Source organism: Gossypium hirsutum, chromosome D08 (genome assembly GCF_007990345.1).
Source record: "Gossypium hirsutum isolate 1008001.06 chromosome D08, Gossypium_hirsutum_v2.1, whole genome shotgun sequence".
NCBI classification, from domain to species: domain Eukaryota; kingdom Viridiplantae; phylum Streptophyta; class Magnoliopsida; order Malvales; family Malvaceae; genus Gossypium; species Gossypium hirsutum.
In genome coordinates this window covers 5,843,334-5,975,187 of record NC_053444.1, presented here as the reverse complement: position 1 = coordinate 5,975,187, position 131,854 = coordinate 5,843,334, and the positions used below count along the sequence as shown (strand labels likewise).

Genomic DNA, 131,854 nt, shown 5'->3' with positions numbered 1-131,854 from the left:
TATATTCAAAGGATAAGTACCACATTGGACATTTTATGAAAGTACAAATACCAAATATAAAACTAAAATATAATAAAAAAATTCAAAAAAAAAAATTCTCCTCACTATTGTAATAATAAGAGCGAAGTTAGAAAATTGTTTTAGGAAGAGATAGAGATATATTATAGATTTAGAGGGAGTTAAAATATAATTTTACCATTATACTAATTTATAATTTTATATACTTAAAAAAAGAACTAAAAGGGATATTTATCATTTTAGGGGACCTATTTATGCCCACTAAAATTATTATTTTAATTAAAACTGATATAATTAAAGATTTAAAGAGATTAAATGAAAATTTTCAATTAAAACTGATATAATTAAAGATCTTAAAGGGATTAAATGGAAATTTTAAATTTTTGACAATTAAATTAATTGAGATTTTAACAGTAAATACAATAAAATTAATATATTAATTGGAGTTATGGGTTATGTATTAAATTTGAAGTTAACTGCCTAAAATTTATTAAGAAATAAAAGCTTGGAGGTTACGGATAATGTTTAATATAATAATTGTAATTATGATATTTTAAAAAAATTATAAATAAAATAAAAAATAAGAAACTTTTTAATATTATTATCAAGCTTATGAAATTTATGATTTCATAATTTAAGTAATTAGATATAAAATATAAATAATTTTCAAATAGCTTGTATTATTTAGTAGTATTCAAACGGCTAACCGAATCGAACTGGTATTAACCAAATTGACTGAACTTTTTAATCTTTTAACTGTTAATTTAACCGAAATTTTTTCAAAAAAAATTAACCGAATTGAAATATTTCGGTTAATTCAGTCAATTAACCGAAATTTATATGTTTTTATTTTTTTGTTAAAAAATGTATAAAACATATAAAAAAATTGATAATGTTCATTTGACCGAATTAACCAAATTAATTGAATTAAAATCACATATAATTTGTATTATTAATTATTAAGTTCAATTAATTCGGTTAATTACCCGATTTTAAACAGAATTAACAGATAATCAAATTTCCAAAAAATATTAACTAACCTCCGACTGAGTTAGATCGGTTAACCAACCGATTAATCAAATTAAATCGATTTGATCGGTTAATTCAATTTTAACAGAAATTCAATTATCATGTCCTCATCAAATCGTTTCTATTTTTTCAAATTATAGATTTTAATAACTTTTTATACACTTTTTAGAAACCTTTAACTTTTATAATTTCAATTATAAAAAAAAAGATTAATATATGGAAAGATTTAATCAAAATCATAAAATTAGACAAATTTAATTATTTTTTAAAATACTTAATTTGCGCTATTAAATCTTTTGAAATAAATTTTAAGATATTCATAATTATCCAAATATCTATTTTTTTGGACAAGCCCCGCCTCTTTTGCTATAAAAGGATAGAAGGGGAAAGCAAATTAACCATATCAACAACCTTTATATATATATCAAATATGAGTCCCGCCCAAAATGTTGTTACGAAGAAGATGATGCTGGTTATGGCGCTTTGCCTGACTCAGTCACTCGTTACTCACTCCATCCTAAACAAGTGTCACGTTCACGTCAGCAACGGGTTCAGCCACGGCGAGTTTCTGGAAGCTCACTGTAGATCCAAGGACGACGATCTCGGTGTCCGCCACCTCCTCCCCTACAACGAGTTCAATTGGACGTTCCGTACCAATTTCTTCTCAACGACCAAGTTGAGCTGCCACATGTGGTGGACCGGCGGCGAAAAGTACCTTGACGTCTTCTAGACGGACGACAAGTTCCTTGATAAAGAATGTGCCGGGAATAACTGCAGGTGGAGATCGCAAGATGACGGCGTATATCTGTTCAACTATAAGCATAAAGAATACCGTTTGAAATATAACTGGGATCCTTGGAATAAGACTAAAATCATTCATATTTAGACAAGAAGATGTTGAGTTAAAACCATTGATTATGTTATCTTTGAATGTTATTTTTGGAATAAAGTTGATTAGTTAATAGAGGTTAAAAAATGGGGTTTTTTTTTTCAATATATCTATTGAAGCCAACTAAGTAATTTATTCTCCGCATTTTGTAGGCCCATTAAAGGATATATGCTAGCCACGAGTTTTAAAAGTGCTATATACCCAAGGCGAATATCGAACCCTGAATCACTAGTTAGATAGGAAAGACAAATAAGATCGATTTTTAAATCCAAATTTTAAGTACTTAACAATTCAATGTCCTTTCCATAAATTTCAAAAGAATTGGTATTTATGAACAGTAAAATGAATATGAAAGATACATTGATTATACTAAAAAAAAGTTTGATAACCTTTAAATAAATTTCGGGTTCAAGTCTTATCAACAAAAAAAATATGGGAAGCCAAACTCGAATTCAAATTTAGATAGAACAAAATGCAATTTAAAGGAAGGAAATACTAAAAGATCTTAATAAAAATAATTTTAGTTTGATAAAGTTTTTTTTGTAATAGCCCGATTTTGGGTCTAGTCAGAATAGTGGTTTTGGGACCACAAATTCGACAAAAAGAAAATGTAATGGCCTGAATTTTCAAAGGTGTCAGAATGGTGATTTGAGATCACTAAATTCGGCAAATGGGTAGAAAATATTATTAATTTAGTAAGTATAAGTTAAATGTGAAGTTAGGAAAATTTTTGAAATACTGAATAGTGCACTAGAAATAAATATTAAAATAATTAGAATCGAAATGAGGTATCAAGACCTTGGGGATTTTAAACCGAGCCATAAATATTTTTATAAATATTTATGGAGTGTTAAAAAGTTAGTATTAAAGTTTCGTTAGGAAATTTTAAAGTTCCGATAATTAATTGAACAAAAAGGACTAAATTGTAACAAATGAAAAATTTTGGGAAATGAGTAAATAGCTTAAATGATAAAAGGAAGAGGGCTTAAAAGGCAAATAGACCCAAGGTCTATTTGGGCTGGACGCCAAAGGCATGAAATCAGCAATAAAGTAAGGAGAATTAAGGGCAAAATTGAAATATTGCAAAATTTGCTTAATAAAGTTAGGACCCAAGTGGAATTATCTAGATTTCTCTTCATTTTTCTGAATTCTCATCAGCAAAAACACCATGGAAGGGCTTCTTCAAGCTGGTTCTTCATATTTTTACTACAAGTAAGTTCAATTCTTGACTATTTCTTGAAATTTTTGTATTTTTATGACTTTTACAATTAGGCTCACTTGTTAAATTCATTAATTTTTGATTTTATGAAAGAAGTTGAAAGTTGATATGAACATGTGCTGGAATTATATGATGATTAGCTTTAAATTGTTCATATGCTGATTTTATTGAAAGAATTGAATAGAAAGTGAATGTTTGGGACCTAATAGTAAAAGAGTTTGAAGATAGAGTTATATGTGGAAATTCTGAATTTCAATAGTTGTGTAACAACTTATAATGTCTAGGTAAAGTATTAATTGAGAAAATTAGATTAATTGAGGGGTTAATTGAGAAAGGACCGAATTGTATAAACTATAAAATTTGGGGCAAAATGGAAATCAACATTTTGCACTAAAGCAATTTTGGACGGCAGCAGTAGTGTAACTTTGAAAAATCACAAAAAACTGTAGAGATTGAATTAGAGAATGAATAAAATATGAAATTAAAGCTTATTGAGTCTAGTTTCTTATAAAAGAAACGGTGTGAGCAATGAAATTGTAAATAATGAGATATAATAGATTTTGTGAGACAAGATCAGAATGAATTCGGGTTCCCCTGTTCTGACTTTGGAAAATCATTAAAAAATTTTAAAAAATTATTATGAGTTATAATTTATAGGTTAGAATCCTTAATGAGTCTATTTTTATAAGAAATAAACGAAAACATCATCCGAATTCTGTACAATGAGATAATTAATTTTTAGTGAAGAGTGGTCGGAACTGTCAGACAGCGAAACAGGGGAAACTTTAAATAATAAAATGTACTATTTGGCTGAACCAAAAATTTTGAAAATTTTATGGAAAAAAGATATGTGAGTCTAGTTCCAGGGAAAATTAACGGATCTTAATTTGGAGCTCTGTAGCTCCAGATAAAAATAATTTAGTGACTCTAACTCAGACAGACAGCCTGAATTTTTCATACAAGAAAATAGTGAAAGTATGAATAATGTTGTTTAAATGTGTTATACACATTAAGGATGAGGAATGGAGAGGAGGTGGAGGAAAATTGGGAAATATATGAATGATTTGTGTATAAATGGCCATATGTTTGATTATAATTGATAAACGATAAAATAGAAATGATGCTTATATTTGTGCATTATTGGTTATGGTTTAAGCTCATGTGTGAAAATAAGTTTCATAGTATGTGTGTATCGTATATTTGGTATATGATTTGGCATGAAATAATGTCATGAATGGTTTATCATGTGGTTAGTTCCAAAAAGAGTTATGTTTCAATACACTAGCTTGCAACTATGGTTGAATGATATGTTTATACATTGTGTGATGTGCATAGGAAACAAGTGTGGAAAGATAATGAAATAGTAAGTTCATATGGCTGAAATTTAATGGTTAAATGTTAATTTCATGAATTATATAATGTATGATGAGATATTTTTATTGTTGAAATAAGAATAAAATAAAAGTGCGAAAGCTGAATAAATGATCAAATTAAGTGGAACGCCGGATTTGAGTACTTCTGATCAAGTGAAAAAATGATAAGTGGCTACACGTATCTGATCAAGTGAGGAAGTGATAAGTGGTAGCATTAGCTACACTTATCTGATCAAGTGAGAAAGTGATAAGTGGTAGCCTTAGCTACACTTATCTGATCAAGTGAGAAAGTGATAAGTGGTAGCCTTAGCTAATCTTATCTGATCAAGTGACAAAGTGATAAGTGGTAGCCTAGCTACACTTATCTGATTAGGGACAAGTGATAAGTGATTATACGTAAGACCATAGTTATACTATGGCAAAGTGAAAGTGAAGTACTCAATTTTCCGTGACCGTTCCCCAATTTGATTAAGGATGGTAATTTGAAAAATGGGCCCAAAAGAATTAAAGTAAATGGATGAGTGGTAGTATATTTATATCAGGACGATGTTGTTATTCAAGCTAAAGTGATATTTTCATTGCAAAATTGAAAATTTCATAAATGTGTTATTGAATGGTATAATCAATAAACATTGAGTTAAATGGTAAATACGTATTAGTGTTGAACTTGATGTCATTGAATTGTACGTGAATTAAATGGAAATTGCTAGTGATATGATGTAAATTGTGAGCATGAGAAATTGCGAATTGAATGAAATGGAAATGAAGCATTGAATTGCATGAGTATGTATCGGGTCTCATAGGCCCTAATTATTATGATTATAATATTTCGAGGATATATTGTGAAAAGTTATAGAAGCATGTTAATTATTTTGAAAGTTTAAATTTATATGAAATTTTATAACTCGGTTAAATACGCTTACAAGTGCATGTGTTTTGGTGATACATCGTACCCTATTTCAGCGTTGGATACGGGTAAGGGGTGTTACATTTTTGTTATCTAATTATAAGAAGTTATAAAATTATCACTCAATTATTTTATTTTTTCTTTTTTTTTTGTCACTAATTGTTAAGTGGCTAATGGAAAAATGATATTGAAGCTTTTAAAATTGGCATGTTATCAATTTTAACCCTTAACATTTTATATTGTGTCAATTTAGTCTTGATTTTAAAAAATTAAACCCTTAACATTTACGCCTTGTGTAATTTAGTCTTTTTTAGAGTTTTATTTTCTTTTGACTTTGTCACCTAAGAAGCTAAAAATATATATATTATCAGCTAAATTTGATAAATATATATATCAAAAATAAAAACACCAAAAAAAGTCAAGATAATAGAATTTCTATATTTTCTTATTCTTTTAAAATTAACCCTCAATGTCACAAAAGAAAAGAAAAGAAAATTACACAAAGTGTAAACACTAGGGTTAAATCTTTTAGAATCAATATTAAATTGACACAATATATAAATTTTGAAGGTTAAAGTTGTCATTATACCAATTTTAAAAATTGTCATTATCGTTAATAATTTAAGATAGTATCTAAAAAAGAAAAAATTAAATAATTAAATGACTATTTTATAATTTTCTATAGTTAAATGATAAAAAGAAAACTTATAATTGGGTTACTATTGTTGAGTAAAAAATTAGACCTATCCTTTTTCTATATGTAATTGCAATAAAAAGTTAATTAGTATTAATTACTCACAATATATACAAATTATAACCGTTGATTCTTCATGATAATTTTCTTGCTTATTTTTTTAATCTTTATTAACTCCTCAAGGCTGGCTAAGTGTATTATCATATCTCCTCTTTTTTAATAAAAAAGTAAATTATAAAAATAGTCATTTTTATTTGCCTCAGTTTACATTTTAGTCACTTACGTTATTGTTTTGTTACGAAGTGGTTACTCTACCGTTAAGCTTTGTTATCTTTATAACGGCGGGCCTACGTGGCAGTCCAAAATGGGTTTTAAATGCCAATTTGGATTTCCTACGTGGTAGTCCAAATTATTTTTCTTTAATTAAAAACCTATTTTCATCGCAGTAACTAGGCATCTAAATTGGCATTTAAAACCCATTTGGACTGTCACGTAGGACTGCCGTTAAGGAGGTAACGGAGTTTAACGGTAGAGTGACACTTCATAACAGAACGATAACGTAAGTGACTAAAATGTAATCTGAGATAAACAAAAGTGACTATTTTTGTAGTTTACCCTTAATAAAATGCTTAAAACTATCTATCTCTTAAATAGGAGGGTAATGCATTTCAACACACTCGAATACACGTCCTCTTGCACCGACAAGAATATCAATATCAGTCAAACTAGGACTCAATCTGTATTTCTAACAATATTTTCACCTTTGTCAAATTTTAAGTATTATAAATTCTTATAGGGTTTTTTTTTCACTATACCATATTTATATTATTTTTCATGCGCTTTAATTACTTTCTCTTGTTAACTTTTACCATATCTTTTATTCATCCCATATTATTAGATAATTTTTTTGTATACATATAATAATAATTAGCCTTAACTCTCATTTCATTTACTTAAAAAATAAAATATTAATTCCAAGGTGGAACGATGGTGGTAGATGAAAGAGTAGATTGCCGGAGGAGAAATTGTTGGGGTTTTTTTCTTCTTCTTAAAATTAGGATGTAGTTGATTTTTAGTGTTTGTTTCTTTTAGGAATGGACGATTTAAGTCTCTTAGGAATTGCGTAGGATACAACTTTTGTATTAATTAGGAATTGCTCCACCAACTGACGAATGTAGGAGAGTAGAACGTGTGGTACCCATATCTCAAAACAAAAAATATTTAAATAAATCATAGTGTCCAACTTATTTTATTAACTTTTAATTAAAATGTAAATGATTTATTTGAAATTGTAGGAGTAGCACAAGAAGGATCTTCGAATGTAAGTTGTAAGAATCTTGAAGAAAACAAAAGAATAGGAAGGGAGTAACTAATTTGAAACTCGAGGGTTTCTTTGAACTTAGAATCTTCAAGTCTGTCTCTTTTAAACGAAGATTTATTTTCTTGATTTTCTTGAAACCGAGATTCAAACTTTTGATGATCTTGCTCGAATCCCATCCAAAGTTGGGCTTCAAATGGGTTTTTTAGAAGGTTAAGCTCAACATGTTCTTAGGCTAAAAATTGGGCCACATACTTGTATCATTCGCTTTTCCTTAAAAAAATTTGTCTCTGAATCTTGTATGTCATTGAAGAAGATAGAAACTTTATTTGAAATGTAGCATGTGTTAGAGAACAAATTTGTGGTAGGATTTGAAGTAACAAGCTCGTCCAAAGGTGTGAACTTTCTTCACTATCAATGTCTTCTTGATTGATAAATTCGCCATCACAACTTTTTGTGTCACTAGAAGAAATCTCAACAATAAACATAGGGCCACGTAAACTTTCTTCACAAATTGCTTCACTAGAAGCTTCTTGTTCACACATATCTTCATCTTTAACGGTAGCACTAGAAGAAGACTTTTTAATAGGCTCAGTGTCATACGTACTTTTCTCGGTTTACAAAGATGAAAAGTTACCTAATGAAACTGTTGACCAGTCAATACTTTGGTGATCCCTCTCATCACAAAATATGCACTTGGAGTTGTGTTCTCTAAGCTTTGCCAAAAGTCATTGAATATCATGCATGTCACTATGACCATTAGACCAATGTATTTCTTGACAAATCCGTCAACAATAAAAATTTGATTAGCATTGTGAACAAATACGACACCTATGCTTCGCCATTGAAAATCCTGAAAGTCACAACACTCACAAGCAAAGTGATATAATAGAAATCCTTTGCGTTAGCACTCACAGTACAGGAATCCTTCACTTGTAAATCTTAAAGTGCACAAAACCGATAATTCGATCAAATTTGATGGTGAGTGTTCTTTGGCAAAGCACACCTAAGATTTTAAGAAGTCAAAGAAAGCTCGACTCCAAAATAAAGAAGTTGCGCGGAGAAAGAAAAAAAGACTTTCATTGTACCTACTAACACAAAAAAAAAGGAGGTGTTAGAATGCGTTAATAAACGATAAAAAGGGTGAACAAATCCAGTAAAAAAATTGGACTCTCATACTCGTATCATATACGCATGTATATTAAAAATTAAAAAAGAAAATATTTTATTTTTAAATGATATATTAAATGATTAGGTTAATACATTTATATACGGATAGAAATCATATTTATTTTTTTATCCAATTCGTAATAGGAAAATTTTAAATATTTTATTTTGTTTTTAAATAATATCTTTAAAATGATTTATTTGCATATTTACTTGCATTAACTTAACAACTCCCTTTGGCTCTAAATAATTAACACAAATTTAATTTTAATATTTAACGAAATATGATTTATTAATATTATTATAATTTAAATATAAAATTTAAATATATTTTACTATTTAATAATATTTAATTTAAAATTAAATTTCATTGTTAATTAATTAAATTTTTTATTAAAAACTTAAAATCCCCCAACAATAGTACAATTCAAAATTCAATGGATATTAGATAATACAATTTAGCACGTTTTTATTACATTATTTAGGGTTGATTTCGATTTGTAGTTAGATTTGTTCCAATAAAATGAAAAGGCAAATTATAAGAATAGTCATCTAAATATGCTTTTAGTTTTAGTTTGGTCATCTAGTTATTATTTATTTTCGATTTAGTCACTCAAAATTTCAAAATTATATATTTTTGTCACTCTTTCGTTAGTTACGTCATCTTAGTGACGAAAAGTTGACGTGGACATTTATTTATTGGTCTAATAACAAATTTAACCCCCTAATGTTTACATATTTTATAAACTTAATCTTAAATCTAAAAAAATCAATAAATTTAGCCATCAGTGTTTACAAAAATTTTCATTTTAATTCTAAGTGTATTTTAATTATATACCTAAATGTATCTCCAACGAGTTCAATTGGACGTTCCGTACCGATTTCTTCTCAACGACCAAGTTCAGCCGCCACATGTGGTGGACCGGCGGCGAAAAGTACATTGATGTCTTCTAGGTGGACGATAAGTTCCTGCTAAACGACTGCGGCGGGAATAACTGCCGGTGGAGATCGCAAGACAACGACGTATATTTGTTCAGCTATCAGCATAAAGAATATCGTATGCAATATAAATGGGATCCTTGGAATAAGACTGAACCTAATATATATTAAGAGAAGAAGATGATGAGTTAAAACTATTAATAATGTCATCTTTGAATATTATTTGTGGAATAAGAATGGTCAGACACAAAAGGTTAAAACATCCCATATTTTCCATTTTCCATTCAATTACTATTTATTTAAATAAAATTTTGCATTTTGATATTCATTTATTTTGTGAAGAAAAAGTTGAATAATTAATTAAGGTTGAAGTTTCAAATATTGAAGACTCGAGTTTGAGTTTTATCATTTGTAATTGCGTTGTGTGGGTCTTTTTCTCGTTAAGTGTGTGTGTTTTGGTACTTTTCAGATTAGTTAACTTTTGTTCTCTTCTTTGTTTATTGTACACTGTATTGGTTGGGTCCGACATATATTTATATCTATTTTCATGGTTGTTTGAATTGAACCCAATCAATTAGTTGGATCGAGGATCAATCGAGATACCGGTAATGGCTACCTGATTAAAAGGTATAATATCATTTTTGTTCATTTAAAATTTTATTATCCAATTTAATTTATTTAACTTTTTTTCTAAAAAAAATTAATATTTCAATTTCAATCATTTTAATATAAAAAAAATAATGAGCTCAACCTCATGGGCCGTAAGTTAACGAAGCCCAAAAGATCATAACTGTCGTTAACAGTAGACAGTTCCGTCTCTTCCCAGATTCAAAGTCTAATTCACTGAGAACAAAAAGAAGGGCTAATAAACGCAGCTTTGATCTCATTCCCTCCCCTCCACAAAAAGAAAAAGAAATTCATCAAAATCGATTGAAAATCTGAGGGAATGAGAACCAATTGCTGCCATGTTTCGTTTGCTTTTGTTCTCAAGTTATTGAATTCTCTCCAAGGTTTCGTTGGAGTATCCATTATTCTCTATTCAATATGGATGTTGGATCAGTGGAGCCATCACGTCCCAATATCTCCTCCTCCTCCTCCTTCAGCGCCGTCTCCGGTTTCTTCTGTTTCCAATTCGATCCTCTTCAATTCGGGACCGGAGATGGGAGAACAAGCAGCTAGGGTTTTCGACGATTTTGCTGTCGGTTTGGTTTCCGGGTTGGACAATGATGTCGGGTTTAATTTGAGCTCAGTTGAACTACCTGCTCCCTGGTACTTGCTCTATTTAGTTCTTTTCTTTTTAATTAATTGATTGTTTTATAAGGAATTTTGAAGTGGAGACTGCATTAAATGCTGTCTATCTTTTGAAAAAAAAAGGGGGACGAACTTTAATTGTTTGGGAAGGGGGTTTGATAGGACAGGTTAATAATCTCATTTTGGGATTTATATACGTTGAACCTTTGATCATGTAATTTAATGATCTGTACTTAGGTAATAATTTATTGTACATTGGAGAAAAACTTGGATAAAGAGTTGCTTACGTGAGATCCTTATGTTCTTCAACAAAACATGCCATGCAACAAAATTGCTAGCTCAATTCTAATTTTGTTTTTTTTGTTTTGTTACTTTTGCCTCTTAATATGTAGTCAGTAATTTTAAATCACCATATTTATTGACTAAGTTGATCCAGCTCTTCATTTTTATTCAAGTACCCATGTTTGGTATCTGTTTTGGACACATTTCATGACATGAGTATGGGATATATCTCTTCAAAGACCTTCCAAATACATGGAAACTCATATAAAAAATTGAACATTCCTGTATCAATTATATTCCCATATTCGACAATCACACCCAAGTCCAAGTAACATAGGATTTGAGAAAACAAACTTACAAGTCTTACCTTTAGGACCGAATATGCTTAATGCAAAAGGCGGACACTTTTTTCTTTAACAAGTTTAAAGTTTGTCCTGACTATTTCTGTAGATGTTATTTTTGAACTTGGTTGTCACTGTTTGCTAACTGGGTTGTGTCTCTTTCAATTTGTTATTTCACTGGATTGGCGATACAATGCTTGCTTTTTGTGGTGGTTTTGATTGGACGTTTTGGATTGCAAGTGCTTACATGTGTGTCAACTTGATGATTTTCTCCTTTGTTTCAGGTTCATATACTCTTTTATGGGAATAGGAATTACGATATGTTGTATTGCTCTCATTGGTTGCATAGCTGCTGAATCTATTAATGGATGCTGCCTTTGTTTTGTATCCTACCAGATGAGTCTTTATATTTCTTTTCAAAAGAAGTTGGCTTAATGATAAGTTAAACTGCAGTGATTCTGAACATCTCTACAATAGAGATTAGTATGAATTTTTAATGAAAGTCGTGAATTTCAGGCAATGGTTTTATATGTGTTGAAGCTTTAAGTTCTTTAACTTTTCTTATGCTTTGTATTCTGAGAAGTGGCAGTAGCAGGAGAAGATGAAGTGCTAATATAGGACCAAAACTTTAAGCAAAAAATTCAATATTTAGTCGTCTTCTTTTCACTGTTAAGTGTCTCTAAAACTAAGTACTTGACGGTTTTAAGCTCTTGCTGGCAATTATCCAGTGGACTGCATTCTATTATTTGTTTTTCCTTAACTTGATCAAACTGCCAGTATACACTTCTCAAAATTATTCTCGTTCTAATAGAAGCTGCTTTGGTAGCATTTATTGCAATTGACCGTAGCTGGGAGAAGGTATATACTTTTTCTTGGTGCATTGTGTTTATCAGGAGATGCCATGGTTTTGATCATGTGCAGATTATCATCTACAAGACTGCAACTAAATACTGCATTTTATGACAGGATCTTCCGTTGGACCCAACTGGAGAAATTGATAGCTTCCGATCCTTTGTCGAAGACAACATTGATATATGTAAATGGGTTGGCATCAGTGTGGTCATTATTCAAGTAAATTTTTTAGCCCGTGTCTTCATGCAGTTTATAACATCCTAAATTAATTGATTGCAATTATTATGCACATTTAAAGAAAATGCAGTAACTAAACGAACACTTTATGGTCATAATTGTTGCACTTCATCAGTTAAGTTCTACTAAAGTTCATTTTATGGTCGTAAGGTTTTATGAATTTTGTCATAATGGCACTTTACAGTGATCTTACCATGTTTTGCAGTTTCTCCATTGTGAAAGAAGTATTTAGTTTAGGTTTCCCCTTTGTTTTTTTAATGCCAGCACTGAACTGTTTATTTTCTAGTTAGTATATATTATATATGTATATGGTAACTAAATTCAAGGGCTAGATGAAAAGAATCTTGTTTTCCACTAGCAAATAAAAGATGTATGTATATAGCGTCCGGTAAATCTGCTGGCTTCTTTACTGTGATTGATTTGTTCCTTCAATGTTTCAGGCATTAGCAATGCTAGTGGCAATAATTTTGCGGGCAATGGTTTCTGCTAGAAGAAGAGACATCGATGATGAAGATGAAGATGATTATGAAAGCATTAGAGGTAGAACTTGGGAGCCATTGCTAAACCCTCAGTCTAGCCACTCATCTACCTCAGCCAAGGGTGATGGAAGGGGATCTCGCTCTGACGTCTGGGGCTCACAAATAAGAGAAAAGGTATCCTGAACTTCATTGCTTATAGCTTGTCTTCAGTGGAAAAAATGATGAGCATCTCCGTTGTTCCACCCCGTTTTGCGCCATGAAATCAATTTCAAAATATTCTTTTCATTTATGCTGAGTTAGTTTCCCCCTAGCATCTTTCTATGCATAGTTGTTTCCTAAATCATGCCACTGAATTTTGCATTGCAGTTCGGGTTGCAAAGCGGTGATAAATATAATTCACTGAAGTAGAACGCATCTGCAAGTAAGAAGACGAAGTAGAACGATGGCAGTATCGTTCGTATTTCAAATTGATCAAGTACATATCATTGCACTCTACTCCTTTAAATTCTTTCCTTTTGTGGACAAAGTTTGATGTTGTGATTTGTATATAGGTCATCGGACTCGATTTCGCTGTATTACTTTGTAATGGTGTTCATGATTGAATCTGGTGTGTAACTGATGAAGCTTGCTTGTTGAGTCTAATATTGCAGTTCTCATTTGTCATTTAAAATGATTTTGATTTGAGTGAATATTGAAATGTCTTTCCACAATAATAGAATATAGAATAAAAGAGTTGGGAAGCTCAACAAAAAGGAATGTAAAACTTTAGGAACTTGAATCGTTTGAGTTGCGAGAGGAACCTACTTATAGTATTTAGGGGCTCTACACATTTAGTACTCCTACATGAATCTACATTATACCATGAATGTTCAATTCATAGTGAAAAAAGTGAATCTAAATTTTTTTGTTTAAGTCCGACTCAAGTCGAGTCAGGTTGGGCAGAACTACTTAATTTAAAAGTGCGTTACAATCATTCGAAAAGTTATAATCATAAATGCGCACTAAAATTATTATTTTTTGAAAGTTAAATTTATTAATTCATTCAAGGAATCAAATCATACAATTTAGAGAAAAAAAATAGCAAACACTTGTTGTAAATCGACACAATAAAAGCTTTAACCTCAACATCAATAGAATATTATAACATGTTGACAATTGGCTTTTTACAACTCAAGCACGACATAACTGGAGTGATTGTAAACACTTAATACGATAAGAAAATCAGCCTCGGATGGTTCAAAGCGACAAGTAAAATTCGATAAAATAATTGAGCATTCACCAAATTAGAGAGGACAACAATAAAATCAAGCATCGTCATTTGTCCATCATAACTTGTGAAAACAACAAAGATGTCACAAAATATATCTGCAAACTGTAAAGAGAGAAGACATGTGTAGTGATTGAGAAGAAGAAAGAAGAAAGGGTTGATGAGAGAGAAAAAATGCGGGTGATAGAGGTTGACACTACTACTGAGCAAAACAAAAGATAAGAAACAAATAACTTAACACATAAAAACTATTTGTTATGAAAATACAAAATATATCTAGAGAACTCATTAAAATAAATCTAAATCAAACTTACACACAATGAGATTAAAATTAATAACTTTGCAACCAATTGTTAGAATTAATAGGATTTTAAATCGCTTTTTCTTTATCGTTAAACAAAAACTTCAAATATTTAATTAAATAAGTTTTTAAATAAGTCATGAATTTAGTTTTAAATTTATTTTTTCCCCTTTTTAGACTGTGAACTTTTTTGTTTATTGTTGAGTTACAAAAGTGTTTTTCAAGTCAAAAGTAACAATAAACAACTAGTTTTTCAAATTGCCTTTTCAAGCGAAAACAAAAAAATAAAATTTTTAGCTTTTAATTATTTTAAAAGTCGATTTAAATGAAAAATTATAATTTTATCCCTCATTTATGATAACTATAAAAAATAAATATGATCTATGCATTCAAATTAAAATTTACAACTAATTTATATTAATTATTTAAAAGTATTTAAATTTTATATTTCATATATTATAATAAATTATTTTACTATGTTTATACGGGCAAAACACTAAAAAAAGCCCTTTTTAAATTTTACGAAATAGGCCGGTTTTTTAATTATTTACCGGAATGGGCCATTTTCCCCGAAATCGCGCCCTCAAGGACGCGATTTCCTTCCACGTCAGCAGGTCGCGCTGACGTGGACTCGCTGACTCGCGCGCGTGAACAGTGCCCAACGGTCAAATTTTTTACCGTTGCCCCCCCAACGGTCAGATTTTTTTACTATAAAATCCCCCCACCCTTTTTTTTCACAAACAAATCCCATCTCAATTTCATTCAAAAATTCTCTCAAATTCCTTCAAAAATTCTCTCAATTTCCTTCCAAAATTCTCTTAAACTCTCAAATTCCTTCCAAAATCCTCACAATTTCCTTCAAAAAATCTCTCAACTCCATATTAAATTTCTTTTTCCATTCAATTTCATTTTTTAAAGAAAATTTTAAATATTTTTATTTTTTTAAAATAATTTTAAAATTTTTAATATTTTCAACAATGGCCGAATCATTGATTCGTCTTGATAGGAATCCCATATCGTTGGAGCAAATGAAAATGGTAAGTATTAAATTTAAATTTTAAATTTTATTTAAGATATTTTTATTTATGTATTTTTAGATAAATATTAATTTATTTTTTGTTATAAAAGTCTAAAGATCGGGTATTGGAATGCAATATTCGGAATATGCATGGTCCTCCATCACCGTTAGTAGAGAACTACCTGCGGGAAGCGGGATTTTGGCACGTGGCGACGGTAGGCCGGGGATGCAAGTTGGAGCCGAAACTGATTAGTGCGCTCATTGAGAGGTGGAGACCCGAGACGCACACATTTCATCTTCCATGTGGAGAGTGCACTATCACTCTAGAAGATGTCCATCTGCATTTGGGATTGTCGGTGGACGGGCACCCAGTCACCGGGTCTGCCTAATCTAGCAATTGGTAGGCGGTGTGCTACGAGCTTTTGGGCGCTGTTCCGGATAAAATGGATGGAGGTAAGGTGGAGATGGGCTGGTTACGTGCCATCTTCCCCAATCTGAATGCAAATTCAACCAAAATTGAAAGAATTCGATATGCCCGATCATACATTCTTCAAATAATTGGAGGCTATCTGATGGCCGACACGTCACGGAGCCGTGTACATCTAAGGTGGCTGCTAAAACTCGTTGATTTTAGAGCATCCGGTGAATTTAGTTGGGGTCTGCCGTCTTGGCAACATTATATCGGGAGATGTGCGGGGCGACCAAACCGAGGAGAGCAAAAATCGAAGGTTGCCTGTCACTACTGCAATCATGGGCACGGTTTCGCTTTCTATTTCTACGTCCTCGAGTGAACCACCCATATACATTCCCACTCGTAACGAGGTAAATTTTATATTACATTGTGAAATTGTTATGTAGATTTTGTAAGAATAAAAGTGTGCTAAAAATTTATTTAATTAGGTGGAACCATCCGGCAAGTTATCGTGGATTACCGTCTGAACTTGAAGATATACGGCTTCTATTGGAGCAACGGTCGGAAGCAGAAGTAAGCATTATTGCAAATAGATATTTCCATACATTCGCTAGTGGATTGATATTTAGTATTTAGTATTATGTATATATGTAATATTTCTATCATGTTCATGTAGTTTCAATGGACACCATACGAGGATCCGGCAGTCCGGGCAGTAATCCCAAAAGAGTTTTTACAAAATCCGAACGCTTGGCACGTGAAAGTGGTGTTGATCAACTATGCAACCATGGAGCCCCACCAGACAGACAAAGTCATACGATAGTTTGGATGTAGACAACCGATCCCTGCGGACCCTGAGGTGTTTGACGAGCACCACAAAATCGACCTTCGGCTATTAGGTACGGATTGGACTAGATACTGGTCAGAGTACATAGAAATGTGGGAAAATCGGAATGAATATCTACCTACTCGGGAATAAATCATTGTTCCCGAGTTAACGTGTGTTCCAGAATACATGCCATGGTTTAAGGTTCATGGGAAGTCGTATTTACTTACGCCGGAGGAGAGGCAGCGGCAAATATATGTCGGAAGGGAAAGGCGCCCGCCTCTAACTCCAATGGGACAAGATTACGAGGGCAGCCCCTCAACGAGGCCCAGGCATTCACCCGGTTCATCATCAGCGGCCATGCAATCACTGTCCCCAACGAGAGCACCGACGCAGTCACCTGACGCAGCAATTCAACAGATGGTACCCACGCAATCGCCTTTCCCTATAATGCCAGGTATGTTTCCTAGCCCTTATATGTACCCTAACCTGTACATGTATCCTTTTCCGAATCCTATGGCAGGTTGGAGCCAAATGCCCGGATCAGCTCCATTTCCTGTAATGCCGAGCGGACCACCGATTACTAGGCTAGCGGCGTAGGAGGGGTCGTTAGGGGGGCCGTCGGGGAGCTCTCCTTTTTACCAATTGCCAGCAACGCATGGCTTTCAAACTCCGTCGCCGTTCATGATGCAAACACCTCCACATACACTATTCTTTGAAGGTGGATCATCGTCCCAAATCCGACAACCAGATGCCGAACCTAATTAAATTAAAAACCCTAACCTAACCTAATTTAATTAAAAACCCTAACCCTAACCTAATTTAATTAAAAACCTAACCTAATTTGATAATCTTACTAATTTGTACCACACTATTTCCGGCTTAATAATTTTACATAAATTGATAATTTGACTAACCATTAACAAAAGTTTTTGGGCATAATAATTTTACACAGTTTTACATAATGTTGGATTTCGTAAAATATTTTGACTTGTACTAACAATTAATACAATTATCAATTAATAATTGAATAAAATGTAATTGCATCACTTATTACATTCAACTATTGCGATTAGGGCATGATCGACTTGTATGGCCTGGGTTCCTACACCATCCGCACAACTTCTGTTGACTGGATGTTTCTGGGATATCCATATTGTTCCGTATTCTAGTGGAGCAAGGTCGACCCTTCGGCTTGCGACGTAATTCTCTATCTGGTAACAGCTTAAAAGGAGCAAGAGATACGAGCGGCCACTTACGTTTATCTGGGACCGGTGGGAAAACGTGTCTCCATACGTGGTACATGTTTTCTAATTTGTAAACTTCGTCCATATAACTCAGTGGATCCAAACGGAGTTTCTGACAGGCTGCAATAACATGAGCGCATGGATAACGAAGTGCGTCGAACTTCCCACAGTCACAAGTCCTGTTTCGCAAGTGTACACGATATTGCCCGCCAACAACACCTTGGTGTGGTTTGTCAAACTCCGTCACGCGAAACCATAAATTGTCTCGATCGTGACACACTGCGTGCATGGTGTTTACCCTCGCGTTCGCTTTGTTAATTTCTTGAACTACCTTACTGCACCATACATGCCCACCCTGCATCTGGCTTGCATAAGTTGCTGCTCGCTTTGGAAATAGCGCCGCCAAACGGAAATATGTCTCTCGCACAACCGCTGTTATCGGTAGATGGCGCGTTTCTTTAAGAACAGAAATTATGCATTCTGTCAGGTTCGACGTCATATGGCCATATCGTAGGCCTCCGTCGTATGCTTGTGCCCACTGTTCGAAACGTATGTTGCAAAGGTAGTCCGCCCCTTCTTCATTTTGGGATCGTAAGATTGCCAACATCTCATGAAAACGATCTTTATTCATTTCATACCCTACCAATATAAGAACATAGCGAATATTTTATACCACTTCTACCAATAAAACTAATTCAAAATGACAAACGAAATAATACAGTTATATAGTAAATACCCATGTTGGTCACTTGTCGTCGTTCGATCTTAGATGGATATTGCCTGTAGTAGTTCGAAGCAACGTGTCTCAGGCAATATCTATGGTGTGTACGCTGCCACAGGCTGCCCTCTCGATCAAATGCAGCTAGTATACCGGTGCCCCGATCTGAAATAACGCAGATATCAGGTTGGGGGCACACATGCCTCCTTAACCTAGAGAGAAAGAAATCTAAGTCATCAGACGACTCCCCCGGTGTTATTGCAAATGCAATTGGAAGAATTCTCCCACCACCGTCCTGTGCCACTGCAAGCAATAGCCGATGAGTGTACCTACCGAACATGAAGGTACCGTCAAATTGTTACCAACGGCTTGCAGTATGGAAATGCATCTTGGCATTGCTTAAAGGTCCAAAATAGGCGTTTGAACACTTGGCATCCACGTAGCAACCGGCCGTTGTAGTACGCATGTTCCGTTTCAAGGTCTGTGATGGCACCTGAGACGTATCTCTCTAGCACCTGACACCATTGCCATATTTCATTATATGAGGTGTCCCACCCACTATGCATCTTCTTCAATGCTTTTTGCTTAGCTATCCAAGCCTTACGGTAAGAGGGCGTGTACCCTATTTGGCTACGGATATTGGCAATTATCACCGGCACTGAAGTCCTAGGATCTGCTTTTATCGTGGGTAGTATCAAGCTAGCCAACATAGCTGAATCTATTTTCGGATGATCTTCTAAAACACCTACAGAGGGAGGGAGTACACTAAATAATGCAACATTGGAAAATAAAAATATTATTCAGACACATTCAATACTGTACCTGCAGCACATGTATGTGTACCTTTGTACTTTTTGATCTCCCACAACCCTGTCCTCTTCCTTAACGAGGCGACGATTTTCTATGAACATGTGCCGTCTTGCACCGCACACTTCGCCTCAAACTTATCAGATTTTGATTTAACGACGTGGTAATTAACGCCGTTTTTGATGCTATACTGTTTCAAAGCACCAATAAAACTATCCTTATTGGTAAACTGATTACCAACTTCAATTTCATCGAGATCTACCCCCGGACTTGTACGATCGCGCAACCGGTGTGGTAGATTTGGAAACTCTAACGCATCATCTGCTGACAGATCGACATTATGCATGTGGCCTGGAGGTGAGTATACTCTGAATCGTGGATTTTCTTCATCATCTGCACTCCTATCACCATCTTCACCTTCTGTTAAAATAGGCTCCGGTTCAAAAAATAATCCCACCTCTGCACCATCCGGCCCGGGCTCTCGAGGTGGATCCAATCGGACTCATCTTCTAACCCACAATCATCTGCAGCGTACGACGTCCCCTCACCGGTTGATGTCGTAGGTAGTACGTCATCCCTTCTTCTGGGCATTTGATAACGTCCCCAATTGGATGTAGATTGCCATCCACTAGAACTTGATGCAGTTCCCCATCTCGTATTTCCAGCGTCAAACGTCGAGCCACCGACGTACATGTCCCATCCACCGACAGAGTGTCTTGGTAGGGATGTGCATTCGACACCGCTACCGAACATGGGTTGTTCCGTATTTTGTAACCCGCTAACCGAGTGTCGGCCAGGGGTCGTGTATACATCTCGAACACTGGACGGAAGTACATCAGTTGGTGACGTAAATTGTACATATAACTCAATATAAGTTGCTTCGCTAGCAAGATGAGTCTGCACTATTGCCTCCAAGCTACGAGGACCTTTTATGTTGAACGACTCATATATTACCGGATCAACAGATGAACAAAATCGATACGTGATTGATAGAACTTTCATTGGCGTCGTTCCGAAGATTTTACGCCTAATTATTTTACGAAGTTCTATCAAATCTATGTTTTGGCTAAATGACAGTCGCACCGTATTCTCCGACAAAAAAATAACACCATTCTCGGTGTGGCAAACCTCACCATCGTAGTAAATAACAGCACTAATACGTTCACTCATTTTGAAACTCTAACTTTCTTAGCCTCTCTAAAATGTTTCTGCTATGACTTATGCATTCTAAGAACATTTTCTACCTAATTTATAGCCTCAGCCCAAACTTGCAACTGTAGCAAAATCGCGTTCACGAGGGCACGATTTGACACTATTTGCTCAGAAACGTCAAAAAATAATTATTTCCTACATGACCAACTGTAGCGAAATCGCGTCCACGAGGGCGCGATTTCACAATTTCTTCTCATATAGCATACTGGTATCAGCGATTTTATACTATTTGCTCAAAAACGTCAAAAAAAATTATTTCTGACATGACCAACTATGCCGAAATGGCGTCCACGAGGGCACGATTTCACAATTTCTTCTCTGATAGCATCCTGGTAGAAGCGATTTTATACTATTTGACCAGAAACGTCAACTCGAAATATTTTTTTTCGGGATCCCTAAACCCTAAAAAGTCTACACCCTAAACCCTAAAACCCAAAAAACCCAACATAAAATCAGCGTCAAAATCGCGTCCTCGGAAACGCACTATGAGACAGGTCAGCGCGTCCACGTCAGCCCGACCTGCTGACGTGGGAGGAAATCGCGCCCTGCTGACCTGTCACGTACCCTGACATCGCGCTTATGTGGCCGAGATTTCGGAGAAAATGGCTCATTCCGGTAAAAAATTAAAAAACCGGCCTATTTCAGAAATTTTTTTAAAAAAAGGCTTTTTTTAGTGTTTAGCCCTGTTTATACTATAATCTAAATTGAATATTTGTAAACACCAGAATAATAATAATTTGGCATTCTCCAAATAATAATATTTTAAATTTAAGTCTATAATTTTTTATTACAATTTAAGTGTATATATTTCATATCCCATAATACTGATGAATTTGAGTTTATATATTACGTGTATTTCATATATTATAATATTAATTACTTAATAAATTAAAATTTAATTTTTATTAGAATTTAAGAATATTAATGAATTTAAATACATATTTTTTACTTTACAATATTTTTAAAATAAATATTTTATCTTCTCAAAAACACATTTTAATAATAATAATAAATTTTTCATAATATTTTTCAATTTTAATACTAAAATAAACAGAGATACAAAGGAGTTCCGAAAAGATGGGGTTTTAAAATTATAATCACATTATCCAAACAAAAGAGATGTGGTGCATAGGTGTCAGCTTCCTAGTGGATGTAAAACGTAAAAAGGAGTCCACTTTCTCAATATCAGATAAAATTCATTGATAAATTTTTTTTTAAAAATATTCCAAATAATTCAAGGCCTCTCAATCATTCCTTTTCTTTTTCTTTTTCATTTGCTTAAAACGATCGAGCCACAGTTTTAAGCTTAGCGGAGAGAGAGAGAGAGAGAGATGGGTAGCTGCAGCGGCATGGCATCGGCTGCCTCGGGGTTCTTGTTAATGCCCAATCTCACCGGCACTGCTGCTTCTAAGACTAATAACATCAGCATGCTCTTTTCCCCTTCCAGAAACAACTACTACAATAGCTCAAGGCTCGTCGTAAGGGCGGCTGAGGAGGAGGCTTCGCCACCAGCACCAACACCAGCAACCACCACTGCGCCACCAGAAGGTGGTGAAGCTCCTAAGCCTAAGCCACCACCGATTGGACCAAAAAGAGGAACCAAGGTTAGCTGCAATTATTATACTTTATGTTAGCTGGATTTTATAGTAAATACTAGGTTTTTTTATCCTTCGCACGGCTTAGTTATATTTTTTAATCACAAAAATATTAAATTTTTTTATAATTTTTTTTTAAAATTTTACATTTTCCCAAATAATATTTAAAAAATTATATATTTTATGCTATTAAAAATATATTTTAATACTGTAAAAATAATATGTATATTATACACATTTGTATTTCAAATTGGAATAAAGTTAACATTTATTTTATAAAATTATTTGAAAAAAAAAATCATTTACAAAATAATAAACACTTACAAATATTAACTCTTTTAATCAATAAATGATATATTTACAATTTAGCATAATTTTTAATAATACAAAACTTAATTATTTTATTTAATAATAGAAAGATTAATTTAATGCATTTACCTATTGATGTAATTAATATAAAACAATATTATTAATTTTACAAAATTTATTTTAATTTTTTATATTACTAATATTTTAATAATTCGATTTAGGGTTAGCAATATGATTGCAGGTAAAATTTATTAAGGATAAGATATATTTATATGGAATTGGTGTTAGGTGGACAAGGACGCTACATAATATATATTTACATGGAAAATTTTTCAGTTTCTTAAATTATTTTTAAATTTTAAATTAATAAAATTAAAATTATATTTTAATCTTTCTAAAAATAGTGAAATTGTATTTTTATTATTATACAAATTACAATTTAATTTTGATCCCTATAAAAGAATTTTCTAACTTTATCCCTGTAGGTGAGGATCCTTAGAAGGGAGTCCTACTGGTACAATGGCTATGGATCCGTTGTTACAGTTGACCAGGTTTATTTTTATTTTTAAATTTTCTTTAGACATTTCTTTACAAGTGATGGCTGACTGAGTTAAAACATTCACTTTACGAGTTGCAGGACCCCAAGACTCGGTACCCGGTGGTGGTTCGATTCAACAAAGTCAACTATGCCAATGTATCTACCAACAACTATGCACTGGATGAGATTGAAGAAGTTAAATGAGATTAGTCCATCAAGTCTTTGTAATTTTATGTTGTATTTTGTATCGTATTACAACCTCACAATTCATATACTAATGTAATGTATATCTGCCTTTCAAATCTATATAAATTTAATCCTTTCCTTCTCATTCCAAGCATTGTGGTAAATTTGAAATGCTTATAGATATTTGTGAATATATTTTTATATTGCAAATGAAATGTAATTCCAACAAATGGGGGTAGGAGGATTGATGGTTGCTGTCTAAGACCGTAACATCCCCCACTCCAATGACACCTCACTATCATCACTAATAACCCAAACCCAATTTCAATAAGCTTTCACATCAAATTACAAGCAATTATCTGATTCGGTCATTTAAGCCTCACAATTTTGTTCGCATAAAGTGTCTCCCACTTTGTGAGTCTTCAATCAAACTCTAGTACACTGTCAATGTGAGATTCATAACTCCTCTCTGGGACCATGACCTGTAATATTAAGTGTAACATAAGTGAATTAAGACCAGAAGTCTAATGTAGGCAAAGAAGGTTGTGTTTCTATATATATATATATAACCCTTTGCTCTATATAAAAGGATGTCTTAGCTTGTACTAGGGACCATGTTATGATGTTGATGAAAGTAAAGCTTACAGAAGTTTGTCATGGCAATATCAATGCTCTTGGTTGTAGGGCAAAGTTTCAATTTACTTAACCTCTAACATAGTTGACATGTCACAAGAAGGTCACCAAGCGTGGATCTGTTCTGTGTGGAAGACCCGTTCGGGCTCCCAAAGCCCTACAGCCAGATGCAGCCTGCATTGAAGCCTCGAAAATAGGTAAGGAAAATAAAAACATCTCCTGGCAATTAGAAATTTTAGCAGCTAATTAACAAAGAGTAAATCCGCTTACCACTTGAGCAGCAAATGGTAACATCTTCTCCGGTGGCATGCCCGCACAGAGAGCTAAAAACAAAAAATGGGTTGTCATCAACCTCGTAAATGGCTTAATCCATAAATAGAAAATGAAAGGACCAATGCGGAAATAATGGAAGAAATGATGCTCTTTCAAAGTGAATGACCCATCTGGCCAGGTTACGAATTGCAAAATGTTGCAGACTACATTAGTCTAAGAAAATGTAAGGTGAATGAAATGATGTTGTATGATTCCCCATAAAATGATACTAGTTCAGCTGTGAGGACACGAAGTTTCCAGTAAGGCTATAAGTTGTGCATAGATTAATAGAAGAAACCTCACTAACTGATGAAACTGTTGATGAAGGGTTCATCTTATATACGCACACAATCACCTTCACCTTAATCGAGTGCTATACAGAAGAATCTGAGATTTCTGCCAGGTTTATTGCTAATTAATAGTTATGCACTTTTGGAACAAAGGATGGTTGAGATCAAGACAAATATGAGAACCTTTAAAGCAAAAAAAACCTTAGCTACCTATTTCTAGCAACTTTCAAATTAAACATAAATATGTTTAATCTCTCGGAAAACAAAAGTTGGAGACTAATGAGGTCTGAAGGGATAAATGTACCATAAACTACTGCTCCAATAAATGCATCTCCGGCACCGGTTGTGTCAACAAGTTCTGATGGTGGAATCTTTTCAGCTGCTCCAATAAATAGCCGACCAAATACTGTTCCTATCCCATTTGCACTCAATTTGGTAACCACCTACAAGGGGAGCCATCTAGCAAATAAAAATCTGGAAGATGAAACAGAAGTTCATAATTGCCACTTATAAGAGAATAGAATTTCAGAAGCCAGAAGTAGCTCCGGAGAACTCTTGCAAACTAGATTTAGGAAGAGATAACTTTGAACTCGGATTCAAGCAACATTAGATCACGGCAGAGATTAAATGGGTTCCATTGAAAACTTAAAATCCTAAAGTATCAGAAAGATGAACTACCTGTAGCAGCAATCCTATAAGATGAGCTGTATATAAACATATGCAATATAATAGAGAAAATATTACTCGAATAGTTGTGAGTGCTGGAAACAGGTATATGTCTGGCATGAATATATTCAATTTTTCTAAGCTTTTCTTGTATTTAAAGAGCCTTTGGTGTGGCATATCCCCATAAAGTGTGTCAGACACAAGTCTGGACACAAGTATTTCAAGAGAAATGAAGAGTAAGAGTAATGTAGTGTAAAATAGCAACATGAATCAGAGGCATGCTCCTGAATTGAGAGCACAAATCTAGAAAAAGATTTAAGACAGAGAAGTTCATATCGTGCAACTGTATTCCTGATGAGATATAATATGTAAGCCAATTATAAAGTCCTTTGCTTTGTATATTACCGATGAGATACATGTTGGTATGGTCTTGCTTTCATCTTTTCTCTGGTTCAGTGATTCCAATAAACCGTGAATATTAATTTCTTCAGCATCGGAACCACCTGCAAACATAGTAGAGAATACCTGTAAAAAATGCAAATTCAAATGAATCAAGCAAGTATCGATTTTTTTTATGGTTCCAACAAGATTACAGTTCCATTTCATATGATATTTACCATTTACACTTCTTTCGAGCATTATGCATCCATCTTCACCCAGTGTCACAATCACAAATTTTAAGTTTGGCAATCTCAGAAGCATAGAAAGAAGTGCACTAGGAAGAGATGGAGCCTTTGTCCATGCCTTTTTCATCAGAAGTTCATAATACGTGCCAAAAGAAAATCAACTGAGTTAACAAATATCAGTGGCAATGCACATGTATATCATCTTTGTAACTAAAGATTAAAGAACCAGGCCACAATTAAATATCCAAATTACCAATTGAGTGAGAAACTAAAATAGATTTAACTAATAATGACAAAATAAGTTCCTAAAGATAAGGATGAAGACATCACTTATAAAAGATTATGGAAAAAGGATTCTATGGAGATTGGATAAGAGTTGTAGGGCATTTCATTAAATTTTGACACATGTTTGCAAAACCAAGTTATCTGTGGGGAACTTCAATGTAAAAGAACCATATAGTGATCCATCAAAAGATCAACTTACCTGCGGAAATCTTGCTGAGCATATAGCATAACTAGCAAAATTCAGAAGATCATCTAAACCTTCCCTTTCCCTTTCTGCATCGACTAATATTGGAATATTTTTGCAAGCTGCCTGTACTGGAAACATACAAAAGAGTGCTATTGACTTGCTATCAGTTGATATTAATGATGAAGAATGTGGAGGAACGACTTAATATTCTAGCAATCACGGAAAAACTGCCAGCATCGAATATGCAATAAGTTGAAGGTAAAGCTAATCAAAGAAGCTAAAATAAGGAAAATCCAATGGTTACCAAATAAGAAGAATAATCTTTAAGTATCCGACAAGGATTTGTTCATTTTTTTCCAAGTTTTTCCATGTATTCAGAGGGTACTTGATAGTTTCATATCCTCATATCTCATGTCCCAATAAATGTCAAAAACATATACTCCAAGCAAAATGAAGGAGGAGCAAGACATCTCCTAGCCATATGATAACTCTTAATTTCATCTGCTTTGATACTATAAGTAGAACAAGAAAAAGAAAATGTACCTCTTTGGCAATAATTAAAGCAGTTTCGTACAGTCTTCCATCAAAATAGACCATATTTGCTCCATCCAAAGCAGATAATAATTGGGACTGTGAGAGTTCATCTGGTATCAAGGGTGGATAACCAGGGGTGTGAATACAGGTGCGAGTTTTCCTGAAAGTTTAGTGTCAACTGATTGGATACATATGCTTTCTATTTTCATTTTTTAACATAAGCAACACTTCTTTTTTTTCTTTGGGTTCTTGGCACAAGTGCTAAGAGTTGCGGCTTATATCTACACCCAAAGAAAATGTAAATAAATACTATTTTAAATAAAGGATGGAAAGAGCTGGTCAAAGGTGACCTTAAGCCGCCATCTAAGCCACTCTGAAGAAGATAATTTTCCATGCTTTAAACCTGCTATAGGCAGATCTCGAATGCCTATATACAGAATCAGAGAGAAAAGAAGGATTTTTCAAGGAAATACACTTCTTACTGAAAGGATAACTGATTATATAATGCATGGAATAAGGCAACAGGTGCTCACGTTTCGTTGTCAACAATTATATAAGTAAATGGCGAATTCCCCTCCTCAGAAACCTGAAATCCACACAATTAGTTCAGAGAGAGGGAGTCCAGGTTGTAATGAGACATTTAATGGAAGTAAAATGTCTTATATGAAAAAAAAAGGCTGCCCAGTGCACAAAGCTCATCTAGCCATCTATGATGTGATGTATGATAAAATACAGTCCTTCCCATGTCTGTCTCTACTATATGACAGTCCAAGTTCCTAGGTTCTTTTCTTGGCTTCTAACTTCTAGAGTCTGGACAAGTCATGATCGACAAACGCAAATGATCTAACTATATTGCATAAATCCGGGTGGAGCATTATTTCTAGAATCGAATATCCAAACATTCAAAAATACCAATAGAATAAAGCTTCGAGGCAAATAACCTTCTTATATCAATCAAGATAAAAGCAATGATAATAGTAGGCTATGGATCTTTCCCATAAGTAAGAGCCATAAAATATCTCAAAGCCTTACAATAAAGAATGAAGTGTCGACTCCATCAGATTCAAGCTCCTCCAATATACTCTTGCCTTGGGCATCATTGGCAACCTAATGATTTATATGATGCAATAAAAGTGTTATCTCATTCAACAGTCAAATTTCACGGTGGAATTGAAGTAGATAGAGAAAATAAAGAAGAACAAAGATATGTAAGACCTTAGAAATTAGTCGTGGATTTAATCCTAAACGAGCAACACAAGTTAAGGCATTTCCAGCATTCCCACCTCCCTGAACCTGTGGAAAAAAATGCTAAACTAATCAATTAAACCTACTAGTTATATAGCTCAAGCTCTTACAATTTTCCTTAAGTATCCTTCTCTTACAACAGGTGTGCCCAATGCATGTCTAAACTTGGATATGAAAACATGACCCTCCAAGGATTCTCCAAGTACAAGCTAAAAACTTAAAAAAATAAAATGAAAATACTCATGTTGGAGACATATCCATACTTGAGACTTACAAACTACTGGGAGGTTCTACAAAGAAATGGAAGACGGAAGAGCAAATTAAAAAATTGATAAACAAAAATATTCGTATTGGACACATGTACATACCCAACACTCATGAGCCCAAGTAACATAACCTACTACGAGGTTCTACAACGAAACTGAACAGAGAAGGGCAAATTGAAACATTGATCAAATAAGAACTACATTGCTCACTTAAAATACACTAAAAGAAGGTCCGAATAAGATAATCGTGTCGAACCAAAATACCCATGTCAGACACATACTCTATACCCCAAAGCTTTACAAAGAAAGTCAATCATCAGTAGATTAAGTAAATAAAAGTAGGAAGCAAGGGTTTTTAGAAAAGAAGAACCTTTAAGCTAGTGCTTCGGATTTTGTCATCAGGTTTAGGATAAGAAGAGACGGAGGCCAAGAAATCCACTCCGACAGACCCACACCCTAGCTGTCGATCATGTTAACAAAATTGAAGACATTCATCAATTTTATGATAATGCTTTAACAAAAACAAAGAGGGGGTATGAATATACGATAGAGACAATAATGCAATTTAAAAATAAAAAAAGCGTACGACGATGCGATGTTCAGGAAGTGGTGGAAGCGATTCGGTTGACATTTGGGCCCTGAAATTTGAAAAAAAAAATCTCTAGAAATGAAGCATTGACCATTGAGCAAACCACAGTACCACACACAAAATTAGTTTTAACAACTATAATTTTTCATGCAAGTAACAAAAAATTTAACATATATATTTATTAGTTCTTAATTTTTGAAATGTAAAATTCATAGATGAATTGGTATCAAACTCATTCATCATCTCTCTCCATTGCAATCTTGCATCAAAAGAATGGGATTGTTATGGTTATAGTGCTTGAATCCATGTCGATACAATAAAGATTTCTTTGTGGGGTCTATTTGAATTTGGATTTCCTCAAAATTAATAAAGGACAGGAACGAGACCTGGTAAAGAAAGGAGGAGAGGAGCGAGAGACGAGTTTAAGCTGTGAAATGACGTTGGGGAAAGGCGAAAGTAAGGATGACACCATTGTTTTTTCTTCTTCCTCGTAATAAAGCTTTCTTTAGGGATAGATAGTGGAGTATCGTTGGTAAGAGCTACGGGCGTTGAAACATGGATAAAGAGGTGCAACTTTGGAGCCAACCAATTCTTTTCCTTCATGTCTGAGAGGCTGATATTCGGATTTTTTATAATAAAAAAATTAAATATTTCGGGTATTGCTGTTTTGTGGAAATTCGAGTCAATTTAACAATACTTCTCAAAAAATACTTTAAAATTAAAAAGCTCCTTTGAACAAAAACCTGCATTTTTTGCTCTTGGCCAAAGAAATGCTTTTGCAAAACATTTTTTGTCTCGAACAATTTTGAAAAGTTTAAAAATATCTTATTTAACAATACTTTAATCTCAAAAGTACTTTTAGTCCCCAAAAATACTTCTAAGAGTCAATGCTAAACTAGCCCTTCCTCAGGTTAATTTGTGGATCTGAATTTGAGTATAAATAATTATGTAATGAGCAATATTTTTTTTAACTTAATTAAAAATTTACAACACAAATAACAAATATAGGATTCTATTGTATATGATAGATTTGACTCCCAAGGAAAAAACACTGAATTGCAAATTGGTTCACAAGTCCTAAATAGAAACACAATTCAGCCAAGGTCTCTTATAACCATTTCGGTTTCGCCATCTACTTTGTCGGGTTCCACCATCTATACCTCACACTGCTTCACACAACCAAACCACTTAAAACAAAACAATCATCAGTTATCAACTAGGCACTTGACCCATATTCAGGTTAATACCTCTCTCTCGTCCCCTACTCCAAACTTCTTCCTCCTTTCTTCGCCTTCTCTAACCATCTTAATCTCCACCGCACCAACATTCTCACCACATTTAGTATCAACAAACCCTGTCCATCTTCCAAAAATATTATTTTAAGGCAAAAACATCAAGAAAGGAATGAATTCTGGACATTGTTCAATAAGTTAAAACCATTGGATTCTTAAATATTTCTGTACAACATCATTCGGCCTCTTAAGTTTTTTTCCCACACAAAGGAAACCGTAGCTTGAGAAATAAAAAAAAAGTTGCATATTTCAAGATTTTAACTCCGATGTCGGTTTTTAAAGATGACTGTACAAACCAATTAAGCTAAGCTCTGTGCTCCGAGTTCCCCCCTGCGGAACAGCATCCTAACTATGACTTCTTCAAGGTCTGTGGAGCAAGGAACATACTTTACCTTCTTTTAGAACATCCAGTAGCAAATGCTAATCCGCTATACACAAGCTAAATGACGATCCCGCCAGGTCTCAATATCAAAGAAAAGCATACGAGAATACACAAGCAAATGCTAATCTGCTCTATGCACGAGTTAGACGATCCCAAGAGCTTTCGATATCAAAGAAAAGCATACCAGTTTCGAGAGGTATATGATCAGGAGGAGATGGTGCATTAAGTCCTGCAGTAAGAGACCCTCCAGGAGCACACTGGTTATCCAAAAGGAGGCTCTCAAGCTCATTGTAATAAGACTTATCTCCCCCATTTACCTTGAATGGTCCTTCCCCATTTGTGGACCCTGAGGTTTGAAACTGTAAATAATCAGCAGAAGATTGTTGATTGCTTAAATCGATGTTATTGACCCAATTAATGTCAAAATCGGAAAAACCATTATATGTTGCAGGATGACTTTGATTCTGAACACGACTGGTATCGTTGTATACATTAGACTGAGGAACACACAGATTGTATGGTGGGTATAGGGAGGGTGCTGAGTTTGCAAAAATGGGGTCCATTCTCGGTTGTGAGGAGCTCTGATATGTATGTGTTCCTAGACTTGTATCAGAATTGTTTGGGCAGACAATGAGGTTCGGGTTCCTTTCGTTTGATGTTGTAACTGAAGCAGGATTTCGTTGATACTGTGATGCATGAGCAGAAGTAATGTTCTCAATGTTCTCTGGTTGATACTGTGATGCACGAGCAGAAATAATGTTCTTAATGTTCTCTGGTGGAACAAATGCGTTGCGGGTCACCGTTGCAGGAACTTCAGTATCTAGTCTTTTGGACATTGTGTTCGAAGAGACAAATTGGGAACTCATGTTCCTAGTCTTAGTACCTCGATCCCTTTGAATTACAGAATTACGCACACCTAGCAACTCCTGTGAACCCGAGCGCGGCTGAATCGTGCTTCTATTTAGAACATGTCGGCTACCCACAGTTGGGTTATATGGAACTCCATGTTTGGTAGAGGAGGACGAACAAGCACGAATTATGGATGGCCTTGGGACATTATTTTGTGGTATGCAGTTCCCAGAAGCTCGAACTGGAGTTGGTCTGGAAACGTGATTTTGTGTCGTCAACCGAATAATGTCGCGATGCAGCACATGGTTATGTTGGGGCACTATTGTAGAATGAGATGTGACAGGAGGCACGGAAACATTTCTCCCATGCCTGAAATTCTTCCGCAAAGTACTCCAAATTTCCTCTTTATCAGTGGCATGACAATGATCAGTATTAGTGATACCTGAGCCCCAATAACAACATGGTGCTCGCACGTCACAAACAAAGCAATGGCACTGCAATTTCAAAAAGAATAATCATAGTACAATCAAGAATCTCAAAATTAAAAGATTCAAAAAGTTACCAGTTCACAGTGCTGATCATGAGAAGTTGAACTAAATGGAAATTTAGCACAATCATGTCGTGGATGGGGGAAATCTCTGCAAGCAACCTGCAAACAGATGATATAGAAAAATGAGACAGCTATTCAAAATTTCATGCTATGTGTAAAGCAAAACAAAAAGTGCAGGTTCAACATTAATATAAAAAAAACTAAGTAATGCAAGCAGCATGTAAATGCCCCTAATATCACATCAGCTCCTAGATATCTCGCATAAGAAAACTCTGAGACTTCATTCATACTTTCACTCTTTTGACATTTCAAGGGCTCATCTGGAAATTTAGGATCAATGAAACATATTTATTGTGCCCTTAAGATCATCTGAGCACAAAGATTGATACTTTTTGGTTCTCCATCTAAGTAGTTTCCATCGCAGCAAGTTCAATCCTTGAATATTAGCCGGAAAACTAGTGATCAGCTTATTTCTCCAAAAATTACTGATCTAGTTGCAAACAGAAAGGACTAAGATGCAATTTCTCACTGCAACAGATGATTACAGTTTTTCAAGGGCTCAATTCTCACCTTTCATGTCATCCAAGTTGACACTTACGGCACAACATACTGATGATCCAATAATGATGGTGCTTCAGCTGGTTGAAAGGGCATCTCTAAACGCCATGAACATTCAAAATTGCAGGAGCTAGAAGACAAATTACTAAAAGAACAATCTAGAACCACAACAAAATACACAAAAAAAAATTCAAGAAATGCTGAAAAAATAGCAAAACTGAATTTTAACATTCACCTTTAAGAACCCAGATATCAGAAAAACCATATTCCCAATTGTAAAATTCAACACTGCGCAAAGCCATGCTCATTGCAAGGACATAAAGATATAACAGAAGTAATATCAACAATAATGCTTAAGAATCAAGTCAATCAACTATTTCTATACCTCTATATTCCCTTCCTTAGCATACATCGTAGACAAATTTCACTAGGAACTACTGGAAACCACATAGAGATTGATTTGTTCAAATTTTCTCAGCAACCAAACATATAAAAATGAAACTCCATCAATGTACTTAATCACAAAAACCACTAAACACAAAAGTTCAAACAACAAAATAGTGATTAAAATTTCAATATTTTACCTGCCCTTTGTGGCCGACAACAAGCAACTCATCAGAACCATCATGGTAATCATTAACATCGGACACCGCCTTTTCGGGGTCACCTTCCAAAACGATACAATCATCGTCTTCTTCAGTAACATCCTTCCTCACCGATGAGTTCCGTGTCTTCGACTTCTTATTAGGGTTGACCTCCCCGATCACCACCACCTCATCGGAATCGTCGAAACCCTTATTAACGGCTTCCAGAACTTCCGAAAACCAGTCGTAGTCATCCCCTTTAGACTCTTCCAAACCCGACGCCACCTCATCGTCGTCGTCGGAGCTTATATCGAAAACCACTGGATTTGACTCCATCACAAAAAAAAACCTGATGAAAGTAACAATAATTTAGGATTTCTACATATTAAAAGGAAGTAAATTATAGTAAGTTATCATATGGGGGAATTTGAGGATTCTGTAATCTGAATTTAAAAAAGAAAAAGAGTACAAATCAAAAGCGAAAACATGGTGGAAACCACGAAGAATTGATAATGACTTGTGAATTTTGGCTTTCGGTAAAAAGAAATTGGAAAATATTCAGGGTTTAGGATCCGTCGATTTAGAATGCTAGGGTTTTTACTGCTGTTGATCGTATTGAGGGTTTTCTTCTTTCTTTTCTTTCCCTCTGTCTGAGAATTTTGGGGAAAGTGAAACGCTGAAACGTACTTAAAACATAAAAGCGAAATATAGTAGGGTGGAAGGAAAATTACAAAAAATGAATAAGTAAATGGTTAGAAATTTATATATATATATAGGAAAATGAGAGTTGTTAAAAAATTATTATTAGTAAGAAAATTGGAAAATTAATCTTTTTTTTAACACCTGATTAAGAACGAGTAAAATCCAAAAATCCAAATAAAAAATACAAAATTTTGTCGTTTTGATAAATATTTATCTTTTCTAAAGTTTCAAAATCATTAAGTTAAAAGTTAAAAGGCAAAACTATTTTTTTTTATAAATGTTTACCTATTAAGTTAAAAAGCAAAACAATTATATTGTTTATATAGTTAACTAATCTCAAACTTTGTCTACTAGCTAAATAATCTGTCCATATAAACACAACATTGAGTATAAACAATAGGATTTGTTAACTCGACTTGACTCGAAATTTTTTTACTCAATCAATTCGAAAAATTTTCAAATTGAATTTGATTGCTAAAATAGGATTCGTCATCTCGACTAACTCAAAATTTTTCTACTCGATTCAACTCAAATCAATCGAATACTCACCCCTAAACGTGATTGTGTCACATTATTTGTAACAGCCCGTTTTCAGTTAAATTAGAACAGTGGTTTCGGGACCACAAATCTAAGCCTGGAAGGAAAATTATTTTAATATTATTTTATGGTCTGCATTATGATTGAAATATCGTATGAAAATTTCGTAAAGAAATTTTATCGGTTACATGTCTAATTAGATGGAAAGGACCAAATTGTATGAAATGCAAAAGTTGAGTTCTAGTATCTATAAGTATCAAATAGCTATAGAATTCAAAATTAGAGGTCCTTATATGGCAAATAGACCATTAAGAGGAGTTAGTAGATAAGAATGATGATTCATCTATGGAAGATTAATTAAAGAAAAGGACTAAATTAGAAAGTAAAAATAACAAAAGATGATAAGTAATTAAATAATGAAAATGTCATATTTTTCATCATCTTTCCCAAATTATTTACATGGAAACCCTAGTTAGAAGAGCTTGAAGGTAGCAAGCTTATTTGGCTCAATTAGGTGAGTATTCAAGTCCCGTTTTTAATGATTTTCATGTTTCTGAGATCGTAATAGCTTAATTTAGCTATTTTGGGGATTAATTTGTAAAGTTATCAAAGTACTAGGGTTTTGCCATTGATGAATATGCCTAAATTTTAAAGTTTTATGGTAGAAAAAGAAAGGTTGTTGATAGATAAACAACTTTTGTAAAGGGAATTTTGATGAAATTGTAATTTAGGGACTAAATTGAAAATATGTAAAATTCATGAAAAATTCTGATTTTTTTGAAATACATGGGCTGCTATTGTGATATATGAAAATCGATTAGGCTTGGAATAAGGATTAAATTGCATGAATTTCATTTTTCGAGCCTAGGGATGAAATTGGAATTAATTAAAAGAATAGGGGAAAATGGTAATTTTTGCCTAAGATATGAAATGGATTGAACTGAATATGAATTATATTGAATTGATGTTAAATTCATTCGTATAGATCCAGATAGATCAAAAACGAAGTTAAATCGTAGAAAAAAAGTGTCGGATTATTAGATTTTGCGTACACAAATAATTGTCGAGGTAAGTTCGTGTAACTAAATTGTGTATATTTATATGTCTGAATTTAATGTTGTATATGTGAATTGTATAAATGTCATATGTATGCAATTGATCACATATCTGATAATGTCCGATAAATAATAAGTCATGTTTGGATAAATGAGATTTGATGGATACAGGGTTCCCGAATTGGTTGTGGTCCTGCATATGTTGCGAACACACCACAGCTTGAAAAAGCGTCTCATTATTAGCCCTCTCGAGCTTCCCATTATATGGTCCCTGCGAGCTTCCCGTTAATAGCTCTTCGGAGCATCCCGATCGGTTATGATCCTGCATGTGTTGTGGACACACCGCAGCTCTTATGAGCGTCCCGATATATGGCTCTTCGTGAGCTACCCAATTAAAGGCTCTTTGTGAGCTTCTTGATTAATGGCTCTCCGGAGCTTCCTGATATAACTCGCTTGAACTTCCTGATATATGGCTATCCAGAGCTTCCCGTTAATGGCTCTTCAGAGCTACCCTTTATTGGCTTGCCTGAGCTTCCTGAATATGACTCTTATGAGCTTCCTGTTATACAGTCCGGATAAGCTTCTCGTTACATAACTCACATGAGCTTCCTGTTATATGGCTCGAGAGAGAGCTTATCATTTATGTGCTTGTATGAGCATTCCTGAATATGAATTGACGGTTTACAGCTTTATACACTTCAAGTGTAATACCCTTGTATCCATCAATATTTTAAATGATTTAACAGGCAAAGTTCCGATATGAGATGAAATGAATTCAAGATGAATTATTATGAGAAATACTTGAAATACAAAGATATGATATGTACATGTTCATGGACACCTGAAGTGATAAATACATGTATGTGGAAATTGAATATTAATGAGCTCATTCATGTTTCTTGGTATTTATGTGAATTACATGACTAACAAGCTTAATGGGGATATGTGTTTAGGAAATTGGCCAAATTGGTCTGAGCATGTTTATTTGCTTACCTTAAATTTGAATTAATCGGTAAGTTAAATTCCTGTTATACGAACTTATTAAGCATTAAATGCTTACTCTGTTTTACTTCCTTTGTTTTATAGTAACCTGGAAGCTCGTTAAGGTTGGAAGCTGGTCGGGGCCACATCACACTATCAATCTCCTTTTTTCGGTATAATTATTAAATCAACTTTGGTATAGGTTAATTTGGCCATTGATGGCAAATAAATGTTTTGTTGTGATTAGCCATTTGAATGGCTTATGTTTGATACATTTTGATACATATAAGTATATGGTCTTATTATAGTTAATAAGTGTCTTGGTATAATTGATTGATAGTTAACTAAAAGGCAAATTGTAACATGGTTTGAGTTGGTATAGTTGGTACAAATATGAATATATATATATAAGTAAGTGACCAATTTGTTAAATATGGATACTTAGTTATATATGATGATATGATATGCATAAGACTTGGTTTTAGCTTAATTCAAATGTTTTATATTGGTTTGGGAATGTATTTAACTGTTATTATAGGTGGAAGATAAGTTTGGGTGAGAAATATGACTAGGAAATGGCCTTATTTTCGTCCACACGGGACACACGGCCTCACGCATGGGCGTGTGGTTTGGCCGTGTGTCCCCTACATCTTAAAAATTTCAAAACAAAATGCTCAAAATAGATCACACGGTTTGGCACACGAGCGTGTGGTTTGGTCGTGTGACCCATGCACCTATTTAATGCAAATTTTCATGTTCACACGGCCTAGCACACAGGCGTGTGGCTTGGCCGTGTGACCCAAGTCAAAGAGTTACACGGGTATGCACACGGGCTGGGACACGGCCGTGTGCCCTATTTCAAATATCCACATGGCCTGAGACACGGGGTGTGTCTCTTGGCCGTGTGAGCCACATGGCCTGACCACACTGGCGTGTGTTACCTGTACCTTTGAAAAATTTTGATATTTTGCGAAAAATTCTCAGAATACCCGGTTTAGTCCTGACTTGTTTCTAAGGTGTATTTTGGGCCTCGAGGGTTCATATAATGGACCATATGATTGATTCTACTTGGTTTATAATATGTATGGCAAATGAAATGAAATATATGTAAATGATCTGTAAATTTCGGTAATGCTTCGAACTCTATTCCGGTTACGGATATGGGTTAGGGGTGTTACATTATTACTTAAATCTATATCATTATTTATGCTCCTAATTGAATTTGTGTCACGAGTCAATCAGACATCAATTGATTAGAGAAATTACGAAAATATATTTTCGTAATCTAAATAAATTATATTATTCGAGTGTATTTTAATATTTTTACTTTAAAAAAAATAAAAATATGCAAATTGTGAAATTTGAACCTACCCGTAAAACATTTAATTTAGCCCATGATTGTGAGTTGATATCACGGGTTAATCGGGTACTACTCAAAATGTCCTTTCGTAATTAAAATAAGTTATACTACTCAAGTGTATTTTAATCTTTTTACTTGAAAAAACAAATAAATATATGCACATGGTGAAAATTGAACCCACCCCAATTGCATTAGTAAGACATTTTTGTAATTATACTATTCGAGCGTATTTTAATCTTTTACTTGAAAAAACAAATAAAAATATGCACATCGTGAAATTTGAAACCATCCCAATTGCATTAGTAAGACATTTAATTTAACCCTGACTGTGATTGGTGTCACAGGTTAATCAAGTACCAACTCGGTTAGAAAATAACTAATATACCCTTTTATTAAATGACTACTACTATTATTTTGATGATTTTTTTTATCTTTCCATACTTTTATATAGTGTTTAAATAAAAGAACTAAAATTAGTGTTTAATGAATTTATAAACAAATTATTTACCACTACGTCAATAATAACTTCTGTTTAAACTTAAAAATTTTAACTTTTAAAATAAAATGTTTTCTCTCACCAAATTTGTATACCTATATTTACAATTAATAAAACCTCGAGTTCGTGCCATGGGTTAATCGGGTGCTAACTCGGTGAGAAAATGACTAATATTTCCTTTTATTAAATAAAATAACTAAAATTAACATATCAAGAGATTAAACTAATATTTAATAGATTTATAAATAATTTTTTACCACAACACCAATAAAAATTATTGACCAAACTTAAATAAAATTAACTTTTAACGTAAAATGTTTTCTCTCACCGAACTTGTATATAATCAATGTCACTTAATTACATTGTTATTACAAGTCACTCGATATTTAATTTTTAAAGAATAGAATTTCAATATTAAATTGTCTTTTCACTAACTTTATCTCTTTTTGACGTGCTATAATAAAATGATAATACTATTATAAATAATTAGAGTGCATGTAATATTATTAATATAATGTATTTATCTATAACAATTTTTTTCCGTTAAACTATTTTTTATTTTAATTTCGTACATATTGCATGTGTTGTTATTTTTATTAGTTTCAAACCTTATGTTTCATTATTTATTATATGTTACTTTTAAATGCATTCATGTGTTCTAAATACGTGGTTTCCACACACATAATATATTTGATTGAGTTAGTCTTACAAATTAACTTCATCTGTGTTCTAAATTTGCGGTTTTCACATAGATATGCATGTGATAAGATTTCTAGTTTATTTATAAGAATATTATAATTATTTAGGTGATAATGCGAGAGTGGCATGTCATCGCATATACCAAAATTAGGAAATTTTGTCAAATTCCAAGATTAAAGTGTACAAAAAATTCAGGGATTAAATCGAAAATTTTTATCAAATTTAAGTCTAAATGTTGCTTTATCCTAAAATAATAAAACAAGGGTATCTAAACCATATTGAAAACGAGACGAATGAAAGGTATAATTGGAATTTGATAATTGTTGTTTGCTAGCACGTAATCTCATTATAGGTTCTGATTATATCTGCTCTTTTTGACATAATGTCTAAAACTACCTATAGTCTCTCCCCGACTCATAAATAGGTTCTGATCATATTTGCTCTTTTTGATACAACGCCTAAAACTACCCATAACCTCTCTCCAACCTGTAAATTGAAGGATAATGCGCTTCAGCACACTCGAACCTATATCCTCTTGCATTGGCAACAATGCCCATGCCAATTAAGATAAGACTCAATCGGAAAATTCTTGTTTTATTTTTAAATGTCAATGCTGCAAACTTGTTAATTCAAATGAAAAGGAAATATGTATGTTTAAATTTACGCAACACAAAATATTAATATATCAAAATTTATTTTAAAATATATAACATTTTAAAACACGATACTAAAAGCTGATTAAGCCTTAACTCAGTTGGTATAGTTGTTATTGTAACAACTCCTGAATATGTAGGTTCAAGTGCACTTAAGTGTATTAATAGAGTAATATTTTATTGAACTATCTTAAAATAATTATCAATATTGTTTGAACCGGACCGTTCGGTTGAATCAGGAACCAACTAAGATATCAATTTGGAGAGGGTCTTGAATCGAATTTTTAATATTTTAATTGTTATAATTTTATTTAATTGAAGTGGATGGGTTGATCGAATCGGTCGGACCAACAAACCAGTGACTAGACCTGTCCTTGGGTTGGGTCACCTGGCTCACCTGAAAAGTGGGAAGGTTTGAACAAAAACATAGACTCAAAAAATTAGATTGGACAAAAAAATAATGCTCGTTTAGAAAATAGGCCAGACCTCAAGTAAGGTTCTTTTGGTCTGGGCCCAACCCATATTTGCAAAAAAAAATGTTATTTTCTCATTGTTTTGTTGGTGTTTTCTCACAATTTTGTTATTGTTTTGCTGCCTATTTTTTTATAAAAAATTTATACGGGTCGAGCCTAGATTTAACATCAATAATCCAGACTGGCCCAAGCTTGGATCTATCAAACGGGCCTAGAAATTGATTAAAGCTCAGCCTGAATCCTACCTAGCCTGGCCATGAACAGGTTTACTGGTGACCTAAAAACTTTCACAATTATTACTAATAAGGTAGTAAAAATAAGTATAACTATGGATTAAAATAACATGACAGTAGTTGTTTTTAAAATAGATTGCTATTTTTATTAATTAAAAACTAATTTAAAATATAAAAGTAAATTTGAGTGAATAGTTAATTATTTATATTGATTTTTTAATGTTAGCAACAAAAATGACATGTTATTTGAACATGATTGTATCATATATGACTATATGATATAAATATATTTTAAAGATTCGTAAAAGATCATATCTCATGTCTATATTTAAACGTACTCCTAGCATTATTCCATAAAAAAATGTCTATGGAGCACTGAGGCTTTTGTCAAAGAGTGTACAAATGTCATATTTTCAAAGATTTTTTTTATATATTTAGAGAATTTTTGAAGAATTATATCTCTATACACAGTATCAAAATATGCACTCGACACGAGCATCGGATATAGGCACTTCAAGAAAAATGAAAAGCCGAAACAAATGAGAAGATACATATACAAATCATTACACCAAGTATGAACATGTAATTCACCGACTGTTGTACTATGAACACAAGGACGGCAGCCTAGGAAGCACATACACTCCCACCGGGGCAATGTCCGGTACTCGTATTACATGTCCATCTCCGGTACTTGCTAGGCAGCAGATGAGAACCAGCAAGATGCTATTAAGATCAGAGGCTAACCCACAAAACTAGCCTTTTTCATCGCCAACCCAATTATTCTTCTCCTTAGGACCAGTAGGGCCTTCCTCTCCATAAAGCTCAACCGGAAGCTTATCAAAAATGTTCTTCACCGACGATTGAAGCATCACCGGTAAAACATGAACAATTTTATCCAATTCAGTTCTCGAATCATAGACAATAGTTGGACCCCATTTTCGCATAAACTGCAACCAACCAGGCTCAGCTACGATCCCATCTCCGAGATACTCAGCTGCAACGAGTTCGTAATGAGTACTTGAATCTACGTAGAAGATACTACTAGTGCAATCGTTTCGAATACCGATTCCTAGTTTTGCAGAACCCTGAATGTAAGTCCCAGGGTGAGAAAAGCTAGCGTGTCCATTTCTTGACGAGTAGATGATCGCTTTATTTCCTTGTGTGTACTCCAATTCATATGCATTCACCCATCCACCACCACTGTGCTGAGAGAAGTATATGCTCCAAAGCTCTCCGGTAAAGTTGCATATACGGAGTGTAACATGCTCCCAATCACATACATGCTGTCCGATCTTGTTAAGTGCAATGTTCATAATACCGACTTTAAGCGTTGCTGGTCCGTTGAAGGGGCAGAAAATCCACAGAGCAATATCAGTGAAAGTCCCACCAAGTGCTGGTTTCACATGTAGATAAAGTTTAGCACTTGCCAAATTTCCTAGTTTTATAGTTTTCCTCTGATCACCACTTGGCAAATCAATCCAAAATTCTCCATCATTGCAGCCACCACTAGGTAGATTCGAGCCACCGACATCAATTGGTTCACCTACTGAGTCCCCCTTTCTGAACAGGAGTGCTCCATTCTCGAAAAACCATGAAACTGAAGAAGGCAAGTAGATTTCATCGGGATGAAAGAAGAATGTAGGTCCATAGTGGTTTATTAGTGCATGAATCTGATCACAGTTTGGCATTCCATGTAGTGAAGGATCTAAATTCTTCAAGCATGAGAGAGGCAGTTCTAGTCCAGGTATCGAATCACTAATGCAAGAAAAAGTCCCAACGGAGACACCTCTCCCCAGCATCCCTCGATGATACGGTCTTGTGCTCCAAACTCGAAACGAAAATTCCGAATGCATAACTCGATACTTTTCGCATCTATCAGTTAGGTCAGCTCGAACACATCTCACATTATCTAATTTTGGTTTTTTAGAACTTGTGACCAAATAACCTACGGACTTGTAACCCTCAGGAGGCTGTGGCAACCAGAAGAAACCGCAACCTTCAAGACTTCCCTCACTCCCATCATTCGATTTCCAAGCTAGTGTATAATCGAGAGGCTCCCTAAGGGCTGGTGAAGTAACACGAGTTGAGAAATCAGCGGCTTCAGATTTGGAAGGTGCCTCTCGAGCAACAAGAACAAAACCTCTTAAAGGTTGGTCATTAGATTGACAATAGTGACCAAGGATATAAAATCCATCAGGTATTCCAACTGGTTTATAAAACGTGACACCTATTTTCTTGTCCTCCAAGTTACTGCTCCAGATGAACTTAAATCTCGAGATTTTAACAACTTCGAGTTCTCCGAGATTTAATTTTCCAGAAGCAAATCCCTGACCTGAAAATGCAGGCAGGCCAATAAAAGAAATTTCAAGATAAGTCATCTTCAAAATGATAACAAAAGATTGAACCACATCAGCTCAAGTGAACCTTTTGACTTGAACTTGCATTGTATTTTACCAGCCTCCGCTATGGACTATGCTGCATTTAAACATCACATGACATCAAAACTTATGTCGTTCCGACTATTCATTTTTCTTGAAATATTAGTGTCCAACAGACGTGTCCAAATATGGGAACAGAGATATGGCATACAAGGATCCTCCAAATACATAGAAAAATTTAAAAAAATCTGACCTTGCTGTGTCAGACACATACAAATATCTGACACTCACATCCCAGTTCAAGAATTCAATAATGGACCCTATAGATTGTTTTAGCTGACATATGATGAAGAAGAATGATGAAACAAAGAGATGATACTCAAACATAAGAGAAAGCTCAAAAATAAGTGCTGAAAAACTTTTATTTGGGAATGGGGGATTTGCCTTATGTTGCTCTGACTTGTTATTTTCTTGAAGTACATATGTCCTACACAATATCCGGATATAAGTACAAGGATACAATCCTCCAAGGACCCTCCGACTAGATGGAAATCTTGAAAAAAAAATTGAGTATACCCGTGTCAGACAAATATCCATGTCTACCATTCACACTCAAGGTATTTATGCAACAACAGTGGGCCACATCTCAAGTTCATGGAAAAAACAATTTGATGTATCATATTTGTTTTTTGAAAGGAATACAAAATTAACAAATGAAACAGTTCTAGGAAAAAAGATTTGTTCTTGTTCACCCACAATTAAAAGAATAATCAAAGTAGAACATATTGGCCCTGTCAGCATAAGCTACAAAGAATTAATTGGAGTAAACGGATTCGTATCCAGCACCTATATTATCTGGACTCAGAAGCAAGTATAGGACATACATACATGTATATCGTGTCTCCACACCGATTTCCAAATATGTGTGAAAAAACCAAGGGTGTCAAATATGAATACTTTAAAAAAAATGAAGAGCCAGTGTGACATAGTCTAGCATTAGCACTAAATCATATAACATTTCATTACTTCTTGGATAATTGTATAACCATGTTAGATAGATTTTCCACACTACCTCAGTTTCATATATCTGGATTTCATCTATCAGTAGAAGTGCTTACTTTCTCTGCAGGAAGTCTAAGGACATAACAATTCGGCCTCTCAAACACAAAGATCTGTAGGGGATTGAGAAGGCTAAAATTCTTTCAAAAAGGGGATATTTCAAAGCTGTGTTTCTCAAGATTTGTTGGTCTCAAAAGCTTACATCATTTGAAAGGAAAACTGAAGAAGCATAAGAACGTATATACCTATATGGAAAGACTACATCTCTGATATCATTAAAGCAAAACTCAATTGTCTATTCAAATGCAGTAAATTAGTTTTTAAACAGACCCCTCTGCTCTTAGCCTGCTAATTTTTTTTTTCTTCAAGAATTTTCCCAGATTTTATCGTTTGTTTCATCATTTCAATATTGTATTAAGAACAAAAACTATAACTGAGCACTACAATGCACTCAAAAAATCCCAACCACAAACTAAATTTTTGCATTCATTGTAGAAGTGGAAACTACAACTCATATTTGCAGATACCCCCAACTGATCAATAATCCAATCTAAACCCGGAAAATTTAGAAACGAGACGAAAACATAACACGAACATGATATGTTTAATAAACATGATACCATACTCAACATCCCCAAGTACAAGCTATATATATATATTTGCATTCATCATAGATGTGAAAACAACATCTCATATTTGCAGCTACCCAACTGATCCATAATTCGATATAACAAAGAGGCAAACATATTGTTGCAAACTTTCCAAAACAAGGTTGAAAAATAACATCAGTTCATACAATAAGTAAAACAGTAGCTCATGAAATCACCCCCATCAATCAGAAAATAACAATGAAAAGGACAAGTCGAGGCTAAAAAATCCAATCAAAAAAGAAGAAGAAGCAAACCCATTAAAGAAACACACAATGCGAAGAAAACCCAAAAAATCAAAATTGTAATACCATGAGGCCATTGAGGGAGAGGTGCTGGAAGGGAGAAGGGTTCAGGGTCTGAAAGAGGCAACAGATCCATTTTCTTCCTGTAGAAACATTCGCACCCGAACATTTTTTCTCGTAAAGTGAAGATTTGGATGCTACTTAGCTGCTGATCTTTAAACCTGTCCGCATTATTTTGATATATTCCCAATTTCTTTGAAAAAATGGATCAAAATGCTTTTTGTTCTACACAAAACATAAAGAAGGATAAATTGCTTATTAGTAAAATTATGTTATATTTTGATTACAAAATAATCACTAAATTATAAGAAAGTCTCTATTAAAGTTTTTTTTTTTTTGTGAATTACAATAGTAGGGTAAAGTCCGAACAATAAACACGATTAGCGTAACTCGAACCCAAGCCACACCTAGGGCGGTGAACACCCTTGACCATCAACCATAACATGGGGTTCAAAGCCTTCGTTTAAGTTACCGGATTATTAAAATGATTATTGAAAGGCATTATTTTTCCACATCACTTGCACTAAATTAGAAATTTTCTTTCTCATTCTCTCCTATGGTTCAATTTTTTTTATGATACAATTTTGAACATTACGAATCTACAAATTGAAATCCAAACAACTTTTTTTTTTCCGATCTCTACTCTTTGATGAGCACTAATCCACTATACTAATTGTCGAGTTATCGCTTAAAGCTCATTAGACAGTTTTTTTTTTCAAATAACTTAACAATGCAATGACTTAAATAAAAAAATTTTAATTAGTTCAATGATATTTTTATAATTTTTAAAGTTAAATAACCAAAATATAAATTTATTAATAATTTAATGACTTTTGATGTAGAAAATGTCTGTTAGATTCTTCAATCCACTTACATTCTCTAGACCCTCCATCCATTTAATTAATTATTTATTTACGATTTTGGATTGGATTTATTTTTAACATATAAGTTATTGTACATATAAATTAAATTATATATCAATTATTCTATTAAAAGTAATAATATGTTACATTAATCATCATTATTTGCATCCATCTAATAATTTTATAATTACCTAACAAATAATTATTCAACATTCGCTTTAATATTTGTAATAAAAAGTTGATCATGTGTGTTAGATCTTAAAATGTAGTTGTTGGTCATATGATAAGGCTTGAGGTATCTGGTTTTTTAAGTTTAGTCGTTTTTGAAGAATTTTCAATTTCGATCCAAAGGCTTCTATTAGCTGATAAAATAAGTTTTTATAATTCTTAGAATGTATGTTTTTTCGTAATCGTTTTATGTTATTTTTTTCTACCAAAAAAAAATTGATAGTATGTTGTAATTTTTATTATACCAATGTGATATACATAATTATTTTTTTTACTCGTGCGATGCATAAATTGATTATAATGTATTCAATTAAAATATATTAAATATATATTTTTTTATAATTTTTCTGAGTGACCATAGAAGAAAAAGTACAAACTGAATATTGAAAAAGAATTAAAACTAATAAATGAAACAATAATTAAAACTAATTATTGACCGAATTTAAGGACATGGGTAAAAACCATATTCATGACCAAATTGCATAAACCCATAACTGCATCCATGAAATGGACAAATAAAAAACATGTAAGACTCAATTATAACATGGTGTGAGGGATTAAATTGAATAAATTAAAACCTAAAATTATGGATTAAATTGAAAAAATAAAACTGAGATACTTGAAATAAAATTATCCTCTCTCTCCATCTTTCACTGCCCATATAAATACGTCTTTTTCATATATTTAAAATTAGAGATGAATTTAATTTAATTTTTTAAAACATCCTTTAAAAAATGATACATGGGTTTTAAATTTATAGTAATATATAATAGTATAATGCAAATATTTAAAAAATATTAAGATGATTATTTAAAAATAATAATAAATAAAAATATAAAAATTATTAAATATTAAATTTAAAATAATATAAATGCCTTTTTGAAATATTAAAGTAAATGGATGAGATTTAACTGACTTAAGTAAAATTTTAAATATATATATATTGATGAATTACAAGAAGAGGATAAAACTCTAACGACAACGCAATTCAATATATATATATTGAGAATTTTAGTGAAAATTTCCAAAATTTTGGTAGGTCTAATTAAAAGTTCCAAAATTTTAGAGATTTATGAAAATTTAAAAAAAAAAGAAAAAGAAAAGAAAAGAAAGTGAAGAGTCTATTTGAAGTTTTTAAAAAATTCAAACGTTTAATAATAATTTTTAAAAACTTTAGGAGGCATAATTAAAACTTTCAAAAATTTTAGAAGGCAAAAGCCCCTTAAGCCCTATCCTAATGAGGATCCGTCTCTGGTTTAAATTAACAAAGATTCGAGAGATTAAAGACGTCGGAATGATAAAAATTCCGATGGCAATTTAAAAATGCTAGTTTGGTTTTGTTGTTGGTAGAGATAGAGTAGGATGGTTTTTCTACTTGCTTAATCATAATCTCAATTTCAAGCCTGACCCTTTTGAATATTTTTTTATTGTATATTATACTTGACAAAGATTAAATTAAGGGTTTGTTTGATTGCCAGTAAAATATTTTCTGTAAAATGATTTCTGGAAAATGTTTTACTTTTCTGTAAAATGATTTACTGGAAAATATTTTCTGGTGTTTGATTGAATCTGTGTAAAATATTTTCTGCTGCTTGGCAGATTTTTTGAAAATATTTTTCGGAAAAGTTGTTTTTACATATATTAATATATATTAATAAATTTTTATATTTTAAATTATTTTTACATATATTGCAATGATTTATTTATGATAATACTCAATTATTAAGCTACAATATTAATCGTTATAAATTAAAAAAACTAATATCAAATAAATTATTTGTAATTGTGTTAAAAAAAACAAGTATTGAATAATTAAAAAAACAAGTTACTGGAAAATCGATAAACAGAAGCAGTTTTCTACCGGAAATGAAGGAAGGAATGAAGGAGGCGATAGAGAGGAGAGCATAGAAAATGTCTTACGGAAATTGAAAGGGTAAGACATTTTCCCTAAAATGTAACCTATTTTCCCTTGTTTTGGAGTTCATTTTCCAAATGGAAAATGTTTTCCGCCAATCAAACGCTGGACAAGTTGGAAATGATTTTCCGGAAAATCAATTTCGTCAATCAAACAGACCCTAACTTTTATTAGTGATAGATATTTTTTTAAAGGATCAATTTGCTTAAATTTGAAATTGAAACGGATTTAACATGATTTTTTTCTTCTTCCTATCAAAATTTGTTGACATAGGTTACCAACAGAGAGGAGAGGATGATGGAGGGAAGTGTCAGTTCACCTATGACAGGTGGAGAGTCAGTGGCGAGAAGAGAGAGAAGTAGGAGAAGGAAGGGGAGAAGAAGAAAAAGAGTTTGCTAAGGGAGAGAGTAGATCTTTGGTCACTCGTGCAGTCAAGCTTGTACTTGCATAGTTGTGCAAGTCAGCTGTCAACATGGAGTGTACTGTGTGGTTCTGCTTTGACACTCCCTTTTAGGGCCATATGAGGCGATTATGCATTGGTGGTTCTCACAAAGATGCGTAGGATTGTGGAGGGTCGCTTACGAATCATACCACACGAAGGGTTGACACGAATTGTTATTTGCGGAGGATTGTATACGAACTGCTCCTAATGAAGAGTCATTTATGAACTACTCAACAACTTATCACGTATCATACAGAGATGATTATGTAACAAAATCTAGAATGACCAAGAGAAAATATTGCGGTAATATAACTTAACTAAGCGATTACAAAGTGTGTCCATGAAAGACGAAACCAAAATCTTGAGATATTGCGACCAAGGCTAAATCTTTAACAGGAAGGGATGGTATCATCTCTTTCAAATTCAAGTAGGAATAGGATATTTGACCTAATGTTTTGCTTTAATTATGACTGAATAACTAGCTCAGCCTTGTAAGAAAAATGACAACACATCCACCAAACCTTATGTGCTATACATTACCAAAATACATTCCAACCCAAAATTCATATAAAGGCAGCTAAATTTTTGGAATTTTAAGAATGGGAAAGGGACGTATTGGTTTAATAAAAAAGAGAATAATTTGTGTTTTTTTTGATAAATTGTATAAATATAAATACAATATAAATAATTCTAATTATAAAATATGCCCGTATCTATTAAACGTGTTATACTAATTACTTAAACATTTTGCATCATTTCAAAAAAAAAAAGACAATTAAGTTGCTGTTTTTTTTACTCAATTGGGTACTTGAACTTTCAAAATACATAAAAAAAGGCTCTCAAACTTTTTCAAAAAAATAAAACAATTAAGCCCCTGTTTTTTTTTCCATTCAATTAAGTACTTGAACTACCAAAATACATCAAAAATGCCCTCAAACTTTTTCAAAAAAAGCAATTAAGTCCCTACTTTTTTTTTGCACTCAATTTCTAAAATAAATCAAAAGGTCATTTGACCTTAAAGCTAATCACCCCTAATTTTTTTCAATTAAAGTCTCCATGTTTCACAACTATGATGTGACATATGCCAAAAAAATAAAAAATATTTATTTTTTATTAAATATTAGAAAAAAAGTATAAAATTTTATAAAAAACATAAAAAAGATTATAAAATGCATAAAAAAGGCCCTTTAACCGTTGACTGTTAAAGTTAACGACCCCAGTTTTTTTCAATTAAAACCATCACGTGCCGCAACATAATGTGACATGTGACATAAAATGATAAAAAAAAATAAAAATCAATAAAAGTTATAGAACAGTTGTAAAATGCTTCTTTCGGTACGATAACTTTTATAATTTTTTTACAAATTTTGTTTTTCTTTACATTTTTTGTAATTTTCTTACGACTTTATAAAATTTTATAATTTTTTTCTATATTTATATATATTTTATAATATTTTATGATTTTTATAAATTTTTTATAATTTTTTCTATTTTTAATAAAAAATAAATATTTTTTATTTTTATTAAAATTTAATAATTTTTATAACTTTAATTGTTTTTTATTTTTATCATTTTTTGCAAGTCACGCCGTGGTTGTGGCATGTGGTGGTTTTAACTAAAAAATATTAGGGGCGGTTAGCTTTAACGATCAACCATTAAAGTTAACGGTCAAAGGGCCTTTTGATGCATTTTGGAAATTGAGTGTAAAAAAAAAGTAGGGGCTTAATTGCTTTTAAAAAAAAATTTTGAGGGCTTTTTTGGTATATTTTGACAGTTCAAGTACCCAATTGAGTGCAAAAAAAGGGGCTTAATTGCTTTTTTAAAAAAATTTGAAGGTCTTTTTAATACATTTTGAAAGTTTAAGTACGCAATTGAGTGCAAAAAATAAAACAGGGGCTTAATTGCTTTTCTTGAAAAACTTTGAGGGCTTTTTACACTGTTAAGCCTATTTTTATAGCTTCTCCCCGATTCTTAAATAGGAGGATAATACATTTCAGCGCACTCAAACCCACATCCTTCTACATTAATAACAATATGAATGCTAATTGAATTAAGGCTCAATCGACAATATTTATTTATATTGTTGAACATTTTCTTCCTTTATCAAAACAATAATTTAAAATAAATAAAAAATCAATGCTTGGTTTATTGGTGTGTTAGGGTACATAGCACATGCAAGATAAATGTATACCCTTTTGTTATACCTAGCAGCATTGAATACACGACATGAATATATATATATATAATATAAAATTTTGGTTAAATTATGATTTTGGTCCTTATTCAAAATTGAGATATAATCTATATATTTTAATTTATTATAATTTAGTCCTTTAAATTTTATATTGTTAGTAGTTAGTCCAAATAAATAACACCATTAACTATTTTCATTAAAATTTTAATTATGTGGATTTTTTTTTTCAAAAACACAACTTCCATCATAAAAAAGTCCACAAGAATGTGTTTTTTTTAAAAAAAATCCATATTAATATAGTAATTAATGATATTATCTATTTGAACTAACACATTATATATATTTAAATAGTGAGACTAGAATCACAATTCAACCATCGAAATTTAAACAGATAAAGTAAAAATTACTCTCTAAACATGGTTAATTTTTTTATCCATGTTAGTCGCGCTTTAAGATTGTATCATGTCATCTTTTAATTTTTTTCGTATTTTTAATTTATGTAATTTAAAAAAAATAGCTGAAGATCACACCATCATACTTTAATGAAATCCAAGTTCAGGGATCAAATCGGAAAAAAATGTGGACCAAGAAAAAGTTTAGGGATCAAATTGAAAACTATTAACAATGTCAGGGAGTAAATATTGCTTTATCCCAAATTTTAAAAATCGTTGTTAGGCATGGCGAGGTGAGACGATGTCCCTCCCTTTGAATCGAAGCTAGCTATTCAACAAAAGAAAAAAAAAAAAAAAAAAACACCCTACCGCTCTCACCGGTAACGTCTCTTAGACTCAAACCTACGACTTCCCAACTTACAGTTTGGTACACACTGCCACCTTATAATACCCTTCTTCTCCCTTTCTCTCCCTTCAATCTTCACCTTCTCTTTCTCTTTCGTTCTTTTGGTTTTGCCATGGCTTCAACCACCATGGCTGCTGGCTTTGGTTCACTTGCTGTCGACGAGGTATTTTCTTCTTCTTCTTTCTCTGTTTTATAATTATTAGTGTGTGGAATTATGTGTTTGTTGATTATGATGATGGCAGAATCGGGGATCATCGACACATCAATCATCAACGAAGATATGCAGAGTGTGTGGGGATAAGATCGGGCAAAAGGAAAACGGACAACCGTTCGTGGCTTGTCATGTCTGTGCTTTCCCGGTTTGCCGCCCTTGTTATGAATATGAAAGGAGTGAAGGAAACCAGTGCTGTCCTCAGTGCAATACTCGCTATAAGCGTCACAAAGGTTTTATATTTTAATTCATAGACGTCTCCAAATTATTGTTGATTTCTAAACTTTTTGGATTATTTTTAATTTTAGGTCCTTTAGTTAACCATTAATTTAGATATTAGATGAAAGTTTGGATCTACATGAATTAAATTGTAAATAAGTGTATATCTATTACATAAATAACTTAGATCTTACTTGTTAAAAAAAAGAAAAAAAAAGAAAGAGGCAAGGCAATAAAATTTAAGAGAGTTATTCCTTCTCGAACAAAGGGATTGAACTGGCCCTTGAGTGAGTCACTCGGAACTGGTAAAAAAACTAAAAATCGAGATAAAAAAATCAGCAATTGAAATAATTTATAATTTCTTAAATATATTTTTTAATTTTTTATTAATTATTTCTATATCAATGGTCAAATTGATTGAACCGAAAACTAGTGATTTGATTTAAAACATTACATGCTAGATCTAAGTTGTCTATACGGTAAGTGTATACATGTTTACAATTTGATACACGTGTTTTAAATATGCTCCACCTCAAATTTAAGTTGATGTGTAAGTTAGGTTGATAAAATGATATATTTTGAAGATTCAATTAAGACATTTTAAAATTCAGAGACCAATCTAGAATCTAGGAAATAGTCAGAGGACTATAGTACAATTAACCCTAATTGTTTTAACCCTTCTCACATGTACTTACGTACATATATATAATATTGCTTCGTGTTTTGTTGTTCCGCAGGTAGTCCAAGAATTTCAGGAGATGAAGAAGATGATTCAGATCAAGATGATTTTGATGATGAATTTCAGATTAAGAACCGCAAGGATGACTCGCATCCACAACATGTACGTATTTGAAAAAAAAAATTAAGGTGAAAAAAGAACAATACGATCGATCAGATAGTTTTCTAAAAAAAAAACAATGGTTAATATTTGCAGGAAAATGAGGAGTATAATAATAATAATCATCAATGGCATCCCAATGGTCAAGCTTTCTCAGTTGCCGGAAGCAGTAAGTAGCGCAATTCAAGCAATCTCGATTTGAATAATTTTTAAATTGGATTTGAATAAGATTGCGAAGTATGAGTGTTTAAATTGATGTGGGCAGCGGCGGGGAAGGATTTGGAAGGGGATAAAGAGATTTACGGAAGCGAAGAATGGAAAGAAAGAGTTGAGAAATGGAAAGTCAGGCAAGAAAAAAGAGGTTTGGTAAGCAACGATAATGGCGGAAATGATCCTCCTGAAGAAGATGATTATCTGTAAGTCAATATTTTATTTTTTAAAATAAAAAAAAGCATATTTAATTTTTTAAAAAATTCCTCTTTATTTTTATTTTTAAAAATTTAATCTCTTAATTTTAAAATTTTTTAAATTGCTAATTATAAAAACTCAACCTTACTAAAATATTAGACAAAGATAATTTATTTCGAATAATTATGGTAATATAATCACTTCTTGCAGCTTGGCTGAAGCTCGCCAGCCTCTATGGCGAAAAGTGCCAATTTCGTCAAGTCTGATAAGCCCTTACCGGATAGTCATCGTCCTCCGATTCTTCATCCTCGCATTTTTCCTCCGGTTCCGTATTCTAACACCCGCCTACGACGCTTACCCGTTATGGCTAATCTCTGTCATCTGCGAAGTTTGGTTCGCCTTCTCCTGGATTCTCGATCAGTTCCCCAAATGGTTCCCTATTACTCGCGAAACTTACCTCGATCGCCTCTCCTTGAGGTTCGAGCGTGAAGGAGAGCCCAATCAACTTGGCGCCGTCGACGTCTTCGTCAGTACCGTCGACCCTCTCAAGGAACCCCCCATCATAACGGCCAACACGGTTCTATCGATCTTGGCCGTCGATTACCCGGTCGAGAAAGTGTGTTGTTATGTGTCGGACGATGGTGCTTCCATGCTTCTTTTCGATTCGTTGTCTGAAACGGCTGAGTTCGCGAGGAGATGGGTTCCGTTTTGTAAGAAGCATAATGTTGAGCCCAGGGCGCCGGAGTTTTATTTCAATGAGAAGATTGATTATTTGAAGGACAAGGTCCATCCTAGCTTTGTTAAAGAACGGAGAGCCATGAAAGTAAGTTGCCTATCTCGCTGTGTTTCTGTGTGTGCTCGAGTACAGCTGAATCGAACTCAAGGAGTTAGAGCTTACGTCTCGAATTGAAATTAGATTTGAGTTTGGTAAAGTATAAAAAAGATCGAATTGATCGATTAGGCTTATTTATATTAAGTTTTAATTTTAAAGTTTGAGCTAAATTCGAGCTATAAATTGAATGGTTGGACTCGTTCGAGTTCACTTGATTAGACTCGTTCACCTAGTGAAATTTGAGCTTATTCTTATGCTCAACTTTAAATTCGATTATTTGTGTTTGAGCCTGAGTTCAGTTTTAATACTAATTAGAAGCTTGCTAGTTGCTAGAGCCAAGCATTAGAATATTGAATTCAAATTTGACTTATTTGATAGCTCGAGCTGCTTGAGCTTGAGCTCAACTTGATAACAGAATTCTAATTTTGTTATCGAGCTCGAGTAACTTGTAACTTCATAGTTCTTGTTCACAAGTTAACAAGGGTTTAATATATATTTCTTATGTTACTGCAGAGGGAATATGAAGAATTTAAAGTAAGGATCAATGCATTAGTAGCAAAAGCTCAGAAGAAACCAGAAGAAGGATGGGTGATGCAAGATGGCACCCCGTGGCCCGGAAATAACACTCGTGATCATCCTGGAATGATTCAGGTAATCTAGAGATTACGATAGGATTCATAATATCTACAATGTAAACCTTTTGGATCTTTTCCCATAGACATCCGTACTGAACCACGTAATTCTTTATTTTCACAGGTCTATCTAGGAAGTGCCGGTGCACTTGATGTGGATGGCAAAGAGCTGCCTCGACTTGTCTATGTTTCTCGTGAGAAACGACCTGGTTATCAGCACCATAAGAAAGCCGGTGCTGAGAATGCTCTGGTGATTTACTCATTTTCTGGTCTAATTTTCGTTTGGTTTTTGAAAAGTGAAACTACTGAATATGAATCGTAACTGTTTACCATTTTATCATATTCATTGTTGATCTTGTTTGGGTCATGTATGCCATCGGCAGGTTCGAGTTTCTGCAGTGCTTACTAATGCACCCTTCATATTGAATCTGGATTGTGATCATTACATCAACAATAGCAAGGCCATGAGGGAAGCGATGTGCTTTTTAATGGATCCTCAGTTTGGAAAGAAGCTTTGTTATGTTCAATTTCCACAGAGATTTGATGGTATTGATCGTCATGATCGATATGCTAATCGAAACGTCGTCTTCTTCGATGTACGACTTACTTTCATTCATCATTTTTTAAAATTTTGGTTTAAAAAAAATTAGTGCCTAAAACATCATTTTCGATTTATATAGATCAACATGTTGGGATTAGATGGACTTCAAGGCCCTGTATATGTAGGCACAGGGTGTGTTTTCAACAGGCAGGCATTGTATGGCTACGATCCACCAGTCTCTGAGAAACGACCGAAGATGACATGTGATTGCTGGCCTTCTTGGTGTTGCTGTTGTTGCAGAGGTTCTAGGAAGAAATCAAAGAAGAAAGGCGAAAAGAAGGGCTTACTCGGAGGTCTTTTATACGGAAAAAAGAAGAAGAAGATGATGGGCAAAAACTATGTGAAAAAAGGGTCTGCGCCAGTCTTTGATCTCGAAGAAATCGAAGAAGGGCTTGAAGGATACGAAGAACTGGAGAAATCGTCGTTAATGTCGCAGAAGAATTTCGAGAAACGATTCGGGCAATCACCGGTTTTCATTGCCTCAACTTTGATGGAAAATGGTGGCCTTCCTGAAGGAACTAATTCCACATCACTGATTAAAGAAGCCATTCACGTAATTAGCTGTGGTTATGAAGAAAAAACTGAGTGGGGCAAAGAGGCGAGTAATATTATATATTTCAACGGATTACTTCAATGGACTAATGCCATTTGCAACTGTTATGTTTCAATACATTTCATATAGGTCAGGAGTCAATTTATGCATTAACGAGCCTGTATTATTGGCATTGCAGATCGGATGGATTTATGGGTCGGTGACGGAGGATATTTTAACAGGTTTCAAGATGCATTGTAGAGGGTGGAAATCGGTTTATTGTGTACCGAAAAGACCGGCATTCAAAGGGTCCGCTCCAATCAATCTCTCAGATCGGTTGCACCAAGTTTTGAGATGGGCACTTGGCTCTGTAGAAATTTTCCTTAGTCGTCACTGTCCACTTTGGTATGGTTATGGCGGAAAACTGAAATGGCTCGAGAGGCTTGCTTATATCAACACCATTGTTTACCCTTTCACCTCGATCCCTTTACTCGCCTATTGTACTATTCCAGCTGTTTGTCTCCTCACTGGCAAATTCATCATCCCAACTGTAAGTATTTACTGTCATTATTTTACGAAATTGGCTAAGGATGGCAATGCAATGGGGCGGGTTTTTTTTTGCTTGATTCTGTAAGCTTGACAAGTAGTGGTTTTCTTGCAGCTAAGCAACCTTACAAGTGTGTGGTTCTTGGCACTTTTCCTCTCCATCATTGCAACTGGAGTGCTTGAACTTCGATGGAGCGGGGTTAGCATCCAAGACTGGTGGCGCAATGAACAATTCTGGGTGATCGGAGGTGTCTCCGCCCATCTTTTCGCCGTCTTCCAAGGCCTCCTCAAAGTCCTAGCTGGAGTAGACACCAACTTCACCGTAACAGCAAAAGCAGCAGAGGATACAGAATTCGGTGAACTTTATCTCTTCAAATGGACAACTCTCTTAATCCCTCCCACAACTCTGATAATACTGAACATGGTCGGAGTTGTGGCCGGAGTTTCAGACGCAATCAACAACGGCTATGGTTCATGGGGTCCATTGTTCGGCAAACTGTTCTTCGCATTCTGGGTCATTCTTCATCTTTACCCATTCCTCAAAGGTTTGATGGGGAGACAAAACAGGACGCCCACCATTGTAGTGCTTTGGTCCATACTTTTGGCATCGATTTTCTCACTTGTTTGGGTACGGATCGATCCCTTCTTGCCCAAACAAACAGGTCCAGTTCTTAAACAATGTGGCGTGGAGTGCTAAATGGTGTTTTACAAACCTTTGTTATTATTTTATTTTTCCTTTTTGCCACTATTGTTGATTTGCTGTGATTCTAAAAGGGATTTATCTTGTTTGTAAAAAATCTCTTACGATTTTGTTGGTAATGCAAGAGCAAAATGTGTGATTCACCTAACTAGATTTTACGGGGTGGGTCTGATTCAATTTAATTTCTATATGGTAAAAAAATATTTTCTTTAAATTAACTATAAAAAATATAAATATTAATGTAAAAATAATTTTATATTATTTTAAATTTTAGGGTAAACTACTAAAGATATATTAATGAAGTTGTATCCACAAGTATACGGGTCTAGTTGTGTTCGTACCCAAGGGAGGCTAGTGCTAGATTAATTTTAACCTAGACACCAAAAGATATAATTAGCACTTGAAATAGGTTACATTACGCAAATATAAATAAAAGAGATTTTTGGGATTTTTATGATAATAAACTATAGCAAATAAATATCAACAAATTGAAAAGTGGAATTAATCAGATCTGATTATGGGTGATTAGCTCTTCCGTAATCTTCATCAACTGTCCTTTTGGGTTTCTTGTCAATCAACTAGTCGATATCCTAGTATGATCTTCCGATACGTCCACTAGAATAACAAGTCAATAAGGACTATTTATCTTCCGACCTCATAGTCCAGACTGGCTTAGGGTGAAGGTGTTCACAAATAGGCTATACCAATTTTGGGTTAATTCCTACATTGATGACTTCCTAGGGTCGTCAAGCCTAGGGTTTAGGTTCTTTCTTTTCCAAACAGCTGATTCGTTGAGTAACCCTATAAAATAGTTAATATATCATACCTCCACTTACTAATCCCCCATAGAGGGATTAGTTCCTTATGGTTTTCATAAACAGTATAGAGTCGATATAAAGTGTAAACGTGATAAGTGAATCAAAAGTATAGAGTTTAAGAAAAAGACTAATTTGTATTGTTAGTAAAAGCGAATCCACAAGAGTTGATTGTATCCTCAAATCAGATCTCTTGAAATAAAACAAAGAACAAACTGAAAATAAATCTAAAACCTGAGAAAAGAGAAAAGCTAAACTGGAATTAAAAGAGAGATTCTAAGCTAAGTAATTGATATCCATAACATGTGGCAAATGAGCTTATTTATAGATTTGAGGTAACCGTCATCCTTAACCCTGGTTAGTTGACATTCCCGAGCTTTAAATTTGATTGTGAAGACTAAAACGTCCTCTAACTTGTATTAATTCTTGTCCAGAGTCGATGCCGCGGCACATCAGGATTTGTGTTGCGAAGTAGAAGTTAGTATACTTTTCTTCAAGACGTCTTCAGGGATATGTCGCAACACACTCAAGCTATGTCGCGACATCGAAGGCAGTCTCGAAATTCCTCCATTCTACTTCCTGTATTGTGACATTGAACCTTTGTGTTGCGATATAGCAACCAGTATCGGTTCAGCATACCTTCTAATGGTCTCCTGTACACTCACGAAGTTCATTAGGTCACCCTTAGACCTCATTCGGCCTCTAAGGTCAATAAAAGATTCAATTTGCATATTTTATTGAATTTAATTAAATTTACTAAAACATAATTAAAACCTAATGAGAATACTTGTTTTCAAGCTCCTAAAGTACGAAAATTAGTTTAATCTACTACACCGAATTACGACAGATCAATTATCTGTTAACAACCTAAAGGACTAAATAGTAAAGGATGTAAAGTTATGAAATTCAAAAATAAATAACAAGAGGTGGTTGGTTGGCTTCAATGCGGTTCACTAATCATTCAATTAAGTCCTAAATTGCATAAACTCCTAAAGTGGTTCCATTTTACGTTTCGATCTCAACTTTACCAAATTATACAAATTAGTTCAGTTTATCTCTTGATCTTGCCTGCTAACCCGGAACTAAATAATTAGTGCTCAACAAGATTACTGCTCGGTCTCACTTGCAATCTTTCCTTAAGGTCATCAATCCTAAGTTTTTATGTTCATTCAATTTAGTCTAATTTGTTGCAATTTAGTCTCTTAACCTAAAATCAGCTTAACCATATCTTCATCAACCAACCTCTTTAGGAGTTTAGTTACTCATGTTGAAAACTAAACTAACAAACATAAAAATAACAACCATGACAACCATAAAAGGAAAGCTTAAGAAAACTGATAAAGTTGGGACTTTTAATGAAGAAAACTTTAGAGCAAAACAAAGATGAACATCTAACAGTAAAATAAAGAAACTGAAAATGCATTAAACAAAGATGAAAGTGTCAATACAAGTGAAGTAAATGGGCTGGAAATGCAAATAAACCCTAGCTACAGTAATAGCTAACTTAACTAACACTAAGAACAACAAGAAATTGCAGGAAAAATAATAACTACAACTAAGGAAGAAGATGAGAAGAAGAAACCCTAGAAAATGGGGAAGAAAATCTAAGAGAAAACTAAAGCAAAAAACTAAACTAGTGTAGTCTTTCACTCTCTTCAGCCAATTTTGGTTGATTTAGCAACAAATTTTGACCCACTTTGTTGACCAAAATACCTTTGAATGGGCCTTCTCTCATTGGTGTTTCAGCTGGACAAACATTACCCATGACGTCATTTTTTGTTCCTTTACGATAATGATATTGCAATACCTAGGGTTGGATATCGCGATATTGTCGTCAGTATTGAAATAGGATGTTCCCTTGTCACTTGGATATCGCAATGTTGGAAAAAACGGGTTTGGAAAACGCAACGAAAAATAAATTTAGGGAAAACCAGAGTTTTAAAAAATTTCCAAAACAAGATCTTGATTGTGATATCTAAAGTAATAAATACTTAATCAAAATTGTACCTTTTTGATTCGTCTAGGATAGTGCTTCAACCAAGTAGTCAAAATTGTACCTTTTTGATTCGTCTAGGATAGTGCTTCAACCGAGTAGTCTTCTCTGCTATCCTCAAGCTCACGTCTGCCGAGTGTGGGATCGTTTCAAATAAAAAAAATCAGTTATCCATCATTTTCATTAACCGATCACTTAGGATTTAACTACTCATACTTATATTTAAACCTATTAACAACAAAGAATCAGACAAAACTAACATAAGCTTAAACCAAAAGCAAATAAATAAAAACCCAAGCTTTATTGCAAAAGCTTGGAGAAGACAACAATGGCGGCAAGATAAGTGATTGAAAATACTAAAGGAATTATTTTTAACAAAGAAATTTGAGGAAAACTAAATGACATTAAACTAGGATTAAAGTGAAAATACATTGAAGTTTGAAGTGCTAAACGAGTAAATAAATCCTAGTTATAATAACAACTAACTTAACTACCAGCAATGGAATTAAGAAAAACTAGAAATGAACATGAAAATAAATATTAAGTTATGGAGAAGAAGAACTAAACTCTAAAAAATGAAGAGAAAAATGTAAAAACTAGCTAATGTGAAGTGTCTCATTTCTTTCAGCCAAATTTAGCCTATTTTAGCATTTTCCTGGCCTAACATTTATGCCCAAATTGCCCTTTAGTGTGTATTTTTTATTGGTGCTGAAGTTGGACAAAGTCTGCCCCTACAATCATTTTTTGTCTCTTCTCGTCAGGGGTATCACGATACCCACATTGGTCTTGACTTGGAGGAATCCTTGGGAGTTGGGTATCACGATACTCATAGTTGGTATTGTGATACCAATATGGATGGCCTCGATCCTTTTTAATTTAGCACTGTAGGGGTTTCATGACTTTCATACTTCGATATCGCGATACCCCCTTCTAGGTGATGTTTTCGCTCATGTTCGGGCCTTCTATGACTCCCTACAACGCTTAATCAACCATTAGGTTCCCTATGGCACATTTGATCATTTCGAGTCTCAAAAGTGGCATAAAACGCACTATATCACTTATTAAAGCAAAGAACGAAAACTAAGTAAAAACACGAAAAAAAACATATAAATTGCTAAAAAACAAGCTCTTTAAGCATAATGGGAAGCCTAATTTGACATATCAAATTATGTCATATCAATTTTCATGCTACACAGACTCTATTTGCAGACCGATGAAAGTACTTGGGATGTCTTGATTCTATACCTTCAACCATTGTCACAAGTTATATGATTTATTTCATCCATTATGCATTTTTTCCATTGTTTTCTATTTTGCAACTCATGTCTTGTAGTACGACACGGTGCAATCGTACTCATTGCAAATATCATCAATCAAAACCGGAACGGGAACTTAGGATTCACTTTCACCATAGGTAAGACAAAGCGAGAGATAAGGTAAGAATTTAATTTTGGATGATCTTGTGACATACATGTAACAACACAAATATTTCACTATGGATAAGACAGTGTTAGAGATAAGGTCAGAATCCAATTTCAGATGATCTTGTGACATATCTGCAACAACACAAGTATGTTGAGCATTATATTTTTTAATTATCTAGACTTTCACCTTCATTTCAGATGATTTTTCATGGACATCTACTTTCATGCATTGCACACTTCGTCTTATATTTTTTAACTTGCGATTTTGTAACATCAAAGTGGACTCCATGCTTTATGTTATACTGGTTCACTAGACCAACATCATCTTTGGAGGAAAACTCTATTCCAACTTGTAAATTGTCAAAATTTGTGAGAATTTGCATGGCTCGATCTTTTAGGAAGAAGTTCTGAAAATTTTAACCCATCTTCAGCATCAAGGTTGAATTACGCATGTAGGGTGGAGGTTTATATGCTGTAAAATTTGGTTGGGTTCCTCTAGCATTGTCCAGACTTTCACTGTCAAAACCATTCCCTTCTGGTTTAATAGGTTTAGCCTCTGGTTCAAAAAATAATACAAATATGATCCATTCAACTGGGACTCCCGGATTGGGTCATCATTGGTTTCATCTCCTTTTTGTTTTCAACTTCCTCTTTGTTATCAATCCCAATTGTGGTTTCATGTCCAGGGTTGGATATCCCTTCGACGGTGCAGGTTGTAAGGACTCTTTGTTATCAAATATGAGCTTTGTAACAACATCATGAAACCACCACATAGCTGTGTGGTTGGACTTTTTGCTTTCTATTATCGTAACAAATTAATTGGAACTATTGTCAAACTCGGACCACCTTTCTCGATATCGACAAACTGGGCATTTAACTCTATTATAGATTTTTTAGTAGAGTAATACGCATTGAGGATTAACTCGACATCCATGTCACTTTCAAGCTCAAATGTATCATATCTAATAGGGTTCATTTGCAATACCCCTAACCCTTATTCGTCGTCGAAACAGGATTACAGAGCATTACCGGACTTTTCAAATTTGAATACAAAAATTTCATAACATTTAATATACATATCAGAAACCAATCATAAATCACTCATATTGTCCCTTATATGAGCCCTCGAGGCCTAAAATACACATCAAAAATAAATCAGGACTAAACCGGAAACTCAGAGAAATTTTCCCAAAATTTTAAATCTTTTTCTTAGGTGCAGGGGACACACGCCTGTGTGGCCAGGCCATGTGGCTCACAAGGCCAAGAGACACGCCTGTGTCTTAGGCCGTGTGGGCATTCGATGTGAGGCACACGGTCGTGTCCCAGCCCGTGTCCATGCCTGTGTAACTCTCTGACTTGAGTCACACGGTCAAGTCACAAGCCCGTGTGCTAGGCCGTGTGTTATGAAATTAAGGTGTAGGGGTCACACGGCCAAGCCACACGCCCATGTGCTAGGTCGTGTGCAAAAACTTGAGTGTTATGTTTCTAAATTTTAACGATGCAGGGGACACATGGCTAGACCACATGCCTATGTGCTTGGCCGTGTGTCACACACGGCTAAGACACACGCCCGTGTGGACGAAAATTGGCCATTTCAAGGCAGTTTTCTCACCCATTTAAATTCCAACCTAAACACTTCAAATTACACTCTCATAAGCCATAACAAATCCCTCAGTACAAATAAATCAAGCATAAAACATATGTTATTACCACCTACATCCTAACATTTTTAATTTACCGTATTGATTAAATCACATATTTGATTTATTATGTCAATTAAAATATATTACACATTCACCTATATGCCTATAAGCTATCCATCATTTAACTACTCCAAACATATATCAAGCATGATTAAACCATACATATATAAGTTGATGGGAAATATATAACAAAATGTGATTTTTTTTAACATTTGCACAAACTAATTTTACTTAAAACCATTCCAACCCTATACATACCATATAAACCATATAATATGTTTCAAAGACTATCAGGATGAGCTGGATAGTGTGACTTGATGTGTTGATTCGATCTCCCGACCTCACTTTATCTACAAGGACATTAAACAACACAAGTAAGCTTAATGAAGTTTAGTAAGTTTAATAAGTTAAACATAAATCTTACCGAACCGATTATAACAAATCAAATTTACAAAATTATTCATGCAATCTTCTTGTCAATCACAACCTTAATCAATGAACTCACTTATTTCAAATCAATATCAATAATAAATAATAAAATTTTCAATTTCAATTACATAAGTCACTTACCAAGTCTTACCAAATCGGAGAATGACTTACAGATATGAGTACATAATTTTCAGAAGCCTGAAGGCTGAACAGAAGCACATAAGTGCTAAACAGAAACCCATAAGGGTTGAACGGAAGCTCATAAGAGTTGAATGGAAACCCATAAGGGTTAAACAGAAGCTTAAAAAAGTTAAACGGAAACTCATATGAGTTAAACAGAAGCTCGTGAGAGCTAAACGGAAAGTAAACACGAAAGTTCGTAAAAAATGCTGAACCTCGGTTTACTTGGGTAATTTTTCATCAATTCTTCCTTTGTTGTCTTTCGTCGCACAACAATTGTACTCAATACCGTGTTCCATTTAAACTGGATATTCACTTCAAATTTATAATTTAACAATATTCCATTTTTCAAAAATATAATAAAATACATAATATAATTCACCAATTCAATATAATTAATAAAATTTAACCATATGAACTTAACTGGGTTAAATTGTAAAATTTGTAAAAGTTCAGAGACTATTCTTCTAATTTCCCCTTTTTCACGAGTATCTACGGACTTTTGATCTAAAATATAAAATTACTCATTCTTTGGCATATATTTCAGTTCCAATTCACTTCACAATTAATGCCCCTCAATTTTTGAAATTACACAATTACCCTAATTTTTACAACTTTTGCAATTTAGTCCCCTTCCTAATTAGTCTATCAAATGAACTAATTTTTCTCAATTGATGATTTATCTAAATATTATAGGCTATATTATAGCCCTTGATACGTATAAATTTAATACCAAACCCTAATTCTTTAATTCTTCACAATTTAGTCCTAAAATCAATATCTAACAAATCACTTATTAAAATCATCATACAACAAAATTAAAGCTCTAAATCCATGTTATTTCATCAAAAATATCGAGTATTCATCAATGGTAACTTTTAAAATTCTCAATAAAATAAAAAAACTGATGAAATAGCTAGTGGACCTAATTGTAAAAGTCTTAAAAACATAAAAATTACAAGAAAAAGGCAAGAATTAAACTCACATGAAGCTAAAATATGAAAACCAATTTTGAGAGCTCTTAAATGGTGTTTTTGGAAAGAAAATTGATGAAGAAAATGTCTAGAAACTTTTAGGTTTTTCAATTTAATATTTGAATTTTATTTATTTCCAATTTTGCCCTTAAATCACACGATTTTATTATTATTTTTCACACTTATGCCGCCTCAGCCATTCCACTTGACATATTTTTCCTTTTAGTCCTCCCTTATTTACCATTTATGCTATTTAATCACTTTAGCAAGTTTTGCACTTTTTTTAATTTAGTCCTTTTTAATTAATTAGTTATCAAAATATTAAAATTTTCTAATGAAACTTTAATACTACCTTAATGCCACTCTGTAAATATTTATAAAAATATTTTCGCTCAGTTTATAGAATCGAGGTCTCAATATCTCATTTTCTAAATCATTTAACTGAATAAATCCTTATAAAACACAAATTACTAATTCAAAAGTCTTCCTAAAACCACATTTGACTCGTAAATACTAAATAGTAAAATTTATGATCTTACTCATCGGAATTGGTGACCTTGAATCGCTGTTTATGTTACCACTGAAAATCAGGTTGTTACATCATTGATGTTAGGTATATATATTTCGAGTTCGAAATTCTCCTCTGGCTTGAAACTGAGGCTTTCCTTCTAATTCTTGTCAGAATCTCATTCAATTTGATGAACTAGTTGAAAGCCGATTCTGTATATTGGGTTGATACAAAAATGACCATAATTTTGGTGTCACAAATTTGACCGTCATAATAAATAACGACTTTAATTCGTCTACTTATCTTCGCCAAAAAACCTGTTTCACATGTTTAAAACAAAAATATTATACAAAAATATATATACTCATTAACCAAATTCAAACGACGCTTACTTGATCTAAGTTACTTTGTTGGGTCGATTTTTAAACTTCAGATATTTAACATCAACAATTTTCTCCTTATGTAAATTTTATGCTCAAAATTTAACTATGACAATCTCTCCATATCAATCTTCATTTTATAGGAAACTCTACCACCGAATAAGAGAAATCTTTCAAAATGTTGGAAAAGATCGGTCATGACAAGTAAAAAAACTTTCTAATAAGAAGCGGTTTTTTGAGAAGTTTTTAAAGATAATATTCATGTTTTGCTATGAAAAAGATGAGATGTAAATTTTATTCCGGGATTTTCGGGTTTTCAAAACTCAATCTAATCGTTAATTTATTATTATTATTTTTTACAGAAAGTGATTTCTGGTGGCATGATAGGAGAGGGTGAAAACTCACCGTGTAGGACATATTATTTCCCTAATTTTCAAATAAAACGGCCTAAAACCTTAATTTTTTTAAACCAACATATATACCTAATTTTTCAAAAAATGTCTTGATTTAATTTCAGATTTATTATAAATCATGGATTCATGGATAGGTTGGGTGAAATGTCATTGATTTTTATTAAAAATGGGATGTCCTATTACATAGATTAAATCAAAATAGAACCTGATATTTTTGTGATTAATGGAAGAATATTTGGTGATATTTTTATTTTTAAATAAAATGCTATTTACTCTAAAAATATATAAATAAATTTCTTTATTTCTTTGGATCACAATTAAATATTAAATTAAATTTGCATTTTTAAAAATTAAGATAACGCGTGTTTAATAAGGTATCAATTTTAGACACCGAGAAGGTGTTTAAGAAGAGAAGCGGGAGAAAGAAACCTATTTTTCGTGAAATTTTAGGGCAAATGCGGAAGGTGAGAAAAATTTGGGTTTTGTAATATGCTTAATATAACATTTGGTACTTGAATTTGAAATTTTTTTTATTAATTTGAGATATAATTTTATTGATTTTAATAACTTACATTTTTTCCTGATTTGATACCTAAATTTTTTTTTTAGGTTGAATTTGATATTTAAACTTGTCAAATGTTATACAGATTATTGCAAAACACTAACAGTGTTATTTTTTTATAAGTAGATAAAAATAGAAAATGTATGACTAACATATGATAAATGACATGGAATGGTTACTTTTATTTGGTTTCTTTATATTACGGTAAACAATATGCTCAAATATTACTTTATATTGAGGCTGAGATTATTTTGATTGTTAATGGCAAGAATAATTTAAGAAGGACCACAAAACTTTCAATTTAACAAAAATATTGTTTGTACTAGAGGAAATTTGTGTTAAAAAATTATGCATTGAGTTATGTTTAACGAATTAATATTGAATAAGAAAATAAGAGTTTCAAAAATTCAAAATAAAATAAATTCATTATTTTAAATTAATAAAATAAAAAAAAAAATTCATATCATCTACTATACATTAATTATTTTTGTAACCTCATAATAAAAATAACATTATTAGTACATTGAAGTAATTTATATAACATTTGACAAGTTCAAGTACCCAATTGGACTAGAACAAAATATTAAGTACCAAATTAAGAAAAGTTGTCAAGTTTGTGTACTAAATTGGACCTAAAAAAAATTTAAGTACCAAATTAGGAAGGTATAACGATTTATTTGGCCTTTCAACTTTAGAAACAATTGTTTTAGCCGTCATTTAATTTTTTTTGTCTCTTTTAGCCCTTAACTTCCGTTTTTTGTCAAATTAATCTAAATTGGATGGAAAAATTAATATTTATTTATATTTTATAATTTTTTAATCATTTTAATAAATTTTATAAAAAAATTGAATTTTTAAATTTTAAAAAATTAATTGCTTACTTGGCAATATCAACAATATTAACAAATGTTAATTTTTCTATCCATTTTGAGTTGATTTGACAAGCAATGTTGATTTGACAAGCAATGTTGATTTGACAAGCAATGCAAGTTTAAGGATTAAAAGAAAGAAAAAATTAAATGGAGGATTAAAATAAAATCTTTTGTAAAATTGGAAGACCAAATAAGTCATTATGTCTATTAGGAATAAGTGTCAAATTTAAGTACTAGAAAAATAAATGACATGTTGAAGTACCAAAAGTTATATTAAACCTTTATAATAAAATTAATGGCAATCAACATTTTGCACTAAAATAGTTTTAGGCAGCAGCAGTAGTCTAACTTTGAAAAATCATCAAAAATTTTGGGAATCGAATTAGAAGATGAATAAAATATGAAATTAAGCCTTATTGAGTCTAGTTTCTCATAGAAGAAACAGTGTAAGTAATGAAATTGTAAATCATGAGATATAATAAATTTTGTGAGACAATACCAGAATGATTTCGGGTTCCCCTGTACTGACTCTGGAAAATCATAAAAAATTGGAGAAAAATAATTATGGGCTTAAATTTATATTTTTAAATTATTAATGAGTCTATTTTCAATAGAAAGAAATGGGAATATCATCCAAGTTCTTTGCTAAGAGATAATTAATTTTTAGTAAGCATAGGTCAAAGCTGCCAAACAACAGAATAGGGATAAATTTGAAGATTTTACTGTACTAATTGGCTAAACTATAAATTCTGAAATTTTTATGGTAGAAAGATATATGAATCTAGTTTCAAAAATATCAAGCGGATCTTAATTTGGAGTTCTGTAGCTCAAGATAAAAATAATTTAGTGACTATGACACGAATGGACAGCTTTGAATATACATATAAGTAAATAGTGAAATTATAGATAATGTTACTTATAAGTGTGTTATATACATTAAGGATGTGGAATAGAGAGGAGGAGGAGGGAAATATATGAATGACTTGTGTATAAATTGGTCATATGCCCGATTATAATCAATAAAAGTTGAATTAGAAATGATATAATGTTTTATTTCAAATAGTTATTATGAAATTATGATTATCGTTATGTTATAAAAATCGAATTGTAAGTTCATATAGCTGAATTTAATAATTATTTGTTAGTAAATGAAAGAAATGATGAATCATTTCATATGTTCGTATTTAAAGTGTGAATATTGTAAAAGTACGTAAAAAGAACTAAAATGTCAAATTGAGCAGAACGCAGGAATGACTACTTTCGTTCAATGATATGTGATGAATTGACAGAAAAGACCATGGTTTGACCATGGCAACATGTGAAAATGTGATTATCATGTGCTTCCGTATAAGACCATAGCTAGGTTATGGCATCGGTGTGATGTGACTATGTGCTTCTGTATAAGACCATAGCTGGGCTATGGCATCGGTGTGATGTGATATGTGATTTCCGTGTCAGATCATATCTGGGATATGACATCAGTGTGATATGTGATTTCCGTGTAAGACCATAGCTAGGCTATGGCTTCGGTGTGTGATATGTGACGATGTGCAAGACCATAGTTATACTATGACAATGTGAAAACGAAGTACTCAATTCCGTAAGACGTTCTCTAATTTGACAAATTATGGTAAGTGTTAAGCAAATTTTATGTGATAAAACATATTGAACAGTGAAATTGAGCTCAATTATGTGATCTCACCATTCAGAGGTTGTGTTTGACAGGTTATGTTAATAAATTATGTGTATGTGAATTTAAGTGACAGAAATTAAACAGCTAATGATATTGAGCTCATTTACATGAATCTGTCATTTGAAATTGTGAATTGCATGTTTATATATGGTTATATGTATTTATCAGAAATACAAGAAAATGATGGTTATTAATATGGCTATGAAATGAACAAATGGTGATAACTATAAGGCTTGGTTCAATATCTTAAATTGTATATAGCTTTGTCTTTTTTTAAATTAAACTTTTCACGTTTTAATATTTCAAAAATTTTTTTAGGTTGAAATTTGATATTTCAACTTTAGTGTGTTCATTGAGTGAATGTTACAAAACAAAAACAAAGCTACGATATCCAGCTGCCTCAATTCAGTCGATCTGAGAATGCCATTAGTGCTAAAAAAAATAAAATGAAATTAATCCTCTTGGGAACTAAAAAGCCAAACAAGTCTGCAACTTTGATGTGAAGATTCCATTTAAAATAATAAATAAAAATTATAAATTTTATTATGCATGCCTGTGAAAATTATGTGAAAATTATTTTTAAAGTGGGTATAATGAAATTAAAATGTATAAATAAATTAAAATAGAGTTAAAGTTTTATTTATGTTATTGGTGTGGGTTCAAATCTCTTTCTATATGTATATTTTTTTTATTGTTTTTAGATGCAAGGCTAAAATACTATTGATTAATATAACTTATTTTAATTACGAATGAATATTTTCATAATTTCTCTAACCTAGTTGGTGTCCAATTGATTCGTGACACCAATTCAATTAGGAGTTTAAATAATAGTATAGATACAACTGATATAGGTAATAAAGTGTGCACAATAAAATTAAAATGTATAAAAATATTAAAATAAATATTTACTTGAGCGGTAAATTAAAGGTTTTTATTAATGCAATTGGTGTGGATTCAAATTCCATCGTATGTATATTTTTATTGTTTTTAAGTGAAAGGACTAAAATATTGTTAAATAATATTACTTATTTTAACCATGGAAGGGCATCCCATAATATTACTTATTGTCGAATAATATTTTTACTGTTTTTTGGTGTCCAGTTGACTCGTGACATCAACTCAGTCAAGAGTTTAAATAATAGTATAGATTAAAAAATTAGGTTTACATTTAAACTACCACCTTATGTCACACGGCTAAAACTTTAGTCTTGCAAACTGCACGGTCAACCTAACTCTCATAAAGTGAGAATTCTCCCTAAAACTCTCTAAGGCACTTAAAAATAAAAGTGGAAGTAACTCAAAAAAAGAAAAGAAAGAAACTTGAATTGAACAAAAGAGCCACAAGAAAGCAATGCACACAAAGTGTTTGAGTAAATGCTCTCAAATATATCATTTAACTCAAGAATGAAGTGAAGTGATTACAAATGAATGGGGAGGGCTTTATTTATAGTTGAGCTCACTCAGATCCAACGGTACAAATTGAGTTAAATTAATGGCTGAAATTAGTGTCTATCTATAATATGAGAGTCTTACTGGATTTAAACTCTATACAATATTATCCCTTAGGATTTACAATATTCACTATGGTAACTCTAGTTTTACTAAAGTGTTCCACTAGGCTACCAAGGCTTTAAGTAGATGGACTTCTCTATGTGTTCCACAAACGGGCCAATTAAAATGGGTCAAATGAGCCACATTTAATTAGTTGACCTCCATGGGACGTTCTGTGTGTATTCTTCATGGGCTTTGATTTACAGCCTGTGACATTCTCCCTCACCCATTCTCGCGATGCTCTTGTCCTCTTCGGAATGACACTGGTCTAACTCATCTCAGATCTGCCACGACACCTTAGTTGATTCTGAACCATTCTCTTTATTAGGTAGTTTCGCCCCGCAAAACATTTGCCTCAGCTTATGTCTTTGTTACTGTCTAACTTGAACTATTTCCTTTATTTATTCATATTGTTCGCAAGAGCCCACAGTTTTTTACTTGCCCCCATTGCGAATTGCCTCGTTCGGATCCCCTTGATCCTTACAAATAGGCTTCAACACAGGGTTAACCTTGAGTATTGTTGCTGGTTCTGGTTTGTAAGCCATTCACCTTACCTCAAGGAAAGTGTTTGAGATGTACCTTACTTGTAGCATTTACTCAATCTAGCTGTCCAGTTTGCATCACCATTTCCCCCCAAAGTTTGATGCACAAACCACCTCTCTCATAAGTGGTAGCCCCACTGATAACCCAATAGGTTTCACTTCGATTTGTCGCGCCTCTAGCATTTCTAAAAGGCCTTCGTAAACTCCGATCTACTAAGTCAATGTTCTTGCCACAATGAACATTCTTGGCTAGTTGAATTACCGACAATACATTGGTTCCACCTTTCTTATCATGACTCACCGACACGATGCATTGTCATTGATGAGTATCTAAGATATAAATACAATTAGCAAAAGGAACCAAAAGAGTATTAATATGATCAAGGAAATTCAAACCAAACATGAGGTTGTAATCATTAAGTCTTCCTTGTCTTTCCACTCACCAATTTGTAGCTCAACTCCTTGTGCTACTCCCATAGCTGAGACCTCTTTAGAATTAAATTCTTGATATTCTTATTCAATTTGCTAACTAAGAGAACAAGTTTACCCACAACTTTTTCCAATGTAAACAAATCAAAATCTTCCGTATCAACAAGAACATTTCTCCTTTTTCTTGTGATGTTGATGTCCACAAATATAAACTTTTTCTACTTGTGATTCTTCTCCACTTTAGCATAATTAAGTATCATTGACCCAAGCTTTAATATCCATTCCTCATTAGGCTCCACTTCATATTCTTTACTGATTACGAATAGCTTGGATCGCTGTTTGGGCAGTCCTGCACCCTATGCAAACCACTACATAAGAAGCACCCCACTAGCTCTTTTGATTTGTTGTTGGACTTTCACTTCCCATTATGAGGTTTCTCATTGCCACCATTTCCACCATTGCCATTTTTAACTTGTCTTTCTTCATCTCCCCCATCATTATCCTTCTCATTAGGCTTGGAAAACTCAAACTTGCCTTTCCTAGGAACAAGCTTGATTAAGGACTCCACTATGGTCATGGCTTTGGTAAGTTCTTTGACTCCTAGATGTTTCAACTCTTACTTTGCCTAAGGATTCAGCCCATCCATAAAGAGAAGAATGCATTATTCTCACCCAAATTGAAAATTTGGAGCATAATTCACTAAACTGTTGCATATACTCTCTAATTATGCCTTATTACGTAAGTTGATGCAACTTAGCTCAAGCCTCATCCTTGACATACTGTAGGTAAAACTACCCCTTAAATTCACTCTGAAACTCCTCCTAAGTCTAAATAATGATACCACATCATCTTTCATCTGTAGACCTACGACGCCACCATAATAGAGCGACATCAGTAAAATACATAATAGTAGTATTTACCTTAGTAGCATTATCCACGATGCCTTTGGCACGAAAGTATTGATCTATTCCCCACAAGAAGTTGTCATCTTTTGTAGGCCTCGTCCCATTGAACTCTTTCAGCTCATTGATATCTACCTTAGGCTTGGGTGTCGCAAATAACACCCTATTAACCAAAGCAAATTTGCAGATAACGTGCTCTCATTGAGCTCCTCAATCTGTTCCTTCAAGGCCGACGCCATGGCCTAACTTGAGAGCATCATTCTTCTTAGTCAACTTACACACAACGATATTGAGAACCCCTTGCATCACATCTACATTAACATTGAGGGCCTCTGCCACTTGCCATTTGAGCTGATATTGCCTCAATTTTAGCTTTACAATGCATCCCTCAACTTTTTCAAGGGTCTCCTTCACATCATCTACGGATCCCTCGAGTTTGGCAACCCTACTATCTAAAGTTGGCATCATATTCCTTAATCTGATATCTTTCTTACCTCCCTCACGCCAGTTTCTTTAAGGTCAACCTACTTATCTAGTCCTTTCTTCATATCAATCAGTACCTTTGAACCTTGACTCTGATACCAACTGTCATAGGGCTAAAATTTTAGTCTTACAAACCGTGCAGCCTTAGGCGATTTCTCTACTTCAAATCCATCTAAGTCAACTTAATTCTCTTTAAGTGAGACTTCTCTTAGAAATTCTCTAAGGCACCAAAAATAAAGTTGAAGCAATTCAAAAGAGAAATGAACTTAAATTGAATAGAAAAGCCACAAGAAAGCAATGCACGCAAAGTGTGTAAGTAAATGCTCTCAAATATATTCTTTAAATCAATAATGAAGTGAAATGATTACAAATAAAGAGGGGGCTCTATTTATAGTTAAATTTCTTAGATCCAGCGGTACAGATTGAGTTACATCAATGGCTGAGATTAGTGCCTATCTACAAGATTAGAGTCCAAAGAGATTTAAACTCTATACAATCTTATCCCTTAGGATTTGCAATATTCACCATGATAACTCTAGTTTTACTGGAGCGTTCCACTGAGCCACCAAGGTTTTAATCTCCATGTGTTCCACGAATCAGGTCAGTTCAAGTGGGTCAAATAAGTCTCATTTAATTAGTCGACCTCCATGGAACGTTATGTGTGCATTGGTCACAGGCTTCGATCTGCGGCCCGAGACACTTACACACTCAAACCATGTGTTACCCATTTTTTTTCTTAACTTTTACAATTATGTCATTTTCTTTATTTTGAATTCATATATATTAACTATTATTTTTACAACTTTTCTTTTTATGTAAGAGCAAATTTTGAACATAGTAAGAAATGAAATTAGCATATTTTTAAAATAATTGTATCATATTATGTTTTTTTGTTATGAATAAACTATAGTTTTAGTTATTCTTGCCTAATATTGAAAATTTGTGGTTAGTTTTTAATCTTTAAAAGAATCATATGATTAAAGAGATAGATAATATATTCATAATGGATTACCAAAAAAAAAAAAACTTAAAATTGCAATGTGCTTTGTCTACGAGTAGCTCTATTCAAGGAAAATAAAATAAAATTGCTAGTGTAAGATGACGTAAGTTCAAATGCACTAAAGTGCATTATCCTCTTATTTAATAGTTGGGGAGGGCTATGTGTAATTCTAGACATTGTATCAAAAAATAAAAATTTAGAATTGTGATGCTACTCTCGTATGAAAGTAAGTAAATAAAAAAATTATTTACAAAAATTGAAATTTAAAAAAGAAAAAAGAGTTGGCCGAAATCTAGAAAAGCTCACCAAAGTATGGGAATTTTTAACTTTTCCGATGAAGCTTTAAAATTTTCGATCAATTGAAGAACAAAGATGGAGAAAATAACTTTTTTTAAGGTTTATTTTTTTTTGTAAAAATGTAAAATAAATAATAAAAATTTAATTTGGTACCTGTGTTTGAATTTGTCAAAAGTTATACATTTTGATACTCAAATATAACGATGTTAACTCATTAGTATTTAGTTTGAGTTTTATTGTGGATTTGATAAAAGTTAATTACTAACATTATTAAGTTTGAATTTTCATGATTTTGTTAATGGAAAAAGTTTAGTGTTAATTGTGACTTTGTTTAATTTTGTATTTTATTTGTTAAATAAAGTTTCATATTAAGATCGGTTTGATAAAAGAATTATTAGTTAATTATAAATTTTCATTAAATCACTCCCAAAACGTAATTAAACACTAGTTAACACAATTACTTTCAAGCAGCAAAATTCATAAATTTTACCAAATACATGTATCACATTTGACAAAAGAAAAAACACGGACACCACATTAAAAAAATGTCAAATTTAAGTATCAAATAATATATTAAGTCTTAATTTTACGAGTTCTGTATGTAGTTTTTAAATTTATTATAGCATAATATTTTAAAATTAATAAAAATATATAAAGTTATAGCTTATCATATTTAATATAAAATAGTATATTAATCAAATTTAGAAATTATTTAAAATAATTTTTATAAAAAAAATATACTTAGTGATAAAATAAAAAAACAAAGGACGTTGATGCATTCAAATAATGAGATAATGTTTGTACTTAAAAAGGAAAATTGATATATTAATATAATATAAGCATACTGTTTAAACTTTCGTATCAATATTCTTCAAACAATATTATATAATTACTAAAATATGCTTTTAGATAATTTTATATTCCGTGAATCAAATAATAGATTTCACGTTTTAAGCAAATGAATTAAATAGGACACTGTAATAATATATCTTAAGTAATCTTACATTCTGATAATTTTATATTTTGTGAGCCAGATATACTCTTCAAATAAATTTTATAATTTGATAGTTGAATAATCAAAATATGTATTAAAATATTAAAGCTCAACTAGGATCTCGAGCTACTCGAATCAAGTATTAAAATGTTCAAATTCAGTTATTTGATGGTCTGAATTCCTTGACTCAATTCGACAATGTTATAACTTGTGGAGCTCAGTCTTGACGTTAAGGCCGATGACACAAATGGACGGTTGGAATTGATTAATATATGTAGTTAATTTCATTAAATATCCTCAAACTATTATTCGAGTTTTAAAATAGTATCTAATTTTCAAAATATTTTAATTGAGTCTTTAAAATTTAAAGTAAATTGATTTGTAGTATATTTAAAATATATGGATCGGATTGTAAACATATGTTTGGATCTAACATATTTTTAATGTCATAAGTACACACGTGTTTGTAGCTTTATTGATGTGTTTTAAATTTGCTACTATAGATTTAAATTGACATTTAACATTTAAATTGACAATCAAATTAATGAAAAGGCTTAATTAATACAATATTAATATTTTGAGGATTCAAATAAAATGTTTTAAATTTTAGAATCCATTTAAATTTTGAGTTAGAAGACAAGTGATGTGAAACCCTAATTTCTTGAAAGCGCGATAGATTCAATTAAATTTAGACTCCAATCAAATTTTTCTTAATGTATTTGAGATCTTACTTGGTTTTCTTTTAGCTTGTGCCATACAAATCTTGCGAAGAAAATGAAAGCCGACTCAAAGATTCGAGGAAATGGAAGACTGCTGCTTTGATCTTTGAGACGTCGTTTTCCGCCGTTGCCGGTGTTGATGGACGGATCTCAGCTTCGGATTCTTCGTTGCTTCGAAAAACTTCAGCTCCTTCCTTTTGGCGCCACGGAATGTTGTTAGTTAAAAGCGAGACGTCGCCGTTTCACTGTTTATTTTTCAATATATATATTTTTACAAAATATTTAAAAACCAATTTGATTTCAACGTGTTTATTATTATTTTTTAATTCCCCCAATGGAAGTTGAAAAGTCAGCCATCACACACTCTGTAAACATTTTAATGGCTGCTAGGCCCAGGCAATGACTAATGACAGAGAAACAAAGAAATCAACCATGGGCGGAGACGAACGAGAGCACCGCCGTTTAGCGATGACACTTGCGGCAGTTCTATTCTTGGGAACATTTCAACTCGGTGAAGGAGAGTTGAAAGGAGATTATTCAAAGCTATCGGGGATAATAATCCCTGGATTCGCTTCAACTCAGTTGAGAGCTTGGTCCATTCTCGACTGCCCTTACTCTCCTCTCGATTTCAATCCCCTCGACTTGGTTTGGCTCGACACTACTAAAGTAAGGATTCCCCCTACTTTTGGTCTTCTTATCGCCGTTTTATTCAATCTTCTTTGTCGTTTTAATCTACAGTTGTTTTCCTCGTGTTTCTGTTATGCTTATATTCTGTCTGGTTCTTGGATTAAACAAACAAAATAGTTAGAAAAAAGTAAAAGTTTAGTTGATTAATAGAGATAGCAGAATAAAATTGTCTTTTAACTTTCTTTTTGAATATTATATGCACATATATTCCTGTTTAACCTTTTTTCTATTTCTCGTATCTTGTTTTTATTTGCTCGTGCATGGGATTTTAGGATGTATTATAGGTTCTAAGAAGTTGAATTTGAGTGTTTTTTCGATAAAGCTTATGTACGTCTTGGCCTTGGTTAACAGTGAAGGATGTTATCGACTAGGAATTTAGTAGATAAATGCTAAGTGTGGGATGCGGGTATGTGCCCGACCTGGATACACTCAATTTTATCTGACTTCTTTTGCATATATCATGCTCCTATATCCATATCCGAATAAGTTTTGGACATGGTTACTTCAGGAAAAATGAAGAGTTGGGAGTAACATAGGTTGTATCGTGTGGTGAATAGTTGATTGTTTTTAATATACTAAGGTTGTTACGCTTCTTTGATCTGCAGCTCCTCTCAGCTGTAAATTGTTGGCTTAAGTGTATGTTACTTGATCCGTACAACCAAACTGATAATCCAGAATGTAAGTCACGTCCTGATAGTGGTCTTTCTGCTATTACTGAACTTGATCCAGGTTACATTACAGGTATTCTTCTCTCTTTTTTTTTTTTCCTTTTTTTTTTCTTTCTAATATACACTTTCTGTGATTCTAAAACGTATTTCAAGTGGCTGCAAAATGCTTCATGTTTAACTAAAATTTCTCTGTGGCCACAGGCCCTCTTTCTTCGGTGTGGAAAGAATGGGTTAAGTGGTGCATTGAATTTGGTATTGAGGCTAATGCAATTATAGCTGCCCCATACGATTGGAGATTGTCACCATCAATGCTTGAGGAGCGAGACCTTTACTTTTACAAGTTAAAGTATGCATATTTCCTGGTTCATTCTATTTTTACTACCTCTGATGCATGTAGCCAAATAAATTTCTTTTTATTTGCAGTAACTAATCTTTTGGTACATCATGGATGCATTCTTCATAACTGAAAGTAAATATGTTTATTCCTATTGAAACATCTATTTCTGACAAGATTTTGCTGAATATATATTTTCAATGAATGTAGAACTTCACTGATATGAATGATTGGGCACCATGAAGGACCTTAAGATTCTTAAATCTAATAAGAGTATTTTCGTCATCTTGGAGACTGAATTTATGATTCTGAAATTGTATAAGTGGAATTGTATTTGTTTGTTTAAATGCTTGGATCCAGTGCTATTTTCTGATAACCAAAAGAGACCTAAATTACATGATTTCTGCAAATCTGAATTGTGATGCCTCTTTTTTAGTAACTTCGAAAGACACACTACTTTTCTGGTCATTGGTCTGAAAGTTGATTTTGATGTAGCATTTCTTTTATTTTGTTGATAGTGTATAATTTAGTTATAGTTGCTTTTCGTTTAAATCCAAGTCAGAGAAAATTGTTGCGTCTATAGATGCTTATATGTGAGGCATAAAATATATATTGGGTTGTGCTTTGCAATTGTTTATTTTCTATGCACCCAACATAAGAATCCAAGTCCAGATTTCTCAAGACTAGAACCCTAGAGCCGTATATTGGGCTGGGTGCTACTCTGCCACTTTTAACTATAGGATACATCGAATGTGCATTGTTGTAGATTTTCATAAGTTGAATTTTCATGATTTCTTATTGATGTTAAACTAAATTAACATAATAGTTACAGATTTCCAACTGATTATTATGCTTTATTGCAATATTGTGACAGTGGAGTTAGGCTATTTTAATCAGTGTGCTAGTTCTGGTTGTAGGCAGACATTCGAAACTGCTCTTAAACTTCGAGGGGGGCCATCAATTGTGTTTGCTCATTCATTGGGTAGTAATGTCTTCCGTTACTTTTTGGAGTGGTTAAAGCTAGAAATTGCACCAAAACAGTACATCCAATGGTTGGATGATCATATTTATGCTTTTTTTGCTGTCGGTATGATCCTCTGCATAAAATCCTTTATTTTCCTGGAATAGTAATGTTTGCCCTTTCTTGGGTTTCACTTTTTATTCTTTTTCCTTCTAGGAGCTCCTCTTCTTGGTTCAACTGAGACAGTCAAAGGAATGCTTTCTGGAAACACATTTGGCCTTCCTGTTTCTGAGGTTGCATTCTACTTTTTCTCAATCTTAAAACTAAGTTCCTGCATGAACTTCTTTGACAGCTTTTGTTTAAATGTTCAAGTGGAAAGCAGCTTACCTTTGTTATGGTTCCTTTTCAATTAAACAGCTAATATATGAGCATGCATATGTAACAGTAATGGATATTCAATATAGAACTATAGATATTTGTGCCCTGGAGAATATCATAGAACATAATACTCCAAGCTGTTATTCTCTTCCATCTAGTCTTGATTTTTGGCTCTGGAGTATATCATACAGCTTTTTGAAACTAGTCCCCTTTATGGAAATAGCATATGAAGATTAAACTTATGGTAGAACCTTGTAACAAATTAATCTGCTGTCACATTCAATGATAGGTAATTGTAGGCAGCTTTTGTAGAAAACATAATAGATTTCCAATGGGATACATGCTGTTGAAGTCTTAAAACTACCCGAAGATTTCCCATGATTCCATGAAACAGGTCTAGTAATGCAATATGAAAAACTTTGATTCAATAGTACCAGAGAAAATTCAAGATGTTAAAAACATTTATGCTGAACAGTTAAGTTATTGATGTTCCTTACAGCACATGTAGGAATAGCAAATTGGCAACAGAATTCCTTAATTTCTTTGTAAGCCCTGATGTCCTCAATTTTGTATAACTCAACTCGATTGAATCACATTAAGTTGCACTACTGGGATGGAATCTATATCAATTTACTGCTGCTACTGACTGCCATTGCTCCCTAAAATGTAGGAATTAAAAATATTTGTTATATAATGGTGCATTTTTAACATATATTTACTTTATATTTTGGCAAGGTATCAGGGAACTGCTCGGTTGATGTTCAATTCATTTGGTTCTTCATTATGGATGATGCCATTTTCAAAGTATTGTAGGGCAGACGCCATGTATTTGAAGCATTTTTCTGGGGGAATCAGGAAGGGGCCTAATGCCTATCAATGTGAGCAAAAGGAATTTCAGTCAAATTACTCGGGTTTTTCAACTAATATAATCAACATTGAAATACCTTCAACCCGTGGTAAGGCTTTGGAATAAATTATTCTCTTATTTATTTATTTATTTGTTTTTATGACATGTAGTTAATTGCTATAAAGCTCACAGCAATCTCTTTTATTAACAGGGATTGACGCCTATCCATCAGTTTCAGAGTTTTCCCAGACCAACTACTCTAGCATGGAATGTGGACTCCCAACACAGTTGTCATTTTCAGCTCGTGAAATATCAGATGGGACCTTTTTCAAAGCAATAGAGGACTATGATTCAGATAGCAAGAGGACCTTGCACCAACTGAAGAAGTGGGTATTCTCACAACTTTATGCCATTTGAGAAAATTATGATTTACCTTTTTCTAGGTCATTATTTGGTGATATAGACGTAATTGATTATAAGAATGATGTCTGTCAACTTTATTGCCTGTGGTGAACATTTCATAATAGAAGCCTTATAACTCTAGTTGTCGGGTCTTAAATCTTCTTTCAGCATAAATTTTACTTAAATGGCACCTAGTGTATCATGCATGCAGTCCCATGTTGTAGGTGCTAGTTTTGATATATGAAGTGGCTTTTCATCCCAAATCTCGTTATTGAGAGTCTTGAGCTGCATTTTTGCTTTAAAAGATCATGTGGAGCTACAGAAGAAGTGTTTAGGCATGGTTTAAATGTATTTTATACTAGCTATGATACTTTCAAATAATTTAACAATCTCTGACTCTGATATCTTCTTAATGTTTGTCGATTGTTGACATACTAATACTAAGTGATTTCATCTTGAACATGAATCACGTGTACTAATTAAAATTATATGGAGATGCGATGATTGTGGTTTTTTCATGGAACTATCACATAAGCAGGCTTGACAGTTGTCATAAGTTATTAATGTTAAATGGACTTTCATCAATTCCCATCTGCTTGCACTGAAGACCAGTCAAGATGCTTTCAACATGTTTTCTTTCAGAGTCTGTGGTTGTTTCTCATTGTTGGCTGATACTTGACAAACTGAAATTTCTATTTTTAATCGTAATTTATCATAGTACTTTCTTCTATTGGTTTGAATAATGATTTTCCTGGAAGTTTAATTAATACAAACCATGTAACTTAGACTTCTTTATTTTGACTTGGCTTTATTTCTATGTTGTATTTTTCAGGTCATATCATGATGATCCTGTTCTGAATCCTCTTACACCATGGGATAGACCACCTATTAAGAATGTTTTCTGTATCTATGGAGTAGATTCTAGGACTGAGGTATGGTTAAATTTTGAATATAAATTCTAATTATCTTGTTCATGTTTGAGACTATTGTCATGCATTAGGAACCCCTTAAGAGCTGTTTGAATAACTGACAAAATGGGAATAGCACTATAGTTGTTACACATCGTTATTGCTTTTCTATTACTCATTGTGGTTAATTTTTATGATGATATCGTGTTGAATGATAATGCGAGCAGGTTGGTTATTATTTTGCACCAAGCGGCAAACCTTACCCTGATAATTGGATAATTACTGATGTCATCTATGAAATTGAAGGATCACTGGTCTCGCGGTAAGCATCATCCACACTGGATCAGTTAATCTGTTTAACTGCATTTATGCCTAAATCATATCTCTTCCCTATGTTTAGAACTAAAACAGCTCTAACAGTAACTATTATTTGTTGTAAACGAGGTAAAGCAGTGGCTGCAGTAATAAATATTGAAAGATGATTTGATCTCATTAGATTCTACTTTTAAATAGCGTAGCACTTGTTCTTGTAGGTCAGGGAATCAGGTTGAAGGAAATCCAGGACCTGCAAGTGGTGATGAGACAGTGAGCTCAGTGACCCTTATATCATTCTATTTCATTCTTCAAATGCATCAAGAATCTTTGTTACTGGATTACAATCACTGATCTGAGTTTTATAGTTACTGGTCTAACACTTACATAATTGTGACAGGTACCATATCATTCCCTATCTTGGTGCAAGAACTGGCTTGGGCCCAGAGTGAACATAACAAGAGCTCCACAGGTATTCTTGGTCAAATGCAAGTGCCTTGATATGTTTATTATGATGATGATATTGAAAAGCTTTCAATCTTCTGGATATTTAACACATCACATATATCAGATTGCTTTTTTTTCTTTTTTGTGGTTAGTTTGATGAGCTATTTGATTTATGAGCTGTATAACATAGTTTGTTGCATGTTTCTCTCAATCCCTTTATATAATAAAATAGAGTATTTCATTCGTGCAGCAAATAGGTAAAACATATGAACACTATCCATCTGATATAATAAAAAGGAGTATGTCTGCTATGGTTTTGTAATCCATATCTGAAATATGACATAACTATTGGGAGTTTGAAATAGTAAAACTTTCTCATGTATATTGTAGTCGGAGCATGATGGGTCAGATGTACAAGTGGAGTTGAATGTTGAGCATCATAATGAAGATGTAGTCCCCAACATGACAAGGTCACCTAGAGTCAAATACATAACTTACTATGAAGACTCGGAAAGCATTCCAGGAAAGAGGACAGCAGTTTGGGAGCTTGATAAAGGTGGGTGACAATACCTTTAATTCTTTTCTCAGTAAATGGCTTATATAGTAGTACGATTTCAAATCATGTTGAACTTAATTGCATTGCTACTATTCTTTTTAAGAATCTTAAATAGCCCGGCATTATGGTTGTTGTGATTATGTGCTGTTATCCAGTTAGGGATTTTAATGAAAGTGGTTCTCTATGGTTTTGGATAAATTTCTTTCAGCTGATTTACTTCCAGCATAATCTATAAAAATCAGAGTGATGTTAATTGGGGAGCTCCTCTTTCAGATTCTTGCTAAAGGACAATCAAATAATTCAAAAGCTTGTCTATCATTCATGGTTTAGCTGCTTAGCTTGTTTACTTTGCATTCTCCGTATCTCTATGTTGAGGAGCGTTATTTAAACCATTTCTAACTAATGTGTTCTCCATATTAAGTTGCACTCTTTCAATTTTTCCTTATTTTCTTTTACAAGAAAATTGAGTTAACAATGCTAACTAATGTTCTTTGACATCAGCCTTCTTATCATTATAAGTGGGTAAAACTGATATCATCTTCATGTAGCAAATCACAGGAACATCGTTAGATCACCAGCTCTAATGCGAGAGTTATGGCTCCAGATTTGGCATGATATTCATGCTGATTCACCATCCAAATTTGTTACAAAAGGTAAAACATGGTTTACTGTTTTACTTTTCTCAAAGATTAATTTGAGTTTTACTCATTATAACAATGCTGATAGCAAAGCGAGGGCCCTTGAGGGATGATGACTGTTACTGGGACTACGGAAAAGCTCGATGTGCATGGCCTGAATACTGTGAATACAGGTTCCGTTTTTTATTTTATTTTTGGCTCTTCCTCCTGTTCCCAAGTTATATTACGATTTCCACTGATATATGGTGATGTAGGTATGTCTTTGGTGATGTTCATTTGGGACAGAGCTGTAGGTTAAGGAATTCTTCAGCCGATGCACTCCTGCATTATGTATAGAATAAAGGTAGGCTAATCTCTTGTTTCTTCTCCATCTAACTAAAACGTAAATTGGTCTCTAGGCTTGATAATAAATTGCAAATGGCAGAATCAGGAAATACAAACAGATTCACCGCTTCAGTTCTACTATTTTTACTACTAACTGATGCTCTCCTATATTGCTATAGTTCCCTCTTTGACAGTACTAATTCTTTATGATGTGCTTTGACTCGGTCACCTTTATTGCTATATTTTTGCCTTCAGCTCAAGTTCACATGCTTCCTGTTGAGGAAAATTTGGATCCACAGTTTGATAACTTTGTTAATATTACTCTACTGTGCACTTGATTTAGAGTTGGCATACAAAAGTGATTTGCTTTATCATTATCATATAAGTTCAAATGAAAGGTTGAAACATGCTGGTTATTCAATGTTCTCATATATACATTTTTTGTTTCAAATTGTTGATAACTTTATTAGTGTAGTTTCTTATTCCAAAAGCCACATAAAGAAGTAAACATACAGAGTCATGGAATCCCCAGATGCAGTGACTATCGTATCTGTCTTTTTGCACTGTATATCATACTCTGGTTCTTCATTCTTTTAAAGTATTTGTGCCTAACACATATTCAAACATAAATATAGGAATATGATCTTAGGACCTTCCGAATAAATGAAAGAATTAAAACATACACATACCAAGCACATGCTTGTATTTGACACAAACACCCGAATCAACGTAACATAAATTTGCATATTCCCTTGTGTTATCACATGACATCATTCTGCCTCATTTTTTGTGAAAATTCTGTATCTAAATATCTTCAGTTCTTCTGTTACGCTCATTGAAAACTCGAGTATTAAATTACATAGCAATTTGGGAAATGGGTGGTGATCTTTATTAGTTATCGATTCTGCTGTTGAATCTTACCTTTTAATTTTTGTTGCCCCAGGTGTTCATCTGTAACCCCATAAGCTTGTTCTGACATTAGCGGGCATTACAAACAAATCAAGGAGCTGCATCTCCAACAAATTTATTTTTTCGGTTGGTGTCCTGACATTCTTTCATATATCATGCAGAGTTCTTCCTTGGGTCCTTCTTAGCTTTACAGGGTAACATCAATACCAAATAGTCTCACCTTTGCAATTCATACAACACATTTTTAGCCAATTCTTTTCTGTTAAACTTTTTAATCCCAGAGGCTGGAGAACAATAAACAAACCATTATATCGGTGTAGACAACGGAAGACTATGAATTCCTATAGAACTTACAGATGGTATTCATCCACCAGTTCAGCTTCAGATTTGTTCATGGAGTATTAAATCAAACATGGGTAGACATGTATTCAGAATTTGAAATATATCTTGTAAAAGATGCTACATTGATCTTTATACATTAGCATCAACCTCTCTTCTATGGGAAAGAAATGGTGTAAACCCTTTTGTCTTAGAGATTTAAACAATTTTGGGATTATACATGAAAAGTTATTGAATATTTTAACAATCAAGTCCTTAAAATTCCTTTTTAGAGGGTTTATATATATATATATATTTTAAAGAAGATGGTAAATCTGGATAACATAATTACATGTATTTGTTTGCAGTCCTCATTGCTTTGTACTGTCAAGTTGTATAGTTTAATTGGATATTTAACTAGAAATCAACTAACACTGCAATGATGACAACCAAACAAAAAATAAAAGTCCCAAGTACATTATAATTCAATGATTTTCCTCTTGGAAGTGCATTAATAATTGAGATTCTCCCCTTTTACATTATAATTCTATCTCTTTAAAATCATAAAGTATTGATAATGAGTTTTTAAATTTCATAAATAGTAGTTATTGAGATACATGCACATTGTTCGAAAGTGACTCTTTAATAAAAATATATTTTTTAGTTATATTTCAACCTCGTATCTTAATAGGGCTAATATGGAATCTAAACCCGATTGCCTTGTTACGTATACGCAATGTTTATTATTTTAAATAATAAATTTTACCCTCATAGAACAAAGGGTTCGCGTGGCCTAATGGATAAGGCGCTCGCCTCCGGAGCGGGAGATTGTGGGTTCGAGTCCCACCGTGGACGGTATCTATTTTAATTTATTTTTAGGATTTCGCTTGATTTTGTGATTTTCTCGAATACGGCGGCAGCTTATTTGGCCGCAATTTAAATTCCAAAAGTTAAATTTTGATTCCAGTGTAATTTGACCTTTTCACTTTCAATAATAATAAATAACTTAGATTTCTGTACTTTACATCAAACATTAATTAATTAATTATATATATATATATTAAAACATATTTACAATTTTTATTTTAAATAATAATAATTGTGAAGCTTTAGTACCATTCGCAAAGACTAGGTTTTAGATATTTGAGTATCTAAATTCAAGTAATATTATTTGTAGGTCTTTAATTTTAATATGTGTAAGTTTTAATTTAGAGGGTTAATTTTAGTTCGAATTATTTTGATTCCTAGTCTTTTTATGTTTTTTATTGTTTGATTTTACATATATTTGTGATTGAATTATTAATTTTATTTTTAGTTGTAAACTTTTTAAAAAATAATAATATTTAAAATAAATAAATAAATATTATTTTTTAATCTAAAAAAAGGTTAGATAGGTAAAACTAACTATTCATGGGGATAATAAAAATAATTTAAAACGTGAGGAAATAAAATAATAAAATATATTAAAATGTTTAATGCATCCTTTCGTCTATTATATTTATTTTCTCATTTTGATATTTAAATTTTTTTTGGGCTTTCTTTAATACTCAAACCATCATCTATTACTTAAATTGGCCTACAACATTAGAAAGAAAAAAGAAGATGACATGTGACACTATCAAAATGCCCCGCATCAGTTTTTTTTTTTAATTTTAATATTATGTATATTATATTGATTGGAAAATAAAGAAAACATATATAATACATAAATTATTCAAAAAGTTAATTTTTTTTTTAAATTTAGGGTAAACTACTTAGCTGATAACTCAACTTTTAGGCCACTTTTATTTTTGTCACCTAAATAAAAATTCTTGCAATTTAATCACCACCATTAGAGAGTACTTTCATTTTAATCACCCAAGGAACCTCTAAAAACGATTGATTGTGCCCATGCCATCATTTTTTACTATTCTAACCCTGCCACTGTTCATCCTGCTCTTCCTTAACCCTTTTTTTTTTTGCTAAAATTGGGGCCTAACCTTTTAGACATTGCTTATATAAGGACCTAACATTTACAAAAAGTGTCCAAATGAAGGTTAAACCTTTCAAAACAATCAAATAAAGGCCAAATTTTTTCGAAAGTGCTTAAATAAGGACTTCTCAAATGTCGTATATTAGGTTTCAGTTGATGTTTTTATTATTTTATTTTCTTTTCAAGCAATATCAAATTCAGTTGTAATGTGTTTTATTTTAAACATGTCAGCATTCACCTAATTTTTACTACAAACAAGACTGAAGTGCATGGAAAACCTTTATTTGAGCACTTTTTAATGATTATGCCTTATATGAATAGTTAAAAGGTTTGGCATTTATTTAAGCAACCCTTAAAAAGTTAGATCCCAATTTAGCATTTAATCTTTTTTCTTCTCCACGCCACCCTCCCACACTCCTGCTTCACAAAATATTCGCTAAATCTATTCCTCAATTCATTTAAGTAGAGTTACTCAATTTGGGAAGCAGGGTGATGTGGAGAAAAAAATGGGTTAAGGAAGAAGAATATGAACAATGATAGAGTTAAAAAATAGTAACAAATTGTAACACACCTCATCCGACCTGATCACTGGATCCGAGCTACAGGATGTCACATTCATTGTCGAAGCAACTACAAACATTTAACTTTCAATTCACAGCTTAATGCATACAAACATAACATTTTCAAGCCATAAACATGATATACAACTTTTCTCGGGTCTTATACAAGCTTACGTATGCTCTAAAATTAGCCTGGAATCAAACAAGGAACGATTTGTAAAAGTTTTAAAAATTTTGGATTGACGTCGCGACATGAGGGGGTTCCTCGTCGCGACGTTACATACTAACTTGGCATCGTTGTGACGACGATGTTCCTCATCACGTCGTGGTCTGAAATCCAGAGCTCCATTGCTGAAGTCGCAATGTGGACTCTATTTTTGGTACATTTTAGGCCATTTGATACCTATTTTAAGCTTACACTTCAATGCATTCATTTTGTGCACTTTATTAATTAATTAATTAAAATTAACTTTAAATTAATGAACCTTAAGCATAATTAACATTTCTTAGTGGATAACACTTAGAATCTACCACCGTTTGGTCATATAATAGTAGTTCAATTGCTCAATTGGTGTTTTGATTAATTAAAAATTTATAACAATGAATTTTTACAATTTAATTTTTGTATCTTAATTAACTATTAATTTGATAAAATTAAGATACCAAAATTTAATTAACTTTTATATTAACCTCATATATATTAAACAATAATATTTACGGACTTGAATATCAAAAATAGAATTCTAAAATTACCCTTTCCACCACTACTATAGTAACCGATAGATTTTGTTTGACTTATTTTTGTTCTCATCAGTTATATTTTATATCGTAAAAATTGCAATTATCGGAATAATGTACGACCGTATAGAATGTAGTACAACTTGGCTTAAACAGATGGCAAGAGGTATAACATGCTACGGCCCAGTTGTCGCAACACCATCACAGTTCACAAACAAACAAGTAATTCCCTGCGTAGGTTCTTCACGTCCTGCCTCCACACCACATTTTCACTCTCCTTACCCTTTTTAGTTGTTATTAAAATAATTTTGACACTTTTTTATATTATTGTAGATTAGTAAAAAGTTAAAAATTAAATATAATTTAATGATATTTAGGGTCAAATTAAAATATAAAAATATATAAATACTGTAAAAATAAAATTTATTGTTTTGTGAAATGAATGGATTTTTGGTGAGACTAAAATGATCTCATTTAAACTCTTAATATATGTAGTAAGTACAAGTTAACGAGGAGAAATATATATTTTTAACAATAAAATCAATTAATGTTTTTTAAACGAAAATGGAAATTTAAATAAAATCATAATATAATGAATCATGTTTTAAAGAACTCTTGAACGCTTAATTAATAAATTGATGAATCATTTTGGTTTGATTAGTGTAACCAAAATTCAAGACTCTCTCCTTAACCAATCTCATCTGGCGACATATCGTGGTTTCGGATTCTTCTTCATTTCCTGGTATTGTTATTTGTAAGTATTCATCGAAGCTTTGAGCCACCTGCCCTCCCCCAGTCTATGATGTGTAAGCCATTAACCTCAACTCCCCCATGCAAACTGCTGTGTGTCGACACAACCCTGACCTCCTTTTCCACTCTTTCTCCCCTATAAATACCACTATCCCTCCACTCCCTTCTTCACCAAATAACCATTTCAACACGTAGATATGGCGATTAACCCTTCTTTGCTCTTTCTTTCCCTTCTTTTTCTCTTCAATGGCTGCCTAGCTCGCCAGACCTTTTCGTCACAGCAGTCCCAAAATGAGTGTCAAATCAATAGGCTCCGCGCCTCTGCACCCCAGACCCGAATTCGCTCCGAAGCCGGCACCACCGAGTGGTGGAACCCCAACTGTCAACAGCTCAGGTGTGCTGGTGTATCTGTAATGAGGCAGACTATTGAACCTAATGGCCTTGTTTTGCCTTCCTTCACCAATGCTCCTCAGCTTCTCTACATTGTCCAAGGTATAATAGTGCGTCACTAATGGTGTTATTATCGTTGGTATAAAATACAAAATGATGTTTAAATTTGTTTTTTCAGGAAGAGGTATTCAAGGTATTGTGATGCCTGGATGTGCCGAAACATTCCAGGATTCACAGCAATGGCAGCATCAAAGCCGTGGCAGGTTCCAGGACCAGCACCAGAAAGTCCGACGGTTCCGCCAGGGTGACATCATTGCTTTGCCGCAGGGTGTGGTTCACTGGAGCTACAATGATGGCAATGAGCGTGTTGTTACTATCAATCTACTTGACACTGGCAACAGTGCTAATCAGCTCGACAACATCCCTAGAGTATATAATTTTTTATAATTTTGACAATCCCTTTCTATACATAACTTTTTGTTTTTGTTTTTGATGATCTCTCTCTTGTAATGTTATAGAGATTCCATCTTGCTGGTAACCCAGAAGAGGAACAGAGGCAACTGAGGAGGCTAGCACAGCAGATGCAGGGAAGAAGTGAGAGGGGGGAGGAGTCTGAGGAAGAAGAAGGAGAAGGAGAAGAAGAAGAAGAAGAAGACAACCCCAGCCGCCGCAGCCGCCACCAGGAGGAGGAGGAGCAGGGGCGGGAAAGCTCATCATGCAACAACCTTCTCTGTGCCTTCGACAGAAACTTCCTCGCTCAAGCTTTCAACGTTGACCACGACATCATTAGGAAAATCCAACGTGTACGAGGAAATAGAGGCACCATCATCAGAGTCAGGGACAGACTCCAAGTCGTAACACCACCCAGAATGGAGGAAGAAGAACGTGAGGAGCGCCAGCAGGAGCAGCGATACCGCCATACGAGAGGAGGGTCTCAAGATAATGGCCTCGAGGAAACTTTCTGCTCCATGAGGATCAAGGAGAACCTTGCTGACCCTGAACGTGCCGACATTTTCAACCCACAAGCCGGTCGTATTTCCACCCTCAACAGGTTTAACCTCCCCATCCTCCAACGACTTGAGCTCAGCGCCGAGAGGGGTGTCCTCTACAACGTAAGCTCGAGACATTTATTTCTTAACAATATTCAATAAAATATTGAATCATATATAACACTGTATGTAACATTTGTTTTTGCAGAGAGCTGGTTTGATTCCACAATGGAACGTCAACGCTCACAAAATACTCTACATGTTAAGAGGCTGTGCCAGAGTCCAAGTGGTGAACCACAACGGCGACGCAGTGTTCGACGATAACGTGGAGCAAGGTCAGCTCCTGACGGTGCCACAGAACTTTGCGTTCATGAAACAAGCAGGAAACGAAGGAGCCGAATGGATTTCCTTCTTCACCAATAGCGAAGCCACCAACACCCCAATGGCTGGAAGTGTCTCCTTCATGCGAGCACTGCCGGAGGAAGTGGTGGCAGCGTCGTATCAGGTGTCAAGAGAAGATGCAAGGCGGATTAAGTTCAACAACAAAAACACCTTTTTCTTCACTCCTTCACAGTCCGAGAGGAGGGCCGATGCTTAAACTCCAGCCGATGCCAATGCAATCAAAATCAGGGGGATCTTTGTAGGGTAACGTAAGTAGGAAGTAATAAAAAGAGTTGCAGAGCTATGTCCGCCATGGATTTTGTTGTTGATCGTTGAGGTACTGAAAGATTAGGGTTTAGAGGATGAATAATAAAAAGAAAGGGTCTTACAAGGCGGCCCTTTCATTTCATGTAATCGGCTGAAATGTTACAACTTCAATATATGTAACTTTCTATTATCTACTTTTACTTTTTATGTGCCAACATCAACATGCAACTTCACCTAACATTTCTTTATGACTCTTAAGCTTCCATTACGGCCATGATGTAAAGAAGACTTAGATTCTTCCTTTACTACTACTACTACTACTAATAATAATAATTTCTTTATTAGTCCTACCGTATTCTTTGAAAGATGATAATAACCTTGAAATTGTTTTATTCATACATCATCTCTTTAAATTTATAGAAAATGCATAAAATACGAGATAAAATTAAGTTAAGTTATAAATTTTTATGACAATTAAAATGTAATTTTATTATTTTATTAGTTCTTAGTCTTATAATTTTTAAAATATTAAATTAAAAATTTATCATTTTAAAAGGTCAAAATAAAATTTTAACGTATATTAACTTATAATTTTATAAAATTTAAAAGGTCAAACCTACAATTTTTCACTTTAAAGAGATAAAATCACTTGCTAGTCAGCTCCCGCGTCGCCCCTGATGATAATATTAAAATATCAATTTTTTTGTCAATAAACACTTTAATAATTAACATTTAATATTTACGTTAATAGTATTATCTGAAAAGAATTAATATAGATCTTTAAGAAAATAATTAAACAACAAAATATATTTCCATTATCTTAGAAATTTCTGTTTTTACACAATTTTTAGAATTTTGTGAAACAAACCTTACCAAACAAATCCTAAAAATTCTTTTTTTGAGAAAAAAATTAATTATTTTTATTCTTTTGTAAATAATTACGCAATTCTTAAAGAAGGTCGGCAATAATTTTTTGTTTCATATTTTGATATATATATATTTTTTAGTATAGCTTATGTAGCGAATCTTGCGGACCTCCCAAAATACCTTGTGGACCTCACAGTTCATCCATATTAGTTTGCGAGCCTCAACTCGGCGAACTTTAAAAAAGGACATCTTCACTAAGACTATATGAGAACCACGTGGAGGCCCAAGGTAATTGATTGTTAGTAACCCTAAAATGTCTCATCCTAGGACGTAGAATCACTGTCACTGCCAAGAGTATCAAATCAGACTTCTATGTCAGTGACCTTAGGACATGTATCCAAATTTGTCCCCTCTTATAAAAAGGCCATGCAAACAACTCACAAAGACTCATCTAAACATTTCTTCCTCTTGAAATCCCTTACTTTGCCTGTTAGAGTTGTGCTACCAAAATTCCTATTAAAAAATAAAATACAAGTAGAATCCGTATATAACTACTCTTCTTTTATTTGATATTGATTGTACAAGTAGAATCCATATAGAACTTCTCTCCTTCTATTTGACATTGATTAGAATAATGCTTTTCAACCTATAAATAGAAGTAGTTGAAACTCTTCTTGTATCACTCGAATTTCAACATTAGTGAATTTTCTTCTCTTCTGCCCGTGGTTTTTTTTCTGAAAGGGTTTTCGCGTAAAATCTGTGCGTTCTTATATTTTTTTGCTTTACGATCGTTCTATATTGCCATTATCGACGTTCAGTTTTTACAAACTGGTATCAAGCTTTTCAGGTTGCTTATCTCGATCATGGTAATGGCAACACTGAAGTATGATATTCCGTTGTTGGATCACAATACTAGATTCCCGTTGTGACAGATAAAGATGCAGACAATTCTTGCGTTGATAGATTTAGAGGATGCCCTGATAGGGATGAGTAAGATGCTTTCGACATTGACGGAGGAAGAGAAGAAGCATAAAGATCGAAAGGCCTTAACGCAATTACATTTGCATTTACTGAATGCAATTCTATAGGACATGATGAGGAGAAGACCGCCACTACAATATGGGCAAAGTTGCAGCAACTTTGCATGTCGAAAACCCAAACTAGCAAGTTGCATATGAAATAATGTCTTTATGCTCATCGTTTGGAGGAAGGTGCTTATGTATACGAACACTTAATTGTGTTTAAAGAAATTCTCGTAGACCTAGAGGCCATAGAGGTTCAGTATGATAAAGAAGATTTAGGGTTAATTCTACTTTGTTCGTTGCCCCCGTCTTATTCAACCTTTAGAGATACGATTTTGTATGGTCACGAATCTCTCACAGTTGATGAAGTCTATACTTTTTTAACCTCGTATGACAAGATGAAACACCTTGTGGTTGGATCCTACTCTCAAGGAGAGGGTCTCATTGTTCTGGGAGATAAGAACGAAATATTGATGATAATCATGAGAGGACACAAGAATGAAATCCTCGTAGTAAATCTAAAGGTAGATTGATATTTTCAAACAGATGTAAAACTTGTAACTTCTGTAAGAAGAAAAGACGCATTAAATCTTAGTGCTATAAGTTGTAGACAAGATCAAAAGGGAGGTTGTGAATCAATAAGGAAAACAACCAGAACAATCCAGTGAAGCTGATGTTGTAGAAGACTATAGCGATGGTGAACTCCTAGTTGCTTCTACCGACAACTCGAAAGCGAGCGAGGAGTGGATCTTCGATTTTGGTTACACCTTTCGTATGAGTCCTAATTGGGATTGGTTTACAATATATGAAACAGTGTCTAAAGGTGTTATTTTGATAGGAAATAATGCTTCATGTAAAATCACAGGTATTGACATGATCAAAATTAAGATGTTCGATGGAATCGTCAGAACACTTAGTGGCGTACGACAAGTACTAGAATTGAAGATGCATTTGATTTATTTGAGTATTCTTGATTCAAAAGGGCACAAGTACACAAATGAAAGTGGGGTTCTAAAGATTAGCAAGGGTTCCCTCATTGCGATGAAAGAGCAGAGAAAGACTATCAAGTTTATGTTTTGCAATGTTCTATTGTTACTGGTGATGCAACCGTTGCTTCCTCTTCCTTATCAGATGATGATATTACTAGACTTTAGCATATGCGTTTAGGGCATATGAGTGAGAACAACATAACAAAATTAAGCAAAATAGGACTTCTTGATGGACAAGGCATTTGCAAACTGAATTTTTGTGAACACTGCATTTTTAGGAAGTAAAAGAAAGTTCAACTCACTAGAGGAATCCATAACACAAAAGGAATGTTGGATTACATTCATTTTGATCTTTGGGGACCATTAAGAGTGCATTCGAGGGGTGGCGCTAATTATATGCTGACAGTCATTAATGATTTTTCTAGAAAATTTTGGGTATTCTTTTTTAAGCAGAAAAGTGATGTGTTTTCCTCTTTTAAGGCTTCGAAAAATATGATCAAGAAACAGATAGGAGAACAGATAAAACACCTCCGTACATATAATGACTTGGAATTCTGTTATGATGAGTTTAATGAATTGTGCAAATCAGAAAGGATCGTGAGACACTTGACAGTTCGTCATGCTCCATAGCAAAATGGCGTTGTAAAACGGATGAATAGAACAATATTGAAAAAGGTTCAATGTATGTTGTTGAATTCTTGTTTATCGAAGTTGTTTTGGCCTAAAGCGACCTCTACTGCATGCTTTTTGATTAATCAGTCTCCGTCTATTGCCATTGAGAAAAAGACTCCATAAGAGGTATGGTCTAGTAATCCTGTTGATTATTCTAATTTGAAGATTTTTGGGTGTCCTACGTATGCTCATGTTGATAATGGGAAATTGAAACCTAGATCCATTAAATTTGTTTTTCTTGGTTATAAGGCTGGTGTTAAAGGGTATAAGTTATGGTGTCCTGAAAAAAAAAAGTTGTGATTAGCAAAGATGTTATTTTTTTTATGAAATTGGTATGTTACATAACTTATCTTTTAAAGACTCTTCCAATAAAGACTAACAAAAGTAGGTGGAGCTTCAGATTGATCCAAGATCTACAATAGAGTATACAATATGCTATTGCCAAGAATATACATATAAGAAAAATTAAACCTCCAAAGAGGTACACTGAGGTTGATCTTGTTGCTTATACTTTAAATGTGGCTGAAGATATAAATGTAAATTAAGAGTCATCTACTTATTCTAAGGCAATTAGCTGCGAAGATTCAAGAAAGTGGATGATTGCTATGCAAAAAGAGATGGAATTACTTTATAAGAACAGAACATGAGATCTAGTGAAGCTTCCTAAAGGTAAAAAGGTTATTTATTGTAAATGGGTGTTCAAAAAGAAATGGGGACTTTAAAAGTTGAAGAACCCAAATATAAAGCAAGACTATTGTAAAATGTTACAGTCAGACTCCAGTTGTAGACTTCACAGATGTGTTTTCTCCAGTTGTGAAGCATATTTTGATTCGAGCCTTGCTTTAGCTATGTATGATTTGGAGCTTGAACAATTAGATGTAAAAATAACGTTCTTGCAATGAAAACTTGACAAAAATATTTATATACAACAACTAGAGGGTTTTCAAGTCTCAAATAAGGAGAACTATGCTTGCTTGCTGAAAAAATCCTTTTATAACTTGAAACAGTCACCAAGACAATGATACAAGAGGTTTGATTATTTGAGATGAAAGATTTGTGAGTAGCAAGGAAGGTACTTGGGATGAAGATTCTCAGAGATAGAAAATCATGTAAATTGTACCTAAGTCAGAAATGGTACATTGAGAAAGTTAGTTGCAGATTCAATATGCAGAATGCCAAGTTTGTTAGTACTCTATTAGCAGCCCACTTCAGACTTTTATTGACTTTTTCTCCACAATTAGATGATAAGATTGACTACATGTCACGTGTTCTATATTCTAGTGCAGTGGGATCTTTCATGTTGACTACATGTCACGTGTTCTATATTCTAGTGCAGTGGGATCTTTCATGTATGCTATGGTTTGCTTACGTCTAGATTTGTCATATTCAGTTAGTGCAGTTAGTAGATACAAGGTAAATCCCAGTAAAGAACACTAAAAGCAGTTCAGTGGATTTTTAAATACTTATGAGGTACTACTGATGTTTGTTTGCAGTTTGGAAGAACTAGAGATGGAGTCATTGGATATGTTGATTCTGATTTTGTTGGAGACCTTGATAAAAGAAGATCTCTCACAGGGTATGTTTTTATAATTGAGGGTTGCGCAGTTAGTTGGAAAGCCACTTTGCAAACTACAGTTGCCTTGTCTACCATTGAAGCTAAGACCATGGCAATTACTGAGGCTTGTAAAGAAGCTATTTGGTTAAAGGGACTCTTTGGTGAACTCAATAAAGACTTTTAGATTAGTACAGTGTTTTGTGACAGCTAGAGTGTCATCTTCCTTACGAAGGATCAAATGTTTTATGAGAGAATAAAGCATATTGACGTTCAATATCATTTTGTGTGTGATATTATTGCTCGTGGTGATATTGTTGTGAGAAAAGTTAGTACTCATGATAATCCTGTAGATATTATGGCTAAGTCACTTCTTATAACCAAGTTTGAGTATTGCTTGGACTTGGTTAGTGTTCATTGTTGAAGATTACCCCTTAAGGGTTTTTGTGGAAGAGGTGGAGAACTTATTCGTTGAGAGTTCACGGTGAAGAACTTTTTTGTTGAGAATTTGTGTCAAGGTGGAGATTATTAAAGTTGTGTGACCCAAATTCCTGTTAAAAAATAAAATAATATAAAATACAAGTAAAATTCATATAGAACTACTCTATTTCTATTTCTATTTGATATTGGTTGTACAAGTAGATCCGTATAGTACTTCTCTCATTCTATTTGGCATTGATTAGAATAAGGTTTTTCAACCTATAAATAGAAGTAGTTGAAACTCCTATTGTATTATTCGAATTTCAACATTAGTGAACTTTTTTCTCCTCTGCCCATGTTTTTTTCCCAAAAGGGTTTCTACGTAAAATCTATGTGTTCTTATTTTTTTTCTTTTTTTCCTTTGCGATCGTTCTATATTGCCATTATCGACATTCTATTTTTACATTTCTAAAAACAAAAACCTCTCTCTCCACTTTCATCGATCATCCCTTCTTCCAATCACCATCTTCTTCCATTATTTACCCCATTAGTTAACAATTAGTGCAGTGAATGTGGACAGCCATGACGAACCTAGGTGTAAGTAATCCTCCAAGCACTAAGTTTGATCCCACCTGTAACCAAGTTATAGATTCTACTGATCATAACATAGGAGAAAACATCGATCAAAAGAGAATAACCCAAACCCCTTGCTTGACAACCAGAAGACCAACCCGCAAAATCAAACCAATCCTCAAAACCAAATAAACAAAATCCATATCAACAATTCTACCAATACCCCATGGTATTACAATCCCCAGAATCAACATCATGCTAGAGCATCACCAACCGACCAAGGATCTCAGCATCACCAGTTAGGTGGTCAACAAAATCTGGACATGCAAGAGAGAATAAGAGCTAAGTAGAAACAAATGTCCTCCCAGTAAAAGAGATATGAAGAGTAGGAAAAGTTTATCCAAGAGAAAATAGATAGATAAAGGCAAGTAGACAAAAGAAATGAAAGAAACGTAAAGCTTATTGGGGAGTTAAAAGTAGGTAGGATGAATTATGATAAAAAAACCAAGGCATGGAGGGGATAAATCTACCCATTCAAATCTCAATCATCAACATGCAAATCAAGGTAATGAAAATGTGGTAGATGATGTTGATATGAATGATAGCTATGATGAATATTATTATGATAGTTACAACTACTCTAGCCAGAAAACCTTAGAACAAAAAATAGAAAGGTTAGAAAAACCTTTATAGGGTTTTTAGAAAGCTGAATCCCTAATATTAGCGAAAAAATATAAAAATGAACCTTTGATCATTAAAGCATAAACAATTATTCATTTGGCTACCGATTTAACTTTCATTGTCACATTAAGACATATCTCTATGTATAATATCACCACAAATCGAATGTGTTAGTTACATTCTCGGATCGTAAGTATTGCCAACATTTAAAACATAATCATATAACAATCCATATGTCAAGTATCATTAACACTATTTTATTTTCATTTCATGATTTAAATTTTATTTCCAATCAATTGAACATCACTCGATGGAACTACAGTAAAGCAGACTCAGATACACGAGAATATTTTGCTTACATAAGTTGACATATATTAGGCTTGCTTACATAAGCTACCATTTTAACAAAATTTCTCAGACAAGCTGACATTGTATCAAGGTTACCTGTCCGGGCTAAACCAACGATATGTATAACCCGAGAATCTGCAACAAATACTAGATCTCGTAATAACATATAAATCCCTGATTAATTACGTGTATAATCCTAATAGCATGTCATACTCGTGCATCATTTTCGTATAAATGTCAAAACCAATTCCTGTACATAACTTTAATTCTCATTTTTAACACAAATAATCAGTCAACAATCACATTTACATCTTGTTCTATTTCTATACCAATACTGACATGAACTTACAATTCAGTCCATTTCGAGCTATAAGTGCCAAATTCATTAATTCTACTTAGTTCATATATATACAAGTTTAAATTCAAATACCGTTCATACATAAAGTAAAAATTGAGTGGTAAGTTCCATATGTACTTGCCTGATCAAAATAGCACACAAATTGAATCTTCAAGGACTAATTGACAATTTTGGCTTTTCCTCGATTATCTTCGGTTTAATCCAATTCTTAATCTATACAATTATTCCATTCAATTTATCAATACCAAACATTTATAAAAATAGGTCATGACATGTATGAACTTAAATAATTCCCTTTTTCGATACCTCTAATGTTTTACACTTTATTTAATTTATCAATACCCCATAAAGTTGGATTTTTTGATCAAGATGAAGCTAATTGAGTGATCTAGAAGGCAATGATCCTTTGGTAGTTTCAGCAATGATTGTAGGATTTGAAGTTAAGAGGATTTTGATTGATACTGGACGTGTGATGGAAGAGTTGAGTTAGCAGGCATTTAATTAGCTGATTGAAGTCAGAGGATCAATTATGTTACCAGTTATAATAGGTGATGATGATTGAACAATCACAAATATGGTTGAGTTTCTAATTGTGGACCATCCAACATCTTATAATCAGGGGCGAAACCAGTGAGGCTGGCAGGGGCCTTGTCCCCTTAAAATGGAAAATTTTTTATTTAGGCCCTTTGAAATTTTTAAAATTTTAAATTAGTAAAGGTAAAATTGTACTTTGGCCCCCCTGAAATGATAAAATTTTGATTTAATTCTTTAAAAATTATAAAGATAGAGGCTATTAAAATGGTGAAATTGCATTTTTACTATTGTAAAAATTACAATTTAATTTTGGCCTCCTAAATTTTTTTTCTAATTTCTCCCCTGCTTATAATGCCCTCTTTGGAAGGCCTTTAATGAAGAAACAAAGATGGTGGTGGCCAACTATCGTTTCAAGGTAAAATTTCCAACTCAGTGGGTGAAGTAGAGGTGTTCATGGGCTGGACTGGGTTGTGTTCAAGTCGTGCCTATGCATGATATTTATATATTTTATGTTTGCCCAAACTCGTCCATATTTGCAAAAGACTAACCCAACCCCATTTTAGGCCCACCCATATTATTTTAATTTAATATTTAATAATTTAATAATTTTATTTATTGAAATTTTTTATATAATAATCTTCACATTATTTTAATGTTTACATTAGAGTAGTATTATATATTTAATATAGGTTTATTTTTTAATGTTTTATAAATTACTTAATAAATAAATATAACATAATATAAAGTATTATAAACTTAAAAATGGGTCGGGCTTGGGCCAGGCTCGGTCATTGAATGTTCAAGCCTGAGTCCAACCCTTAGGTTAAACGGGCCTAATATTTTTATCCAAACTCTCTCAAATTTTGGGTGAGCCTTTGATCTTAGACGGGTAGTTCAACTCATGAACTGGTCTAGGGTGAAGGATATTTGAAGTTTGACCAGCACATGGCAAGAGGCAATGTCACGTCTTTTCCATGCAAAAAAAATTATTTTTAAGATTATTTTTAATTTTTTAAAAATTATAGTTAAATTTTTTTAAAAAAATCAAAATAATATTTTAGTTATAGTTCAGAGACTAAATTCGTAATTAACAATTTAAATTAATGTTTTACGTCATCATTTAACAAATAAAATTTAATAGATGAACTAATTTACACGTTTCAAAATGTATAAAAATTAATTTACTCAATTTTTTAATGTAAAGAGATCAAAACACAATCCGCTTGACACTTTGACCTTTTAGTTTTGAATCCGAAAAGAACTCGTTTGGGTTTTTATAAATCTCATCAATGGCCTATAAACAATGGATTTTGCTGTCGTAGATGATCTTTTTTAAGATTATTATATTTAATTGATTATTGTAATAATAACAAGAAGTGGTGCAGTTATATTTTAGTATAAAATTTTAAAGTAATTTTATATATATTTTATGATATTTTAATAATACGATGGTCATGTTTTATATTTTATTAACATAGTTGAATTTTGAGAAATTAAAAGCCAACTGTTTTCCTAATGTAAAAAAAACTATTGATAAAGTAACATTCATGATCAATACAAATATTATTTTTGATTCAAAGCTTTACCTTTGTGATGAGTGCATTTACATACTATTAAGCTATATTGTTAAAATATTATTAAAAAAAAGAAGCATATTAAACAAATTTAATTTTACAATTAATATAAGTAGATTTTTTTTAATTTCTCAATGTATTTATCGGAGCGAGTTTAATAATTAATCTTTCGTATTCTGTAAACTCATTAAGAGGTAGATGCTGGACACGAATTTTAAATTTATTCCTTTATCCAAGGTTAACATCAAAAAAATTACTCTATACCAAAATAAGAATCGAATCCTCTACCACTGATTAATGTATTGGGTTTAATATAATATTATCATTATATAAATATATGTTTCAACTTTACAAAATTGAAAAGAAACATTTTATCCATACAAGTATCAATTAACAGCCATGAAAAATCAACCCTCGAACATTCAATGAAACCGAAAACAATGTTTGAAACCGAAGGAAGGGTCGGGCTATCTCGTTAGATACTTGGGAAGTGGAGACAAAAGTGGTCTGTCTCTAACATATGACCATTCTTGTCGGAAGTCCGTCAGTTTCAAGATGAACAAGTTTAGAAGCAGTTCCAAGTAATCAGATCCTAAATGTCCCCACAGGACCCAAATTTTACATAATTTTTGTTCGTAGAATGGGTTGGATAGAAAGTGTTTTTACTATATAAGATACTGATAAAATAAAAAGTTAAATACATTGTATTGTAAATTTTATAACGATAATTTTTGTAATTTTCTAATTAGAATTTATATAATTGCTTTAAAATTAAAATACGTTTATTATTTTAATTTTGAATGTTTTTATTTTGGGATGAATTTTTATCAATGAACTTTGGTTTAATATGTAATTTTAAATAGGAATTTTGATTTTATGTAATTTTATACATAAAATTTTAATTTAATTCAATTTTCACAAATTATTAATACAGTTATTGATATAAAATTTTATAATATTTTTTTAAAAATTATTATATTTTAGAAACATTTATGAAAAGAGTTTTACATTTTGTCGAATAATATTCAACAACCATAAAACAAAGCACATTTTATTAAAATAAGTCTAAAAATAAAAAATCAAAAAATTAATATAAAAAAATTGAATAGAACTAAAATGATAGATAGTTTAAAATTTCCAAAAAAAAACTTGACTGCACCAAATCGAACTAGTAGCATCCTGATCCTTAAGATGATGACTTTAGGATGTAACAAACAGTGCTCCGACACAATAAATTGATCTTAAAATCTTAAAGAATCACTTACTACATTCTCTAATAGTTAGACTGTAAATTGAAATTTTAGTCTCCACAAATAAGACTTAAAGGATGACATGTACCCTTTAAGACGTAGTAAATAAATAAGACACATGACAACTTTTGAGTTCTGCTTGTATAATACAAAAATTGCATTGACAAAAAACCGTACTTGATGTCAAACTAGTGTGATCAACAAGATACCAATTCATTTAGTTTCCTGGTAGAACCAATTAAGTTGGATAACTCGAATATAAATTAATTTAAATATAAAATATAATAATTAATTAATTAATTAATATAATTTTGTATTTGTGTTTAATACCCGCAGAAGGCTAAAAGTTGAAACTTTATGAATTGAAAAGTAAATTTAATAAAACATACCAAAAATCGATTTTTACATATTTCTTACTTATCTTTTTATCGATTGAATGTATTGACTGAATGAACCACCCATTTTTATTAATGGGTAACTTGTAAGAATGTTGTCCTATGCAATTAGATTTATTTTATCTTCTCAATTATTATTATTTTAATTTAATCATTTAACTTTTCGAAATTAAAATATTTTATGTACTTCATCTTAAAAGTGCCATTAGTTTAGCAACAAAAATCAGTGATATTTGAATTGAACCAGATCAATTCATCAAATCAATTGAGCCGATCGAACCAGTTGTATCAAGAATTAGTTAAAATATTTATTTGAAAAATGATATTAGACCAATAGAACCGCTAACTTGTTGAACCGATTAAAAAATCAATTGAGTTGATTTTTAGTTTTTTTTTTAGTGATTTTTAATATATATTTTTTTGGTGATAAAAAAAAACAAAGATTACATCAAATTAAATTGATCAAAAGCACTCTTAGCTTTATCTTGATTTAGAGCTTCTAAGGTAACATGAGGAACTTCATCATAAACTTGTGAGCATGTCCTCACACCTAAATTCAACTTGGCCAAATAGTCAGCAACTTGATTATCTTTTATGGGAACATACCGAATCAACCATTGCTTTTCAGTTCTCATGATCCGTTGGACTCTCTTGAGGACTATAATGCCCGACGTCACCAACAAATTATCCTGTAGGACTTGAACTACCTCCAAATTATCTGTATGAATCATAACTCCATTATAACCTTTACTCATTATCTGTATGAATCATAACTCCATTATAACCTTTACTGAGTAAAATAAGCATGCCATCTAAAATGCCCCATAGTTTAACCTCAAAGACTGCACATTTTCCAAGATAATAGTTATAACCCAAGACCCAATCTCTATTCTGATCTCGCAACAGTCCACCAGCAAATGTAGCTCCAGACCCTCTATCCACCGCACCATTAGTGAATAAGTGCACCCAATTAGCTGGCAAGAAAACTCGAGTACCAGAGGCATGAACATTTAGCTTAACCTCATTATGATTCATCCCACACTATTGTGCCCAAATATAGAATTTTTAATATTTTTTAATTGAACTGACCCAACTAGAATTTTGTAATTTCCACGTAAATTTCCATTTTCCATGTGGGTAAGTAAAATTTTTGTTGGTGTTGTTTTAATATATTAAGCCCAGGTTTTGACTTTTGACCTTAGGGTTATACTCTGGGTTACTCAAGTGTCAAGTGCCTAAGTTAATTTAGGGAAAGAAAGGGTGAATATTGTTCAGAGTTTTAGGGTTCTTGAAAACTTTCGAAAAAGAGAAGGATTGAGACCAATAGTGTAAGGGTTAGGATTGAAAACATTAATTTCAAAGTCTAGGTTTTATGCAGGGAGGAAACCAGAAAAATTAATTTAGAGAGGTAGAGACTAGAGATGAATGATAATATTTTGGAAGCCAAAGCTATAAAGCAATTTTACCATTTTTGGGCCAATCTACGCCCTATCTTAGGGTTAGGATTGATTGAGAGAGAAAAAATCAAAGAAACTATGTAATGTTTGTTTATGGAGAGAAAACAATGGAAAGGCAGGGACAATAAGCATGGCATACAGTATGTGTAAAATATCCTTTTGTTATTAGATTTTTTTTTAATTTTCTGGGATGATTTTGAGTGGATTTGGGGTTTTAGGTGTTTCTTGATTCTCTGGGTTTACATGATAGCAAACTTGAATCTTACTGAGTCCGTCTATTTTGTTGTTTTCTGACACTGATCTCTCCCTTCTACTTCTGTTCTTCGTTTGACCAACATTCTTCTGAAAAACGAATAGCATTTAGGGTTGAAGTTCAATTTAAATACACATTTAAAAAAAAAGTTTGAAAGCATATGGAAAACTAATAAATGCCTAAAAAATTACGTGGCATCAACCTAACCACAGATAAAATTAACTTAGTAAATGATTAATGTTATAATTACTTTTTATTAAACTGAATAATCCAATCTGATCTTTCATCATCATGGATGAGGCCATTGATATACAAATTTGTTTGAAATATTCTGGGGTAAGATGCATGAACCAGTGTAAATGATTAATTTGTTTGAAGAATACAGATCAGATCGCATGGAGCTTAGCTAATGAACAACCTATTCAAACTAGATGATTTTGCAGACGTAGCAATATTTATTTAATATTTTCCCATCAATTCTATTTTTAAAAAAATGCAAAAGTTAGGGTTAAGTTTAGATGATTTGAACATCACTACCTGTAAAGGGACAGATGGTCACTTTCGCCTCCTTTTCACTATCCCATCTTTAGATAGATGGATTTTTAAATAAAAATAATTATTATAAAATTAAAAACATGTTAAAAATTAGAAAAAATCGATTTATGCTGATTCGTGAATCAATTAATTCTAACTTTGGGTTTTGAAGTTAAATATTTGTTGTAACTAGTAAATGTCAAAGTTAGATTCAGACAAATCTGGTAGCTTAGGTTCAACCTTATGACTCAATGGTCTTGCTTGAATTCCACAAGCCTGGTCAATGGTCAATAACCAATGAATTTCTTTCAAGATTATTATTTACAATGATTATTAGTAGTTTTTAAAAGGAAATCTATTATAGGAATGGTATCATTTGATTTAAAGAAATTAAAAAAATATTAATAAAACATCATAGCACGTTGACCGTTGATAATTGAATTTGTCACGATTCAAGTATGATAAGAAAATAAAAAATATTTAATTATTTGTTATATATGAATATGCCTATAAAAACCTTATACACTTAATATGAAAATTGCATCCTAACTACTCATTACTAGATTAACTTGACAATGAACTCCGATGCAATTATGCATAAAAGAAAACAAAATGAAAGAGTTAGGGAGAATAAAAAAGCTTTTTCTTGTTAAGATTAGCATTAGAGCCTTCTTTTCAAATATTGCTAAACCCAATAGTTATATTGTTGTTTTACATTAAAAATTATATTATTTTTATATTGTTAAAATATTAATTTAAGTGGATTCCTAGTTTATACCATAATTTTATTCAATACTTTGAAATTAATTAAAAGATAAATTATTATATTTAGTATATAATATTATCACTATAAAGAGATCTATTTACCTTAGTGTAAAACTCATATATTTCCATATTTTAACATTACAAAAACTTAAAATTGAGAAAAAAAAAAAGAAAAAAAAAGAGTACATTTTATCCATGGAAGAAGCAGTTAACAGCCATGGAAAATCATCCCCTCCAAAGATTCAATGAAACCAAGAAGAACTAAGAACAATATTGTTTGAAAGTGAAGAAACGGGTATAGATATATATATGAAACAAAAGAACCTGAGTGAGGTTTCAAGATGAACAAGTTAGAAGTTGTTCCAAGTAATCAGATCCTAAATCTTCCAACACGACCAAGTTCTTTTGTTGTCGTGTCTCTCTTGAAATTACCTCCTTTTGTGGGCTCACCATCTTATTCTTCTTCGATCTTTTCCTTAAACAGTGTCTTTTCTTCAGCGCCAACACCGGCGAGCACCCTTCGTCGCATCGGTACTTAATGCTCCGAAGCGATTCCCTGACGACTTCCACCGGGAAATTGAGCGTCGCCGATGGTCCTCTCGTCGAAAACGCCGCTTGGTCGTAAGCTAAAGCGGCGGCTTCGGGACTGTCGAATGTTCCAAGCCAAACCCTAACTCCATTTCTCGTTGAATCCCTAATCTCAGCCGCGTATTTCCCCCACGGTCGCTTCCTTACACCTCTGTAAGCTTTCTCTTCCTTGGGTAACTCTTCCATTTTAGGAATATCCGATGTGACACGTTCTTCCTTTACGCCATTAACGGAGTTCTTGGACTTATCCAGGGCCGCCGCAGCCATATCATCCCAAACCATTTCTTCGAAGTCATTGAAGTTGAGAAGAAGCTCATCCCAGAAGCCTGGCAAAGTCTCCGTCGACGGCGACGGCAATCGAAACAGTGATTGAGAGCTTGAATGATATTGAAAGAACTCCTCCATTGAAGGCCGTTCTGTTTGTAAATGCTTTAAACTGACAAGTGATCTTGATAAACCTATGATTTGATCCAATAAAGGTTTGAGGAACCCTACGCTTTATAATTATATAGGCAAGAACTAAAGGACAAAATATCTTAAAAGAATTAAAATTATGGGGAAAAGGATTTTTTTTAATAATAAAAAAGGAAATTAAGGCGAGAATTAGAGATGACGTACGGCGGCTGGGTTAGACCCAAATGTACATAATTTCTCATGTATATGTAGTAAGTTCTAGATTTTTTTTTACATCAATATTGTAGAAAAAAATAATTAAAACTTAAAATAGGTTTTTCTGGAAATTAATTTCTAAAAAAAAAAATTCTTTTGGGAGAGTGGCGAGTTTTTTGCACACCATTGAAATGGAGGCAATGATAATAGAATTATTAAGGTACCAGAAGACGGAATAGGAGAGCCCACCTCTTTCAGGTTTCATTATTGACGGTATTAGTAATTCAGTTTCAGGTTTAGCCGCATCAACAGCAGTGATGAGAGGTGAATATGACAATTGGGTGTATGTGGTAGGTAAAAATACTGGTAAGTGTGTGCAGAGAAAGCGGAGCTTTGGATAATTTATGAGGTCTTATTATGGTGTGGGGTGCTAAATGAAGAGATATCGTTGTTGAAATGAATTGTGCACTTGCTATTAGAAAGATCAATGGTGACTTAAGAGGGTATTTACATAGAGATTTGGTTCTAAGAATTCATGAGTTATGCAGTCGAGATTGGAGTGTTGTCTTTGAGCAGATCCTAAGGGTGGTGAATTTTGTCACTCACTTGTTGGCCGGAATAATGAAGGATTTCCTGTTTGGTGTCCATATGTTCCATAGGGCTCCCTCTTTAGTCCGTCACCAGTTAAGGATGGATAACATGTCTGTGCTTTCGACTCCTGCTACATCCTGTTAGTTTAATAATTCAATTTCTTGTTACCAAAAAAAAAAGTTTAATTGATATGAGTTATTGTATTTTAACATCATACTTAAAATTTTCTATAATTTCTAACCACCTTTAAATAAGAGAATAAATATGCTTTAGTACGTCCGAACTCACGTCTTCCTGCTCTAGACAATAATGCTGATATCAACTGCGCTAAGACTCAATTAGTAAATTAATATTGAGTTCTTTGTTAAACATTAAAATTTTAATTATGATAATTTAATTTAATTTATTTTGTAACAGGTGTGGATAATATTTAAAGAGAACTTGGCATTCATGGCGGTTGAGATCTTCGTAAAAATTTTAAAAAATGTAAATTGTAATTTGCATCAATGTACATCGTAATCTATTTTTGATTATTTGAAGAGGGAAATGAAAATTTAAATTTACCTCACTATCCATGAGTGTCAAGGTTCCTATGAAAAAACCTAACAAAACATTAACCCTAAGAGGGTGTTTGGTTTGTCGAATCATAAATTACGTTCTATAATATGATTATGGGGTGTAAAATTACGGGTGGAATGTGAGATTACCTTATTTGATTCATTTAGCTGAAATGTAAGATAACCTAAAAATAAATTTTACTATATTGTCCTTGTTATAAAATATGAATCCATTAACCAAATAATTAAGTCAGCTACTAAAAGAACGCTAAAGAGTAAGTTAGTCCACCAAATTGATATAATCGTAATAGCTGGAAATAAAACCTAAAATCATGTAAAGAAAAAAAAAAGAATTTGATTGAAAGTTAAATGACCTCAGTGAAATTTTCTACCGAAATGACAATTTAAATCGCAAATAACAAAGCAAATAAGCTTCAAAACAGTAATATTAAATTAATTAAATAATTGTTAGTAATATTTTTGATAAAATAAATTAAACTCATAACAAAAAAAAAATTGAGATTTAAAAATTGAAAGTTAATTTAGTTTACAAACAATAGAACATAGAGGAAGAGATGACAATAGTGACCATTCTACAATATCTCCTCTTTCTATTAGTCTCTTTTAGGTACTCTCATTAATTAATTAAACAATAATTCATAGGTAAAGCATATGATATTCAAAATTAAACAATAATTTTGGGAAAAAAGCACATAATATTAAGATTCACATAATATTTTTTTCTTTAATCTTCATTTTAAAAAAAATTATTTACTCAAACATAAGTCAAGCTTTCTATAGAAAAAACTAAAGAAAATTTAAGAAAAATTCGTATGACATTCAAATCACCATATATATCTTTTATCAACCCTGAATTATTTCCTTTTCTTCTGCATGTTTTCGTTTAAAGGAAAACTAAATGGCAGCCATATTTGACTATATTATGTGGCTAGGAATTTCCTCTTTGCTAGGAAGTAGCTTTCAAAATATAATAGTTGATTGAGTCTTAATTCGACTGGTATGTGCATTATTGTTAATGTAGGAAGACGTTTGTTTGAATGCGTTGAAGTGCATTATCTTCTTATTTATAGGTTGGGGAGAGATTATGAATAGTTCTAGGCATTATGTCAAAAAAAAAAAAAGAACTTATCATGTGATTGTTAAAAAAAAACATAATAATGTGCCGCCGTCAAGTAAATTTTTTCAAATATCATATTTTGGATAAGAAAATTTTTATTTTAATTATAAAAATAAATATAAAAATTATTCTTTTATTTTTTTTCTTATGTTAAAAATCGGATTCCTAGCATAGTCTAATTTGGCATTTTAAGGGGTTTTTTTTGGGGGGAATAAATTTGTTAAAAAAAACAAATTTTATAATAAAAATAGTTTAGTAAAATGCAATTCCAATAAATCAATTAAATAATAAAATATTAAATTTTAGCTAAATAAAATAAATAACATACTTAGTAATGTATTAAATAATCCTATTACTGAAAATGATTTTACATTCTATGAACCAATCATCCCTCAAGTGACAAAATTCTTGGATTAATTGAGTGCTTTGCAAAGGTTGAAATTTAAGGGCTTACCATAGCTTATTTTTCTGCAATACAATATATGAATTTTGTTTCTTAAATTGTATACATAAAATTTTTATTTCGATTTGGTTTTCACTAAGTTTTAACACTATGACACATGACATCATTTAAGTTTACTTATTGCATGTATCAATAATTATATTTATTCGATATGAAAATAATCAAATTGATTTATTTTTAAAAAAATGTGAAGAATAAAAATCAAAATCAAAATTATATATATAATTGTAACAAATAAAAATTCATGTGTAATTTTAAAATTTATCTTTAAAAATGCGAGTAAATTTAATTTTTTTCATACTTGTTTTCAAGCTCATGAGTTTGTTTTTGCTTATTTGGCGGTTGATTTGAAATCCATATATCTTTTTTTTGAAATTTCAGTGAAATTGTCTTTCGGTTGCACATTCAATTGCAACTGGTTATACTAATTAAAAGAACAACAATTGGAGATGTACACAAAAGTTAATTACACAGTTAAGAAAATTTCCTACTTCTGTGTGGTTTTATCTAGAAAGTAATCTGCTATGAATTAAAAGCATAAGACGTTATTTAAATTCAACTTACTTGCCAAGTTGCAATCTCATTCCTATACATCAATTCCTCACTAAGACTTTTCTCTTAAAAACTTAAACGACAAATTGAATATGAAGAACAATGTTTACAAAGTAATTGCCTAAAAACAGGTTCCTAGCATTGAACATATAAGCGATCTCACCTTCTCCGCCAAAAGTTGAAACACAAGTCTTTATATAAGCATCGTAGTTTGATTTGAATGAATATATGAAATTTCTCCCTAATCAAATAAGTTATTATGGAATAAAATAAATGAGATATTCTTGATTTTAACTTATCCACAATCAGTTAAATTACACAAATAATCGTACTAGAACCCTTGAAAAATATTCTTGATTCAATCTCTTCTCCAATTATAATATCGAGATTTATTGCTCAAAATAATAAAAAAGCATTAAAATAAATAATCAAAATGCGTAAATCAAAAAATGTCAATAGATAAAATAAGTTGTAGAACGGTAGCGTTGCATTTGAGACGTGTAATTGACATTAACACCTTTTGATATATAAAAAATATTAGTTAATTTATATAAAACGTATGCATTTTAATTTCTGACAAATAAAATCAAAATCCAATTTTTTAAATTAATATTTTCATTTAAAAATTTTGGCAAAAATTTTTAATAGGAATTCGAGGAAGGTAACTATAATTTCTATATCTCCTTGGTACTTTTGTGGCAAATTGATCCATGTTTTTGTTTGGATTTGGATGAAATTGAATATATATATTATGTACTTATGATCATCAACTCGAGAATCAGATAAGGTCTAGGTCGCCTATCTGCGACCTGGCTAAGCCCTACTGGATGGATACATGCAAGTTTTACAATGAGAAGTCAGCAACGGGAGCTCGCTGCCTCAGCTCGCACATGCCACGAGGTGCTCGCGGTCTCAGTTCGCATATAATCAAGAAGTTCGCATGTGGAGGCCTCTACTGGATGGATATGCACAAGCTTTACAGTGAGAAGTCAACAACGAGAGCTCACTGCCACGGCTCGCATATACTCAAGGAGTTTGCACGTGGGGGCCATGAAGTCTAACACGCAACCCAGAACAGTACACATGTCCTGCATGTATAGAGTCTACTGAGAACGTCAATTTTATGAACAGTAATCATATATATAAATATTTGATTATCCCCTCTAATGAGGCACAATGAAAAATTACTCAACAATATATATATTTTTTTAAAAATTAAGCTTAACTCAAAAGAAAAGTAAAAAGAAAAAGAAAGGAAATTCATTACGTAAGACTCCTATTGGTTTAATTATTATTATATCAACTTGCAATTTATTTGGAATTAAAATTTATTTAGTATTTTGGCCGACAAAAAAAGTCTACCAGTTATAAGGAGAACTTTGACTTGGTATATTTACTATATAAATCCTACATTTTTTTCAAAACTTTGGAATTCAAACACTTTCCCAACTTTTTCTCTCTAAACTATAAACTAACAAATAAAATTACAACATCAAATGATGGGGGACTTGTGCTCTTGTTATTAAGGAAAAATAGTAAAAATACAATGATTTTTCACTGTATTCCTCCTCAAGAATCTCCTCGGGAAGTTCCTCAAAAACTTAAACATCTTCCTTCTTGTTGGAGGTCATTTTAGCTATTAAATCCGCAATTCTGTTCTCCTCTCTTGGAACATACCTTATCTTCAATATTCAATCCGCTTTAACAGTTGTAGAATCCTCTTTACCAAGGTTGAATTCACACTTGCCGGCTGACTTTCTTGAATGAATTTAACCACCTTTAGGTCATCAGTTTGGATCAATACTCTATCAATGCTTTTGAATTATGGTTCACATTACTTTAAAGCATTTAGATAATTAATCCCAAGAATTTATTGATCTAGTTATTTAATGTTGAAAAAATTATCTCACTAAAATAATTGACAAGTCACATCATAACTAAACCTCTAATTAACAATTCAGAATATTTGATAATTATAAAAAGATTCATAGTTAATATTATTCCAAATATTTTCTAAAACCCATTTTATGCATTATCGTGAAGCAATCGAAATATATATCACACATCTAAAAATTACAAACATGTGATTCCTAGCCATAAGGGAATTGTAACGGGGTTAGTTTATTAGCTTAATGCATATAAGTGTTGCTGCATATAAAATATTATATCTCCATATATGTATGAGAATCCGTGTTCTCACAAGTAATGATTTAACTATTAATTAGAGGCGTTTAATTAATACTTTCACTAAATTTTGCGTATAAGCAATAGGCTTTGCAACAGAATATTGTTTCAACTTACATACAATATCATTAAAAGCTTAAGATATAAACTAATCAACATTAGCAAAATTGTCTCAATTACGTCCGTTGTAATTTTCCTCTTTAATTTTTTAAGCAAATAATCTCACAAATGACATGTTGTGGGTTAATAACTCACATCTATCAAAATCATATAATTTCATAACATTCCACATGGTGGATGGATGAGATGAGCCCATATTTATTCTAAAAATATGAGAGATTTAAAGTCAGATTTAGCTGGTAAAATTCTATTAAGTAATTTTTCTTTGAAAACAAGCAACAAATGAAAATTATTTAAATTGAAAAATCTTCAGATTCTTTAACGGGTGCTCGTATTTTTCTCAAGATTAAGATGACTTGGCTAATCATGCCAAATAATTGAAAATTTTGAACATGTGTTTGTTGTTGTACTATACAAATTGAACATTACAACAAAAGCTGCATCTAGACGTCCCCCTTTTTTATTACCTATTGCTGTTCTTAAAACGACTTCTAAAAAATAGTCGCCCTAACAAAATCGCCTTAAAAAGCATCGCAATTCAAGAGATTGGAGAGTTTGTTACAAGAAACGCAACAAGTTAATGACGCTTTTTTTAGCTTTAGCGACGTTATAATATGCTATTAATTTATATAGGGGTTAGCATTCGATCGAATCAAGTGAAAATATTTTGAATAAATTGAGTTATCGAGTTCCATTTTATCATCCTAATTTGATTTGAAATATTTTCGAATCGAGTCAAGTGAAATGAAATTCGAGTTGAGTCGAATCGAGTGAAATTGTTGGAGTTAAATTAAAAAATTAAACATGTCAAATTAAAATCTTGTTACAGTGTAACTAATTTCATGTTAGAACACATGAAATTGAAAACTTTTTCAAAGCAAAATGATAATAAAATAAAATTATTTTAGTATGATAAACTTAAATAATTAATTAACTTATTTAGGTCTAAAAATTATTATTTTAGAAAATTTTTAAAATTTTAAATTTGTTTATACATTCTTTAGAATCTTTAAATTTTTAAAATATATATTTTTTTATAATTTTTTATAAGTATTTTGAATTTTTTTTTTGTTTTTTGTTGAGAGAGATCAATTTGCTCATTTTCAAATTTGACAGGGATCAAAGAGGTATTTACACTAATCTGTTATTCGAATTATTCAAGTTATTTGAATTGTAAAATTCAACTTGACTCGAGCTTGAAACTCATATAACTCGATTCGATTAACTCAAAATTTAATTTTTTTCAAATCGAATCGAATTTTTTTTATCCCTAAATTTATACATTTGTTTCCTTCCGTCACAAAAAATTACTTTGATTGAAAATTATATTTAATTGTGTTTGTAAAACAAACACCCAGATTATTTGTTTTAGCGACGTTTTGTCCATCTACTTGTCGCCATATTTATGAATTTCTAGTTAGGTGAGTAAAATCTGTTTCGATTCGAAAATTTTGATAAAAATTTAAATATTGAATTAAATAGTTCGAGTGATTCGAATAAAAATTAAAATTTTTAGTTTAACTCGAATATGAATTACACAATTCGAGTTATCTGAAAATCTGAATAAGAAAAAGGCAAAACTTCGTCGTTTCGATAAATGTTTACCCATTAAGTTAAAAGACAAAATCATTATATTGTTTATGTAGTTAAATAATCAGTCCACGTAAATACCACATTGAGTATAAATAATAGGATTCATTAACTCGACTCAAAATTTTTTAACTCGATCCGATTCGATTAAAAAAAATCAAATTGAGTTCAGTTGTTAAAATAAGATTCGTCAACTCAAGTAACTCAAGTTTGCTTTTAGGATCCATTTGACATTTCTAATTTCGGATTTTGTTTTTGAATTTTCATAAAATTCTTATTTTTGAAATGGAATATGAAATGCAAAATTATTGAAAACCTGATTTTATATGGAATTTTCGAGGCCGATTGCTAAGCTTATGAAAGCATTGGATCTATGTTGAATATTATGTGGGTGAATATTAAAACTACACATGAATTTTAGTTTAATATGCAATGTTATATATGAATTTTGATTTTATACAATTTTATATATGATATTTTAATTTGATTCAAATTTTATAAACTACTAGCAACATTATCGACGTAGTACCACTTTACGTTTATATATTGTAAGCACAAACAATTATATTAATCCAATATGAAAATAAACAAATATATTTATTTCCTTTTAAATGTGCGCAATTAGATTAAAATCAAAGTTTAATGAGTATATGTATATGTATATCTATATCTATAAAAAAAAGGAAGAAGATAGGCTACAAGAAAAATTCCCGCAACTACCATAGTGGCAGCATGAATAAGAGCCGAAACAGGAGTAAGCCCCTCCATGGCCTCAGGTAATATAACCATACATGAAGAGGAAATTCTGCCGGAAAATAAGAAAGAGGCACATAAATTAACAAATAAAAAATGAACCTCATTATTATAAATCAAGTTATTAAATATTTCGAACAAATCTTGAAATTCGAGACTTTCCCATTATCCAATAAAAACCTAAGATTCCTAATAATAAACCAAAATTGCCTATCTATTAGTTACAAACTTTTTTTTACAAGCGTTTGCCACAACAGATCGTGTGAACCAAAAACCTATTAATAAATAAGAACACATTCCAACTAATTCCCAAAAAACATAAACTTGTATCAAATTCAAACTAGTAACTAATCCCAACATTGAAGTGTTGAACAGACTCATATAAGCAAAAAAATCTCAAATATTCTTGATCATGAGACATATAATTGTCACTATAAATAAGAACAAAACTTCCGACAGTGGTGATTAATATTGACGTGATAGAGGTAAGTGAATTAATAAAGTAGCCAAACTCAAAAGAAAAATCATTTTTGATGGTCCAAGACCATACATATTGATAACAAACTTTCATGTATATGATTACATCATATGAAAGTTCTTATATCAAATTGCACATTAAAATAAAATTCATGTATAATTTTAATATTTATTCCAATATTATAAAGCTCAAATGTGCCACATATTATAACATTATACCATGAGATATATTGTACCATCAAAATAGATGGATAAGCATAAGAGACCTTATGATGATTTATTCACTAATCACCTTACTAATTAGAAAGATTTGACTCTAATTAATAAATTTAACCGTGCGGTTTATTTAAATTAGATAACTCATTCCCATAACATAACCCAGTTACTCTCTCAATCGAATTATGCTAACTTGTTCTATTTATTAGAATAAAGAGATAATTACGGATCTAATTACTCTAATTAACGGATTATTATCTTAAATATCGAATAAGAGATCATACTTGAAATGATACTAAGAGCACCTTTCTTATAAAACAGAGAATGAGCATATACGTAAGAAAAGAATGAAGAACACTTTGAACCTCACAATTCTAGTAAGAATGAGCTTCTATCTACTCTTCGCTAAAAAAAAATTCATAATTAAGAGAATCTCGAAAAAAATTATAGTTAACTCTCTTTATAATAGTAATATTTGCCTATTAAAATTTTGAATATTATCGAGTGATAGTTGTTATACACTTATAATTTCATTCGAGACATCTATAATAACATTCGAGATTTAGATCATATTTAATTTTTTTTAATTCTCAAATTTAAAAAATATAATTTATAATAATTGATGAGATTTAAATTATATTTTTAATAAATTTTACAATAATAATTTCCATTTATTAAAGATAGCCTTCATTTAATAACATATGATTAATACATTTTTATATAAAATTTAAACATTTTATTGAAATAATATATTAACCAAAATTTATTATTTTTATTTCACTTAGGAATAAAATTAATTTTATTAAAACTTAAGACAAGTGACTACAATGCAAAAGTAATTTAGTAAACTGTTATAGAGAAGTAATTTAATAAAAAATGCATCTCATACTTTATGATCATTGCTGCTATAAAATATAATAATAAAACATAAATAAAATTGTTCTACAACAAACTTGAAGTACCTATGATTATTGTTCTCTTTTCTCATCAATCTAATCACCGCTCACGGTTTTTTCTTTTCCTTATCAATGAATAGATATATTTACTTGTATGACTTAGATGTCTCGTATTTCTTAAAAAAATGATTCGATTGATCAGATTTGGTATGATACTTATGAGATTGATGACATCGATGAGATTGATATTCAAATATTTCTTTTTTAAAACGTATTGATTTGACCCCATAAGCGAGACCACCACCCCATGGCATGTTGTCGTCAAAAGCAAAACCCCGTATTTCTTCTAGATACTTATCCAGAAGTTTTCGCAACTCAATCATGTATGATGGAATCATCAAAGATTTGACCTTTTCGAACTCTATCTGTAACTCACTATAGGCTCGGGAAACAAAGAGAAGATGTGTACGAACAAGATATCCAGCAACAAGAAGGAAAGGGATTGAATAGAGGAACTCCTGTACATTTGGCGATCCCAGATGTGTTGATATCAATGGTGACTCATTATTTCAACGAATCATTTCTTCAGAATATTACACAGAAAAAAGAAAAATTCATATTCAGTTCTTTTTTAACTATTGCCAAAAGTTATCTCTTATAGAGGAGTTTTATTCCAACTTCATTCTATAAAGATAATAAAAAAATATAATAATTTACCAAGTATTTGAAGATCAATCTTATTCTGTACAAGATTTAGTACAAGCAGACTATATTAGCGTTACACGGGCTAATATGTTATCTTAATAGTGTGCGTAAAGTTATTTAATTTACCCAAAAAAATATAATAATTAAAATAATAAAAAAATCTTAACGTAAAATAAAAGATAAAGATAATAATTTTAAATGAACTAGAACACCTCATTCAACGGTGAATATTTGATACACTGATAATGCATTTTTTAATTCCACGAGTATATTTATAAATTGCCACTTTTTTCATTTCTTTTATACATTTATTTTTAATTTTTTATTATACTTGTCTAACTCATCTTGTTTGTGAAATTTTTAAATTTTACTAACAATATATCAAATATTATTTCGTAATTAACAAATAATTATTAAAAATATCATGGTAGATAACTTGATCAAGAAAGTCTCTTTTTTGCTGCTCAAATTTCCTCAAGGGCGCCGTGCTCTACGCCAAGTTGAATATTTCCGGCGCAATTGCACAAACTGAGCTTAAATTTTAGTATCTTCACGACATAAAATAAACAAAATTTACTAATATTATTATAATTAAATTCCAAAATCATGCCAAATTATGTGCTTTAAGTTGGGATTTATTTGACTCATTTAACCTACATTTTAATGAGCATTTGGTGGTTCTAATTCTTGTGTTTCTTCTACTTCTCTTTTGCTGTTTTGTTTACTTTGAGATTGTTTTGACTGAGATTAGCCACCTATGTGACCAATTTCAAGGACTTCTCTCTTTGAAACCATTGCACAATGGTTGTAGTTAGAAAATTTATTTATAATAATATCGATTCGGATTATACTCACTCCGGAAATAAATATGTTGGATCTTTTCTAAACAATTTTTATATACATAGAGCATCTTACATTTGAGAAAGGATTGCATGAAACTGTGATTCCACATCATCGCTATTCCTTTCCAATAGAAGAATAACAAATCAAATTTTCTTCTTCTGATTTTTGGCTTTTTTAGTTGATTTGAATTTTTTTTTCCAAGAGGAAAAAACTTAAAATCAGGAGTAAAAATTTTATTTTTCATTCTCCTATAGAAAGGGATTGAGATGACGTGGAATTACAATTTCATACAATCTATTCTCCTTACATCTATGTACTAAAGATATCAAGCAAAAGGAATAGAATCAAGAATCAAAACAGCACAAGATATCAAGAAGTTGTGAAAACAATAAACTATTTATATTGAGAAGTTCTGAATTTACAATTGAAGTAGGATTGGCTTACTATGAAATGTGAACAAACCTCAAAAAAAAAAAATCAATGGAAGTAAATGAGACCAAAAAATCACCCGCTTTGAAACCTATTCACACTGCTTCAAAAAAATACCACAAATGTAACCCTTGCCGAAGCAATAAAAAAAAATTACTTTTACACTTTTACTCCCACCTACCAATATTACTCTTAGTCGGACATGGGAGTAAGCTCAACTTTCTAAATTTTTTTTTCATTGTAGGAACAAACCTCATATCCATGCCCGAATATATATCAAATACAAATGTCGGATACGGATACTTTAAAATAAATAAAGAGTGGGGATAACATAGGTGGCTAGCATGTAAAACCGATCTTGGTTATTCACAATTTCGTGGTAAGCTGAGATCCTGCAACTCTTGAATCAAACTTCATGGTGCTCAGTTTACCCTCAATCTGACTGCACCTGAAATATAAATGTCATGTAGTCGATCATGATTATACAACCAAAGGTTTAGGATGTCAAACAAAGAAAAACTGATTAACTAAACAGAGCAAGGCATTAAGTTTGCATTACTCGAGTTTAAGTGCATGTTGGATACAGTCAATATTCCCATATCAATATCTAGATATTTGTCGGACGTGAATGTCAATCATAGGTATTTCAAGAAAAATTAAGAGTTGAAGCAGCATAGCACTAAATTGAAATTGAGTTTGATAACATGATCAATGGTAGAAGTTCATTCTGTTACATAAGAACCTCAGAATAAATATGGCATATATTATGAACATCTGATGCACGTTCGAGCATGATGATGCAAAACCCGGGTTTCTTATGGATGGTAAATAGGATGCAGGTACAGTCACTTCCAGTTATCTCTCAAATACCTATCTTCATTGCTTCCTATTTTCTATTCTTAATCCTACAAAACTCACATTTCACATGTGGCACCATTCATAGTTAATCTAATTATATCTTGCAGATCCATGACCATACAGCATTCATTGTTACAAAACCAAAAAGAAATGATCAGCTTGAGATGGTAGCAATTTACTTGAAACAAAACAAACATGAGGCAGTGTTAATCAACGAGAGGCATAAAGCAATTTCCGCAACAGTCAGTCAAGGCATGCAAAAAGTTTATACTGAATGTGCAAGATCTACACCAAGAAGAGACTATTTTCTTCGGAGAGACATTTATAAAAGAATGCTTACCATGTAATGATAAACATAATGCTCATGACGCAGACATGTTCCTCCTCCTTATCCCCAGTTTCCTCAATTCTCGTAACTCATGAAGTATCTCTTGAATAAGAAGTAAACCTTCATTTCCAATTTGAAGAGATTTTAGAGAATTCTCAAGAAATTTATAGTCAGCCACAAGTGCTTCCAGCTTCTCGTTAAGGTCAGAAATTTCATTTTCAACACTGGCCAAACCAGTTTCATTACAATTCTCAGAACCCTTCTGCCCATTGGAAACCATATGACTGTTTCCCTTACTAAACTCGATCTCACCTTATCAACTTACACTCATGACTTTGAGCCTCATTTGCTGCTTCATCCAAGCTTTCCTATCGAAATGTGTGGCAAAGTACCATGACGAGCAAACTTGCTAGCTTTCCTCTCCAAATCTCGCAGACGTTCAGAAATGTACAACTTCTCATCCTCGAATTCTGACCATGCAGATTTGGCTACAGGATTATCACTGTCGGGAAACATTGTGTTCGAGGGAAATTTCAGATCATCTTTTACGGAAAATGTGCTCGTAGTCTTGGTAGAAACATGCCCGTTGCTTAAGTTGATGCTTGCCCCAGTTAAATTCTCTATCTGTGTTTCATCTGTGAAGTTTAATCTGTAAAATTCAAGCTCTGCTTCCAGATCTTGTAGTTCTTTCTCCCTTTCTGCCAGAAGATCATTGGCTTTATCCAGGGCATCTCCATCGTATTCTGCCTGCTCTTCCATCATCCTTAGGTAATGCAGGCCCTCCATCTGGAGGTTTGACTTCTCTTCTTGCAACCTTGTAATCATAGCCATTGCCTGATTAGCAGCTATTGCGGAGGCATTTCTTTCTTCCTCCAATTCCTTATATAATCCATCCATGCACTTCTGATAATGCTCAACTTGCCGCTTCAGCCTATCGACTGGATCTTCACCTTCAATTTCACTGAAAGTGCTTTCATTCAAAGGTCCAAGGATATCAAATTCACTCCTTTCTGTATAGAGTAGGTTATCAAAACTCTGAACCCCATAAGGATCGGATTCATTAGTTGTCTCAAAGTCATCACTATGACCTTGTAACTCAGGACTTAAATGAATCCCTTCTTCAGAAGAATTCTGAACTGCCAATGACTGATCTTCGTTAACTCCAAAGCTACCAAATTCACTTCTTTCCGAAGAAAATAGATTATCAAAACTCTGAACCCCATAAGGATTGGATTCATCAGTTGTCTCAAAGTCGTCGTCGTCATCTGGGAACTCAGAACCTACATTGTTAAATGATAAATCAATCCCTTCTCCAGAAGAATTCTGAACCGACAATGATGGATATTTGCTAACACCCTTATTATATCTCAGCATTGGTTCTTCCGTAACAAACACAGAGGCACCTTTTTCTTCACCATAAACTGGTGATGTATTCACAGCATTTAGATCCTCATGCGCAGAATGTACCACAGCAGTATCATCCACAACTTGATCAGTTTCGAAACCAGCTCCAGCTGATGTGCTTATCGACTTCAAGCTTTTGTCGGTCATGTTGATAGAAATATTTTCATTTTTACTTGCACCAGTAACATCTGCCATTGCAAATTTAAGACATTAAGCCATATAAGATAAGACCAACATTTACATGCATACACATATGCACACAGAAAGGGAGATAACTTACGCTTTCGCGATGATGCTTCAAGAGGAGTTTCCATAACATTAACTGAAGGGGGCTTATCAACTAGAGAAATAAGATCAGACAGTAACGAAGCACTATAACTTGGAACTCCCACAAGGCAGGATGATGCAGGAATATCATCTAGAGAAATAAGCTCCGGCAAAACTGAAGAATTGGTTTTCTTATCGGCCAGCTGTCCTTTACGGTCACAGACATAATTCTCACTATGGACATTGGGATAAAAATATCTAAAATCATGAGGCTCACTAGAATCAGGCTGTTTCCTTTTAACCAAATTGTTGTACAGTCTTTTAGATGGAGTTTCCGGAGCAGAGTGAACTAGAGATTCTTTCTTACTCTCGTTCATATCAAGAACCATACAATTGCTAACCTCATCATCAGAAAATGGAATCTCAGACTCCGATTCAGAAGTGATCTTCAGCTCAGTGAATCCTGCATGAGGCGATGTATCAATTCCAGTGTTTCCTATATGAGTCAATGCTGGAGCAGAAAACTTATCCTTTGACTTCTTCGGACCATTTCGATGTCTTAAGCGGCGTGGCAAATAAAAGTTTGCCTTTGCAACTGCAACGCCACGTGATTTTAGGGGGGGTAATCCTTGGGCATTCGATCTTGGAGTCCATGGCTTATCACAACATAAACAAAACCTAGTACTTTTAGAAGCAGGGGAAAGATCCCTGTTGAAAAACGAGCTCTGGGAATCACAATTTCCAAAACATGCAGGTTCAAACCCCAAATTTTCTAAGGAAACCCTCTGTATATCTGAGTTGGATTTGTTTTCCTCAACGTCTGATGAGAGACAATTGTCACACATACCACGACCATCAACCAGCTTGCCATGAATGTTGCAGGAAACCAACGATGAAACTTCTGATCTATGGTTGCTGCAAAATAGATTCCAATAGTATCCAGGTTTTTCATTTCTGAAAACATGATCAAGCCGAGAGCATAAAATGCAAGGAGCTTGCAATCCACAGTAATGTGCAAATCTTGTCAGCAGGTACGAGAAGGCAGCATAAAAGAACAGCAGAACAATCAGAAAACATTCACAAGCAGCAGATTTTAGGGCCGATGTAAAGCCCTTCAAATTCCTTTTAAGGTGTGAAGTACTGTTTGTAGCCATTTCCACAACAATTGCTCTAGGATACCACAAGGTTCATAACTGGATGAACATCAAAAAGCCTTAATTGATGCATAAAGTAGTTCTTAACCTTGCAATACAAAGCTGACAATCCCATCCCCAATTCAATGCGGCAAGCTACGATTACGCCATAAAGAAACAATCAATCAAGTCAGCAATAGCCCCACCTTGACAAAAGAAAAAAAACAACAAATTCAGTGCTAAGCAAACTTCCTAAACTATCAAAAATGTATAGAAACAACTAAAATTAGAAACACACACAAATGCATATGCTCGAACACACGAAACAATCGCCAATTTGGTGTTCCTTGCTTCGAGTCATTCAACACAAATCAAGATAAAAAGAAAACAAAACCCATTCTGAAAATGTAAGAATTTGCAACCATATCAAAAACATATTCCTTTAAAAAAATGTGAATTTCTTAATAACAAAAAATTGAAGAGGACATGGAGACAGTTCAGAATTGAATCAAAATAGTAAACTACAATCAATTCACATGTGCAGTGTAATGCTTGGGGGATCATCATCATCAACCTAACCAATTAATATTAATAAAATTCAAAGACCTAAAACCTAACCCATTAATATTAATAAAAAAAAAACCCCACATGGAATTTAAAACCAGACCCAGTTATGAGATCCATTGAAAACAGCTTTATCATCCAAAACCCGATATTAAGAAGAACATTTAAATACAATTCCAGATATTGTTCATAATGAAATGCTTCAATCCAATACCAAAATAAAAAAAAAATACCTTATGGAGAATTGAGATTGGCAATGATGAGGAGGGAGGGAGGGAAGGAGAGAGGAAGAACAAGGAAGAAAATGAAAGGAAAAAGGAGGAAATGGAAAGTACTTAATTTCCGAGAAAAGGACTGACCGTTGAATTCAACTGCTGTGATTTGTTGGTGCCAAATTAAGAAAATGCTTTAAAAAATTTTACATTTTGGTTTTCTCCATCACTATAATAAGCTTCTGCCTAATTAATTCATCATCTTTCAAAAAGAACCCCTTTTAACTCTTTGCTTTCTTTTCCTTTTTAGTAAATCTTAAATCAATGCAAAACCATATCCATTTCTGTTTCTGAAATTAAAATCTAATCACATTCATTTATTTCTTAATTTTTTTTATATTATATTGATATGGGTAAACTACAAAAATAGTCACTTTTGTTTGCTTCAGATTATATTTTAGTCCCTTATATTTGAAATGTTACGTTTTAGTCACTTACGTTATCGTTTTGTTATCAAGTGGTCACTCTATTGTTAAGCTCCCTTATTTCCCTAACGGCAGTCTTACGTGGTAGTTTAAATTAAATTTATTTAATTAAAAACCTTCTCTCATCCCAACAACTAGACATCCAAGTTGGCATTTAAAATTCATTTAGACTATCACGTAGCACTGTCGTCAGGGAGGTAACGGAGTTTAACGGTAAAGTGATCACTTCATAACAAAACAATAATGTAAGTGACTGAAACATAACATTTCAAACATAAGTAATTAAAATGTACTCTAAGGTAAACAAAAGTAACTATTTTTATAGTTTACGCTATTGATATTTATATATATTTGTTATTCAAAGAAATTAAATTGATCCCAACTCAATAATTCATTTGCAATTACAAATAATATATTTAAATAAAATATAAAATAAGTTGAAATTCAAAGTTGGAATCTTAAAAGTTTCTAAATTTTCAATCTTGCCATTAAATTAAAGTTTTATTGAGAGAAAAAAGAGATGGAAATTCATTAACTGATTCTATGAGATCATACAATTCGAAAAAACAACAACAAACACTTATTGTATATGGTGAAAGACAAACCTTATCAACACAACAAAAGTTTAATTTCAATGTCAATAGAACATTATGACATGTTAACAATTAGTTCTGCCACAACTCAAATACGACATATTTGGAGTGATTGTAAGTACTTAATACGATAATAAATAATATTTTTTAATGTTAAATTAAACTTGCTAAGAAATCAATGAGGATGGCCATTAATTTTTTAAAAATATATATTTTATTTAAATCTAATTCTAACATTATAATGTATTAAAATATAAATATTATTAATATTTTAATGCTTTTAAATGATAAAATAAACTGTCTTAGGTAGGAGGAGCAAAATAAACATTTGGAGAAAACTAGACCTAAAAATATTAAACACTACAAGAAGTAGACCACGGCACAAACATTGTGTGAGTTATTAAATACAAATATCTAAAAGATCATATAATACAAAATATTAATATATTAATACATTAACGTATAAATATATATATATGGAATACCTAAAATAATTTAACTTCATAAGTAAGGGTAGAGATATTTAAAAAATTAATAAATAAATAAATAAGACATGCGACATAATCTCAATCCGCTCTTCTACTTGTGTACCGAATAATTATTGTGATAAAATATACAAAAGTATACCAAAACTTATAAAATGCATTAATTTAAATGCGATTATGAATAAGATAACTAAGGAATTATTAACGTATTAAAATAAATATTAAACTCGTTATAAGTTTTTATCGTATTTTTTTTGATAGAATGTCTAGAACAACCTATAACTTCTCTAAATCCTTAAATAGAAGGATAATGTGCTACGACGTACTCGAACCTAAATCCTCCTACAATAACAATAATACCAACGCCAATTAAATTAAGACTCAATCGACTAAATTACCTCGTAACGAAGATAGATGATTGATCTAATAAAATTTATATAACATCCCAAAATAAAATTGCCATTCACTGAAATGCATCACAATTTATGGTTGTATTTGGCACACCTGCATTGAGGTGCGGAAAATTACTCTTCTAGCCCATCCATCATTATTATTTTAATTATTTGTTTATTTTATTTTTAATATAAAATGAATTTAATTATTATTTTATATCATATAATTGTAATATAATAATACTTTTAATATTATTTAATTATGATTTAACATAAATATAATTTATATATATTATAATTTAATATCTTTAATGATTATTTTCTAGTTTATTCTCATTGTCATCGCTGTGTTTAAATCTAAACATATATCCTATCACCACTATAATAACCAATATCTAGAGACATCGTTGGAGGAAGGCAAGGCCTTAGCTCCCTTACCAAATGGTAGAAGTGCAATATAATAATCTCCTATAAGGAAAGCATTAAATTTAAGCATTTTAATCCTTTAGTTAAATAAAAATTTTAAATTTTAATCCTTCTAAAAAATAAATAATTTAATTTAAGTATTTTTAATATAATATTTTTAACTTTGGCTTTCAAAATTTTATAATTTTATTTCAACCCCTAAACAAAACTTCTAATTTTGCTTTTATTACTCTCACTATTACAATAATTAATTTCATTGCCACTGCTCTTTTTAATCTCACCGTTCATCTAAATGAAGCTTAAATGTGAGATGCTATAAAAACAATACAACCTAACAAAATATCAAAATACAAAAACTCAACAAAGCATGAAAATACACGATAAACTATTGTCATATAAAAATTTAATGGTTATAACGATATGAAATATCAAAGGTTAAAATCTACTATTAATCTTCGTACTTTAATAAAATTTGAGATTTAGTCCCTATATTTTAAAAGTTAAAAAAGATGAAATCCTCCTACTTTTTTAAATTTAAAAATTCTAATCCAATTATTATCGTCAATGGTTGCTTCTATCATTATTTGTCAACTCAACATGTTTATTTTTTGTCAATTATATGTCACGCTATATAAGGACAACCTAATCAGAATTCTAAAACAACAAATTTTAATAAAAAAAAAAGAATATTTATAATTTTAATTATTGGACTGAAATATTCAAATCACCAAAAAATATAAAAATTAAATTTTAAATTTGTCAAAGTCTAGGGACTAACGATATATTTTAATCAATATCAAATGATATTGTATTAGAATTTGGTTGTGCAATCTATATATTTTAATGGGTCACATTCTTTTTCTTTTTATTGATTACTACTATTATTTTTATTATATCGTTTTAATATAAATATAATATTAATTATCATTTAATATATATAATTTTAATACCTTTTAATTATTATTAATTTTATAATATATTATTATTTAATATAGACATGATTTAATAGTTTTTTTATTATGTATACACTCATTTTAATATTATGCTATTAAAAATTATTTTTTATTTTGACTTTACCGTCATCTTTAGGTCTAGATTTTAACATGTATTACTTAATCGATTTTATACCTACCACTATGATAATTAACCTCATAATCATCTCTATTTTTATTTATAATAGAGTTAATCTCATCACATCCCATCCCATTCGATTGCTACTCATCATTTTTCTCCTTCCTCTCCCGCATTTCCCCTTCACCTTCCCATTCTCTCTTCCTTTCCCCACACTTCCCTACCACATGCTTCTCCACTTGTCTCTCCCTACTTCATTTTTCTCCTTCAGCTTCCATTTCCATTTTTTAGCAAGAAGATTCCATCCCTCGCCTTTTCCTCCATTCTCTTCTTTCTCATTTTCCTTTTCCCCCAAAAATTGTTGTCCCCTTTTTGATGTAGTCGAACTAAGAGGTGACATTTTCCTCTTCTTTTAGCAATCTTCATTTAGAAGGGTCATTCTTTTCGGTGTCTCTCTTGTGGAAGTGAACCTTTTTTGAGTTTGCCATGACTAATTGTCATCTTGTTTTGATGGTGCAAGCATTTTTTATTTTCAATATTTTTAAAACTGGACTAGTGGACAAACCGATTAAAACACCAAACCGTTAGCCTAACTAATTTGACCCGTCCAGGTGATTAGATTAAATAAATAATTAAAATTTTATAAAATAAAAAATATATTAAAAGTCTGATTCAATCAATCCATACCAATTCGTCACTCAATCAATCAATCTAAAACCTCTCCTTAAATTTAGTCAATTTTTACTCCATCCGGTCCAACCAATAAATCCAATTTGATTTAGATAACCATGAGAGTCCAATGGGGTCATCGAAATGAGCATCACCTTGTTGCCATCGATGCACCACTAAGGAGTTTCTGAATGTGGTGGCTGGGCTTGATTCCCTTATCGCTCCTGTTCGCTACTGTCTTCAACCATCGCTTTTATAGATTCGAAAACAAGTCTCTTCTTTTTTTTTGAAAGGTTGGGATGTATTATAACTTTTTGGATGCTCTTTTTATTGATTTGAGAGGGCTTGTTCTCACCATTTCTTCGGCTATTATCTTATATACAGTGAAGTTTATTTGAACAAAAAAAGATGGTGGTCGGATGAACCCAAGCTCTACACTTGTCCACTAGGAGATATTAATTGTTAAGAGTCCCCAACTTGAGCTAAAATATATCCTATTAAGAAGGTGAAGTGGAATAATTTTGATAAATAGTTATATCATTTTATCTTGATTTTTAAAATTATTAATTATTAATGATGTCTTAGTTGCGTCGGTAAGGTTGATAGTTAAGGTTGGAATTTTATTATATTCGTGCGTGAATCTCTTTCAGATTATTTTGAGTTAAAGTTCTATCATGAATAGACTTTATTCAAATTTATTTTGATTTAGGTCTAAATATATTTCTGTTTTTAGTCCATTGTGTGTATTATATACTAAAATTGCCAAATATATATACTAAAACTATTTTCTATATGAATATATTATATGCTTTATATATTTTTGTATTACATATGGTTGCAAAATACGTTAGAGAAATAAACACTAATGTAAAATATTGATTTAAATCACAAGATCAAACCAGAACAATATAAACATATATATATAAATCTAAAAAATTGAAATTGGAAATAAAACTAGATCTATTTGCTTACAATAAGTATGCGCTAAAATAAGTTTCTTACTATGAATAAAATTAGTACTCTCAATCTCATACGTAAAACCATAAACAAAATTTTTTAAAACATGTATTGGCTTGTCAAAATTTTAATTAATGTGAACTTTAATCTCCTTGAATTCAGCTCAAATAGGTCTCTAAAAATCCTCTAGTGTCACAGACTTAGATTTCTCCCACGCGATCCGTGCGGCCTTAGGCAGTTTCTTTGCTTCAAAAACGCCTAAGTCAGCCTAACTCACAACGAAAAAGGATTCAATAGAATTCCCTCAAGGCATCCACGAAGAATAGTAGAAGAACGGAGTAAGAACGAACATTGAAAGATGAACAAAAGCCTTAGAAAAGCAAGATCATTTGAGAGAAAAGTTTGAGTGAATACTCTCAAGATTCTTATTGATAACTGAATGAATTACAATGAGCAAAGAGGTCTCTATTTATAGTTGAGCCTCAAAGTACATCAAGGGCTACAATTAAAAGCTGTATACAATTAGAAGTTGTATACAATTAGAACTCTAAGATTACATAATCATATCTTCTTGGATCACTTTCCATATTTACCAGGCTCTTGAAATGGGCTTTTAATCTCTTCAGGCAACGGGCCAGTTTGGTTGGGTCAAATGACCTCCCTCAAATACGATGGATCACACAAGTTTGTCATGGTTGCATGCTCCCATGCACAACTCATGACATTCTCCCCCACTTGTTCTAGCGACGCACTCGTCACATCCTCTTTATGGAACTGGTCAATCTTCCCTTGGAATTGCCATAATGCCTCGGCAGGTTCCCAACTTGCTTCGCTATCAGGAAGTCCCTTCCATCAAACTAAGTACTCATGCCGTGGTCGGTGGTACTTTTGTCTAATTACCCGATCTGCCTCAATGTTTTCGACTTCACGATCATACGACACCTTTACCCCCATCGGTGCTCGTTTGGACTTGCCTCAATTCGGATCATCTTAATCCCCATGAAATGGTTTAAGCATGCTTACATGGAAGACCGGGTGGACTTTAAGTTTTGCTAGCAACTCAAGCTTGTAGGCCACCTTGCCTACTCTCTTCACCACTTTAAACGGCCCCTCATACCTTCGCAAAAGACCCTTGTGCAAACCAGTATATCGTAAAATCAAGTGTAGTTTAGCAAGGACTGAGTCACCCACTTGAAATTGCACATCCCTTCGGTTCTGATCGGCCCACTTCTTGCTACGCTTACTTGCCTTGTGTAAACAAGCTCTAGCCAAGTCATTCTTCTCTTGCCAATCTTTTACGAATCGGTAGGCTACCGGGTTTGGTCATGTATAATGGGTCACAACAGCATTGGGTGTGAGTGGCTGTTGACCCGTCACTATTTCAAATGGACTTTGATTCGTGGCCCTACTTCGTTGCAAGTTGTATGAAAATTGGGCTACATTCAACAACTTTAGCCAATCCCTTTGTGTGGCACTTACGTAGTGTCGAAGATACGTCTCCAACAATGTATTTACTCGTTCAGTTTGCCCATCTGTTTGTGGATGCATGCTCGTGGAGAAGTTCAAGTCTGAGCCCATTGACTTGAACAACTCCATCCAGAACCGGCCCGTAAATCGCCTATCTCGATCACTGATAATAAACAGTGGCACTCCCCAATATTTCACCACGTGTCTAAGGAACAACCGAGCTGCTTCCTCAGCAGGGCACTCCTTGGTCGCCGAAATAAATGTCGCATACTTTGAAAACCTATCCACCTCAACAAGAATACTCGCAAAGCCGTCAGACTTAGGCAAACCAATAATAAAATCCATAGATAAACTCTCCCATGGCCTTTCCGGAACTGGCAAGGGTTGAAGCAAACCGGTTGGAGTCTTTAACTCAACCTTGTCTTATTGGCACACTAGACAAGTTTTCACATGGTTTTCCACATTAGCACCCATGTGAGGCCAGTAGTAACGATCCTCCAAAAGGGCCAAAGTGTGATGCATCCTTGGATGACCCTCCCATTTCGAGTTATGACACTCATTCATGACTTCCTTACGGAGTTTTCCATAATGTGGCACATAGAGGTGGTGCCCATGAGTGTATAACAGCTCCCCATCAAGCCAAAATCTCCTCGTTTTTCCTTCTTTGGCAAGCTCAATCAAATTTTTGGCCGTGGGATCATGGGACAATCCCTCTCGAATGCGTTCCAATAAAGAACCATCAGGTTGACTAATTACTGCAAATTCCATCTTTCAACTGAGTGCATTAGACACAATGTTGGCACTTACTGGTTTATATTCCATTGTAAAATCAAACTCCGCTAGTAAAACTTGCCAACGAGCCTGCTTGGGAGACAACTTTTTTTGGGTTAGAAAATAACTATTGGCAACATTATCGGTAAGGACCACGAACCTGGAACCCAATAGATACTGTCTCCATGTGCGCAAGCAGTGTACTACCACAGTCATCTCTTTCTCTTGGACCGTATATCTACGCTTCGTCTCATTAAGCTTTTGACTCTCGAAAGCAATTGAGTGCCCATCTTGCATCAGTACTCCCCCAATAGCATAATCTAATGCATCCGTGCGTACCTCATAAGGCTTTACAAAATTCGGCAAGGCAAGTACAAGTTCCCTTGTCATTTCTTGCTTCAATTGATTAAAAACATTCTCACATTCCGGATTCCAATCCCATACCTTCCCCTATTTCAACATGTCCGTCAAGGGAGTGGTAATTTTAGAGTAGTCTTCGACAAAGCGTCGATAGTAATTTGCCAACCCAAGAAAAGATCTCAACTCCGTTACCTTGGTTGGAGGCTCCCACTCTGAAATGGCTCGAACCTTGTTCTTATCCATTCGGATCTTACCATCTCCCACAATGTGGCCTAGGAATGACCCCTCTTGTTGGGCAAATGAGCATTTCTCCTCCTTGATGAACAGCTCATTTTCCCTCAAAGTTTGGAACACCTCCCTCAAGTGTCCTATGTGCTCTTCAAGAGACTTGCTATACACCACAATATCATTAAGGTAAACAACCACAAAACGATCAAGAAATGGTTGAAGTACCTTATTCATTAGGGTACAGAATGTAGCTGGGGCATTCGTGAGTCCGAAAGGCATCACAAGGAACTCATACGAACCATACCGTGTCACACAAGCTGTCTTAGGTTCATCCCCCTCGGCTATCCGAACTTGATGATACCCCAATCTCAGATCTAACTTGGTAAACCATCTTGCACTACCAAGTTGATCAAACAAATCTGCAATAAGAGGAATAGGGTACCTATTCTTTACAGTGATCTTGTTTAGAGCTCGATAATTGATGCACATTCTTAAGGACCTATCATGTTTCTTTTGGAACAACAATGGCGCACCATATGGGGATTTAGATGGTCTAATGAATCCCGCATCCAAAAGTTCCTTCAATTGTTTTTGTAACTCTTCTAATTCTGGCGGAGACATACGATAGGGGGCCCTTGCTGGAGGCACCACATTGGACACTAACTCGATTTGGTGGTCCACCTCCCTCTTGGGTGGCCAATTTTTAGGCAACTGAGCAGGCATTACATCTCGGAATGATTGCAACAATTGACCCACTTCTTTCGGGGTCTCACTAACAGACTCAGCGGTCTCTTCAATCTTCAAGGTGGCTAAATATGAGACTTTATTTCTACGTACACCATTAGCAAACTGAATTGCTGGCAGTGTTTTTCCCTCAAAGCTTCTTTTTCTTGTCACTTTCACCATGCATTGATGTTTCGCATTTCTAATCACCATGTAATTACTCAAAGGGGAAATAAAAGCATTAACCTGATCAAGGAAGCTTAGTCCAACCACAAAATCATAATCATCAAGTGGTATTACCTTAATGGATACCTTCCCTGATCATTTTCGGAGCTGAAGATCCACTCCCTTTGCAACCCCCTTGATTGGAACACTTTTTGAGTTCACTGTTTTGATCCGACCCACTTCATTATCCATCTTGAGGCCCAGTTTATGAGCAGCCTCCTTGGACATGAACAAATCAGAAGTGCCTGTGTCAACGAGAGCATTCAATTTTCTGCCAGCCACAATGATGTCTACAAACATCAAACCATGGCTCATTCAATCTTCGACACCCCCTAGTATCGAACCAATATAGTTATCCTCCACATCGGACTCCCCATTTGCTTTCATAGTCGTGAGAGCGGTCTTCTTTGGGCAGTCATTGATCATATGTGGACCATCACAGTGAAAGCAACTTATAGGCCCACTCTTTCTCTTGTCCCAAGACTTCTTACCATTGCCGCTCCTAGTGGGCCTTTCTTTATCTCCCCCACTGTTACCCTTTTGATTAAATCAGGGCTTAGAAGAATTGGGATTGTCTTTTTTCCCACCAAATTCAGCAAGTGATTCTGCTACGGACATAGCCTTGGTGAGTTCTTGAACTCCTCGGCGTTGCAACTCTTGCTTTGCCCACGGTTTTAATCTGTCCATGAAGGAAAAGAATGCCTCTTTCTCCCCCATATCTGAGATTTGGAGCATAAGTTCGCTAAAATCCTGCACATACTCCCTCACAGTGCCTTGTTGCGCAAGCTGACGTAACTTTGCCCGAGCCTCATCCTCGGCATACTCTGGGTAAAACTGTGCTTTGAACTCACATCGAAACTCCTCCC

At 32.8% G+C, this 131,854-nt stretch overlaps 10 protein-coding genes and 1 non-coding gene across 26 annotated transcripts; 6 read left to right on the top strand and 5 right to left on the bottom strand.

The window, feature by feature from the left end:
* Positions 1-10,372: 10,372 nt before the first annotated feature.
* LOC107916576 (tetraspanin-20) lies at positions 10,373-13,684 on the top strand. Of its 2 annotated transcripts, XR_001689512.2 has the most exons (7): positions 10,373-10,822; positions 11,712-11,811; positions 12,205-12,285; positions 12,394-12,498; positions 12,957-13,169; positions 13,362-13,470; positions 13,547-13,684. XR_001689512.2 is itself a non-coding variant. In XM_016845855.2 (6 exons), exons 1-6 carry the CDS (start codon positions 10,500-10,502, stop codon positions 13,401-13,403), a joined length of 864 nt encoding a protein of 287 aa, XP_016701344.2. In that variant the 5' UTR covers positions 10,373-10,499; the 3' UTR covers positions 13,404-13,684. The 2 variants fall into 2 exon arrangements, 1 of the variants encoding a protein (XP_016701344.2); XM_016845855.2 differs by having other exon boundaries at positions 13,362-13,684.
* Positions 13,685-21,869: 8,185 nt separating this feature from the next.
* Positions 21,870-23,576, top strand: LOC107916566 (photosystem I reaction center subunit IV, chloroplastic). The gene is made up of 3 exons (XM_016845846.2): positions 21,870-22,407; positions 23,193-23,258; positions 23,345-23,576. The coding sequence occupies exons 1-3, from the start codon at positions 22,135-22,137 to the stop codon at positions 23,447-23,449; spliced, it is 444 nt and encodes a 147-aa protein (XP_016701335.1). The 5' UTR covers positions 21,870-22,134; the 3' UTR covers positions 23,450-23,576.
* A 36-nt stretch (positions 23,577-23,612) lies between these two features.
* LOC107916556 (ribokinase) lies at positions 23,613-29,704 on the bottom strand. Of its 2 annotated transcripts, none has more exons than XR_001689503.2 (14): positions 29,451-29,704; positions 29,062-29,113; positions 28,846-28,935; positions 28,180-28,257; positions 27,997-28,071; positions 27,498-27,550; positions 26,974-27,124; positions 26,443-26,553; positions 25,950-26,076; positions 25,738-25,835; positions 24,971-25,109; positions 24,335-24,387; positions 24,077-24,238; positions 23,613-23,913 (listed from the first exon to the last, which is right to left on the bottom strand). XR_001689503.2 is itself a non-coding variant. In XM_016845836.2 (14 exons), the coding sequence occupies exons 1-13, from the start codon at positions 29,534-29,536 to the stop codon at positions 24,158-24,160; spliced, it is 1,194 nt and encodes a 397-aa protein (XP_016701325.1). In that variant the 5' UTR covers positions 29,537-29,704; the 3' UTR covers positions 23,613-23,913; positions 24,139-24,157. The 2 variants fall into 2 exon arrangements, 1 of the variants encoding a protein (XP_016701325.1); XM_016845836.2 differs by having other exon boundaries at positions 24,139-24,238.
* Positions 29,705-30,482: 778 nt separating this feature from the next.
* Positions 30,483-34,021, bottom strand: LOC107916541 (uncharacterized). 2 transcript variants are annotated; one of them, XM_016845823.2, is made up of 4 exons: positions 33,749-34,021; positions 33,280-33,628; positions 32,150-32,236; positions 30,483-32,081 (listed from the first exon to the last, which is right to left on the bottom strand). In XM_016845823.2, exons 2-4 carry the CDS (start codon positions 33,613-33,615, stop codon positions 30,870-30,872), a joined length of 1,635 nt encoding a protein of 544 aa, XP_016701312.1. In that variant the 5' UTR covers positions 33,616-33,628; positions 33,749-34,021; the 3' UTR covers positions 30,483-30,869. The 2 variants fall into 2 exon arrangements, with proteins under 2 accessions (XP_016701312.1, XP_016701303.1); XM_016845814.2 differs by having other exon boundaries at positions 33,280-34,021.
* Positions 34,022-40,866: 6,845 nt separating this feature from the next.
* LOC107916520 (uncharacterized) lies at positions 40,867-45,104 on the bottom strand. 4 transcript variants are annotated; one of them, XM_041099650.1, is made up of 3 exons: positions 44,864-45,100; positions 42,893-42,938; positions 40,867-42,800 (listed from the first exon to the last, which is right to left on the bottom strand). In XM_041099650.1, exons 1-3 carry the CDS (start codon positions 44,864-44,866, stop codon positions 41,221-41,223), a joined length of 1,629 nt encoding a protein of 542 aa, XP_040955584.1. In that variant the 5' UTR covers positions 44,867-45,100; the 3' UTR covers positions 40,867-41,220. The 4 variants fall into 4 exon arrangements, with proteins under 4 accessions (XP_040955584.1, XP_016701267.1, XP_016701287.1 ...); XM_016845778.2 differs by lacking the exon at positions 42,893-42,938 and having other exon boundaries at positions 40,868-42,800; positions 44,864-45,104; XM_016845798.2 differs by having other exon boundaries at positions 40,868-43,399; positions 44,864-45,099.
* Positions 45,105-51,398: 6,294 nt separating this feature from the next.
* Positions 51,399-56,991, top strand: LOC107916504 (cellulose synthase A catalytic subunit 4 [UDP-forming]-like). Its single transcript, NM_001327130.1, has 12 exons — positions 51,399-51,460; positions 51,540-51,741; positions 52,465-52,568; positions 52,662-52,734; positions 52,831-52,981; positions 53,184-53,796; positions 54,319-54,456; positions 54,562-54,687; positions 54,821-55,033; positions 55,118-55,636; positions 55,770-56,120; positions 56,232-56,991. The coding sequence occupies exons 1-12, from the start codon at positions 51,410-51,412 to the stop codon at positions 56,811-56,813; spliced, it is 3,123 nt and encodes a 1,040-aa protein (NP_001314059.1). The 5' UTR covers positions 51,399-51,409; the 3' UTR covers positions 56,814-56,991.
* An 18,614-nt stretch (positions 56,992-75,605) lies between these two features.
* Positions 75,606-84,636, top strand: LOC107916463 (phospholipid--sterol O-acyltransferase). 10 transcript variants are annotated; one of them, XR_001689492.2, is made up of 17 exons: positions 75,607-76,345; positions 76,972-77,107; positions 77,236-77,380; positions 78,286-78,455; positions 78,546-78,622; positions 79,450-79,663; positions 79,766-79,940; positions 80,789-80,888; positions 81,092-81,186; positions 81,398-81,449; positions 81,577-81,648; positions 82,014-82,179; positions 82,728-82,832; positions 82,911-82,990; positions 83,072-83,160; positions 84,085-84,176; positions 84,332-84,636. XR_001689492.2 is itself a non-coding variant. In XM_041099649.1 (16 exons), exons 1-15 carry the CDS (start codon positions 76,079-76,081, stop codon positions 83,113-83,115), a joined length of 1,872 nt encoding a protein of 623 aa, XP_040955583.1. In that variant the 5' UTR covers positions 75,607-76,078; the 3' UTR covers positions 83,116-83,160; positions 84,085-84,636. The 10 variants fall into 10 exon arrangements, 2 of the variants coding, with proteins under 2 accessions (XP_040955583.1, XP_016701260.1); XR_005917396.1 differs by having other exon boundaries at positions 82,906-82,990; positions 83,103-83,160; XR_005917395.1 differs by having other exon boundaries at positions 82,906-82,990; positions 83,103-83,160; positions 84,085-84,244.
* Positions 84,637-85,150: 514 nt separating this feature from the next.
* Positions 85,151-85,223, top strand: TRNAR-CCG (transfer RNA arginine (anticodon CCG)). Its single transcript has one exon. It is a non-coding gene; the product is annotated as a tRNA-Arg (tRNA).
* Positions 85,224-88,571: 3,348 nt separating this feature from the next.
* On the top strand, positions 88,572-90,627 carry LOC107916455 (legumin A-like). The gene is made up of 4 exons (NM_001428346.1): positions 88,572-88,880; positions 88,957-89,207; positions 89,297-89,890; positions 89,976-90,627. The coding sequence occupies exons 1-4, from the start codon at positions 88,586-88,588 to the stop codon at positions 90,363-90,365; spliced, it is 1,530 nt and encodes a 509-aa protein (NP_001415275.1). The 5' UTR covers positions 88,572-88,585; the 3' UTR covers positions 90,366-90,627.
* Positions 90,628-104,828: 14,201 nt separating this feature from the next.
* Positions 104,829-105,723, bottom strand: LOC121220232 (ethylene-response factor C3). Its single transcript, XM_041099647.1, has one exon. The coding sequence runs from the start codon at positions 105,650-105,652 to the stop codon at positions 104,996-104,998; it is 657 nt and encodes a 218-aa protein (XP_040955581.1). The 5' UTR covers positions 105,653-105,723; the 3' UTR covers positions 104,829-104,995.
* Positions 105,724-117,318: 11,595 nt separating this feature from the next.
* Positions 117,319-122,467, bottom strand: LOC107916433 (myosin-binding protein 1). The gene is made up of 5 exons (XM_041099961.1): positions 122,158-122,467; positions 120,241-121,566; positions 118,913-120,148; positions 118,569-118,868; positions 117,319-117,818 (listed from the first exon to the last, which is right to left on the bottom strand). The coding sequence occupies exons 2-4, from the start codon at positions 121,379-121,381 to the stop codon at positions 118,591-118,593; spliced, it is 2,655 nt and encodes an 884-aa protein (XP_040955895.1). The 5' UTR covers positions 121,382-121,566; positions 122,158-122,467; the 3' UTR covers positions 117,319-117,818; positions 118,569-118,590.
* Positions 122,468-131,854: the final 9,387 nt, after the last annotated feature.

Excerpts from the sequence above, each read along its gene's own strand:
- LOC107916576 (XM_016845855.2), top strand. The coding sequence starts at position 10,500 with ATGAGAACCAATTGCTGCCATGTTTCGTTTGCTTTTGTTCTCAAGTTA. Across the intron at positions 10,823-11,711 it reads GTTGAACTACCTGCTCCCTG|GTTCATATACTCTTTTATGG; the intron begins GTACTTGCTCTA and ends CCTTTGTTTCAG. Across the intron at positions 11,812-12,204 it reads ATGGATGCTGCCTTTGTTTT|TATACACTTCTCAAAATTAT; the intron begins GTATCCTACCAG and ends TCAAACTGCCAG.
- LOC107916566 (XM_016845846.2), top strand. The coding sequence starts at position 22,135 with ATGGGTAGCTGCAGCGGCATGGCATCGGCTGCCTCGGGGTTCTTGTTA. Across the intron at positions 22,408-23,192 it reads GACCAAAAAGAGGAACCAAG|GTGAGGATCCTTAGAAGGGA; the intron begins GTTAGCTGCAAT and ends TTATCCCTGTAG. Across the intron at positions 23,259-23,344 it reads CCGTTGTTACAGTTGACCAG|GACCCCAAGACTCGGTACCC; the intron begins GTTTATTTTTAT and ends TACGAGTTGCAG.
- LOC107916556 (XM_016845836.2), bottom strand. The coding sequence starts at position 29,536 with ATGGTGTCATCCTTACTTTCGCCTTTCCCCAACGTCATTTCACAGCTT. Across the intron at positions 29,114-29,450 it reads TCTCCTCCTTTCTTTACCAG|GGCCCAAATGTCAACCGAAT; the intron begins GTCTCGTTCCTG and ends TTCAAATTTCAG. Across the intron at positions 28,258-28,845 it reads TCCGAAGCACTAGCTTAAAG|GTTCAGGGAGGTGGGAATGC; the intron begins GTTCTTCTTTTC and ends TTTTTTCCACAG.
- LOC107916541 (XM_016845814.2), bottom strand. The coding sequence starts at position 33,615 with ATGGAGTCAAATCCAGTGGTTTTCGATATAAGCTCCGACGACGACGAT. Across the intron at positions 32,237-33,279 it reads TTGTCGGCCACAAAGGGCAG|GTTGCTTGCAGAGATTTCCC; the intron begins GTAAAATATTGA and ends ATCTGTTTGCAG. Across the intron at positions 32,082-32,149 it reads ATGATCAGCACTGTGAACTG|TGCCATTGCTTTGTTTGTGA; the intron begins GTAACTTTTTGA and ends TTGAAATTGCAG.
- LOC107916520 (XM_016845778.2), bottom strand. The coding sequence starts at position 44,966 with ATGTTCGGGTGCGAATGTTTCTACAGGAAGAAAATGGATCTGTTGCCT. Across the intron at positions 42,801-44,863 it reads TCTCCCTCAATGGCCTCATG|GTCAGGGATTTGCTTCTGGA; the intron begins GTATTACAATTT and ends CTGCATTTTCAG.
- LOC107916504 (NM_001327130.1), top strand. The coding sequence starts at position 51,410 with ATGGCTTCAACCACCATGGCTGCTGGCTTTGGTTCACTTGCTGTCGAC. Across the intron at positions 52,569-52,661 it reads ATGACTCGCATCCACAACAT|GAAAATGAGGAGTATAATAA; the intron begins GTACGTATTTGA and ends TAATATTTGCAG. Across the intron at positions 53,797-54,318 it reads AAGAACGGAGAGCCATGAAA|AGGGAATATGAAGAATTTAA; the intron begins GTAAGTTGCCTA and ends ATGTTACTGCAG.
- LOC107916463 (XM_016845771.2), top strand. The coding sequence starts at position 76,079 with ATGACTAATGACAGAGAAACAAAGAAATCAACCATGGGCGGAGACGAA. Across the intron at positions 79,941-80,788 it reads ACCTTGCACCAACTGAAGAA|GTCATATCATGATGATCCTG; the intron begins GTGGGTATTCTC and ends TGTATTTTTCAG. Across the intron at positions 82,833-82,905 it reads ATCCAAATTTGTTACAAAAG|CAAAGCGAGGGCCCTTGAGG; the intron begins GTAAAACATGGT and ends CAATGCTGATAG.
- LOC107916455 (NM_001428346.1), top strand. The coding sequence starts at position 88,586 with ATGGCGATTAACCCTTCTTTGCTCTTTCTTTCCCTTCTTTTTCTCTTC. Across the intron at positions 88,881-88,956 it reads GCTTCTCTACATTGTCCAAG|GAAGAGGTATTCAAGGTATT; the intron begins GTATAATAGTGC and ends TTGTTTTTTCAG. Across the intron at positions 89,891-89,975 it reads AGAGGGGTGTCCTCTACAAC|AGAGCTGGTTTGATTCCACA; the intron begins GTAAGCTCGAGA and ends TTGTTTTTGCAG.
- LOC121220232 (XM_041099647.1), bottom strand. The coding sequence starts at position 105,652 with ATGGAGGAGTTCTTTCAATATCATTCAAGCTCTCAATCACTGTTTCGA.
- LOC107916433 (XM_041099961.1), bottom strand. The coding sequence starts at position 121,381 with ATGGCTACAAACAGTACTTCACACCTTAAAAGGAATTTGAAGGGCTTT. Across the intron at positions 120,149-120,240 it reads TGAAGCATCATCGCGAAAGC|ATGTTACTGGTGCAAGTAAA; the intron begins GTAAGTTATCTC and ends TTGCAATGGCAG. Across the intron at positions 118,869-118,912 it reads TTCGATAGGAAAGCTTGGAT|GTGAGATCGAGTTTAGTAAG; the intron begins GAAGCAGCAAAT and ends TAAGTTGATAAG.